Source organism: Delphinus delphis, chromosome 15 (genome assembly GCF_949987515.2).
Source record: "Delphinus delphis chromosome 15, mDelDel1.2, whole genome shotgun sequence".
Taxonomy (NCBI): domain Eukaryota; kingdom Metazoa; phylum Chordata; class Mammalia; order Artiodactyla; family Delphinidae; genus Delphinus; species Delphinus delphis.
The window spans coordinates 36,905,565-37,049,743 of NC_082697.1; the positions used below are offsets into that span (position 1 = coordinate 36,905,565).

General features: G+C 40.8%; 2 pseudogenes; one reads left to right on the top strand and one right to left on the bottom strand.

Annotated features, from left to right (window-relative positions):
• Positions 1 to 21,369: 21,369 nt before the first annotated feature.
• LOC132437638 (large ribosomal subunit protein uL6 pseudogene) lies at positions 21,370 to 23,035 on the bottom strand (annotated as a pseudogene).
• Positions 23,036 to 33,377: 10,342 nt separating this feature from the next.
• On the top strand, positions 33,378 to 76,554 carry LOC132437639 (thioredoxin-like protein 1 pseudogene; annotated as a pseudogene).
• Positions 76,555 to 144,179: the final 67,625 nt, after the last annotated feature.

Sequence of the window (144,179 nt, forward strand, 5' to 3'; positions counted from 1 at the left end):
AGCACCAGGCAAAGGCTCTGGGCTTCTGGATTCCCAGGTCAATCAGTTACAGACTACAGGCTAGAGAGGGTACCAGTAAGGCTATTCCAGTGCTCAAGGGCAATTCAGTGAATTGGGTCACGTTGGGAACTACTGGCTGGAAAGCATTCAGCAGCTTGCTGCATGGGTGGGTGCGCCTTATGGGAAAAGGAACCCCAGGGCTCTGGATGGGCACCAACGGTGTGTGCTATAAGAATGTATATACAGGAGCTGAACTTGAGAAGGAAATACTCTTCTCTATACCCTCCTCTATACTGATCTTTACATGAACACTTGGGTGAGCGGGTTAAAAGTGTGGTTTTGTAGTCGGTAGATTTGAATCCTCACTCTGCCATTTACCAGCTGCACATCTACGGATCAAGTTACAAACTGTCTCTGAGTCTCAATTTCATCATCTATAAAGTAGGGCTAATAATATGCCCCTTAATAAACTGTCGTGAAAATCAAATAGAATAACATCTATAAGGTTTCTAGGTTTGTGCCTTTGCATAGTCCGTGCTCCATAAGTGATTTGTTTTTAAACTTCTTTCAGTCTCGGGCTGCAAAGTAAACCCAAAGGAGGCACAGGGATGAGGACCCAGACCTAGACAATCAGAAGAGTATAAAGGATTCACTTCCAAACTGTCAGCTGAAGTGATTTAAACCTGTAAACATTTTATGTAGCTTTTGATCATCACAGAAAGATGAACAGTATGCATTTGCTATGGAAATAGTTACTAATCCTTAGTCATGGTCATTCTGGTGGATAGTGAAACAAATGTTCAATTGGTTTTTTTTTGGTCTGCAGAGCCTAACCAATTTCTTATAGAGTCTAAATAGTTAGGTAATGAAAATAGTGTCTTAGGGTGAGCTCCCTAGAAATAGGGAGATGGAGACTCTTGTGTAAGTATTTTTTTGAAGGAGTGTTCCCAGGAGAAACTTGTAAGGGATGATGGAAGCAGAATAAAGCAGGAGGAGGACCTAAGAAAGAGAAAGTTAGCCCCAGCCTGATTCCATGGGGAATCGGCTCTGGAAGATGAATTGTAGCACAGAGGTTGCCCTGCTCAGGAGGAAGGAGGTTGGCTGTTAGAAACTTCAAGTTTTTCACCTTGCTCACTGACAAGGTGACTCCAGTCAGCCAAGGGCAATCCTCCAGAGGAGAAGGTAACTCTGAGCCCAAAGCAACCATCAACCTCAGCAGCTGAGCAGTGGCTACTCCGGCTGTTAATGGAAATGTGTAGCACTGTAGCATCTGGTACAAATGACATGTTTTGTGTGCAAAGTTTTAGGTGGCAATGCCTTGAGGTTCATTTTGTATAACATGCTTTCTTCTTAAAAAGAATGTAACTTTTACAAACTTCCAAACTTGTCTAAATTATTCTTAATTACAAAGAACAAGAAAGAACAGCAATGAGAACCAATTCAGCAGCTACTTAAAAAGAGAAAGCAATTCACAAATCCCACTGGCAGCATCTGTTTCTTCAAACGTGAATCGAGCATTATCAATCACTGAAAATTTTAAACAGGAGAGACATGTTCAACCTCATGCTCAGGATAAGGTCATGTCTAATTGGTACAAATGAATCAGCTCCAGTGCAGTTAGCTTAGCAATTTTTATTAAATTCACAACTTAGCAAATTCACTCTGTAGCATGAAGGTGCCCAAGAGAACCACTCAGCCTATAGTCTGTTTTTAAGGAAGGTAGTATGAAAAGAGAGAAGGGAGAATTCAGATGGCTTCTACAAACAGGCATAAATTTGAAGTAAATAGTCAACTGTACTGCATTATTATTTTCCAATATTTGTAGAGGGTATATTTTTTCCTGAAATTGTGTTTATTTAACAATGGATCCTGGGGGAAATTTACAAATGAAGGTAGATCTGGCATTTGTGCAGATCAAATGAACTCATGCCAACATTCTTGGGTCCTTAGGTAATTGTTACTATATCATGAATTTTATCTGGGCAATAAGGAATAACTGAATATTCTGTTAACATTCTGGGAGTCACTGGAGATTTTTTTATCCTAGATAAATAGTTGAGTATTGTGTGGTATATGTGTTTTATTCAGAATTTAGAATAATGGCCTTTCCTTTTTATCTTCAGCAAATAGTAAGATTTTGAAGAAGAACTAATACACAAAAGATGATTTAATTTCCATAGGTTTAGTTTTTTACAAGATGATTTGAAATATCCATGTATTTCTTTACATTTGGGAGATTATTATGCTCTTTGTTATTGGGACACGCAGGCTCCAGTGTGGTCTCCTCCTAAGAGAGTTGGAAGTAAAGTAAGTATTCCCTCACCTCATAAAAAGTAAATACTGAAATCAACACAGAACAAATGAAATGACCAATAGGCAAAGGATTACTGAAAAATATTTATCAGTAATTCATCCCAAGCTAAAGCTATAATATATTGTGAGGTAGGAAACAGATGGGCCCCTGGGCCGGACAGCTGGTGTTTGTCAAGTGGAGTGAAATTGAAGCTTTGTTCTCACCCAGACACTCCAAGGACAAAGCTAGTGGCAGAAGCTGAGCTCTGCTAAAGTAAAGAGATAAGGTGTCCGCTCCTGAGATCAAGGAAGACTTCCCTGTCTGCACATGGTGTAGGAAGGCTACTTGGGGGTCAAAAAGGAAGGGGACCCCACCTAATAATCAGTGTGGACATGCACCCACAGCCCTCTATGGTGGGATCCATGTTAGCAAAAAGTTGCACATGCATCTTGGGGAGGGTTCTAGAACCAGTCAGGTGCCAAAAAAGAAATGAGATAATTGACCAAACGTAAACAAAGACCCAGAAGGACTGTCCTATATAAGAGATTTAAATCACCTCTTTACTGCACTCCTCCTCATTAGGGAGGATGCCCACACCCTTTATCTCTGGGTGTGTATTTCTGCCTTGCTTCTGTCTTAAATAAAATGCTTCTCTGTGTGCTCTCCCATATGTTGTGCTGCATCTCATAATAAACTTTGTGCCTGTTTTTACAGTTGTTGCCTCCTTGACACATTCTTCCTTTCAAATGGGAGAAAGAGCCAGGGCCACTTTGCTCCTAGCCTCTAGCCCCTGGTGGTCTGGTGGCTAGAATTCCTGGTTTTCATCCAGGCTACCCAGGTTCAATTCCTGGGCAGGGAACTAAGATCTGTCTTCAGGACTGCTCACTGCTGTGTCTCTGAGATCAGTTGCACAGCTAAAGAAAGAGTCAGCCAGGAGGAGGATTGATCAGCAACAGACTCATCACTAAGTGACAACAGCCAGACCGACTGACTGTGTCTCTCCAGATTCTCCCCTGGGTAGGGACCTCTGGTCTATGTCACCCATGCATTTTTGTTATAAATTTAGACCCCTCAAGGCTGGTAGCACTAGAATTTTGAATCAACCAGCAATGCTTGTTCTGCACACAGTTTGGTTTTATTCATTCATTCAGTGTATATTTATTGAGCACTGATAATGATAATCCTGGAGCTGTTCCTTTCTCTTCCCCTGTGGTGCCCCCCCCACCCCGGAGCATGACCTAGACAGATTGTTTCGGTGTCATCTGGCTTCCAGCTGTATTGGGACAATGGCAGACACTGGTAAGAGAAAGGAGTGGAAAGGAAGGAGAAGAGAAGCCAGGCTAGTTCTCCTTTTCCCTCTTTGCCTCAGGCTGCATCCCAGGCAGTAGCTGTGTCTGTCTCCCCCATAGCTCCAGTTCCCACCTGAATATCCTGCCCTGGTTCCAACTTCCACTGTGTGACCCTGGCCTCTGAGCTCTGGTGGAACCACCTCCTCCTTCTGTCCCTCTAGCCTAGGGATGGTACCAGCTTCCTTTTTTTTTGTAAATATCTGGGCCACCTCACAGTGTCCTGGTTGACTCCTCGGCCTCTTCTATCACCTGTGCCACCAAATCTTTGCATTAACTTCCCTTCTGTGAGAATGCAGAATGGTTTCTGCTTCCCTGGTTGGATCTTAATTTACCATGTATCAAGCACTACGGCATGTCAGGAGAAGATGAAATGCAAAATGAGGCATGACCCCTGCCTTCCTGGAGCTTTCAGTTTGTAGGAGAGACATATTTTAATAGAATAATCACAAAATACATAAGTGACAATTACACAAGTTTGGATAATTGGAGATTATCACAAGACTCACACAATTCCACAGGATATACTTAAGGAAGTTTCTCATATAAGCAAAGGATATGGCAGGACAGAGTGCACAGGCTATCATATTTTGGTCTAAGACTTCTAGGCATAACTCTCTATGTCCTTTCCTAGTTGCTCAGGACAGGGCACACTTCATCTTCAGATTATACACTAACAAGATAACGGTGAGCCCAGGCATACATTTATTGAGGGCTTTTTTATACCACTGGCTATATAAAAACCCAGGCTGTGTAACCTGTTAAATCAGGTACAAACTATCAATCTACACATCCCTAAAAAGTGTAGACAAACTAATACATGTTGCCTCTAGGGGAGTTTTGAACTTTAAACAGAACATTATGAAGTTGGAGTTAGTATATTTCAACCTTCCCTTGATCAGACTTCTAGACATCCCAGGAGGTAAGCACAGTGCTACCCAGTATAGCTGCAAGGTTAACACTTTCCTTACACAATATGTAAACTTACAGTATGTGCTCTGGAATCAGAAAAATCGCACTGATGAAACAGCATTTTATGTGAGATCTGAAGGATGAGGAAGAAATTAAGTTGGCCCTTACGGAAGGAAAGAGTCTGGTAGAAAGAACAGCATTTTGCAGGAAAGACCCAATTCAGCAAAGACTGAAAAAAGGCAGTGTGACTAGAACCTTAAATAGAAATTTTGGCAGGGGAAGAGGCCAAAGCCAGTTTCATTGAGAGATCAAGTAGGGTTTTTACCGGACCAACTGGAAAAGAGATTCACTTTTTACTTGGGATTCCAGCAGGATGTAAGCCTGGAGCTGCTGGTGGACAGTTTCGCTACCTTGTGGGGACATTCCAGCTGAGGTTGTGTTACCAAGTCCAAGCTCGCTCTGCTCACCACACGACAGGCCAATGAATTGGAGACGAGGTGTTGAGGCAAGGAATATGACTTTATTTGGAAAGCTGGCAGACTGAGAAGATGGCAGACTAATGTCTCTAAATAACCATCTTATCAGGGTTTGGATGCCAGTTTCTTTTATAGCACAGAGAGGGGGAGGAGATGAGGAAGTAAAGTAAAAAGGCCATAAGTTTTACCAATATCCCCTGGAATGGCCAGCCTCAGGGAGGGGATGTGTTAATTTCTTCTTTTTTGTAGCCATCCACAGGTGGACAGGGTCCAGATGTTTCCCTGAACAAAGGCACTTTGGTTTAACATTCAGACTGAGGGGCAGGGCTCCCTGAGGCAGGCCATTATGTACAGGCAGTATCTTTTAGTGAACAAAAGCAACCAGGAAGCAAAGGTTAAAGTAAAAGAAACAGATCCAACATGTAGTCAGAGTTGGCTCTTCCCTGTTACAGTTGGAGTTCACACAAACGAAAGCAGAGCTGAGAGAGCAAAGAGCCAGAGGAGAGTGCCAGCAAGCACAGCAGAGGGAGAGAGAACTGTTCTCGCGTCTCAGATCCAGGCTTGCTCAGTCTACCCCTTGAAATTCTAAGTTTTAGGACCTGTCACATTCTCTTTTTATTAAATTGGTTTGTGTTAATGTTACTGAATGCATGTTCCTGTGCCCTGACACACAGTGAGGCCAAACAATATTAAAGATTGGAGTTTGGAGCAGAGAAAGGTTCACTGCAGGTCTGTGAGAGGAGAGCAGGTGGCTCATGCCCCAGAAACCCCCAAACTTCCCAAAGGGTTTCAGCAAGGCATTTTTAAAGGCAAGGTGAGAGACGAGCATGATTGCCTTTTGCAAACTTCTTGGTGTAGGAATCCTTTATTCTTGCAGCTGTCCACATAGGTCAGGTCATGATGTCCCTGTAAACCTCCAACAAGACAAATGTTACTTTCTGTTCTGCAACTTTTTAATCTCTATTTGGATGGAAAAGTGGTATAGCCTTAAAGGTCAGAGCCTTGAGAATGGGCTCTCCTTTATATTTTAGGCTATAGGCAACATTCTTAACTTGTAGCAAAAGCAGTGGAATACAAAGGTTAAAGTAAAAGAAACAGATCTAATATAGAGTCAGATTTATTCTTCCCTATTACATTAAGAGTTCTAATACTAAAAGGAAAGCCCTGCAAAGGATATTGAGCAGTACCAGGAACTGTCGTGTTACCAAAGTCAAGGAAATTCCTAGGATGGTGGAGGAATCAACAGAATCAAATAGAAGACCATCACTTCCCCAAATCCATATGATTGCTTTACCAACCCCTCCAGGGATTTTCCTGCTATGTTGAAAATATAACATCATCTAAACTTAAATTATTTAAAAATTAGTCATTATACAGATTAAAAATTATGCATGTGCTCTTTTAGTGCCTAGTCACATGTAAAGAGAAGTTTGCTTTTGTGCTAATTCATCCCTGACTCTTATACCCCTGAGTTGCTGCATCTGTTCTTTAGAGTGTTTCTTTGTTTCTTTTTACTGAACTATATTAGCTTTCCGTTTTGCCACTCAAAACATAGCTAGTTGTGTGAAGCTTCTAATCAGTGCCCACCCACAGAGGGGCTCCCTTACCCCATTGCTCTCCTAGTTGAGTCTCAACTTCACTCCAGACCCCAAGATGTATAAAAATCACAATCCCTTCACTTCTTCTGAATGACTGGTAAATAAACAAGGAAGTAGTCTCAAAAAGCTCTTTGCAAATGACCTTACAAGAGTTTTTCTTTTCAGAGGGTAAGATGGGATGTACAGCTGACAAAATAAAATAAATTTGAAATGGATTAAAGACCTAAATGTAAGGCCAGACACTATAAAACTCTTAGAGGAAAACATAGGAAGAACACTCTATGACATAAAGCAAGATCCTTTTGACCCACCTCCTAGAGAAATGAAAATAAACAAATGGGACCTAATGAAACTTCAAAGATTTTGCACAGCAAAGGAAACCATAAACAAGATGAAAAGACAACCCTCAGAATGGGAGAAAATATTTGCAAATGAAGCAACTGACAAAGGATTAATCTCCAAAATATACAAGCAGCTCATGCAGCTCATTATCAAAAAACACAAACAACCCAATCCAAAAATGGGCAGAAGACCTAAATAGACATTTCTCCAAAGAAGATATACAGATTGCTAACAAACACATGAAAGGATGCTCAACATCACTAACCATTAGAGAAATGCAAATCAAAACTACAATGAGATATCACCTCACACCGGTCAGAATGGTCATCATCAAAAAAATCTACAAACGATAAGTCCTGGAGAGGGTGTGGAGAAAAGGGAACCCTCCTGCACCGTTGGTGGGAATGTAAATTGATACAGCCACTGTAGAGAACAGTATGGAGGTTCCTTAAAAAACTAAAAATAGAACTACCATATGACTCAGCAATCCCACTACTGGGCATATACCCCGAGAAAACCATAATTCAAAATGAGACATGTACCACATTTTTCATTGCAACACTATTTACAATAGCCAGGACAAGGAAGCAACCTAAGCGTCCATCAACAGATGAAAGGATAAAGATGATGTGGCACATATATACAATGGAATATTACTCAGCCATAAAAAGAAACGAAACTGAATAATTTGTAGTGAAGTGGATGGACCTAGAGTCTGTCATACTGAGTGAAGTAAGTCAGAAAGAGAAAAACAAATACTGTATGCTAACATATATATGGAATCCAAAAAAAAAAGAAATTGGTTCTGATTAACCTAGGGGCAGGACAGTAATAAAGACGCAGACATAGGGAATAGACTTGAGGACACAGGCAGGGGGAAGGATAAGCTGGGATAAAGTGAGAGAGTAGTATTGACATATATACACCACCAAATGTAAAATAGATAGCTAGTGTGAAGCAGCTGCATAGCACAGGGAGATCAGCTCGGTCTTTGTGTCCACCTAGAGGGGTGGGATAGGGAGGGTGGGAGGGAGGCAAAAGAGGGCAGGGCTATGGGGATATATGTATATAATATAGCTGATTCACTTTGTTATACAGCAGAAACTAACACAGCATTGTAAAGCAATTATACTCCAATAAAGTTGTTAAAAAAAACTATATGAGATATTAAGAGTTCATCATTGTTTTAAGACACTAAGTTTTAGAACCATGTATGATGCAACAAGAAATGACTAATTTAGTTGTGTACACATAGAGGAGAAGGTGTATTTGAAGTATATTTGGAGGTACACTTGATGAGATGTGATAAAGGTCTGGATTTGTGGGTGGGTTTGAGGAGAGCAGAATTGAGAACACCTCCCAGATTTCTGGCCTGTAAAAATGGGGAGATCACATTTTATAGTGAAATTAAGGAAGGTATTAAAGAGGAACACATCTGAGGTCAAGAGTCCAGTTTTGAAAACGTTTAGTTAAAGATGCCTGTAAAACATCCAAGAGGATAAATAAGCTGAAAAAAATTAATCTGGGCTACAGATATAAACTGGGGAGATTTTGGCTTAATGATGATATTTAGAATCATAGGAATAAATTATATCAACTAGACCAGGATGATGACTCTGCCTCAAGAGCTGAAGTCTGAAGATTTTCATAATGTAGAAATCTAGAAGAGAAGCTGACACATAAGAATGAGGTGGGGGGGAATGGTTAGAGAAGTTGGAAGAAAGAGGAAAATGGGAAAATGTGGAGTCACAGAAGCCAAGATAATAGTTTCCCAAGGAGGAGGAAGAAGCTGGTGTCAAAGGTTGCTGAGAAGTTTAGTACAATAGTGACTGAAAAGAAAGTAATACAATCATTCTTAACCTTGGCGGCATTTTGGAATCAACTGGCAAATGTCTAAAAAAACGAATTTTTCTATTTATTGGATTTTTTGGTGTCCACCCAAAAAGATTCTGATTTAATTGGGCTGGCGTATGGGTGGGTGTCTAGATTTTAAAAGATTTCCAGAGTATTCCTGTGTACAATATTGAGAACCAGTGATAGGATGGATTTGGCCATGTGGCAGTACTTGTAGACCTTGGTAAAATTGTGGGCCAGAAACTAAATTTGGTAGGTTGAGGAATCAAATGCTCTATTACAATTTATCTTTTTTTGTTCTTTTTGATAGAGCAGTGTTACAGTTTTCCCATTTTCCTAATCTAATAAATTGAACTTTTCAGTAATAACCTTGTCTTGGGACACTTTTGAACTATTTCCTAGGTCTGTGGTTCTCAACCTAGGCTACTATTAGAACCATCTGAGGAGCTTTGTAAAATATTCTCAGACAGTGCCTACCCCAGGTTAATTAAATCAGATCCTAACAGTGGGAAATGGGCAAGGGGATTTTTTTTTTTAATTTTATGTTACTTTATTTTTAGATTTTTTTGATATGGACCATTTTTTTAAGTCTTCATTGAATTTTTTAGAATACTGCTTCTGTATATATATATATATATATATATATATATATATATATATATATATATATATATATATATATATATACACCAGGTTCTTATTAATCATCAATTTTATACACATCAGTGTATACATGTTAATCATAATTGCCCAATTCATCACACCACCACCATCACTCCCCCGCTGCTTTCCCCCCTTGGTGTCCATATGTTTGTTCTCTACATCTGTGTCTCAATTTCCACCCTGCAAACCAGTTCATATGTACCATTTTTCTAGGTTCCACATATATGAATTAATATACAATATTAGTTTTTCTCTTTCTGACTTACTTCACTCTGTATGACAGTCTCTAGATCCATCCACATCTCTACAAATGACCCAATTTCGTTCCTTTTTATGGCTGAGTAATATTCCATTGTATATATGTACCACATCTCCTTTATCTATTCGTCTGTCAATGGACATTTAGGTTGCTTCCATGATCTGGCTATTGTAAATAGTGCTGCAATGAACATTAGGGTGCATGTGTCTTTTTGAATTATGGTTTTCTCTGGGTATGTGCCCAGTAGTGGGATTGCTGGATCATATGGTAATTCTATTTTTAGTTTTTTTAAGGAACCTCCATACTGTTCTCCATAGTGGCTATATCAATTTACATTCCCACCAAAAGTGCAAGAGGGTTCCCTTTTCTCCACACCCACTCCAGCATTTGTTGTTTGTAGATTTTCTGATGATGCCCATTCTAACTGGTGTGAGGTGATACCTCATTGTAGTTTTGATTTGCATTTCTCTAATAATTAGTGATGTTGAGCAGCTTTTCATGTGCTTCTTGGCCAACTGTATGTCTTCTTTGGATAAATGTCTATTTAGGTCTTCTGCCCATTTTTGGATTGGGTTGTTTGTTTCTTTAATATTGAGCTGCATGAGCTGTTTATATATTTTGGAGATTAATCCTTTGTCCGTTGATTCATTTGCAAATATTTTCTCCCATTCTGAGGGTTGTCTTTTCATCTTGTTTATGGTTCCCTTTGCTGTGCAAAAGCTTTTAAGTTTCATTAGGTTCCATTTGTTTATTTTTGTTTTTATTTCCATTACTCTAGGAGGTGGATCAAAACAGAGCTTGCTGTGATTTGTGTCAAAGAGTGCTCTTCCTATGTTTTCCTCTAAGAGTTCTATAGTGTCCAGTCTTACATTTAGGTCTCTAATACATTATGAGTTTATTATTGTGTATGGTGTTAGGGAGTGTTCTAATTTCGTTCTTTTACATGCAGCTGTCCAGTTTTCCCAGCACCATTTATTGAAGAGACTGTCTTTTCTCCATTGTATATCCTTGCCTCCTTTGTCATAGATTAGTTGACCATAGGTGTGTGGTTTTATCTCTGGGCTTTCTGTCTTGTTCCATTGATCTATGTTTCTGTTTTTGTGCCAGTACCATATTGTCTTGATTACTGCAGCTTTGTAGTATAGTCTGAAGTCAGGGAGTCTGTCTCCTCCAGCTCCACTTTTTTCCCTCAAGACTGCTTTGGCTATTGGGGTCTTTTGTGTCTCCTTACAAGATTTAAGATTTTTTGTTCTAGTTCTGTAAAAAATGCCATTGGTAATTTGATAGGGATTGCATTGAACCTGTAGATTGCTTTGGGTAGTATAGTCATTTTCACAAAATTGATTCTTTGATTCCAAGAACATGGTATATCTCTCCATCTGTTGTTATCATCTTTAATTTCTCTCATCAGTGTCTTATAGTTTTCTGCATACAGGACTTTTGTCTCCCTAGGTAGGTTTATTCCTAAGTATTTCATTCTTTTTATTGCAGTGGTAAATGGGAGTGTATCCTTAATTTCTCTTTCAGATTTTTCATCATTCATGTATAGGAATGCAGGAGATTTCTGTGCATTAATTTTGTATCCTGCTACTTTACCAAATTCGTTGATTAGCTCTAGAAGTTTTCTGGTGGCATCTTTAGGATTCTCTATGTATCGTATCATGTCATCTGCACACAGTTACAGTCTTACTTCTTTTCCAATTTGTATTCCTGTTATTTCTTTTTCTTCTCTGGTTTCTGTGGCTAGGACTTCCAAAACTATGTTGAATAATAGTGGTGAGAGTGGACATCCTTGTCTTGTTCCTGATCTTAGAGGAAATGCTTTCAGTTTTTCACCACTGAGAATGATGTTGGCTGTGGGTTTGTCATATATGGCCTTTACTGTGTTGAGGTAGAGTCCCTCTGTGCCCACTTTCTGGATAGTTTTTATCATAAATGGGTGTTGAATTTGTTCAAAAGATTTTTCTGCACCTATTGAGATGATCATATGGTTTTTATTCTTCAATTTGTTAATACAGTGAATCACATTGATTTATTTGTGTATATTGAAGAATCCTTGCATCCCTGAGATAAATCCCACTTGATCATGGTGTACGATACTTTTAATGTGTTGTTGGATTCTGTTTGCTACTATTTTGTTGAGGATTTTTGCATCTATATTCATCAGTGATATTGGTCTGTAATTTTCTTTTTTTGTAGTATCTTTTTCTGGTTTTGGTATCAGGGGGATGGTGGCCTCATAGAATGAGTTTGGGAGTGTTCCTTCATCTGCAATTTTTTGGAAGAGTTTGAGAAGGATGGGTGTTAGCTCTTCTCTAAATGTTTGATAGAATTCACCTGTGAAGCCATCCAGTCCTGGACTTTTGTTTGTTGGAAGATTTTTCATCACAGTTTCAATTTCATTACTTGTGATTGGTCTGTTCATATTTTCTATTTCTTCCTGGTTCAGTCTTGGAAGGTTATACCTTTCAAGGAATTTGTCTATTTCTTCCAGGTTGTCCATTTTATTGGCATAGGGTTGATTGCTGTAGTCTCTTAGGATGCTTTATATTTCTGCAGTGTCTGTTGTAACTTCTCCTTTGTCATTTCTAATTTTATTGATTTTAGTCCTCTCCCTCTTTTTCTTGATAAATCTGGCTAATGGTTTATCAATTTTGTTTATCTTCTCAAAGAACCAGCTTTTAGTTTTATTGATCTTTGCTATTGTTTTCTTTGTTTGTATTTCATTTATTTCTGCTCTGATTTCTTTCCTTCTGCTAACTTTGGGTTTTGTTTGTTCTTCTTTCTCTAATTCCTTTAGGTGTAATGTTAGATTGCTTATTTGAGATTTTTCTTGTTTCTTGAGGTAGGCTTGTATAGCTATAAACTTCCCTCTTAGAACTGCTTTTGCTGCATCCCATAGGTTTTAGATCGTTGTGTTTTCATTGTCATTTGTCTCTGGTATATTTTGATTTCCTCTTTGATTTCTTCAGTGATCTGTTGGTTTTTTAGTAACGTATTGTTTAGCCTCCATGTGTTTGTGTTTTTTACATCTTTTTCCCTGTAATTCATTTCTAATCTTATATTTTTGTGGTCAGAAAATATGCTTGATATTATTTCAATTTTCTTAAATTTACTGAGGCTTGATTTGTGACCCAAGATGTGATGTATCCTGGAGAATGTTCTGTGTGCACTGGAGAAGAAAGTGTAATCTGCTGTTTTTGGATGGAATGTCCTTTAAATATCAATTAAATCTATCTGGTCTATTGTGTCATTTAAAGCTTCCGTTTCCATATTTCTTTTCCTTTTGGATGATCTGTCCATTGGTCTAAGTGAGGTGTTAAAGTCCCCCACTATTATTGTGTTACTGTCGATTTCCTCTTTTTTAGCTGTTAGCAGTTGCCTTATGTATTGAAGTGCTCCTATGTTGGGTGCATATATATTTATAATTGTTATATCTTCTTCTTGGGTTTATCCTTTGATCATTATGTAGTGTCCCTCCTTATCCCTAGTAACAGTCTTTATTTTAAAGTCTATTTTATCTGATACGAGTATTACTACTCCAGCTTTCTTTCGATTTCCGTTTGAATGGAATATCTTTTTCCAACCCCTTACTTTCAGTCTGTATGTGTCCCTAGGTCTTAAGTGGGTCTCTTTTAGACAGTATATATATGGGTCTTGTTTTTGTATCCATTCAGCAAGCCTGTGTCTTTTGCTTGGAGCATTTAATCCATTCACACTTAAGGTAATTATCAATATGTATTTTCCTATGAACATTTTCTTAATCGTTTTAGGTTTGTTTATGTGGGTCCTTTTCTTCCCTTGTCTTTCCCACTTAGAGAAGTTCCTTTAGCATTTGTTGTAGAGCTGATTTGGTGGTGCTGAATTCTGTTAGGTTTTGCTTGTCTCTAAAGCTTTTGATTTCTCCATTGAATCTGAATGAGATCCTTGCAGGGTACAGTAATCTTGGTTGTAGGGTCTTCCCTTTTATCACTTTAAATATATGTTGCCACCCCCTTCTGGCTTGTAGAATTTCTGCTGAGAAATCAGCTGTTAACCTTATGGGAGTTCCCCTGTATGTTATTTGTCATTTTTCCCTTGCTGCTTTCAATAATTTTTCTTTGTCTTATTTTTTGCCAGTTTGATTACTATATGTCTTGGCACGTTTCTCCTTGGGTTTATCCTGTATGGGACTCTCTGCACTTCCTGGACTTGTATGGCTATTTCCTTTCCCATGTTAGGGAAGTTTTTAACTCTAATCTCTTCAAATATTTTCTCGGGTCCTTTCTGTCTCTCTTCTCACCCCTATAATGTGAATGTTGTTGTGTTTAACATTGTCCCAGAGGTCTCTTAGACTGTCTTCATTTCTTTTTAATCTTTCTTCTTTCTTCTGTTCTGCAGCAGTGAATTCCACCATTCTGTCTTCCAGGTCACTTATCTGTTCTTCTGCCTCAGGTATTCTGCTATTGATTCCTTCTAGTGTAGTTTTCCTTTCAGTTATTGTATTGTTCATCTCCGTTTGTTTGTTCTTAATTCTTCTATGTCTTTGTTAAACATTTCTTGCATCTTCTCGATCTTTGCCTCCATTCTTTTTCTGAGGTCCTGGATCATCTTCTTTCTCATTATTCTGAATTCTTTTTCTGGAAGGTTGCCTATCTCCAGCTTCATTTAGTTGTTTTTCTGGGGTTTTATCTTGTTCCTTCATCTGGTATGTAGCCCTCTGCCTTTTCATCTTGTCTATCTTTCTGTGAATGTTTTTTTTGTTCCACAGGCTGCAGGTTTGTATTTCTTCTTGCTTCTGCTGTCTGCCCTCTGGTGGATCACTGCTTCTGTTTTGTGTTTTGGTTTTCTGGCCCCAAGGCTTGTGGGATCTTAGCTCCCTGACCAGGGATTGAACTCATATCCCCTACATTAGAAGATGAAGTCCTAACCACTGGACTCCCAGGGAAGTCCCAAGGGGATTTTTTGAAAGAACCCCAGGGTATTAATGTACAGCAAGGCAGAGACCATCTCTGGGTGTTATGTAGAAGCAATGTAAATTTGCTGTTTATTTGGTGCTGGAATATCTAGGGAAGTAGAGATTCTTTAGTACCTACAAGCAAGGGCTGTAGATCACAAGATGTCAAATGCTAAAAGGAAAATGATAGGAAGAGTTTCCATTGGCTGAACCCTCAGTGGAAGCTCAAACTTTGTAGACTCCTCAAGACTTCGCTGATAATGTATTGTCTCCCAACAGCTACTCATAAGTAGTGAAATTCTGCTGAGGAGAGGAGCTGAAATGGAGGAAAAGTATGACATTTGTCTCCTAGGAGGAAAGATTTTCTTTGACCAATGCATTTCATAAGTCCAGGAGGCAGCATCAACATAGAATACTATGTGAGCAGTGCCCCCTGCAGTTGTGCATGCACCAGCCCTGTCTATAATTCATCTTCATGAAGAATGCACACAACTGAGGCAGGTTGGATTGACAGTACTGCCTCTTCCTGAAGGTTATTTGGCTTCACATTGCTAACATCTTCCAAGGGATTGCAAGTCACATTTCTCTTTATCTTCAATAAGTTATCCGATGAACTCCAAGGACCATAACATTTCATAAGGAACTCAGCTCTGGTAATGGAAAGGCAATATTTTTGATCTCTGGCTTTTGAGGTAGGCAGCTGGAAATATAGCCAAAGGATTTCAAGTTCACAAAAGTGAAAGCAAGGGAAATCTGCTAATCCCTGTTCACTCTCTAATATTCCTGTGTCTTTCTATGTGACATAGAATTGGTAGGCTCAGAATTTGCCATAAAAATACTGTTCACTTCATGTTTAGTTCTTTAATAACTTCTTAACTCTTTCACTTACTGGCTATGTGACTTGACAAGTTGTTTGACTTCCCCCTGTTTCTTTGTGTGTAAAATAAGGGCACGCAGTTACTATAGTAGTGATTAGTACTATTCACCAAATATTGCCTGTTCCCTCCACTTCTGGATACACTGTGGGGTTGCACTCCCTGCCCTGCCCCCTTGTGGTTGGGTGGTTCCAGGTGATTAGCTGTGAACAATGAGTTGGGAGCAGAAGTGATGTTTGCCATTTCCAGGCTCGAGCTTTGAGTTGCAGGTTTGAGACTCCCCAGGTCTTTTTCTCTCTCTCTGCTGCTGGCTACGCTGTCAGCCAAGGAGAGATGGAACAGGGCCCAGAGCTGCCTATCAGTGGATATGGTGGTTTATAAACAGCTGAGATTACAGACTGTTGACTACCCTAATAGACTTATCTGTAGGTTTGTGGTGAGGACTCAATGGGATAATATATTGTAGGCAATTGCTCTACTTACTGTCTGTCACACTATAAAGTGCTAAATACATATATTTTTCCATCTTTCAGTTAAGTATTACTGGCCTTCTCTGTCTAAATGTTTGCATTTGTGTAGCTTTCAGGATTTAATTTTCAGGCCAGGATTGAATGATACAAGCTACCTTTAGAAGTATTGACACTGACATTTACTTATACATGAAAATTATTAATCAGCAAGTTAGTAAATCATATTTTCATCTCATGATTATTGATGATATAAAAGAATCTCTAAGAACTTAACATTACTTTGCTCACAAAAGTGAAATAGTGATGACAAAAACTGTATCTAATCTTCTTTTTAATAAATAACCACATGTAACTGATTTACTCAGCTCTTAGCAAATCAAGTGAGGGAAAGCTAAACTGGTTTATAAATATTGGAGGAGTGTTTGGTTTTAACACATAATAAATGCAAAGCATAAGGATTTAAAGAAGAAACTCAAAAGAAATAATATTCTAAAATAATGTTGCTTCTTCCTTTCTCTCATTGCCATTTTTTCAAACATTTATGTTCTACCTATAAATATGCACCTGTATAAATTATGACTAAATCTATTTACACTGCTTCACAGTAAGTATTTTGCTGAATGTGTGGGATTTTAATCTCTGGTGTATTGTGCACTAAAGGATAATAGATTTGGCAACAGAAATGGATAGTTATGTTCCATTAAAAACCACCTCTATAATTCATAACTGGACTGAGGTTCTGCTCCCAAACCAATGACATGCTTAACTTCCAAAAGGTCTAAAACAAATTTTCCAGTTATGGTTTCCAGAGTTATATTTTCCTCCATTTTAAAAGATTGCAATATTTATATTATTTTCCATGGGTTCTCTAAATAATAGCTAAATGCCTTGACAATAAGTATGATTTGTTAAATTCAGTGATCTCTTGATAAGCAGTAGTTTGATTATTTGCTTATATTATCAATCATCATGTCATTTATTTAATTTTTATATTTATTTTTAATAATCTTTTTCTTATAAAAGGAATACATAATCATACAGGAAAAAAACCCTGCAAATTAGGAGAAAAAGAAAAAATGTTATCCATTATTCCAGCCCTAGAGAAAACCAGTTACCCTCTTGAGGACTTTTTATTCCAGTTCTTTTGCTCTGCATACATTTGCCATAAAGATATAATACAAAGTAATATATACTGGTTTTTTTGGATAAACAACAAGGTCCTACTCTATAGCACAGGGGACTATATTCAATATCCTGTGATAAACCATAATGGAAAAGAATATGAAAAAGAATATATATGTATAACTGATTCACTTTGCTGTACAGCAGAAATTAACACAACATTGTAAATCAACTATACTTCAATAAAATTAAATAATAATAATAATATATACTCTTTTTTAGCCTTCATTCTTGATTATAAATGTAACCTATATGACTCCCTATAGAGAATTCTGAAAATATAAAAATTAAGGCAAAAACATAAACCAGGGAAAACCCATCAGATTACCATTATTCATATTTTAGTGCTTCCATTAAAAGCAGTCATTACTCAGCTACTTCAGAGTTCACTCAAAGAAATATTCCCTAAAATGGTCCTCAGCAGCACGATTATGTTTTCCAAATTTTTATTCACTTCTGAGTTGGATCACTGTCGTTCATCACGAATTTGCAGTAGGAGACAACTACCTGTTACATCCTGATGTTATAGATACAAAAGACCCAGCCTCTTGTCACCAAGAGCTCCAGGTTTGGGAAGGATATAGACTAGGAAACAATGACAATACAGAGTGATTAGGTCTAGCATTTGAGATAAGCTCAGTCTGCAACAGAACTGGTTGGACAGAACAAAAACCTATCCTGCTGTGGGAGAAAGAGTCAGGAAAACAAGCTTCCTGGAGGCTACGCAGTAGGGCTTCACTCTGAGGTAGGGGTGCAGCCAAAGACGGGGAGGAGGAGAGTCAGCAGGGAGCATCCACTATCCAGGATCAATGATAATCCCACATTGTTGGAAGATAGAAAGATCGAGACAAGAGATGAGGTGGGAGAAGTTGGCACAGGCTTTGTATTCCGTAATGAGTCTGAGTTTTATGGAGAAGGTAACAAGGCAATTAAGCAACAGAGTTGACATGATCAGTGTGTATTTAAGAGGAGCACTCTGGCTGCAGTGGGAAGGGATGGGAGATATGGCAAGGCTGAGGGCACAATAAGCTATGGCAGTCATCCAGATTAGACATGGAGAGGACTGGAGTGAAGGCAGTGGTAGCAATCAATGTCAGGAATGTCAAGGAGGCTTAGAATATTCCTTACCCCTCCATGTGCCACTTGGGGATTAAACTTGGATATTGATCATGCCAGCCAAATTGTTGATAAGACAATATCTCAAGACTTACCTTGATGATCTCCTTTGATATGAGATTGAACAAGACAAATAAGGATATATTTTGGATCCTGCTCCAAAGGGATCATCATATAAGACCTGGGTAAGATTTCAACACTATAATTGAAGTCAGGTAGTAGGGACATATGCTATATCACTCATGGAGAGTGAATGGCTTGAAGACCCTTTTAGGGCAACATGACCACTGCGGAAGAACTAGAAAAATACTTTGGGTCATGGTGATTTATCTGAGCTGCAAGTTGAAAGTAGAATAAATCTATTCTGAACAATGTACTCACTGAATCATAGTCATTCATAGTATATTAACAAGACAGTTACCCAAATGGGTACACATTTGCTGAATAAACAAATGTTGGATAGGGGATGAGGACTTACAAATGCCAAGGTATGTAGCAGTTCAATATCAATTTTTTTGTCGACTGGGATTACTAATGTGGTTTACAGAGTTTTCCCAATCAAGGTGACTGACACTGAAAGCTATCCAAATTTTTTAGCACAGTGCTTACACCTGTCTATCATTTGGCTGCTGAAGACTTTTTTTTCCTTTAATGATTAGAACTTTCTGAAACTGGTTTGGATTGCTTCGTGAGGGGATAATGAGTTTGCTGTCACTAGAAGTATTTTTTTAAAAGGCTGAAAAACAAAACACCGGAGGACAAGTTTTAAGGAGGATTTATATGCAGATTAAAATACTGGTTTATAGCTTTAGACGGTTTTATTTTTCTGTTGTTGTCATGGGATGATATGTTTATATATTACAATAAGTCCCCTACATAGGAACCTTCAAGTTGTGAACTTCCAAAGATGTGAACGTGAGTTCATATATCCAAACACGTAAGTTAGTACACGTGTCTGGTGTACATTGTCACATATGTGCATCCTCTACAAGTGGTTGTGCTTTCATGTACTTTACTGTACAGTACTGTATAAAGTACAGTAGTACAGTATCTTTATTTTAAGCCCAGGATGTGCGGAAGCAAGCATAAAACCAGCGGTGATGTAGCTGGTACTGCTAAGAAGCACTAAGCGATAACGATGGAAACAAAAGTGAATATAATTGAGAGTGGAGAGAGGTGAAAAGATGGTAGATGTCACTCATTCTTATAGTAACTGAATAACTGAAGAGATTCATAATGCAGGAGATGCAATCCAGTGCTACCGTGTCATCTATGACAAGGAAAAAAAGGAGCTACTACCCAGACATCACTGGATCGTTTCTTCGAGAGGGTAGATAGAATTGAATCCAGAAAGGAACCAGAATCTGTGGCACTAATGTCAGGCATGGGTGACATTGTAGCTTGCCCTCCATCTCCTATTGCTGACGATCCTTCAGCTCTATCATCTCCCACCTCCTCTCCCTCCTCCAGTCAGTAACTCTTCTTGCCTGTTCACTTGATGCCAGCCCCTGTATGCCAGCTGTTGTACTGTACTTTTCAAGGTACTGTATTGTAAGATTAAAAATGTTTTTTTGTGTGTGTTTGTTTTTTATGTATTATTTGTGTTAAAAGTATTGTAAACCTATTTTGTGTTTGTTTTTTATGCATTATTTGTGTGAAAAGTATTATAAACCTATTACAGTACAGTACTTTATAGCCGATTGTGTTAGTTGGGTACCTAGGCTAACTTTGCTGAACTTACGAACAAATTGGACTTATGAAAGCACTCTCAGAATGGAACTCATTCATATGTAGGGGACTTACTGTACTTTTTCTTCCTTGTTACTCAGCACTACATAAACAAATTCAACTAAGTTGATAAAAGATTTAAGATACAAGGTCAGAAAACCAGATACCTAGAATTCCTTTAACACACATACTTAAAATTTGCATATGGATGATTAAGTTGGACCTTCTTACAAGGCAATGATTTAAATATTTAATTCATTCAGCCTTAATTGAGAGCTAACTTTGTGTTGCCGGATATAAAAACAGATAGGTCATATATAAAGGGCTATTTAAAATTGTATCAAATTACAAACTGAGTACAGGTGTCTACTTCCATCATACAGCCCACGCAATGAAAGAAAACTTGATGAAAATAATCCATCATAGTGCAGAAAAATATAAGGTTTTCCATCAGAGGAACAAAAATTGTGAGAAATCTCTGGAAGATAGAATACAATCATGTGCAAACAAGACAACAACTCCAAATACATATGGGAGAAAACGATTCTTTCAAAAGTTAGAAGTATCAGAGGCACCCCAAAAGGGCCATGCCATCAATGGAGGAGTATGATTTAAGGGAACCCTGCCATTGCATGTTGATGAGTGATGCTGTTTCCATTGATAAGATTTCAGGAAATCTGTTAAGAGTAAGATCTGAAATGGCCTCATGTTTTTTTTTTTGGGTTTTTTTGTTTGTTTGTTTGTTTTTTTAGTTTTTAGACTTCTTTCTGGCACTACTTACTGCACGTGCTCAAGATGAAGCCCCGTGTCCCTTGGGAGTGTATTACATTGCAAAGAAGAGAAGTGTAACTCAGACAATTTTGACAGTGACTCCATAGCAAGAAAAAAAATCATAAACTCATTTAAGTCCTTTTCAATGCCACACAATTACTTACAGAATATTGAGATACTAAGACAAACTTCAGGACTAGTGTCTGAGAGATATGGAATTACCTTTCAGCTGAGAGGCAGGACAAAGTGGGGAAGTTGGTAACTCAAAAAATTTGAGAAGTCCAGCCCCAGGTATCCGGATTGTCATCCCCACTGTCTTTAGAAGGGGCTGAAAATTTCTGTTTCTCCAATGAGATGTCTTTTTTTCTAAGGAACTAGATTAGAAAAATCTAGGATGGAAGATGGGAACTCTCAAAGCAGCAGCTGGTGAAAATAGGATTAGGATTTTTCCCCCAATCAAGAGCTTTTATTGCATCTTTAAAATGTCACAGATGAGTCCGAAGTATCATCTGGCATCTTGCTGCTTCTGTAGCTGGACAATGTAGATCTTATTCATCAGCCTGCTGAACTGTTCCTTTTTCAGAAACAGAGATAGCATCCGAAAGTTTTCTGATATCCTTGTTTTTAAGTATTGTGGCTTGCTGAATCAAAGCAGCTGAATTTGATACAAGTTCAATGTCATTTCCTTCAAAAATGAACTCATCTTTCTAGGCTTGAGATACTAAACAAGCAATGCCTGGCCTCATTTGAACCCTGTGGATGTATTTTTCACATCCCCCAAATTTCAGACTTCAACAAGAGAACCATTCTCCTAAATAATGACGTTGATGGGGATGTGAGCATACAGAGACTTCATCTTGTAAATGGAAGCCCAGTGTGACACCCTTGACCATGTTCTGTACACGATAGTGTGCACCATTGCCAGTTCCTTTCTATTTCCCTATCCTTTGTCAACCCGGAGCCTCATTTTTTTCTTTCCAAGGAGACTGAGTTCTACATTAATATGATTGAAGTCCCTCCACAGGGTGCCTCTGGGCCCTTCTCAATAATTGTGCATCCCTTCAGAGTGATGTCAACATTTTCTGGAATGTCAACAGTCTGATTCTGAGAATGGTCTTCATTCTTGCAGTAGATGCGGCAAAAAGAGTGGGATTAGGACAGTGGACTAATGGGTGGACAAAGAGAAATTGACTAGAGGAGAGAAACCTGATGTTGAAATGGTAGCAAATAGAAAATCTGAAAGTTTATCCTGCAGGAGGGCTAAAAATAATTTTATTCTGAATGAGAATGTGATTGCTAAGAATCACTCTTCAAGCAATCAAGGATTTAAATTTCCTTGTTTAGACTCAGAATTTAAATGGGAAAACTGATGCAGAAGACTTCAGGACCACTCTCCCCTCTTCATATGGCTGGCTTCTTCCTATCCTCTGGGATTCAAATTTAAGATTGCATTCTTAACATAAGTTTCTCCCTGACGACTTAGCAATTGGGGCTTATATAGTGCATTGAATGCAACACACGTGTGTTCTAAAGTCAAGTGGTTAGACACCGATGGGCCCCCAATACTGTTCATGGACATTTGCATCCCAGGTAGACGCTGTCAGAGCATCTGTGTCCTGCCCAGTTCTTGCTGGTCCTCTCTTCCAACTCTTCTCCTCACTGACAGCCTCTTATAAACCTCTTGCCACTCTCCTGGAGGGCTTTCTCTGGTTGCAGGTGCATGATCCAGCATGCAGGCTGGAGGTATCTGTGAATCAATGCCTCCAGAAGCAGCCCTCTACAGTCATCCAATGGAAAATGTCGGATAAATTCCCCAAACCTCACCTCTCAGGTGGGGCAACACTGAGGCATGTTATGCAAAGTCTCCCGAGAGTCCCCAGAGGCCTGAGTCCCAGCTGCCCACATCAGGAATTCTGCTCATTTGCACACCCTTTGATTGGTTTTCTTTCCTTCCTTGTCTCCTTCTCCACTTGCCTTCCAGTGGTTCCTGGGATCGTCCCCCAGATAAACTACTTGCATTCACATCCTTATCTCAGAGTCTACTGGGGAAACCCATACTAAAACAGCATTTTTCCACATAAGAAAATTCACCAACTATGGTGCACTGATCAGTGTTTCCACCAAGCCTTGTGGGAGTTTGTACTCCCCGCCTGTGCACAGCAGCAGTGCACATTTTCCAGTGCTGTGAAAAATTCGATGGAAGCCAACTTCCATTGGAACCCTGACTTAACTGTTCTTATTAAACTCCAATATCGTGCTATTTAAAACATATGAGGGACTTCCCTGGTGGTCCAGTGGTTAAGACTCTGCAATCCCAATGCAGGGGGTACGGGTTCAATCCCTGGTCAGGGAACTAAGATACTGCATGCCGCGAGGAACAGCCAAAAGAAAAAAAAAAAGTATGAATACTAAATTTTAGTAATAGTTAATTCCTCATATAGTCACTTACTAGTATGTAGCACTTGCTTATATGTATAAAATATGAAATGATATCATATGGTACATCATTTGCTCATAATAAAGAGAAAGCTTTGTGCTTTATCAGTTTAAGGTTCCTGAAAGCCTTGTGGATACTGGTCCACACTTTCACCAACCCTGCACTAAATAGAGACCATACTGGGAAAAAAAAAAAAAAAAACATTATCACAAGCAAATGCCCACTGTTTTCCTGGCAGCTCGACCCCGGGACCAAACATACTTTAAACAGTTAAGTTCCTAGTCACTGAAAGAGTAAACATACCTTCAGGGGGAAAAGAAAAACATACAACAATCTTACCAAGTTGCTTTTTTTTTTTTTAACATCTTTATTGGAGTATAATTGCTTTACAATGTTGTGTTTGTTTCTGCTGTATAACAAAGTGAATCAGTTATATGTACATATTATATCCCCATATCCACTCCCTCTTGCGTCTCCCTCCCACCCTCCCTATCCCACCCCTCTAGGAGGTCACAAAGCACCGAGCTGACCTCCCTGTGCTATGCAGCTGCTTCCCACTAGCTATCTATTTTAGTCTTGGTAGTATATATATAAAAAACTAAAAATAGAACTACCATATGACCCAGCAATCCCACTACTGGGCATATACTCTGAGAAAACCATAATTCAAAAAGATACATATACCACAATGTTCATTGCAGGTCTATTTAAAATAGCCAGAACATGGAAGCAACCTAAGTGTCCATCAACAGGTGAATGGATAAAGGAGATGTGGCGCATATGTACAATGGAATATTACCAAGCCGTTGGGTTTGATATTTACTACTCTCTTTCTTGGGTCAAGGCTGCGGAGTATAAACTGGGCTCCAGCCAGGTTATAACCACTTTCCTTCAACAGTCATTTCCCAGGAACTTCTGTTTTCTGGAAGCGATTTTTAAAAATAGTACCTGGGAGGAAATCAACCATGCTTATGTTGCTGAGTGATTCTAATATGTTTGAGGGGGAGCACGGCCCATCCATGTTAAATCATTCACTGTTTGCAGAGAACTTCCTTTGGATGTAGATTTTCTTATTCTCCACCACCAGCAGCTATTTTTCTAGTCGCCTATACGTGTTTGCAAGTTTGTCTCCCTCAACTGGACTGTACACGAGTGGAGGGCCATGATCTTGCCTAATCTACCTCTGCCTGCCCGCGACAGTGCAGGGCAGTAAAGGGAGAGGGGAAGCCGGGCTCGTTTCAGTAGGGAAGAAGGAGGAGCCCTGAGGCGGGACTTCCGCTGCAGCGCCCTCTGCAGACCCCATCGATGGATGTGAATTCACCACCAGCTTGGCTTCTTTCCCTTCCCCATCAAGTTTCCCCCATTCCTTCAAGGTCTCCCTGAAGCCCTTCCTGAATAAACCATTTGAACATGATTCTCATCTCAAGGCTTTCTTCTGGGGATCACCAAATGACTTCAACCCAGAGGAAAGAGAATCAAAGCACTGGAAATATGCAAGTTAGTGGTTACCATCTTGTTTTAGTTAACGGTTCTCGATTTCCAAGGAGGAGAAACCCATTCACATTAACTTAGATGGAAAGTTTACAAAAGACTTAAATTCCAGAGGTACACCGTGGCCTTGGGGGAATTAGAAAGTCACCTTAAATGTGTTGGGGCCACATAGTCTCTCTTCTCTGATTCTCCTAGCACTTGTACTCATCTTTTTTGCTGCAGTTAATATTTTCTATGATGCTTTACTCTAATGTGCTGTGTTGGCACATGGCTGCAGCTTACTAAGGCAACAGAAGCCTTGCCCTGTCTCTACAGAGAACAAAATAATTTAGTCTCTTAGTGCCCTAGGTCCAAATGCCAGGGGAAAAATTCAAAACACCAGAATCTGATTAGCCCACCTGGGGCAGGTGTCTGCTCCATGACAATCAGATGTTGCCTCAGAAGCAGGGTCACCTGCCCCAACACAGCCACTTCTTCAACAGTACCGTGGACATGGGTGGGCTTTTTCAAGAGGGATTGTAGGCTCAAGGCAATGACTGACATCTTTAGGACAATAACAAGCCAAGACTTTTTTGTTTTGCCTTCAGACGTCTCAGTGTTGGCCCTGCCCTACCCTGTCAAGCATAGAGATACCCACTCACTTGAATATGTTCCATCAACCTCGGTCCCATAGGCTTGTTCACCACGTATCAACATGCTAGGCTAACTCCATCTCCATGCCATCTGTCTCATTGGTCCTCAGATGATACAGGCTTTGGCTTTGTTTCTACAAACACTATCCTTCCTTTATTTTCTACTTTCTCCATGAAGCCTTTCCCAAGAATTCCAATCCTCCCCTAATGCCAATGCACCATTTATATTTTGTCCATTTGCCCGTGTTGCATGGTAGAAGCAAGGTTATCTTCCCTATTCAGTAAGCCCCTCAAATCAGTGGGACATCATACTTCCTGTTTCTATTGCTTCCCCTACAGCATCATTCTAAGCATACAGTCAGCAACACACAGATACTCTGCCTCATGTATTGACTGAAGTAACTAAGCTTTTGTACGGCACTTACTTCAGTGACTTCCTCATAGCTGGAATAACAAGCCTTTGAATTACCGCCCCTCAGGTGGTACCACTGCAATGTGAGCTCGCTCTACTACCAACTGCCTGTATCTTCATCTCTCACCAGACGGTGTCCTCCCAAACAGCAGGAAGCCACCCTGGACTCAGACTCAGTAGACTGGACAGTCTGGGCAGTTAACCGCTGGCAGCCTTCCACCAGTGATGCTTAGAGGCAGGTGGATATATAACCCAAATCCCTTTCCCTCCATAAGTCAACTCTGAGTCTTGTACATCAGCTCCCAGAGTTTCCCCCTGGGCTTGAGCTCTGGTCGCCCACGGTGGTAACTTGCTCCATTAGGCTGCCTATCCTTCCTGTGTCACCTCCACACCTCCCTGCTAGTGTTTCCTGGGACCGCCTCCCACGTAAACTACTTACACTTGAATTCTTGTCTAAGGGTCTGCTACAAGAGAGGGGACCTACACTAAGACAAGATTCAATAAATACTCATGATTGAAGGAAAAAGTGACTTTGCCTTCCCCCTCACAGGCCGAGAAGCCAGGCCAGGGGCAGGGTTGGATTTCTCAAGCCCAGGGAGGATAGAAGTCTCAATTTCCATGCTGTACCTCAAAAGTGGAAATACCCAAAAAGGAGAGGCTTCATGGGAATCAGTTTAAAACACAAAGCACTGTATCCTTGGGGGCAGCTGTGAAGTTCACGGTACCCAGCTAGGTCTAGAGAAGGCAGGTGCTGACAACACAGCTGCCCACAGTTTACTGGCCCAATTTGGGATGGGTGATATATATCTTGGCAGCCCAGAAGCCAGACCCCCATTTTTCCTGGTTTCCACTAATACATAACAGAGATGAACCGAGGAAAAATAATAACTACTCTTAGACTTTTTGCTAACCTTGATGGACTACATTTGACTTGAGTTATAAAATCAGAAAAATGTCCCCTCTCTTGCATCTTAAATTTTGGAAAAATTTCTACCTGCTAAAATAGTTTTCCAGAAATGAAGCGGACAAAAGCCATACAAATGCTTCAAGGATGATGGGAAAAAGCAGTTACCCCGATCAACTGGAAGGGCAGCTTGAACATTTCTGATGGTCAATTGCATAACCATCAAGTTCTTGAACATCTAACATGCTAGTCCTTTGTTTGCTGGAGGAATGCAATTGCTCAATGAAATGCGAAAGAACTTGGCAAGGACCGTTTTCATGATTATCTACCAAGTTCTTGCTTTAACTTGTTTGCTTAATCAAATGTCTACTTATGATCTCTTTGGGGGGTTCTAAATTTCATTAGCTCTTTCCTTAAAGAGAAGTTAATCTACTCAGGAAGGAAGGCTTATTCATCATAGGTCAGAGAACATTAGCACTTCCTAATAATTAGTTCCAAGCCCCAGTTTCTAGACGACTAACCAGTTCAGCAAAATCCTGGTTCAGCAGAACCAGAACCTGTTTTCAGCAGAACCACTGCAACCAGAGCAAAATGTAATATCTCATTGAACTCTTTTGTCATTACAGTCCCAACGTTTGGCTATAGCTAAGCAACAATTAGACCAAATGATGCTTGTCTTTTCATTGAGGGGGATCTACAGAACAGCTCTCTGTCATAATTTTAATTTGAGATCTGCCCGCTATCCTTATGAAAGCCATCTTAATGAACTTGTGAATTTCTCATTGTCTTCTATTGTAAGAATGTACAGCAAGTTTCCTGCTCAGCTATGCATAAACAGAAGGTGAACACCCTCACTGCTGTGGACTTGAACCTGAATAAAAACTTTGTCTTCTCAGAAAGATGGCATGCTAGATGGACGAGGGGCTTTTAAAAGCCTTTAGTTTACAAATGAAGGATGTCTTCCCTCTGCACATTATCATGGTAGCTAGAATAATGGACCCTTCCCCCAAAATGTCCACATCTTAATCCTTGGAACCTGTGAATATGTTTCCTTACATGGCAAAATGGTCTTTGCAGATGTGATGAAGTGAAGGATCTTGAGATGTAGAGTTATTCTGGATTAGCTAGGTAGGCTCAACCTAATTACAAGGGTCCTTAAAATCACAGAATCTTTCTCTGTTGTATTCGGAAGGAAATATGACTACAGAAGAATGGCCAAAGGCATGTAATCTTGCTATCTTTGAAAATGGAGGAAGAGGTCACAAGCCAAGGAATGTGGCTGGTTCTAGAAGCTGGAAAAGACAAGAAATAGATTCTCTCTTAGAGCCTCCAGAAATGATCACTGCCCTGCTGACACCTTGATTTTGGCCCAGTGAGTCCTGTATCAGACTTCTGATGTCCAAAACTATAAGATGATAAATGTGTGCTGTTATAAGCCACTAAGTTTGTGGTAATTTGTTGCAGCAGCAATAAAAAACTAATACAGTTATACTTAAATAATTCCTGGAAAAACTTAAGTAAGAAAAGAAAAAAATATATTATGGTAAAGTAATTTCTTCTCCCCCAAAATAACGAAGTGTGACTTTTCTTTTTTCTTTCCTTTTCCACCATCCAGGATTAATAGCTATTAACTCTTTGTGTTTGTGGCCTTTCGTTCTGTTTTGTAAAAAAGTACAATATTCATTACAGTTGAACCTCAGGTCCCCTTTAGCCATAACGCCAATTGCATTCCCTGACACACTCCACCAATCCTAATCATATTTTAACATATATTTTTATAATCTATTAAAAATATTATATATAAATGTATAATCATTAGTGTGCACTTTAACTTTTTCCATATAATGTCATAGAATTAAGGGCTATTTGACAAAAGCTGGAAAACAGGACACAAAGTCACTACCAAAGATGATGCATCTTAAGAAAGAAAGAGAGGTCTAGCTGATAACTCCCTGGCTTCTCCCTGTTTTCCCTTTGCTTTCTATCTCCTGTCTCCTGGCCACATTTCCCACAGGCCAAATCCAGCCAGAAGCCAATTGGCTGGGAAGTCCGAGAAATGTAGTTTGCAGGATGAGCCCTCTGCAGTGCAGAAGAGGACAGGGGAGTGTGGAGAATGGAGCTGAAAGCAAGCTGGCAAATGCTTTGCAGGGTGTATGCTAGACTTACAATGAAGTCCTTTAAAAACCCTACAATTTTCAGCTTTCCAGAATGAGGGTCATATATTTTTGTTTTGTTACCTGTTTGTGCCAGAGGACCTTTGAATGCTTAAAAGGAAATTCTGAAGAAGTCCCTACCATGGGGAAGGGGGCCCAGTGGGACCAGAGCCCCCCAGTTGGCAGGTCCCTTGAGACTTGAGCCCTCTTTACTTTCTGCTGTAACTGTATCTTCCAGCTTCTGAGCGGGAAGAAGGACTCTAGAGTCATGATTTCTGGAAAGTGGGAGAAATGAAGCAAAAATGAAGCTTCCCAGGGTGGGCAGATTATTTCAATAAAAATATCAGACATATATAAATGAAAACATTGACAAGACAGCAACAAAAATATGCAATATGAAAAGATTTCTGGAAACAATCTACAATATCTCCTATTTTGCATTAAATAGGATATTTCCCTTTTTATTTTATTGATTGATTGATTATTATTTTTTTTACATCTTTATTGGAGTATAGTTGCTTTACAATGGTGTGTGTTTCTGCTTTATAACAAAGTGAATCAGTTATACATATACATATGTTCCCATATCTCTTCCCTCTTGCGTCTCCCTCCCTCCCACCCTCCCTATCCCACCCCTCTAGGTAGTCATATTATTTTTGATTATTATTACTTTTGGCCTTGCCACACAGCATGTGGGATTTTAGTTCCCCGACTAAGGATAGAACCCACGCCCCCTACAGTGGAAGCGCGGAGTTCCACTGGACTGCCGGGGAAATCCCTTTTTCTTTTCAAAGTAAGATTTTCAGAAATTCATGTTTTTTACCCTTCAACTAGAAGAGCATCACATAGACCAAGAAAACAAACCAAAGGATTGTTCACTGATCAAATAATAACATGAATACTAACCAAAACTGCTTAATTAGATTGTTCCAGACTTTTATAAGGAAAACTAACATCAGAGGGGTTGTTGACACATTTCTTCAATGTTTTTTCAGCGTAAAAGCTCACATCCTGAAAGCTCTCAGGTTCAGAGGTTTGATAAGCTCCACCCTACAGAGTACAAGTTGGGTCTTCAAATCACTATTTAGACAGAAACTATAGACCAGCACCATCCAATAGAAATAGAACATGAGCCATGTTCAAAAAAATAAAAGGTGGTGGGCGAAGTAAGTGAAGGGGGTCTAAAAAGGTACAAATTTCTAATTATGAAATAAGTCATGGGGATATAATGTACAGCATGGTGACTATAGTCAATAATGCTGTATTGCATATCTGAAAGTAGCTAGAAGAGTGGATTTTGAAGAAAAACAAAAACTGGTGAAATTAATATTAAGACTATTTTAAACTCAGTATATCAAAAATATTATCATTTCAACATGTAATCAATATAAAAATAAAATAATTTTGTCTTTTTCAAACCTAATCTTTGAAATCTTACATGTGTTTTACACTTTCTCCATGTCTCAATTCAGATACTAAATTTTTATTGGAAATACTTGATTTGTATTCAGATTTTATAAAACATACAGTTGCTAAGAAAAATTCATGTACTCTGGTGGTTCCAAGCATACATTAAAAAAAAGTTCTTCAGTAACTGAATCAAGTATAAGTTTTTAATTTTAGATTAAAATTAAATAAAATTAAAAATTCAGTTTCTCACTCATCATGGCTGCAGTTTCTGTGCTCCGCAGATACATGCGGCTCACAGCTACTATACTGAACAGCAAAACACTCCATCAGAGACAAGGACTTGTCAAAGCCTGAGGTTTTTTTCACCTTTATAACTCTTTCATGCTACTTTTAGAGGTGACCTGTTTTTTCTTCATAAGGATTAATCTGAAGCCTTTAAGTAAAAAGTACCTGTGTTCTTGTTACTGGTGTCAATAAGGAAGCAATGGCTAGAGAAGAAGGGAAGCTTCATGTAAGAGTGAGAGGATGTTTGTAGGCCATCAAAGAAAGAAAAGCAGCCTAACTCTCCAGGGTCTTCTGGACAGAAAGAATGGAGGCCCCCAGAGCAGAAGAATGGGCTTGGAAAGTGACCTTGTTCACTTTCAGACAGGGCTCTTTGTCACAAATGACAGATACTTGATTCAAACTGGCTTTGACAATGAAGGTTCTCTGTGGGCTTAAGGAACTAAAAAGTCTGCAGGCTCTGTAATGAGAAGCTCAGGCATGGCTGAACCCAGGGGCTCAAATAATATCCTTTGGAATTGATGTATCTCAGTCTCTCAACATCAGTGCCCACTGTACTACTTTCAATCTCAGAGTTTCTCCAACAGTGGCAAGATGGCTGCCAGCTATCCCAACCTCATGTCCTGTTCTTCACATCCCTACCAGAGAGGATGCTTCTTTCCTAAAAGACCCAGCATAAGTCCTAGGGCTGATGGTCATTGTCCTCTGCTTGGGTCACTTGATCATTTCTTAAATAATCCCCAGGCCTGATTGACTTTCCAAACTTGGAGATGGAGCGTTGGATCTGCCCACTCAAACCACATGGACTCAATGAGGGAGCGTGGTTCCCAGGGAAAATCAGGTTGCTGTCACTAGGGAGAGAGAGAAGCGTGCTGGGCAGGAAAAATCTTTTGTATGTCAAATCAAAACGCTTGGCAATGAGGAGGCTAGTTGGTTCCCCCCAAAATGATTATGGTTATTCAGATTTTATGTGGCTTCATTAGAAATATTGTATCATCTGTCAGGTGTTCCATCTCCTTTTTCCATTAGTCTTTTGGGAGTCCACACCTTTTTCAAGTTACTTAACCTTGAGGAAGTTGTTTAACCTCAGTGTGCTTCAGAGTTTCCATCTGTAAAATGGGGACAATAATAGGACCTACCTATCACATTTATAATAAAAATTAAATAAGCTAATATGTGTGAAATATAAGATAGACAATTTATGAATAGAGTCTGGCAGATGACAAGTTCTAAAAAATTCCACTAAATAAACATGCAAAAATGTGATATTATATACTTCTCTTAGAAGATCCATTGCCTTCTCAAATGAGTTCATATATGGCTCTTTCTGTCAAAGTAGGTTTCAGAGAAAGGAGAGACAACTGAAAATGTTTATTGGATCAATGAATGAATCCTATTGTCAGAGTTAAGGATGTATATACTTTTTTTTTCAAAGGCATACCTATGTCCTTAAATACAGTTTGCCTGTATTGTGATTTCTCTCTTAGGAGCACATGTCAGAGTTTAATTAAATTTAAACCAGTGCATTCCTCCTGTCAAAGACACTCTGACTCTGGTTAATGTAATGGCACCAAGGAACAATCTGGGTAATTTGATCATCATGAGGAATTGTCTCCATCTCTATTCTATTCTTATTGTCCCAATACTTGGTTTAATCAAGTTATAGGAATTATAGTAAATGGGGTTTATCTGGGAAAATACTCCTTGAGAAATCAAGGGACCATCTCCAGTTGCCTCTGCTGGGGAAAGCAGGACTCAGTTCCTACTTGGGGGATGAAAACACCCAGACATGGAGGGAGATTGAGGTTACGAATTGCCTAAGACCGAGACTCCTGAAAATGCCGAGTTGATATCTGATGAGGAGGTGAGCCTCAAAATCCTTTTTTGCTGGACACGTTCAATCAGTAAAAGCCACCCGCGAAAGGTGATTCAAGGTACAACCTGCTTTGCCTTCCCTAAAGGACTAGTCCCCTGTATCCATCCCTTCCCTCACACCTGGTCTAACATGACCACCCTGAGGCCACTTCACTGCCTAGGCACTGCCTTCAGTAGACCCTTGCCTGTTCCAAGCACATTTGCCACCTGCAAGGACACACATTCACATCCTGGCCCCCCACCACTGTCACACAGATAACATTATTAGATCACCTCATTCCTCACCCCTCACTGTACCCATACCCTTCCCTAAATAGCTTTGCAGTTCCTTCCACTAGAAATCTTGCTTTGGTCCCACGTGGGCTTACTTTGGCCAGTGGAACATGGACAGAAATGGCAGTGAGTCAGTTCTGAGCCTACACACAAAGAGGCAGCACACTTTCTGCTTGCTTCTCTTGTGCAGAGTTCTGCCACATCATTCCTCTGGCTCCAGAAGAGTGAAACATGTATGGAACAGAGCCACCCTGGCAAATCAGCGAACCTGTGAGCATGACAATGCATGTTTATTATTAGCCATTGAGATTTGGGTTGCTTTGTTACATAGTATGGCTCAGTTATAGTTGACTGGTAAACGAGCTACCAGCCAAGAGGGAGCAAGGAAGGCTCTGAGAGTCTTGGCCACAGCAGGTGAAGTTTTCCGCAGGGGTGGCAGAATTTGTAGCATCATCATTGCAGCCATTCCTTATCCCTCCTTCCTTGCTTTCTGTAATTACAGCATCTAAAAAGTGAAATGCCCAAGTTTCCAGAATGTTTTACCACTGGGCCATCTGAGCCAGTTCTAGTCAACGACATAGAAGTAGAGATTGGCAGGGGACTCCTAAGAAAACTTTTGCTGTTTGAACACAAGAGAGACTTCCGGTACCGCCCTCCTCCCTCCTTCCTGCCTCGGAGGCAGTCGCGATGCCTGAGTCCATAGCAGCCAACTTGCAACCAGGAGGTGAGCAGCATGAGGTTGAAAAACCAACAGCTTGAGGAAGGCAGGAAGAAGATGAAAAAATCCTGGGTGCTTGGTGAGATTGCTGAATAGCTGAACCAGCAGCAACCAATGCCTATCTCTGGTTTTCTTTTAACGTGAGATACAATCAGTGTCCCTTTTGTTTAGACCCCTGTTAGATGGGGTTCTGATATCTAAAGTGAAATGCATTCCCCGATGATATGCCTATTTTCTGGTTGGACTCGGGTCTGGCCCAGTCTGCCTACATCAGAAAGATGATGCTGCTTCCTCACTGGGTATTGGAGGAGCTGAGATAGAAGGAAACTCCAAAGGTTTCGTAACCATTGTGGGTAAGGAAAGGGAAGCAGCAGTCTTAGCTTTTGACATCAGATAGGAGTCCCCTAGGAACTGAGACAGGGGAAGCTTTGATTACTTCTCTCTCTGTCTTGACCCATTTGATCCATTAAAATCCAACCCACCCATCGTTCTTAGCCTGTTCCATGAAGCTTTCTCGAATTCCATCCAGAATGACTCACTACTTTCTCTGAATTCCTCAAGTTGGTTGTTTGCTTGTTTATTTCAGCCTATGTGTGCCCCTCAGTTGACACATCACACTTGGCTCTGCATGAGTCCAGCTGTGTATGTGTCTTATCTTCCCTACAAGGATAGTGTCTTAGTAGCCCCTGCCGAATCTCTTGTAGAACCTAGTAGACACTGGTCGGCATGCATCAGGCCTTTAGAACTAGTGGTAACTATGAATCAAATAAAATGTGTATGAACTTGCTTTATAGCAAGCCTAGCATCACATCCAGGTTTGTGTGTGTATCTGGAAACCTAATTAGGGATTGGCAGCAAAAACAGTTCGGTTTAGAATACCCTCTACTATAGAGGAAGCAGATTAAGAAAGAAATGAGGGGACAAAAGAGAGGAGAAATAAAGAACAATCCAAAGTCACCTCCGAAGAGACCAGAGTCTGTATAATTTATTCCCTCTTGGGAATGTTCCTATCAGAAGTTCTGATGACAAAGAGTCAGCAACCTGGCATGGTTTTGCATTTCTATCCTGTGCCTTAAAATATATGTTGGATCGTTTAGACTTTTTAGCGTCCACTTTAGTTAAAAAGAAGAGGGAAACTTTAATCTGGGCAGTGCCTGAACTCATAGTTAAGAAGTGGGGTGGTACGGTCTCGGACTAGGTTCCCCAGAAGCAGGGCAAATGGCTTATGTGGGAAGTGATTCCAGGAAACACGGGGGAGATTGTGGAAATGGCGGTGATGGGAAGGAAGCGAACATGGGTGGGTTAATGAGTAAGTTACACCTGTGTGTACCTGGATCTTGGTCCTGGCAGGGAGCTCTGTGTAGATCCCACCTCCAAATTGTTCCACTATGTAAAAAAAGTCACTAAACCAGTGTTGGAAGAAAATATTATTTTTATAAAAGGCTTTGGTTGGTAGGCTTGGAGTTACTTTTTTGGGTTCCTTATAATTGTCTAAACTTTACGTATTTTCCATGATGAACATGCATCACTTTTATAAGTTCCTCACAAAATCTTTGAGAAAACATGTCACTCATTACCAATAATGATTCCAAAATGATTTTGCTGACTTGACCCATCTGAGTCTCTGCTGTTAACTTCTGTTTAGCTCAAGGGTACCAGCTCCCAGGAGGTTAGCATCCTCAGCTCTGTCCTCCTCATTCCCCAAGATGTCCATGTCACACTCCCTCCCACCAGTATGCATTCATTCTTTTAAGAAAATATAGAGGCCCCGCTGTGTGCCGGGCACTGCCCTAGGCACTAAACAAAACCAGACATTGTCTCAGCCCTCATGGAAGGAACTGAGTAATAAAATAAAGCAAAATTTAAAGATTCTGTCTTTCAGAAGCACTGTGCAGGAGTGTTTTTTTGTGGGAATTCTATGAGGTCCCAGTTCTCCGGGAAACTATAGTAGGAGATTTAGATCCAACGGGGAAGCTGCCCTTAGGAAGTGAGGTTGAACCTAAGATCTGAAGGGTGCAGAGGAGTTAACCGGGCAAATGTTAATTGCATTTCTAATGTGCGCATGGGGTCATCACGTTGGGGTCTTGGGACGCTACGTTCAAACCTCTGTCCTCAAAGACATAGCCATCTAATTGTCAGCCTACAATCAAGTTTCCTAAAATAACAGAGAGAAAAAAAACCAAAACAAAACATTGTTGGATCAAGTCCCCCAGTGTCTATAGGAACATGTGAGAGTTCAAAGGAAGAGGCAATCAATAAGGCGAAGTAGACAGGAAAGCCGCTTTGGAGGAAATGTAGCTTGGGTTCAGGTTTTATGCCAGCAACAAGGAAAGGTTCCCACGGAAGGGGAACAGCACACACAAATGCTCAGAGAGCTCCATGTCAGGGATCCTTCTATTGAATGGTGAGATGACCAGCAAGATGAGAGTATCAGATAGGTATTAAGTGGAAGAGATGGCCTGTCCTTGGAAGCCGGGTAAAGATTCTTGGACTTGATGTGATGGGAACTAAGGAGCAAAGACTGCCAAAAGGCAGGCATTACCTACAGGAGGATTGATGCCGCTGACTTTACCCCTGGGAAGGAGGGGAGCCAGAGGGGCTGGCCACAGTGATCCAGACAGCAAGAGAGAGTCTGACAAGGAGGACCTTCTTCCTTGTATCCATGGTAAACTAGGATTTTAGAGGTTCACGGAATTTTTAGCTTCTGAAAAAGAAATTTCTATTAGAAAGGGAAGCATCATTATATTACTTGATAGAATTGGTCTCATCTCATTTATTTTATCCATCTTTCTCTTACAACCGAGGAAATATACTGAAGCCCAGCCAATTTCTTTCCTTTCCCAGAAGCTCTCCACAGGAAGGAGACCATATTTGCAAGTCATCTGGGACTCAGCCCTCCTGGAGCACACCCATGGAGTGGGAGACCCCACTCCTGCTCTAAGGAACACCTCTTCCTGATCTGTAACCTTCCCAACTCACAAAAGTTGCTGCCAGGGGCTTCCCTGGTGGCTCAGTGGTTGAGAGTCCGCCTGCCGATGCAGGGGACACGGGTTCGTGCCCCGGTCCGGGAAGGTCCCACATGCCGCGGAGCGGCTGGGCCCATGAGCCATGGCCGCTGAGCCTGCGCGTCCGGAGCCTGTGCTCCGCAACGGGAGAGGCCACAACAGTGAGAGGCCCGCGTACCGGAAAAAAAAAAAAAAAAAAGTTGCTGCCAGCCGTGGTGGGGTGGGAGCGAGGGCAGGAAGTATATGTCATGCTGACAAAGGGTCTTCATTGCTGGAGGGGGCTGCAGAGGCATAAGGGCGGGGCTGAGGGATCTCTTCCCTAGCAGAGGCTGGTGGACCAAGTGGTGCCCATTCTGCCCCATTGCTTCCCATGACCAGCAGTTCCTCTGGCTAGATCATACCTTTTTAGGCCATTTTCTACCATGTCCCCCTACTGAGATAGCCCCTCCTGTGTTCTAGATCTCTCCAGGAAAGGTGAGTTTCTAAGTTCTACGGTGTTTTGTCTTAGTGAACACTTAAAGGGCCTTTTGAGCAACAGTAGAGGAATCAGCTTTACCCCTGCTTCAGCGCACACTGTAAATTCCCAATCAGGACAGCGCTAGAATTTTCTATACGGGACACATTAACAGGTGGCAATCTGGAACTTCGTTCAAAACTCTATTTGCCTACAAACATGCTGTTTGTATTTTGATTTTATGTTTACTGGGGCAGCACATGGAAGTAATGGGGTACGACGGTCCACAGCTTCCAAGCTTGTTCCTGATACCACCCCTGAGCCCTACAACTAGGCTTCTTTTCAGTTACAGACTCTCATACCCTCATCTGTACTTTCACACCAAGGACAGACAGAGACTTGCATGCAGAAATCATTTACAGTGAATAAATTGGTCAATTAATTATCTAACTTCCCTACAGAGCTGGCTACTGCCTTCTCGTGGGAAGGTGAACACCTGCTGAGAAGGTTCTCAGGAATCAGCTTATGCCCAAACACCCCACCCAGAACAGACCTTTCAGCTCCCTCCCTGGGGCTTCTCTCAGAAACAGGAGTTTTTCTGGATCTCTGACGCCCTCTAGTGGCTGTCTCAGGCTGTAATCCTGCCTAAAGTCGGCAGCCGTTCCACCTCCTCCTAAAAATACGACCAGCCCTGAATTTAAAAAGAAAGGAAGAAAAAACACATATCCTTTCTTCTGCTTCTCCTAAGTGCAAAAAAGAAAATTTAGGGATGTCTAGTTTCTGACACCGTCAAGGTTCACCTGGCCTCTTAACATTGCCCTGGTTGGTTTGTGTTTTAAAACTTTGATAGCATCTTGCTGCCTGCTCTGTACCCCAAATGGCTTTCCCCTTGCCCCCAATATATACTTTATTTCGTCTTTATGTTTGTTTCAGAGCATCACTGAGTGTCTTTTTCTCAAAAAAAAAAAAGAAAAGAAAAGAAAGAAAGAAACACAGGAATGGCTTAACTGTATCCTTTAAGTTGAGGAGGGCAGATTTCCCTGCCCGACACACCAAGGTGCCCTCGCAAAGCCTCTGCGTGATTCCAGGCTCCAGGGGCATCACAGTGAGCCTTGGCAGGACCAGGGATGCTGCTGTCTTTTTTGACTTTGGTAGGTAGGTGTGGTTTGAAATTGGCTACATTGGTCATTTTTATGAATCGATTTTTACAAACCCATGGGAAGTGTTCCTAATATAAATAGCCTGCGTTATTCTTGTATCACCTTCATCTGACCCCTAGGAGCGCTAAAGAAAAGCCCATCACACTTACCTGGCCTTCAGCCCGAAGCAGACAAATAAGCCACTGGCCAGGATGAGACTGGAGGAGGAGACAGCACATCTGCTGCCACTTCTATTCCCTTGGCTGAAAGGAAAAGACGAATATTTGCTGGGCTTGTTCTGTGTACTGACCATTAAGTATCTCATCTAGTGGGGCAGGTATGACCATCTCCATTTTACAGACGAGGACATTGAGACACAGAGTTAAATGGTTTTCCCAAGATCACATAACTATGTAAGAGGCAAGGTTAAGATTCAAACCCGGTTCTGACTCTCTTTAAGGCCCACTCTTTACCCAACTCTTGCCTCTTATCTTACTTAGCTTTGGGTTTCAGGTCCTTGCCTCAGAGTCTATGTGAATGGTGCCTTCTGGAGTTGAGCAGTGTGCAGCCTGCAGGTCTGTCCAGAGTGGCTCAAATTTGGATTGGCTTGAAACCCTCCCATGACCAGATTCTAAGCCTGGCCTGAAAACTAGAGTCTTGCTGCTCAAAGTGTGGTCCCCAAAACTGCAGCATCAACGATACCTGGGAGTTTCTTAGAAATGCAAATTAGTGACCCCCACCCCAGACCGAGTGAATCACAAACTTCAAGGTTTGAGATTAGAAATGTATACCCAGCTCTTCTCAGCTTTGATGTGCACTCAGATCACCTGGGGGTCTTGTTGAATGCAGATTCTGATTCAGGAAGGCTGAGGAGATGGTGCTGAGCTTCCGCTTCTCTAACCAGCTCCCAGGCAATGCCAACACTGTGAGCTACATTTGGAATAACATGCCCCTAGATCAATAATTCTCAAACTTGCGTCTGCATTCAAATCACCTGGAGGGTTGGTAAAACAGATTACTGGGGCCCCATCCCAAGAAATTCTGATTCAGAGAGTCTGGGATGGGGCCCAAGAATTTTCTTTTTTAACAAGTTCCCTGGTGATGCTGGTATAGGGACCCTATAGAGAACCACCATTCTAGCCTATAAGAACTTCCTTCAGTTAGACAATTAACCCCATGCCTTTTGGCTTTGCATTTTCATGAGGCCCTACTTAGTCCTCAAATCCTGGCATCCTGGCATCTTTTTTTTTTTTTTCATCCTGGCATCTTAGAGCTGAAAATAACTTCATAGACCAAAGGCAAAGCCAGGATGAAGCAGCCAGACTTACTCTATTCAATGTTGTTCCTCTGCATCCTGCTGGCTCTGAAGCTCCATAAATTTTCCAGCGTCTAGCAATTACAGTGTTTATGGTGAGCTCTGCATTTCAGGCCAGTTTTGTAAGCACTTGAATCCCTATCAGACACATATGTCATTGGCAAAATCCATAAAAACTCAGGGCCCTCCTACCTCACAGCTCTGTGAAAAGAGGGCTTTGGAAAAAACCAGCAGCCAGGCTGGCAGCCATGGTGGAGAGAAAACACAGCAGCTAGCAGGCAAACCCAGACAAGGTGATTCAGCACAGAGGCCCTGGAACAAAGTAATAAACCAGGATACTGACGGCTACTGGCACTCACATTCTGCGGGGCAACCCTGAGAAGGTCATTTACTCTCTGTGCCAGAGAAGATGCTTTTCCTTAAGGTAAACAATACTCTCATTCAAGGAAATACATGCAAGAGGTGGTCTCATATAAGGACTTAGATCAGTTAGTTTCTGTTATCTGACGAATCACCCAATACTTAGAACAACCATTTATTAATGCTCATGAATATTTGAGAAAAAGTAGTACTGTATATTTTCTTGAAGCCTAGGCTTGGAACTGGCATGCCATCACTTCCACCACATTCTATTGGCCAAAGCAAGACCCAAGACCAGTCCACTGCTGGATAGGAGAAGCTGTAACATCACATAGTAAAGATGTAGAGGAAGGTGGAGTTTATGGCCATTTTGCAATCTACCACAGAAGAGTTTTCTGAGTTTGGGAGACCCTGAGACAAAGATTCCAAAGCCAGTGGTTTCAATGGTTACTTGGAAAGTGAAGGAAATACTGGTAGGGGCGTAGGGTTTGAGACCCAGAGGAAAGCATCTGGTGAAGTGTGCGTAACCCGGCCAGCCAGCATTCTCATAGATGGAGCTGAATTCCACTGGAAAACTCTGGGAGTGTTGGACACATGCCTTTTTGTTATCCTACCTGAGAGAAGGAGCTCAGATATCTATACATCAATTCCTAGCAGTCATTTGTTGAGGACTGCTCCTAGGGCACACGGGTTCCCCGTTACTTCAGCCTCCCAGACTGGGCAGAGTGGTCCCAGAGGTATGCAGGTCCTGGTAGCTGTGCACCGAAGATGTAAGTGTAGGGAGATATAGGGACACCAACAGTAACTCCTGCAGTGCAATGGTGATTAAAAAAAAGAAGAAAAAAACCCCTCAAGCTTTGGTTTTAAGTTCTTCTGGTAATAACATCTTTTCTTCCCTGTTTTAAAGTCTATTTGCTTTATTGAGGTGACGCCTCATTTCTTTTTCTGGCTTGGTTGGAACACTAGATAGAGTCATATCAAGTTGTCCTGCAGCTCCAGAAACAAAATGGAACTGAACAATTCACAGCATGAGTTGAGAACAAAGAGTCGTGTCTGCTGTAGCAGTGGTGGACCACTTCAGCTCTACCAAGAACATCACTCTGTCTGAACTTGCCCTGTGCAGCAACGTCACAAACCATGGGGGGCCAAAGCACAAAGGGCAGGCAGAGGTCACTGACATTTTCTAAGGTATGGGATTCCCAAAATCCCTGTAAGGAAGCAGTAGGGAGAATGAAACTTTCTACCCCCAGAAAGGTCTTTGAACTGTATGAAAAATGGGCTGAAAGGAAAAACACTAAACTTATAGTAGAGATTTATTTTGGGAGGCGGGAGTGGAGAGGGGATAGTAAATGATGTTGAAAGTGAGGGTTCAAGTTATTTAACATTTTATTTTAAATATTTACCACAAATGAGACAAAATGTCAGCATTGACCAATTCTTTGTAATAGATACTAGGTAGTTGCCATATCATCATCTCCTTTACTTTTTCTTAAATTTCAAAAAAGTGTGTTGGGGGCAAGGTGGGGTGGGGGCAGAGGATGTTCTCCTGTAATTAGCAAGGTCTGGTAGGCTTATAGAAGTAACACTGATCTGTTTCTTGAGTAACATTTGATAAATACTTTCCCTTACTGAACCTTCATTTCCTTGTTCATAAAATGAAGATAATAATAGTAGCAACATCAGGGGCTAAGCCTCAGATGATATACCCTACTGCCCAGCGTGGTACCCCAAAGGAAATGGTCCCTCAGAAAATGCTCACTGCTCCCTTTATCCCTCCCCTGATGCGCCGCATGGATTAGGATCCCCTCACATGGAGTCAAACAAGACAATTGGCTAGTTACCTAGATAAGGCTAGAAACAGAAACATCTTAAATAAAGCCTTATCCTGACTCCTCTGAGTCCAGGGACAGCGTTGGTCTAAGAAAAAAGAAAAAGAAAACCCTTGCGGGAATGGCTAGAGAGAGACAACCCCCGCTTGTGGAGACAGGGATTCTGGAATTTAGCAATAAGTATTTTCTAAATTTTCTCAAGTCTTTAAAATCTTCTACCTTGAAGGGGCACTAACCTAGCTCTAGAACAGACCTAGGTGCCTTGGTAGGACTTGTAAAGAGATATTTCTCCTTTGAGTGTAATGAGGATTCTTGATTTTTTTATACAAATTAGAGAAAGCCCATAGCCAGCCTTAACAACACAGAATACCATGAGGAGAAGAGAGAGAGAGGGACATAATGGGCCAGTAAGAGTGGAAGATATGGAATGTGATCTATTAAATGAGGAGTCAGAGCCTGACCTCTAGGAGAGAAGGCTTCTCTGGCCTCTCTGCATCTTGCCTGGGAAGCTGAGGGAAGTCTTAGAAGGGAATGCAGCATTCCTCGGAATCTTGTTTTATCTGGGATTCTCTGAATCTGGAAAAGATTGTCCTTAAGCACAGACTGAGAAGCCATTGGTCTGGGCTTGCTCTGTGCAAGGGTTACAAATAATCTCAGTCTTCTCTACACTTCAGGGTCTGCAGGAGGGGTGTGTATGTGTGTGTGTGTGTTGTGTACCATCCCATCCATTCTGTATCAGTCACCTATTACCACAACAGTGCTGCATAATAAACCATCCCAAAATTAGTGACTTGAAACAATAACTGTTTCTTTAGCTCATGAAGCTGAGGCTTGCAATTGGGACTGAGTTGAGCTGGGATGTTCTGGTTTCAGTTGGGCAGACACTCTCTAAAAAGAAAGAAAATGCTAAAAGAAGAAACCCTAGAACATCAAAAACAAGGAAATACAGTAACCAAAATTATGAGTAAAGACAATAGAATTGCCTTTTATTCTTGAGACTTCTAAATTATATTTGATGGTTGAAGAAAAAATTATAACATTGTCTGATGTGGTTATCAAAGTAAGTAGAGGAAATGTTTAAGAAAACTATATTATGAACAGGAGGATAAATGGACATGAAGAGAGGTAAGTTCGTCTACACTTCATTCAAATGGGTAAAATGATGACAACAGTAGACTGTGATAAGTTATATATATACCTAGAGCAACCAGTAGAAAAAAACTACACAAAGAGATACACTGTTGATGAACACTACAGATAATTCAAATGCAATTCTAAAAAAAAAGTTTAAGTAACTCATATGAAGGCAAAAAATAAATCATAAATGGAAAACAGAGAATAAACAAAAGAAAAATAAAATGGCAAACTTAGTCCCTAATATATCAATAAGTACATTAAATTTAAATGATCTAAATATACCAGTTAAAAGACCTTGGCAGAGTGAATTAAAAAACATAATCCAAATGTATATCATCTACAAGAAACTCACTTAAAATATAACAGTACATACAAGTTGAAAGTAAAATGATGGAAAGAGATATATCATGCAAACAATAATCAAAGGAAAGCAGGAGTGGCTAATGAATGACAGACAAAGTAGAATTCAGAGCAAAGAAAATTACCAGAGTCAGAGAGAGAGATTATATACTGATGAGAGGGTCAATCCACAAAGACATAGCAATGCTCAGTGTGTATCCACAAGGCAACAGAGATGCAAAATATGTGAAGCAAACCTGATAAAAGTGAAAGAAGTATAATCCACAATTATAATTTCAGACTCCAACACCTCTCTTTTAATATTTGATAGAACAACTAGACACAAAAATTGGCAAAGATACATGAGAGTTCAACCACACCATCAACCAACAAGATCTAATCAACATCTATAGAAGCATCCTCCCAACAATAGCAGAGTACACGTTCTTTTCAAGTGCCCACAGAACATAGAGAGACCATTTCCTGGGTCATAAAACAAACCTCAACAAATTTAAAAGAATTGAAATCATACGCAGTGTGTTCTAACACAATGGAATCAACCTAGAAATCAAGTCACTCTCCTTGTTCAAATTTATTTGTAAAATGAAATTGACAAAACCTGCCACAGTTACCTCCCAGAGTTGATAGTAGAGGTAAATTAACATTAACTGAAGAAGAAACTTTACAAATATAAGAACCAAGTCTATATATAAATATTAGGCATTTGAAATCTTTCATTATATAAATAGATGCCTCAAAGTCCATCTCTCCTGGTAGTTCAGCAACATAATTACCTCACTAAGACTAACAGCTAATTTCATTTTCATCATCAGTCTTTAATCCCAGTAATATAATCAAAGAACGATATTGGACAAGAGAAGAGAAAAAACTGATCTCTTTTCCAGTCCTATAACTCACTCAAGAGCCAGGAATATGCCAACAGTTTCCCCTCCTGCTGCAAAGGATATTGTCAAATAACCTCTCCTAGTCTGTGTCATAGAGCACAGACCACTTTAAGATATTTTAATATCTTTTACTATTTTGGTTTGAAGAGATTGCACAGAGTTTATTCCCTGGCGTTTATGTGAGAGGAAAACCATTTGACTATTTATAGCCTAAGGAGACAGAAAGGATAAAGCACATTTTGGTTATCATTGCTTTGGGGACAGAGGGTAGGGATTATTTAATCTATTGGAAGCATTTGGAACTACTGGGAGGCTTTATGCAGCAATTAACTTTCAGTTATTCAAATAACTGGATGAGTTTCAATTATTTCTAAACTAGCTTTTCCAATGAAAGGATGTATAAGCTCATTTAACAGGAAATTTGATAGGAGTTTGTTGATCCAGAATCTCAATATTGTTATCTGGAGCTTAGGTTCTCTACAGTCCTTGGCTTTACTATTCATTCACATGGTTGGTTTCATTTTTTTAAGTTGTCCAAGGGACAATGGTGGATTCATCTGCCTTCATTCAATTATGGAAAGAGAGAATAGCTTGCTCTTAAAAGCAAGGCAGAACTTCCGCAGATGACACCAACAGCCCTCTCATCACATGTCATTGGCCAGAACTGGGTCACATGACTTTTCACAACCAATCACAGACAAGGGGGGGTGAGATAACCCTTAATACAATCAGATTCACTCCTGAAGCTGATGGGATTCCTCTAAGTCATATGGGCTACACGAGGATGGGGCATCTGAAAAAGAGAGTTTCTGTTAGGAAGGAAAAAGGAGATAATGGGTGCTGTGTGGGCAGCTGGCACTCAGTAACTCTAAGTATGTTTCTAGGAGGAGAAAACTCAAACAGACTATAACAATGAAGTGACCTGATTGTCTCACTGAACTGAAGGAGGCCACAGCTGGCAAGGCTTGATCCAGCAGATCAAATAATGCCATCAGGACCTGGCTTCCCCCTCTCTCTGCGCTCTGCAGTACTGGCCCCTTCCTCCACATAGTGGTCTCCTGCCCATGAAAAGCTACTGCAGATTTGAAGCTTGAATTGCTCAACATGGTGGGTTGGGGGAGGGGTGGAAGAAAGAAACCAATTCTAATAGTTCCAGTAGAAGACTCTTCCTTTTGCCAGAATACTCAAAAAATAGCTCTTCATATCTCATTGGCTTTGATGGGGACATGCACCCAACCTAAACCAATTACTGTGGCCCTGCAGTGGAATAGTTTGTCTAGTTTAATTCCAATCATAATCTCTGTGTGTAAGGGTGGGCCAACAGCAGTAAACAACAACAACAACAGCAATAACAAAAAACACGCACTAAATCCATTGGTTTAACCCAGTAAGATTTATTTCTTGCATTCATTCAGTGTGGGTGGACAGAGTGACTCTAATCCACACAGTTATTCAGGAACCCATGTTCCTTTTAAATGCAGCTTTGCCCTGGACATCAGAGCGGATGTGAAAAATAAATGAAGAGATGGAGAGAGAGACATGCTCTTGCTCCTCATTTGGCATCCACAGCCATGACAGAAATGTGACTTCATTCACTCCTGCGTTATGACCACTTTGTCTTAATTCAGCCAAAGGGACTAAATGACATATTTCTGAGAACTCTGATGCTAAATGGTGAAAATATAGGGTAGGGTTTGACTTTTCTAATTTTGAATCTTTCTTCAAACTAACTGTGAAGCTTTATGTAAGTCAAAGTCTTGGGCCCTTGTTTCCTTATTTCTGAAAGGAAATAAAGTTGTGTAACCTTGGGCAAGTTACCTTATTTCTGTGTCAGCTTCCTCATCTGTAAACCCCTCATTTGTAGTCAATACTACTTTACTCATAAGGTTGTATATGAGTCTTCTAGGGCTGCCATAACAAAGTATCACAGAGTGGGTGGCTTAAGCAACGCAAATGTATTTCTCAATTTATGGAGCCTAGACATCTGAGATCAAGGTGTCTGCAGGGTTGTTCCTCCTTGGTTTGAAGATGACCATCCTCTCTCTGTGTCTTTACATGGTCTTTACTCTGTGCATGTCTGTGTCCTTGATTGCCTCTTCTTATGAGGATACCAGTCATATTGGATTAGAGCTTATCCTAATGACCTAATTTTATCTCTTTAAAGACCCTATCTCCAACTACAGACATTCTGAAACTGGAGGATAGGATTTCAACATGTAAATGTGGGGGAGGGAGACACAATTCAACCCATCATAAGTTGATATGAGGCTTAAATAATTTAGTACATGTTAGGGCTTAAATCTATATAGTAGGTATATGCACTTAACATGAGCTATAACAATTATCTTACTTTTTTACAGTAGTAGCAATACATGTAGTAGCAGTGGTATTTGAAGTAGTATTAGCATCCCTAGACGCAATACAGAAAAGGGAAAACGGCTCACTACAAAGGAAAGGGAAAGATACACTTTATTTATTTATTTTAACATCTTTTTGGAGTGTAATTGCTTTACAATGGTGTGTTAGTTTCTGCTTTATAACAAAGTGAATCAGTTATACATATACATATGTCCACATATCTCTTGCATCTCCCTCCCTCCCATCCTCCCTATCTCACCCCTCTAGGTGGCCACAAAGCACCGAGCTGATCTCCCTGTGCTATGTGGCTACTTCCCACTAGCTATCTATTTTACATTTGGTACTGTATATAAGTCCATGACACTCTCTCACTTTGTCCCAGCTTACCCTTCCCCCTCCCTGTATCCTCAAGTCCATTCTCTAGTAGGTCTGTATCTTTATTCCCATCTTGCCCCTACGTTCTTCATGACCTTTTTTTTACATTCCATATACATGTGTTAGCATACGGTATTTGTTTTTCTCTTTCCGACTTACTTCACTCTGTATGATAGTCTCTAGGTCCAACCACCTCACTACAAATAACTCAGTTTCGTTCCTTTTTATGGCTGAGTAATATTGCATTGTATATATGTGCCACATCGTCTTTACCCATTCATCTGTTAATGGACACTTCAGTTGCTTCCACGTCCTGGCTATTGTAAGTAGAGCTGCAATGAACATTTTGGTACATGACTCTTTTTGAATTATGGTTTCCTCAGGGTATATGCCCGGTAGAGGGATTGCTGGGTTGCATGGTAGTTCTATTTTTCGTTTTTTAAGGAAACTCCATACTGTTCTCCATAGTGGCTGTATCAATTTGCATTCCCACCAACAGTGCAAGAGGGCCCTTTTCTCCACACCCTCTCCAGCATTTATTGTTTCTAGATTTTTTGATGATGGCCATTCCGACAGGTGTGAGATGATATCTCATTGTAGTTTTGATTTGCATTTCTCTAATGATTAATGATGTGGAGCATTCTTTCATGTGTTTGTTGGCAATCTGTATATCTTCTTTGGAGAAATGTCTATTTAGGTCTTCTGCCCATTTTTGGATTGGGTTGTTTGTTTTTTTAATGTTGAGCTGCATGAGCTGCTTGTAAATTTTGGAGATTAAACCTTTGTCAGTTGATTCGTTTGCAAATATTTTCTCCCATTTTCAGGACTGTCTTTTCATCTTCTTTCTGGTTTCCTTTGCTGTGCAAAAGCTTTGAAGTTTCATTAGGTCCCATTTGTTTATTTTTGTTTTTATTTCCATTTCTCTAGGAGGGGGGTCAAAAAGGATCTTGCTGTGATTTATGTCATAGAGTGTTCTACCTAGGTTTTCCTCTAAGAGTTTGATGGTCTCTGGCCTTACATTTAGGTCTTTAATCCATTTTGAGTTTATTTTTGTGTATGGTGTTAGGGAGTGTTCTAATTTCATTCTTTTACATGTAGCGGTCCAGTTTTCACAGCACCACTTATTGAAGAGGCTGTTTTTTCTCCACTGTATATTCTTGCCTCCTTTATCAAAGATAAGTTGACCATATGTGTGTGGGTTTATCTCTGGGCTTTCTAACCTGTTCCACTGATCTATATTTCTGTTTTTGTGCCAGTACCGTACTGTCTTGATTACTGTAGCTTTGTAGTATAGTTTGAAGTCAGGGAGCCTGATTCCTCCAGCTCCATTTTTCTTTCTCAAGATTGCTTTGACTATTCAGGGTCTTCTGTGTTTCCATACAAATTGTGAAATGTTTTGTTCTATTTGTGTGAAAAATACCAGTGGTAGTTTGATAGGGATTGCATTGAATCTGTAGATTGCTTTGGGTAGTAAAGTCATTTTCACAATGTTGATTCTTCCACTCCAAGAACATGGTATATCTCTCCATTGATTTGTATAATCTTTAATTACTTTCATCAGTGTCTTATAATTTTCTGCTTACAGGTCTTTTGTCTCCTTAGGTAGGTTTATACCTAGATATATTATTCTTTTTGTTGCAATGGTCAATGGGAGTATTTTCTTAATTTCACTTTCAGATTTTTCATCATTACTGTATAGGAATGCAAGAGATTTCTGTGCATTAATTTTGTATCCTGCTACTTTACCAAATTCATTGATTAGCTCTAGTAGTTTTCTGGTAGCATCTTCAGGATTCTCTATGTATAGTATCATGTCATCTGCAAACAGTGACAGTTTTATTTCTTCTTTTCCAATTTGGATTCCTTTTATTTTTTTTCTTCTCTGATTGCTGTGGCTAAAACTTCCAAAACTATGTTGAATAATAGTAGTGAGAGTGGCAGCCTTGTCTTGTTCCTCATCTTCGTAGAAATGTTTTCAGTTTTTCACCATTGAGGACGATATTGGCTGTGGGGTTGTCATTTATGGCCTTTATCATGTTGAGGAAAGTTCCCTCTATGCCTACTTTCTGTAGAGATTTTATTATAAATGGGTGTTGAATTTTGTCAGAAGCATTCTCTGCATCTATTGAGATGATCATATGGTTTTTCTCCTTCAATTTGTTAACATGGTGTATCACATTGATTGATTTGCATATATTGAAGAATTCTTGCATTCCTGGGATAAACCCCACTTGATCATGGTGTATTATCCCTTTCATGTGCTGTTGGATTCTGTTTGCTAGTATTTTGTTGAGGAGTTTTACATCTATGTTCATCAGTGATATTGGCCTGTAGTTTTCTGTCTTTGTGGCATCTTTGTCTGGTTTTGATATCAGAGTGATGGTGGTCTCATAGAATGAGTTTGGGAGTGTTCTTCCCTCTGCTATATTTTGGAAGAGTTTGAGAAGGATAGGTGTTATCTCTTCTCTAAATGTTTGATAGAATTCACCTGTGAAGCCACCTGGTCCTGGGCTTTTATTTGTTGGAAGATTTTTAATCACAGTTTCAATTTCAGTGCTTGTGATTGGTCTGTTCATATTTTCTATTTCTTCCTGGTTCTGTCTCAGAAGGTTGTGCATTTCTAAGAATTTGTCCATTTCTTCCACGTTGTCCATTTTATTGGCATGCAGTTGCTTGTAATAATCTCTCATGATCCTTTGTATTTCTGCAGTGTCAGTTGTTACTTCTCCTTATTCATTTCTAATTCTATTGATTTGAGTCTTCTCCCTTTTTTTCTTGATGAGTCTGGCTAATGGTTTATCAATTTTGTTTATCTTCTCAAAGAACCAGCTTTTACTTTTATTGATCTTTGCTATCATTTCCTTCATTTCTTTTTCATTTATTTCTGATCTGATCTTTATGATATCTTTTCTTCTGCTAACTTTGGGGTTTTTTTGTTCTTCTTTCTCTAATTGCTTTAGGTGTAAGGTTAGGTTGCTTATTTGAGATGTTTCTTGTTTCTTAAGGTAGAATTGTATTGCTATAAAGTTCTCTCTTAGAACTGTGTTTGCTGCATCTTACAGGTTTTGGGTCATCCTGTTCTCGTTGCCATTTGTTTCCAGGTATTTTTTGATTTCCTCTTTGATTTCTTCAGTGATTTCTTCGTTATTAAGTAGTGTGTTGTTTAGCCTCCATGTGTTTGTATTTCTTACAGATTTTTTCCTGCAATTGATATCTAGTCTCATAGCGTTGTGGTCTGAAAAGATACTTGATACAATTTCAAGTTTCTTAAATTTACCAAGGCTTGACTTGTGACCCAAGATATGATCTATCCTGGAGAATGTTCCATGAGCACTTGAGAAGAATGTGTATTCTGTTGTTTTTGGATGGGATGTCCTATAAATATCAATTAAATCCATCTTGTTTAATGTATCATTTAAAGTTTGTGTTTCCTTATTTATTTTCATTTTGGATGATCTGTCCATTGGTGAAAGTAGGGTGTTAAAGTCCCCTACTATGATCGTGTTACTGTCGATTTCCCCTTTTTTGCCTGTTAGTATTTGCCTAATGTATTGAGGTACTCCTATGTTTGGTGCATAAATATTTACAATTGTTATATCTTATTCTTGGATTGATCCCTTGATCACTGTGTAGTGTCCTTCTTTGTCTCTTGTAATAGTCTTTGTTTTAGAGTCTATTTTGTCTGATATGAGAATTGCTACTCCAGGTTTCTTTTGATTTTCATTTTCATGGAATATCTTTTTCCATCCCCTCACTTTCAGTCTGTATGTGCCCCTTGCTCTGAAATGGGTCTCTTATAGACAGCATATATATGCTTCTTGTTTTTGTATCCCTTCAGCCAATCTATGTCTTTTGTTTGGAGCATTTAATCCATTTACATTTAAGGTAATTATCAATATATATGTTCCTATTACCATTTTCTTAATTGTTTTGGGTTTATTATTGTAACTCTTTTCCTTCTCTTGTGGTTCCTGCCTAGAGAAGTTCCTTTAGCATTTGTTGTAAAGCTGGTTTGGTGGTGCTGAATTCTCTTAGCTTTTGCTTGTTTGTAAAGATTTTAATTTCTCTGTCAAATATGAATGAGATCCTTGCTGGGTAGAGTAATCTTGGTTGTAGGTCTTTCTCCTTCATCACTTTAAATATGTCATGCCACTCCCTTCTTGCTTGCAGAGTTTCTGCTGAAAGATCAGCTGTTAACCTCATGGGGATTCCCTTATGTGTTATTTGTTGTTTTTCCCTTGCTGCTTTTAATATTTGTTCTTTGTGTTTAATTTTTGATAGTTTGATTAATATGTGTCTTGGCATGTTTCTCCTTGGATTTATCCTGTATGGGACTCTCTATGCTTCCTGGACTTGATTAGCTATTTCCTTTCCCATATTAGGGAAGTTTTCAACTATAATCTCTTCAAATATTTTCTCTGTCCCTTTCTTTTTCTCTTCTTCTTCTGGGACCCCTATAATTCGAATGTTGGTGCATTTAATGTTGTCCCAGAAGTCTCTGAGACTGTCCTCAATTCTTTTCATTCCTTTTTCTTTATTCTGCTCTGCAGTAGTTATTTCCACTATTTTATCTTCCAGGTCACTTATCCATTCTTCTGCCTCAGTTATTCTGCTATTGATCCCTTCTAGAGAATTTTTAATTTCATTTATTGTGTTGTTCATCACTGTTTGTTTGCTCTTTAGTTCTTCTAGGCCCTTGTTAAAAGTTTCTTGTATTTTCTCCATTCTACTTCCAAGATTTTGGATCATCTTTACTATCATTATTCTGAATTCTTTTTCAGGTAGACTGCCTATTTCCTCTTCATTTGTTTGGTCTGGTGGGTTTTTGCCTTGCTCCTTCATCTGCTGTGTGTTTCTCTGTCTTCTCATTTTGCTTCACTTACTGTATTTGGGGTTTCCTTTTCACAGGCTGCAGGTTCATAGTTCCATTGTTTTTGGTGTCTGTACCCAGTGGCTAAGGTTTTTTCAGTGGGTTGTGTAGACTTCCTGGTGGAGGGGACTAGTGCCTGTGCTCTGGTGGATGAGGCTGGATCTTGTCTTTCTGGTGGGAAGGTCCATGTCTTGTGGTGTGTTTTGGTGTGTCTGTGGCCTTATTATGATTTTAGGCAGCCTCTGTGCTAATGGATGGGGTTTTGTTCCTGTCTTGCTAGTTGTTTGGCATAGAGTGTCCAGCACTATAGCTTTCTGGTCATTGAGAGGAGCTGGATCTTGGTGTTAAGATGGAGATCTCTGGGAGATTTTCACTGATTGATATTATGTGGAGCTAGGAGGTCTCTTGTGGACCGGTGTCCTGAACTTGGCTCTCCCACCTCAGTGGCACAGCCCTGACACCTGGCTGGAGCACCAACAGCCTTTCATCCACACGGCTCAGAATAAAAGGGAGGAAAAAAAGAAAGAAAGAAAGAATAAGATAAAATAAAGTTAGTAAAATAAAAACTAAGAATAATTATTAAGAAAAAAATTTTTTAAGTTAAAAAAACACAAAAATCAGACAGAACCCTAGGACAAATGGGAAAAGCAAAGTGATACAGACCAAATCACACACAGAAGAATACACATACACACTCACAGAAAGAGAAAAAAGGGGGAAAAAAAAAATATATATATATATCATTGCTCTGAAAGTCCACCTCCTCAATTTGGGATGATTCTTTGTCTAATCAGGTATTCCACCGACGCAGGGTACATCAAGTTGATGGTGGAGATTTAATCCGCTGCTCCTGAGGCTGCTGGGAGAGAGTTCCCTTTCTTTTCTTTGTTTGCACAGCTCCTGGGGTTTAGCTTTGGATTTGGCCCCTACTCTGTGTGTAGGTCACCTGAGGGCATCTCTTCTTTGCTCAGAAAGGACAGGGTTAAAGGAGCAGCCAATTCAGGGGCTCTGGCTCACTCAGGGCGGGGAGAGGGAGGGGCATGGTGTGTGGCGTGAGCCTGCGGCAGCAGAGGCCAGTGGGACGTTGCACCCGCCTGAGGCACGCCATACGTTCTCCCGGGGAAGTTGTCCCTGGATCACGGGACTCTGGCAGTGGCGGGCTGCACAGGCTCCTTGGAAGGGAAGTGTGGAGAGTGACCTGTGCTCACTCACAGCCTTCTTGGTGGTGGCAGCAGCAGCCTTAGTGTCTCATGCCCGTCTCTGGAGTTCCTTTAAGCAGCGCTCTTAATCCCCTCTCCTCACACACCAGGAAACAAAAAGGCAAGAAAAAGTCTCTTGTCTCTTCGGCAGCTCCAGACTTTTCCCGGACTCCCTCCCTGCTAGCTGTGGCACACTAGCCCCCTTCGCACTGTGTTTATGCCACCAACCCCAGTCCTCTCCCTGGGATCCGACTGAAGCCCGAGCCTCAGCTCCCAGCCCCTGCCCGTTCCAGCGGGTGAGCAGACCAGCCTCTCGGGCTAGTGAGTGCTGGTCGGCACCGATCCTCTGTATGGGAATCTCTCCACTTTGCCCTCCGCACCTCTGTTGCTGTGCTCTCTTCTGTGGCTCCAAAGCTTCCCCGCTCCGCCACCCGCAGTCTCCGCCCGTGTAGGTGCTTCCTAGTGTGTGGAAACCTTTCCTCCTTCACAGCTCCCTCCCACATGTGCAGGTCCCGTCCCTATTCTTTTGTCTCTGTTTTTTCTTTTTTCTTTTGCCCTACCAAGGTACGTGGGGGAGTTTCTTGCCTTTTGAGAGGTCTGAGTTCTTCTGCCAGCATTCAGTAGATGTTCTGTAGGAGTTGTTCCACGTGTAGATGTGTTTCTGATATATTTGTGGGTAGGGAGGTGATCTCTGCATCTTACTCTTCTGCCACCTTGAAGCTCTCCGAAAGATACATTTTAAATAGAAGTGAGATGCATGAGGATAGTATTTGTATCACAAAATTGCAGTTTCCCAAAAACTTTCAGAATTTGTACAGAAACACAAAAGACCCCAAATAACCAAAGCAATCTTGAGAACGAAAAACGGAGCTGGAGGAATCAGGCTCCCTGACTTCAGACTATACTACAAAGCTACTGTAATCAAGACAGTGTGGTACTGGCACAAAAACAGAAATATAGATCAATGGAAAAGGATATAAAGCCCAGAGATAAACCCACACATATATGGTCACCTTATCTTTGATAAAGGAGGCAGGAATGTACAGTGGAGAAAGGACAGCCTTTTCAATAAGTGGTGCTGGGAAAACTAGACAGGTACATGTAAAAGTATGAGAATATAACACTCCCTAACACCATACACAAAAATAAGCTCAAAATGGATCAAAGACCTGGGCTTCCCTGGTGGGGCAGTGGTTGAGAGTCCACCTGCCGATGCAGGGGATGCAGGTTCGTGCCCTGGTCCGGGAAGATCTCACATGCCACAGAGCGGCTAGGCCTGTGAGCCATGGCCACTGAGCCTGCGTGTCCAGAGCCTGTGCTCCGTAATGGGAGAGGCCACAACAGTGAGAGGCCCACGTACTGCAAAAAAAAAAAAAAAAAAAAGGATTAAAGACTTAAATATAAGGCCAGAAACTATCAAACTCTTAGAGGAAAACATAGGCAGAACACTCTATGACATAAATCACAGCAAGATCCTTTTTGACCCACCTCCTAGAGAAATGGAAATAAAAACAAAAATAAACAAATGAGACCTAATGAAACTTAAAAGCTTTTGCACAGCAAAGGAAACCATAAACAAGACCAAAAGACAACCCTCAGAATGGGAGAAAATATTTGCAAATGAAACAACTGACAAAGGATTAATCTCCAAAGTTTACAAGCAGCTCATGCAGCTCAATATCAAAAAAACAAACAACCCAATCCAAAAATGGGCAGAAGATCTAAATAGACATTTCTCCAAAGAATATATACAGATTGCCAACAAACACATGAAAGAATACTCAACATTATTAATCATTAGAGAAATGCAAATCAAAACTACAATGAGAGATCATCTCATACCAGTCAGAATGGCCATCATAAAAAATCTAGAAACAGTAAATGCTGGAGAGGGTGTGGAGGAAAGGGAACACTCTTGCGCTGCTGGTGGGAATGTGAATTGGTACAGCCACTATGGAGAACAGTATGGAGGTTCCTTAAAAAACTACAAATAGAACTACCATATGACCCAGCAATCCCACTACTGGGCATATACCCTGAGAAAACCATAATTCAAAAAGAATCATGTACCAAAATGTTCATTGCAGCTCTATTTACAATAGCCAAGAGTTGGAAACAACCTAAGTGTCCATCATTGGATGAATGGATAAAGAAGATGTGGCACATATATACAATGGAATATTACTCATCATAAAAAGAAACGAAATTGAGTTATTTGTAGTGAGGTGGACGGACCTAGAGTCTGTCATACAGAGTGTAGTAACTCAGAAAGAGAAAGACAAATACCATATGCTAACACATATATATGGAATCTAAGAAAAAAAATGTCATGAAGAACCTAGGGGTAAGTCGGGAATAAAGACACAGACCTACTACATAATGGACTTGAGGATGGGGGAGGGGGAAGGGTAAGCTGTGACAAAGTGAGGGAGTGGCATGGACATAAATACAGGACAAAACGTAAAATAGATAGCTAGTGGGAAGAAGCCGCATAGCACAGGGAGATCAGCTTGGTGCTTTGTGACCACCTAAAGGGGTGGGATAGGGAGGGTGGGAGTGAAGGAGACGCAAGAGGGAAGAGGTATGGGGACATATGTATATGTATAACTGATTCACTTTGTTATAAAGCAGAAACTAACACACCATTGTAAAGAAATTATACTCCAATAAAGATGTAAAAAAAAAAAAAAGAAAAGAAAAGAAAAAAAATTCCAGTTTCCGTGGCTGTGTAACATATTGTGTCAAAATGTGGTGGCTTAAACCAACAATATTTATTTTCTTCAAGAATCTGCAGTTTCAACAGTGCCCAAGAGAAACAGCTCATTCAATTGTATTTGTCATTAGCTGGAGCAGCTCAAAGTCACTTTCTTGTCAATGCCAGCTGTCAGCTGGGATCTCAGTTGAACATCTATATAGGGTCCCTTCACGTAGCCTGAGCTTCCTCACAGCATGGTGGCTGTGTTCCAAGCACCCTGAAAGGAAGTGGAAACATAGTGCCTTTTAAGACCTAGCCTCAAAAGTCATTCAAAATGGCTTTGGTTGCATTCTACTCATCAAGGCTTTCATAGACTGTCCACGTTCAAGGGAAGGGAACATGAACTGATGGAGGATGGAAAGTTCTGGAAAAGTATGTGGTCCTGGAAATATTGTTATGGTCATTTTTGAAAAATATAATCCTCCACTCATCCCTACATTCCCACACAGAGAACCTCCTTCTGGGTTGGATCCTTATACAATGTTGCTCAATTCCCAGGAAATTGAAGATAAAATGACACACTTGGTAGGAAACTTTTAAGAGCTTTGTAAAAGAGAACTCCTCAAATACAGGTTTGGCGTAGAGCACAATCCTCTTCCAACTAGGCACACATAGAATGCAGGTTGATTTTCTGATTTCCCAGATGATTTTTTTTAATGATTCTAGACACAATCATCACAATTCCCTGCACAGGGAATTCAGACTTTCCTTTGTAAAATGAAGACTAGAGATAAGAAGATCCACAATGTCCTTATCAGCTCTAATATTCTATGGAAACAGGAGAAAAATAGAATGAATTAAGAAAATTTAAAAGCACTATGCTGAGTCCATCAAAGGGAGAAGCCGAGCTGTTGCTTGCTTTATATTTGAAGGCTGTGCATGGTTTTCATGATGGCAATAATAATTTATTGACAAAATGCTTTTATTGAATTGCCTTTACTGAAGAGGCCTTGCTTTTTCACCAACTTGCTACAATTAAAAGCAGCAGTAAACAGAGCCTTTTTATTTAGATTGAAAAGCAACAATTAAGCTTGCTCAGCTATAAATAGGAGGCAGCTTCACATCAACCACCCCAAATGCACACATTAAAGACTCCAGTCCCAGATGCCCCCAATTTATTTCCACAGGACAAACCAATAAATTGTCAAACCCTGACCTGAAAGCTGACAATTTCTTAGAAAATGGAAGTAGATAAATTATGCATAATTCTAGATAATTATTGGGATGTCCACAAGGCCAGGAAATCAGTACCCGTGCTGGAGATCTAAATTTACAGGCATCTAGTTTTTTCATTTTATCATTATCAAACCATGTTTTGCCTTGGGTGGCTGTCAGGGCTGGCTCTCCTTTGCCTGAGAGGCATAGATGAAAATAATGGATTTAAGAGTTAGGGAAAGGAAGATAGAAAATAAAAAGTTCTTTCACAAGATTCCCATTAGTTCGAGTAATTCAGTAAAGAGACCAGAACATGGGCAGAGTTGAATACTTTTTAATAAAAAGAAAACAAAACTGCAAGTGCCACTCATCCCATCTATAAACTATAGATACTGAGTTTTCAGAGATGTGAAGGCATTTGATTCAACCGCCTCATTTTCCGCCTCATTTTCCGCAGGAGGAAACCAGAGGCTTAGGAAGCCACATGTATTGTCCAAGGTCACAGAACTTGACAGTGGCAGAGCTGGAACACAATCGCTTTCCTGACTGCCACTTCAATGTCCATTGAATGGAAAAAATTGCCCTCCTTTCATTCTTTTCAGTACAAAAGACTAGATTAATGAGACCTAAGTGATAAAAAGTCCAAAGGGTATCATACTTCTTTGAGTGCAAGACAGTTTTCAAAGGCAACAGGATTTTCCCACTTGGAGATACTGGGACTCCTCTGCCTCTGTATCCCCCAGTCTAAGCCAAGAGTTGCCAATTTCCAAAAGCTCCAAAAAAGTGATTTTCCAAAAATCTGTCTTGGGGGAATCACACCTTTTTGAGACTCATGAGTCTTGGTTTTCTGTTTGCACATGCCCTGTGTCTCCCAGTGAGTTACCAACTGCCTATGACTTCCCTCCGATATGTACTAGGTATTCTTTGTTGCCCCCCTCACCTTCTCTAACAAGCTCTGTGCCCTAGCGGACTGACATTTATGGACTCATCAATGGTACCCTAGTTCTTTGGCTACCACTGAACTTGGCTATATGGCAGGGGGTGGCGGGAAGGGACACAAACAGGAGACTGGATAGCAAGAGGATAAAGAAGCCAAAATTTGTATTCTCCCATCTCACTTCCTGCAGAGTGAAGCAGAGTTGCCCAGCCAAGCCCATCCCAGATTAGCCAAACCCCAGGCAAAGCCCAGACACGTGAATGAGAGTAAACAACTATTGTAGTAAACCACTCACTTTTCAGGGGTAACTGTATTATGCAGCAATAGCTGACTAATACAGAATATGACATCTAAAAAGAAGACTTTTAGACAATATGGCCATTCTAAAAACTGAGATAAACATCTGTGAAAGCCAGAAATGGAATTGAACAGAGGAGTAATTGGGATTGAGTTTACAGACTCACTGAACTCCAGATCCAGAAGCCAATGGAGAAATCTGAGTTCCTGTGGGTAACAAGACTAAAAATTTCACAAAGGAAGTAAGAGGCTCACTCTTCAAACTCACTGTTTGAAATCAGAAGCAAGTTTGAGGTTTCCTCATACATTAAAGGATGCTGAAATAAGCTCTTAAAACCACTATCTGAGCTACCATTTATATAAAGCAGGGAAGCTGTAAGAAATGAAATCTTTCATCCTGGACTTAGGCTTAACAATCTGCTGACTTGGTTGCTGAATATGTAATGACTCCAATATCAGTGTAGGTTGCTAGCCCTGAACTACCAATATAAGACCTGGTTTTGGAATTACTGTTCTTGGGAGGTGGTGGAAGAAATCAAATATAAATATGCAGGACTGTGAAACAAGGGGTGGAAGAGAGAGAGAAAAAGCGTGCAACCTCTCTGTCTCCATTCAGTAATAAAATTCCAAAACATATGAGAAAATAATGCTAAGAAAGACAGCAACAACTGGAAATAAATTCACTCTAGATGAAATGGAAATAATTGGAGAGATTATTACGCACAGATCCTCACTGAAATAACTACTAAAGAATTTTAGGCAGAAGGAGAAAACATCTTGAGAGATAGGTTGGAGTGAAATATAGAAACAATACTTAGTGTAGAATTTGGTGAAATATGTTGATAAGTTTAATTTACTATTGACTCTTTAAAAAAGAATGGTATTTTTCCACATAACTAGATACAATTCAAGTAATGTCAAGGAAAATATAGAAGAGGGAGGTGTTCATTGTGTAATTAAAGCATATTAAGTTCTTGGGTTATTTGGGAGGAGGGTAGAGATACTGAATAACTTAAACTTTGTTATAAAATTTTATACTTAAGTAAATATATGAAAATTTTGAAACAGAAAGAAGAAAAAGTGGAAAAAGAGGCAAATAAAGAGCATGATAAATCTAAAACATAAAATAAGATCATATAACTAAGTATGAATATAGCAGTAATCAAAATAAATATAAAGGAATTCAAGTGGCCTATAGGAACAAGATTATCAGGCCAGATTTTTAAAAATCCAACCATCTGTCGTTTACAATAGACACATCTAAAACATAACCGTCCAGAAATGTTGAAAATAGAAAAAAACACAAAAGACAATTACTAACTAAAAGAAAGCTGATATAACAATATTAATGTCAGATATAATTTAATTCAAGCTAAAAAGCATAAAGAAAGACATAACATAGTAATAAAAGGAACAGTACACATAACAGTGTTAGTTTGAATGGCTAACACTATGCCTTGAACTATAAAGAAAGAATACTATCAAAATCACAAGCCAAAATGAAAAACCTACCATCCTATTTAAGGTTTTAAAATACATATATCAAAAACCTGTGGAGCCAACAGAAAATATCAATGTATATTGAAAAGCTCAAAAGTAATAAACCCATTTATAGATGTAGAAACTAAGTCTCTGGGAAGTTAAGTGACCCACCCAAGGTCAAAAAGTTTATATGAGTTAGAACAACAACTATAACTCACATCTTTTAAGGCTAAATCCTATGCCCTTCCAATTTTATAACACTAAAGCCAATAGAATAAACTGCATATTTGCAGAAACTAGATTTTTCCATTCCCTTAAAATAAGTGTAAGTGTGGGGCTTCCCTGGTGGCGCAGTGGTTGACAGTCCGCCTGCCGATGCAGGGGACACGGATTCGAGCCCTGGTCCGAGAGGATCCCACATACCGCGGAGCGGCTGGGCCCGTGAGCCATGGCCGCTGAGCCTGCGCATTCGGAGCCTGTGCTCTGCAACGGGAGAGGCCACAACAGTGAGAGGCCTGCGTACCGCAAAAAAATAAAAGAAAAGAAAAGAACAAGTGTAAGTGTGTAGCATCTCCAATGGTGTTCCACTCAGATTCCCTTCGATCCCTTTGACCTTTTCAGTATGCTTTTCCTTGCCTTCTAAGTGTTTTACTTCTAATTGTCCATCTCTATGATGCTCTTTGGAGAACCTCCCTGGGGCTATTGTGTTGGCTTGAGAGACAGAAGTTCCTCAAAAGTAGTCCCTATCCAATGATTGACTGGAGTGGAAAAAGGAAAGCCCAGCTCTTTTGCCTTGGAGTTAGGCCGAAATTTGAGGTGTAATTTACATTACCAACCTCTCCTGAAGGTTAAGGCTGAGGCTAGAACTTGGCTTGGCTTCTTTCCTTCCCTGTCCTGCTTTCCACACCCAATTTTTCCCAAGAGAACTTCCTCAATAAATCAAGTTGCATGGGAATTCTCATAAGATCTGCTTCTTGGAACCCTTTGCTAAAATAAAGACCATACAACTCTGTACAGAAGTATAGCGAGAGTAGAGAGTCATCCTAGGGAAAGAACATTTGAGTGGCTCAGAGTTCCTGGTGCTCTGGTCTTTGGGAATTTCCAGTTGGATTTACGCACTGGGAATCTGGCATTGTGAATGTAGTGTCTGCCAAGCTTGAGAAAAATTCTCTTGCAGTTTCAGACTTGAGGTCAATAACCATTGATTGGCCAACTTTCTGTCCCCAACAGTCCCTCTTGGGTCCAGTTCTAGATAAGTGATATTCAAATCTGGAGGATTCTTGACTTACAGCTGTCTCTCCCTCTTTCTCTCCCTCTCCCTCTTGCTTTTAAGACTGGCTCTGAAGATGCAAAAATGGCACCACAGAGCTCTGGGCCTTAAGATGCAGGACCACGGGTAGCCATACAAGCAACATCATGGCCTTTCGAGTTGATGTGGCCATTATTTCAGCCCCTACATTTTATCCCATAGCTTTGTTTTCCTTTGCTTTCCAAGTCTGGATCTACAGGTAGGCCCTATGTAGAAATCCAGGTCTGCCCCGTAGCAGGCAAAAATTCCATTACTCACTGTGGCTTAGAATGATATGTATATAATAAAATATTTACCATTTTAGTGCATGCTGTATGCCATTTTACAAATGAAGAAATTGAGGTTTAGAAAAGAAAATTAACTTGCTCAGATTCACAAGGCTACTAAGTAGCTAGGTCTTGCTACCAACAGATGAAGGATTTGGTGAGCCACATATGAGTCCTGAACCTCCATGGATCCTACAAGTCATAGCATTTTCTACCCTGGCTTTGCTGACCCAGGCTCTAGCACTGGGATAGTCTTTGATTTTCTTGCTATGTGCACCAGTTGTACTTTCCAGGTTAGGGCCCTGACATCCATCCTCTGCTGACTCGTTTCTCCCGGGAGCTGACACTTGCTTCTCAAAATGTGTCTTCAATTTCTACCTGCCATTCCCTACGTATATACATAGCAGGAGGATGTGCCCTAAATGAACATCTCTGGGAACTTCCTGTTTCAAAGCCCTGCCCACTTCCTGCCAGGCTTAGCTGTGGCAACTGGGGGCCTAAAACCCTCATTGTGTCTTAGGTCGGATTCCCCAGAAGCAGAGCCCAGGACAGGAAAAATCAGGTGCCCAGGGTATATTGAGGAAGGATGCTTAGGAGAAGCCTCTAAGGGAGGACAGAAGACAGGACAGGGGAAGAAGGCAAGCAACGATGTGTGTTCTGGCAAAATCTAAACTTGGCCTGATCCATGAAAGACTTTGGAGACACAATCGTCCCCTCCTTAAGGCAAGGGGGCTGGCCTTTTGTACCCCTGCATCAGTCAGTCATTGCTATAGGCTTCTCCTGGTGGGGGGTATAGGGGTATAACCTCCTAGGCATCAGTTAAGGGCAATTCTTGGGGAAGGAGGCCTCTGTGAGCCCTTAGCAGCCAACACTGAAAGCAGCCGGGGGCTGGGGGCCCTGCCCATGCAACAGCATCTACTCCATGTGCCTGAGTCCAAGTCAGGCTCTGAACTGACAGGCTGCAGCAGTCAGATCCCTTTCTCTCACCCCACCTCCCTGCTCCTGGACTCCTGCTTCCCACCAGCCCTTGTGGCTGGGATCCCCCATGCCAGCTGCTCATCCACAGCTTACTTGATTTTAGTACAGAGTAAACTGCATTGGCGCCCGACACTTTATTAGTGTTCTAAATCTTTGTTTACAGTTACCAAGACTCCCCAGGTGGCAGCAAAAAAGTCAACAAGGAAATAATACTCCACCAGCTGGCGTATTAGCTGGGGATCAAACCACCACACAGGTAACAGCTGGGTGTGCGCCCACAATCCTCAGGGCATTGCTGGCCCTGAAGGCTCATCTGGAGTTACGCGTTTTAACCCCCTTTCTGAGCCTGCCTCTTTATCCTCCGCGTCTTCCAGTTATTTTGCACCATGTGGAAGCTGAGGTAGCAATGAGCTTTGAAGCTGTTCCGCTGCCTTTGACAGTCCATAGTTGTTCGTTGATCCAGTTGCTTGCTGCTACGTACATCAATCTCTTGGCAAAATCTGTGCCATTACGTCCCATTGTTTCCTTAGTCTAAAACTCACACCTTCTGATGCTAAATCCTATGTGTTTCTTGTTGTATGAAATGAACACTTTAAGGGAGCCCTGAAGAAAAACTCTCCAGCTCTTCTTATCCGAGACTGAAGAAATTAGGATGAGTCCAAAGGAAGTCATTCAGAGGGGCCAAGAGAAATATACTAAACACTGCTGCTATTGCTTCATGCCTCCTGGTTTGATTCCCTGGACCACATGCATGTGACCCATGGGTGGGCTAGAGACACCATGAGGGTGGCAACAGGCTTGGGCTTTAGAGCCTGTGCCTGAATTCTGGTTCCAGAAAATCAGAGCTGCGTGACTTGGGACAAGTGACTTAAAATCTTCATGCATCAGATTTCTTCTCCATAAAATAATAGTACCTATTATTTCAGGGCTGTGAGGATGACATTTGAAAATATATGTTAGACACTCAGCCTCGAGGCTGTGTCTAGATTTGGTGGGGCCTGAAGTTTATTTAAATATACCCTCCCACAAATAAAAAAAAAATTAAAACATTTTGCATTTGCAGATTTTATGAAAACACTTAAATATGTGAACATGCTAAGGCCCTTTTCAAGGCCTTGGGAAAGCTCCATGTATGTGAGAGGCCCCAAGCTTAAACTTTATTAGCTTCATATTGAATCTGCTTTTCTTAACAGTCTGTGCTCACTAAATATTAGCTATCAGGGATCTGGTGTGGGAAAGAGGGCCCTCAGCTTCTTATACATGTGTTCTTAATTAGACTCCATGCCTCTTGGGAGTGAGCCAAAGACCCAAAAATACGGTCTGGTGATCTGGGGGGAGTTTAGGAGAATGTATGTGTCTGGGTGGGACAGTACCTTGTGAAAGGGATGTGACCAACTGTATTACTTAGGATAAGTAATGTTAGCTGCTATAAAAAAAATAGCCCCTATAATTTCAGTAGCCCCAAAATACAAAAATATATTTCTAATTCATATAAAGTCCACTGGATTCTCCTGGTTGGTGAGACCCAGACTCCTTCATCTCATGGGTCCCCATCTTAGTTCTTAGAATCCTCTCCATCTAGCTGATAGATAGGGAAAAAAATAAAGTGGAAGATAGCTCATGGGAAATCTTCATGGGCCACATTCTACTAGATAGAATTCAGACACATGGCCACAAGTAACTGTAGAGGAATCTGGGAAATGTGGTCTAGCTGTGTAACCAGGAAGAAAGGGAAACAGATTTGGTGAGCCAGTTTAATATCTGCCAAACCAACTTTCCTTTAAGTTTGACTAAGGACCACAAGGCGGGGCTGAAGTAAATTTTACTTGAGTCCAATAACAGGCAGACTTTTGTCTCTAGACTGAGTAGACAAGAACTATGAGAAACACAAGAGATAAAAGGGAATCAATCATAAGAGGCAGGCCTATGGCTTCAAAGGTTAGTATGTCTTTTGTTGACCTTGTACTGATGCTACTGGAAGCCTTACTCCATGGGAAGGTCAAGAGGGAACCTCTCCACTTCCAGGATGTCCAAGAAGAACAGGGGTCTGTGGAAGTACAGGAAGAAGACCCTGGGCCAGACCATGTACCAGCCAGAGATAGGAGCAAAGAGTGGGAAGTAGTCCCCATTCCTGAGAGGCAGAAAGCAATTCGTGCTCAAAGAAAAGTTCACAGTTTTGGAGAATAGACTAGAATATCAGAGAGGAAGCATAAGACATTATATTTCTGAAAGGGAAGATGGCAAAAAACACATTGGAAAAAGAGTCAACTCTACCCTTTGGCCATAGCGTCCAAAAGAGAAGAGAAATCTGAAAGCATTCCACATAACACGGAGAGCAGCAAGCAAGACTTACTATGGATTCATAGTCTCCATCATCCGAGTCTACTCAACAGTTTCCTCCTGCAGAATCACAAAGCCCTGCAGTGACCTCACGAGCCAAGAGTGAGAACAGTCAGCATCACGGTGCAGGTAGGGGTATTACTTAAATGATGTTGGGATTTCTCCTTATCATGGGACCCTGAGGGACCATGGACACTTGAGGACTTTGGGTTATTCTCATCTGGCTACCGCAGAACAGAAAGCATTGGATTGGTAATTTTCCTTTTCTTCTTTATAAAAATTTAACTCTATTCTGATGTGCTGTGTCTAAAGCTTATAAAGAATCCAGTCTTCTAGAACATTTCCAGGATGGCAGCTTAAGCAAAGAAGGAAGCAATCACTTTCTACCTTCACCCCATAGAATAAGGTCACCTGACCCTCAATTCTGAAAGCCGGTGGACTCCAAAGTTAAACTTGTCAGAGCCTTCCTGCTTCAAGGTCTTCACATTTCTTCTCAGCAGCTGCTGGACCTCATCAGTCAGCTCAGTTTTACCTACATCTCAAGGGTTGATTTTTACCTATATAGGAAGAATTTACCCAGCTTTCATGGTATCAATTTTTCCTCAATGTTCTGCCTCTGAGCTGTACATAATCCTGTTTAAATATCTAGATCATTTCCTTCCAAATAGAAATTCTTTCCAAATTTTTTTCCCCTATCAGGTGGCTCAACACAAACTAGGTAAGTACTATGACCAGTCACCCTGTTCCTTGTACTGCTCTGTTTTGGCCTGTCCCACTGGATCTCTTGCTTAGTCCCATGCTGTCTTCTCTGCCTGGAACCATCTTCCCATAGAGCCTTGCATGCCTCATTACTGCTCATTGGTCAGGGCCAGCTTAAATATCAACTCCTTAAAAACCCTCCTGTGATTAATTTATCTAAAACATGACCTATCTCTGTCATTCTCTTCCACCTTATTCTGAAATTGTATAATTTATTTTAATTTTTTAATTTATTTTAATTATATTTTTTATTAGTCATCCATTTTATACACATCAGTGTATACACGTCAATCCCAATCTCCCAATTCATCACACCACCATCCCCACACCCCTGCCGCTTTCCCCCCTTTGTGTGCATTAGAGAACGTTTATTCTCTACCTCTGTGTCTCAATTTCTGCCCTGCAAACCGGTTCATCTATACCATTTTTCTACGTTCCACATATATGCGTTAATATACGATATTTGTTTTTCTCTTTCTGACTTACTTCACTCTGTATGACAGTCTCTAGATCCATCCACATCTCTACAAATGACCCAATTTCATTCCTTTTTATGGCTGAGTAATATTCCATTGTATATATGTACCACATCTTCTTTATCCATTCATCTGTTGATGGGCATTTAGGTTGCTTCCATGACCTATTGTAAATAGTGCTGCAATGCACATTGGGGTGCATGTGTCTTTTTGAATTATGGTTTTCTCTGGGTATATGCCCAGTAGTGGGATTGCTGGATCATATGGTAATTCTATTTTTAGTTTTTTAAGGAACCTCCATAGTGGCTGTATCAATTTACATTCCCACCAACAGTGCAAGAGAGTTCCTTTTCTTCACACCCACTCCAGCATTTGTTGTTTGTAGATTTTCTGATGATGCCCATTCTAACTGGTGTGAGGTGACACCTCATTGTAGTTTTGATTTGCATTTCTCTAATAATTAGAGATGTTGAGCAGCTTTTCATGTGCTTCTTGACCATTTGTATGTCTTCTTTGGAGAAATGTCTATTTAGGTCTTCTGCCCATTTTTGGATTGGGTTGTTTGTTTTTGTAATATTGTGCTGCATGAGCTGTTTATATATTTTTGACATTAATCCGTTGTCCGTTGATTCATTTGCAAATATTTTCTCCCATTCTGAGGGTTGTCTTTTCATCTTGTTTATGGTTTCCTTTGCTGTACAAAAGACTTTAAGTTTCATTAGGTCCCATTTGTTTATTTTTGTTTTTATTTCCATTACTCTAGGAGGTGGGTCAAAAAAGATCTTGTGATTTATGTCAAAGAGTGCTCTTCCTATGTTTTCCTCTAAGAGTTTTATAGTGTCCTGTCTTACATTTAGGTCTCTAATCCATTTTGAGTTTATTTTTGTGTATGGTGTTAGAGAGTGTTCTAATTTCATTCTTTTACATGTAGCTGTCCAGTTTTCCCAACACTGCTTATTGAAGAGGCTGTCTTTTCTCCATTGTATATCCTTGCCTCCTTTGTCATAGATTAGTTGGCCATAGGTATGTGGTTTTATCTCTGGGCTTTCTATTTGTTCCATTGACCTATATTTCTGTTTTTGTGCCAGTACCATATCATCTTGAATACTGTAGCTTTGTGGTATAGTCTGAAGTCAGGGAGTCTGTTTCCTCCAGCTCCACTTTTTTCCCTCAAGACTGCTTTAGTTATTGGGGGTCTTTTTTGTCTCCATACAAGATTTAAGATGCCATTGGTAATTTGATAGGGATCGCATTGAATCTGTAGATTGCTTTGGGTAGTATAGCCATTTTCACAACATTGATTCTTCCAATCCAAAAACATGGTATATCTCTCCATCTGTTGGTGTTATTTTTAATTTCTTTCATCAGTATCTTATAGTTTTCTGCATACAGGTCTTCTGTCTCCCTAGGTAGGTTTATTCCGAGGTATTTTATTCTTTTTGTTACAGTGGTAAATGGGAGTGTTTCCTTAATTTCTCTTTCAGATTTTTCATCATTAGTATATAGGAATGCAAGAGATTTCTGTGCGTTAATTTTGTATCCTGCAACTTTACCAAATTCATTGATTTGCTCTAGTAGTTTTCTGGTGGCATCTTCAGGATTCTCTATGTATAGTATCATGTCATCTGCAAACAGTGACAATTTTACTTCTTCTTTTCCAATTTGTATTCCTTTTATTTCTTTTGCTTCTCTGATTGTCATGGCTAGGACTTCCATAACTATGCGGAATAATAGTGGTGAGAGTGGATATCCTTGTCTTGTTCCTGATCTTAGAGAAAATGTTTTCAGTTTTTCACCATTGAGAATGATGTTTGCTGTGGGTTTGTTGTATATGGCCTTTATTATCTTGAGGTAGCTTCCCTCTATGCCCACTTTCTGGATAGTTTTTAGCATAAATGGTGTTGAATTTTGTCAAAAGCTTTTTCTGCACCTATTGAGATGACCATATGGTTTTTATGTTTCAATTTGTTAATATGGTGCATTACATTGATTGATTTGCATATACTGAAGATTCCTTGCATCCCTGGGATAAATCCCACTTGATCATGATCATGGTGTATGATCCTTTTAATGTGTTGTTGGATTCTGTTTGCTAGTATTTTGTTGAGGATTTTTGCATCTGTATTCATCAGTGATATTGGTCTGTAATTTTCTTTTTTTGTAGTATCTTTGTCTGGTTTGGCTATCAGGGTGATGGTGGCGTCATAGAATGAGTTTGGGAGTGTTCCTTCCTCTGCAATTTTTTGGAAGAGTTTGAGAAGGATGGGTGTTAGCTCTTCTCTAAACGTTTGATAGAATTCACCTGTGAAGCCATCTGGTCCTGGACTTTTGTTTGTTGGAAGATTTTTCATCACAGTTTCAATTTCATTACTTGTGATTGGTCTGTTCATATTTTCTATTTCTTCCTGGTTCAGTCTTGGAAGGTTATACTTTTCTAAGAATTTGTCCATTTCTTCCAGGTTGTCCATTTTATTGGCCTAGAGTTGCTTGTAGTAGTCTCTTAGGATGCTTTCTATTTCTGTGGTGTCTGTCGTAACTTCTCCTTTTTCATTTCTAATTTTATTGATTTGAGTCCTCTCCCTCTTTTTCTTGATGAGTCTGACTAATGGTTTATCAATTTTGTTGATCTTCTCAAAGAAACCACTTTTAGTTTTATTGATCTTTGCTATTGTTCTCTTTGTTTGTATTTCATTTATTTCTGCTCTGATTTTATGATTTCTTTCCTTCTGCTAACTTTGGGTTTTGTTTGTTCTTCTTTCTCTAGTTCCCTTAGGTGCAAGGTTAGATTGTTTATTTGAGATTTTTCTTGTTTCTTGAGGTAGGCTTTTATAGCTATAAACTTCCCTCTTAGAACTGCTTTTGCTGCATCCCATAGGTTTTGGATCGTCGTGTTTTCATTGTCATTTGTCTCTAGGTAATTTTTTATTTCCTCTTTGATGTCTTCAGTGATCTCTTGGTTATTTAGTAACGTATTGTTTAGCTTCCATGTGTTTGTGGTTTTTAAGTTTTTTTCCCCTGTATTCATTTCTAATCTCATAGCATTGTGGTCAGAAAAGATGTTTGATATGATTTCAATTTTCTTACATTTACTGAGGCTTGATTTGTGATCCAGTATGTGATCTATCCTGAAGAATGTTCTGTGCACACTTCAGAAGAAAGTGTAATCTGCTGTTTTTGGATGGAATGTCCTGTAAATATCAATTAAATCTATCTGATCTATTGTGCCATTTAAAGCTTGTGCTTCCTTATTAATTTTCTGTTTGGTGTATGTGTCCATTGGTGTAGGTGAGGTGTTAAATTTCCCCACTATTACTGTGTTACTGTCAATTTTCTCTTTTATAACTGTTAGCAGTTACCTTATGTATTGGGGTGCTCCTATGTTGGGTGCATATACATTTATAATTGTTAAATCTTCTTTTTGGATTGATCCCTTCATAATTATGTAGTGTTCTTCCTTGTCTCTTGTAACATTCTATATTTTAAAGTCTATTTTATCTGATATGAATATCGCTACTCCAGCTTTCTTTTGATTTCCATTTGCATGGAATATCTTTTTCCATCCCCTTACTTTCAGTCTGTATGTGTCCCCAGGTCTGAAGTGGGGCTCTTGTAGACAGCACTTATATGGGTCTTCTTTTTGTATCCATTCAGCAAGCCTGTGTCTTTTGGTTGGAGCATTTAATCCATTTACGTTTAAGGTAATTATTGATATGTATGCTCCCACGAACATTTTCTTAATTGTTTTGGGTTTGTTTTTGTAGGTCCTTTTCTTCTCTTGTGTTTCCCACTTAGAGAGGTTCCTTTAGCATTTGTTGTAGAGCTGGTTTGGTGGTACTGAACTCTCATAGCTTTTGCTAGTCTGTAAAGCTTTTGATTCCTCCATCAAATCTGAATGATATCCTTGCCGTGTAGAGTAATGTTGGTGTAGTTTCTTCCCTTTCATCACTTTAAGAATGTCATGCCACTCCCTTCTGGCTTGTAGAGTTTCTGCTGAGAAATCAGCTGTTAACCTTATGGGAGTTCCCTTGTATGTTATTTGTTGTTTTCCCCTTGCTGCTTTCAATAATTTTTCTTTGTCTTTAATTTTTGCCAATTTGATTACTATGTGTCTTGGCATGTTTCTCCTTTGGTTTATCCTGTATGGACTCTCTGCACTTCCTGGACTTGGGTGGTTATTTCCTTTCCCATGTTAGGAAAGTTTTAGACTATAATCTCTTCAAGTATTTTCTTGGGTCCTTTCTCTCTCTCTTCTCCTTCTGGGACCCCTATAATGTGAATGTTGTTGCGTTTAATGTTGTTCCAGAGGTCTCTTAGGCTGTCTTCATTTCTTTTCATGCTTTTTTCTTTATTCTGTTCTGCAGCAGTGAATTCCAGCATTCTGTCTTCCAGGTCACTTATCCGTTCTTCTGCCTCAGTTATTCCGCTATTGATTCCTTTTAGTGTGTTTTTCATTTCAGTTATTGTATTGTTCATCTCTATTTCCTTTTTCTTCATTCTTCTATGTCTTTATTAAACATTTCTTTCATCTTCTCGATCTTTGCCTCCATTCTTTTTCCGAGGTCCTGGATCATCTTCACTATCTTTATAGATTTTTTTTTTGCACTCATTACTATTTGTATCCCCAGCCAGAACACAAAATTCACAAGAGGAGTCACTCTGTCTTGTTTGCCATGATAACCCTAGGACCTCTGGGAACTTAATAAATATTTGTTGATTGAATGGGTTCCATACTCCACCTGCCCATTGATTTTTTTTCACCAGCAACAGCATCATGGTCTTTTCCCTTCAGCATTAGCCACAAGTTAATAAATCCAGCTCTGTTCCCCAAAACAAAATTTTGTGTTGATAGGGAATGATATGCATGCACTTTGAACCAATATTTGTGATTTTCTATCTTGGAGAAAGTTAACTAATAGCTCAGCCTTACAGAAAACATCTTCTATTATATCAGCCACATCTGGGGTTCTCCATACTTTTCCTAGAGAATATGTATAGGACTGGGGAAAGAAGAGGAGCATCATTCAACTACAAAGCTTAGAAAACTCTCTTTTCATCTCCCTCTTGGCTCTACAGTAGTTATGATTAATGTATAGAACTCCCCCCTCCCACGGCTGCTCTTCTAGAAAGACATGGTACCAAACTGTAAGTTTCATACATCAAAATTATGACTGGCTTATTCATTTCTGTAAAACAAGTATGTAGAACAGCCCCTGGCATGTGGTTGGTGCTCAGAAAATGCAAATTGAATACCTATTGAATGGCCAGGTTTATAAACATTTGCCTGTTAACTGGACAGAGTCTTGGCCCTTGAGAAGAAAGGAGTTGGCCATAGCATCCCAGAGTTAGCACTGCCAGAGTCACTAGGAAGAGAATGGATTTTGCAGACCCGAATGTTAGCACATTAAGGAGCGGAAGGCTGGAGATCATCTTTGCTTTGGTTTAATAATTTTATCTAGACCTCTTTATTCAGGAGAACTTAGCTCCCAGTAAGAGGTCAATTCTATAATGAGAAGTTATGTTCTTCCTTTATTTTTGAGACATTTGTTTTGTTTTGTTTTTTTGCGGTACGCGGGCCTCTCACTGCTGTGGCCTGTCCCGTTGCGGAGCACAGGCTCCGAACGCGCAAGCTCAGCGGCCATGGCTCACGGGCCCAGCCACTTCGCGGCATGTGGGATCTTCCTGGACCGGGGCACGAACCCGTATCCCCTGCATCGGCAGGCGGACTCTCAACCACTGTGCCACCAGGGAAGCCCCCTATTTTTGAGACATTTAAGGTCCAATAAAAGGGGTTAGGACTGACTTGGTGTCAGAAATTAAAAGGAAGACAAAACATTTGCATGTTTTGACAATAGCTTCACACTTTCACCTGTGCAATCTTTTCTTAAACACTCTTGCAATTCACTGAGAATCAGGATTCCATAATCCAGCCTGAAATGGTTTCCTCTGGAGGCTCATGTATATGCATTCCTTTCTTACTTTCTCCCTGACTTCTGATTTTGCTTACATGCTTAGTAATCACCCCAAGGACGAGGAGGACACAGAGAGCAGAGTGTTGAGCATCGATTCAGTCAGCAGTTTGTGTATTTTCCTTCTTATCCTGGATGTGAAGCCCCATTCTAAAATTTGCAATTAAAACCAGAGCCTACCTTAAAGATAACATTATATTTTCCCCCCAATGGTCAAACTCTGCATAATAACATCAAATTGTATTCACTGTCTCTCAAGAGTGGCTCACTGCTTTTAATCAGTAAGTGAAAAAGAGAATGTTTTTCTTGGTTCTATCTGTATTCCATTGCAAAAGCTCAAACTGCACTAGGGTGAAGATTGCAGTATTTCTGCAAGGGTTAGAAGGGATCCCAACTATCCAAAATAGGTCAATATGCCCAGACCGCTGCATTTAGTGTGGTGTCTAAGCCTCTCTTCTGGCTCACAGTTGTTTAAGAAGCCATTTTTCTTGGTATGTCCTGATAATCCCACCTCATTTCTGCCAAGGGCAGGACTGAATTAGAATAGCATGACCAAGGATAAACTCTAAAACATGATGTTATGTTGACCCCCTGCCATTCCCAGGAGATATGATGGTTTAAGAGGGCTATGCATCCTTTGACACTCTCCCACTAAGGGGTAGGGTCTGTGTTCACACCCCTTGAAATCGGGTGGGCTTTGTCATTGCCTCAACCTAAGGAGTGCAACAGAAGTAACACTGAGGCTGCCATGTGCTGAAGGTACCAGGTGGAGAGGCCACTGAGAGAGAAGAGAGATGGCCAATGAGCCCCAGCTGTTCCAGCCCCAGCTATTCCATCTTCCCAGGTCACGGAATGCCATGCATGTGAACATAGAAAACTTCAAGATGACTCTAGCTCTAGTTGCTTTCTGACTGTAACCACCGAGAGCTGGGAGCCAGATGTGCCCAGAGGAGCCTGGCTGACCCCAGAACCATGAGAGACACTAATAAATGATTATTGTCTTAAGACCCTATGTTTTGAGGTTGTTGGTTACATTGCAGTAAATAACTAGAAGAGGAGGCATCACTCATAATGTGATGTAGAACGGAACCCAGATGATTCTCCTGACCCCACTAGATACAAGGCTGTGGTAGGCGGCACTGATGTGGGCACACAGAGACAAAGCAATGCCACACGGGACGTTGGAGCTGGTAGCTGTCTGCAGGCTATGATTTGATAATCAATGGAACCTCCCCAAGGGCACTACTCTGGCCCCTGACCGTAGTAACTGCTTCGATAGGATTTGCATCCTAGCAAACGTGCAGAATGCTAGAGATCCCCACGTACAAGGAGTTTCAAACTAGGAGCACTTGGGGTTTCGAGAAGGGACTGTCAAGGAGGTAGGGTGCAGAGCAAGCCTAGTGGGAACAACCTTTTCCTTTCCTCTGTTCTCAGGGTCAGGGCTTCTTTCCAGCCTCAGGGGTGGGACATATGACTCCAGTGACCAATCAGTGCAACACATTCCTCTGGCCATTATGATTGCTGTAGGCTTGGACATGAGGTATAGGCCAGCCAATCAAAGTGAATGTCAGGACCTTCACAGGGAATTCTGGGGGAAAGATGTTTACTCTTCTTCACTAGTTTGGACATCAAAAGGATGTTACTCTGAGAGCTTCCAGTGGTCATCCTGTGATGAGGAGGCAAGGATCCTGGGAATGGAGTAGAAAGAGGGAAAGCAGAGGAGAGAGGAGACAGACAAACTGATCTTGATATCTTTGTTTGTACCTCTGTATCCAGATATGCTTGAAGCTGGACCTTCCTAGGTTATTTTGTAATTTGAGCCCATAAATTTATTTTGCTTGTTGACTTAAGCAACTAGAATCAAAAGAATATCAATGAATACATATATGCTTAGCTTCTTTAGAAGTTTATGTCTAGGAAAAGTCATTTCTGCTGCTAAAAATGTGTTTAGAAATAGCTGATATTAGTCCATTTGATTTAGTCCTTTTTGTTTTGCAAAAGGAAAGGAATAAAGTCAAATTAGTACCCTGGTCACCTGACATAATCCCATGTAATAATAATGATGATAAAATTGATGATGATGATACTAACATTCACTGAGCCCTAATCCTGGGCAAGACAATGTTCTAAATGCTATGGATATATTAGCTCATTTAATCATCTCAATAATATTATAGGCTACTCCATGATTGTGCCCATATACAAATAATGGAATTGAAACACAGAGAAGATAAGTAACATTCCTCAGATCACACAGCAGTAGTGGTGAAGCTCGGATGGAACCCAGCTCATTCTCTTAGCTGTACCCTGGTGCTGTCTCTGACAAGGTAAAGTGATTTTTGAACAACCCCTGGGTTCTGGGCCATTTGTCTTTTCACAGTGCCTCCATTCTTAAAGCATGGAACCCAGAAGGCCCATGTTAAATATAAGTGGGAGAGTTTCCATCACTGTGGATTTGCCTCCATCATCTCTTCTTATTCCAGCAACAAAGTACCTGCCTTACCCATGTCAGCTTGGGTCTGACACATTTCCCAGAGGTGAAAAAATGCAGAGATCAAAGAGAAAACTTTTAACGTAAGTTGTCAGCTTGTTTCTGCTGCCAAAAATTCTCATGTTTAAAAATATGGCACAATACTTTATTCTTCAATCTAAAAAAATTAAATTGTAGCTGACTCTCAGTCCTCTTTTCACTTGGGTTGAGGAAGATTCAGTCTCAGTGAGTATGAAGAGTCTTTGCTCCCACACCCCCAGTTCCCAGAAGGGTCCAAGAAGTTGTGTGCAGCATAGAATTTGGGGGGCTCCCCCCCATGGTGTTTGGACCCTGTATGCTCCTTGTTCAGATGTGCATAGTCCTTGGAGGGAAGGTGGCTCTGACAGACACCTCATTGTCTGTTACTCTTGGGTGCAGGGTACTTTGTGAGACTGGTTTCCCAGAGGCTGGGGCCAAGCTTCCCTCATGGGCCTCACATCCATTTAATTCTAAGGAGATGCTAGGGTGCCAGATCGGAAGCCACCATCCCTTTCTTTGTCTCCGCTAATCTTCACCTCTCTGCTTTTACTATTTCTACCTTCCCTTGGATGAAGAACACAAGCACCCTCACTGCCCCCACTCTGTTCTTTGTAGCACTTTTCACATTGCATGGGTTTCAGCCTAAATTAAAATGGGCTTTTTAAAGAATTGTAGAGCTTTTAACCATTCAAGCATCATTTATTTTACTTTTCCCTTAAATACATTTTGAAAAATCTCTTAGAAGTCCAGTCAGTTTAGGGGTTAGTTAGTGTATATTTTAATTGACCATTCAATTTCAAATAAATATGGAGGAAATTGTAACCCTCTTCAACAGCTCAACGACAATTTAAGGAGAATGAGAACCTGATTGAAACAATTAGGAACTTAGAAACCAGACTCAGATGTGGTCAGACGTGGTCAAAGAAAACAAGCCCAGGAATTTTTAAATCCTGTCTTATTTTCCTTTTAAGAAAAATGTTAAAACCACAAAATTAAAAGAGATATTGCCCTAAATTTGAAATGATTTAATAAACAGATTGGATGCAATTATTATAGTTGGCATTGAGAAATATTGATAACTAAAATTTTATCTTTTGAAAAATAAAAATGATTGTTCTCACCTAGCCTGTAGGCTAGAAGCTGGGAAAGAAAACATTTCAATAGCCTGTCCTCTGTTACATATGTTGATCAACGCATGTAATCAAATTCCTGATCAGATGGGCCATCTGCAGACACCCCAAGAAGGAGAGTTTTCTATCAGCCCCATTTTATTTACTCCCTTTTTGGATTTGTGGACTTTACTGAATTTTGTGGTAGGTGAATAATAGCCTAATAAAACTATCCCAAAACCTATTCCAAAAATTAATATATATATATTTATATATATACATATATATATACACACTATATATGTATATATATAAATAATGTTATAAAATATATATAAAAAACTATATATAATTTTAAATGTATAACACATTATAATCAATATAGTGTGTATTATATATCTCATACGTATAATGTGTTGTTAGTTGTATCTTACATTATATATTGTATAAATGCATCTATGATTACATCATATAAAATTATAGGCCTTTTCTTCCCTCATCTTTCCTCTCCCCCTCCCATCCCACCCCCTCTGCTGCTCCGCTCTCTGGCCTGACTCGGCACTGGGGGACCATGGAGAAGACACCAGGGTCGCCACCTCCTTTGTCCAGGCCTAGATCTTCCTGAGCCTCCCCCCTTCCTCTCCAGGGCCTTCTCCTCCTTCAGTTTTGAAGCCAGTGGTGTTGTGGCCGCCCTGCCAGGCTCTCTGAGAGTGGTGGGTGTGAAACGGGTCAGGAGTGACCTGGATTTCCAGACTCACCATGGTCAAATTCACCACGCGAGGGTGTGGACCGTGTTTAAGGATTGCCCCAGCATTCAGCTCTATGTGTAATAAGTATCCACAAGCAGTTTCCTTGGAAGTAGGTGTACATCAGTGTCAGGGAATAGCTGCCACCAACAATATGTCAGCAATACCTACATTTTTGTTTTTTTGAAACAAAGTGACAGTTGATCAGTATCAAGGAGCAGATGCTGTGGGACTAGAAGAAAAAACCGAGCAGCACTTAGAAAACAGCCCTGGAAGCAATGAGGACACAGATATTCCAAAAGGTTATATGGATTTTATGCTTTTTTATTAACAAATCTGGCTGTGAATGTCTTAATGAAAGTGAGGAGCATGGATTTGACAACTGTTTATGAAAAGACATGACCTTCTTGGAATCTGATTAAGATGGACAGCTGCTTATTACTGTCGTCTTCAATCAGCCTGTTAAGCTTTATTCAATGAAATTTCAAGGTCCAGATAATGGTCAGGGTCCGAAATACGTAAAAATTTCTATCAATTTACCCCTATCTATGGATTTTGAAGAGGCAGAAAGAAGTGAACCAATTCCAGCTCTGGAACTATCAGAGGATGATATTAAAGAAGATGGTATTGTCCCACTTCATATGTTAAGTTTCAGAATGTTAACAGCATAACTATATTTATTTAGTTCAATCAAGTGAAGAAGAAACAACTAGAATTTCATATTTTACTTTTATTGGAACTCCAGTCCAGGCAGCAAACATGAATGATTTCAAATGAGTAGTTTGCAAAAAAGGAGAAAGCCACTAAGGTACAAAAGACACTGGAAGACCATATTGCAATCAGATCTACAGCTCTTGGATAATTGCTTGATTCTCGCCAGAGACCTTCTTTTTTTTTTAATTTAATTAAAAAAATATGTAATTGATTTACAATGTTGTGTTAATTTCAGGTATACAGCACAGTGAATCAGTTATACATACATACATACATATATATATATATATATATATATATATATATATATATATATACACTCTTTTAGATTATTTTCCCATATAGGCCATTACAAAGTATTGAGTAGAGTTCCCTGTGCTATACAGTAGATCCTTATTCATTATTTACTTTATATATAGTAGTGTGTATAAGACTTTCAATATTTCATTCATTGCCATCACCAATAAATCATTGCCTTTGTTCAGATGGTTAAAAAAAATATTATAACAAATAATTGGGCAAGTTATAAAGTTGACCCTTGTACAAGCAAGGTTAGGGGCACTGACCCTCTGTGCAGTTGAAAATCCAAGTATAACTTATAGTCAGCCCTCTATATGCACATTTCTTCTGTATTCGCAGTTCTGTATCTGTGAATTCAACCAACCTCGGATCTCTTTTTTTTTTTTTTTTTTTTGGCCACACGGCTTGCAGGATCTTAATTCCCAGCAGAGTCCTAACCACTGGATTGCCAGAGAATTCCCAACTTTGGATCTTGTAATACTGTAGTATTATTCAGTGAAAAAAAAATCCAAGTTTAAGTGTACCCACACAGTTAAAATCCATGTTGTTCAAGGGTCACTTGTAATTGTTAATGAGCCCTTTACCTCCCCTGCTCTGGTTTCAAAGCTGAAGACACCTAAATTCTTTTGACCCCCACAAAACTTCCTCCTTCCATAAATATGCCACCCCGACTTTCTCCACAGACCTGACAGTAAAACAAACAAACAAAACACAAAACAAAACAAAAAACTTTCCCTGAGACTAGTCCATCCCTGTGTCAGGTTGTTTTTGATTTGCTTTGTTTTGTTCAGTACATCATGAGGTCAAGAGCCCTAAAGTCAGCCTGCTGAGCCTCTAATCCTGGCTTCACCCCTTTAACAGCTGTGATTGAGTTCAAGTCAGCTCCCTCTCTTTGCCCAGATCACCCACCTGAAAAGTGGAGGAGTAATTGAATTCATCACCCAAGGGCATCAGGAGGACTAAATGACTTCTAAGAATTCAGGATTCAGTCATTAAAACAGTGACTTATGCTCAATAAATGATAGTAGTAGTAGTAATATTATAGTTATCCTCCTGTTGTATGGATTCTCAAAAACATCTTAAATTTTAAACTACTTAGGCCTTATAATTGGAGCAGAGTCAGCCTCATCCCTATTTGGGGAAACAAGGGAACGTGACAAACAAAGGCTTCATGGTCACAACCTGGGAACAGGGCCAGAAAGCCCATATTTGGGGCATCCCTTTTTGCTGCCCTGTAAATGGTCTTTATTTGCTTTTCCTATCTAGTCTCTAGATTAATTGCGAATTTACATGGAGGAACTTGAAGTTTGCCCATACATTTTCTGTGATTAAAGAGAAGATTTTTATCCCTGAATATTCTGCAGTGAGCACGAGTCAAGGAGAGTGACTCAGGCTATCTTCTCAGAGGTGGCCAGTCATAAATCAGCTCATACAGAAAATTAATCTCTCCTGGCTTCTTTGGGAAGTTAGCAATTATTAGTAGACAGTGAGAGAGAGTCTTCAAAAGAGGCATATGTGACAATGTCACCTAAGTATCTTCCAAACTTATTGATATTGGAGAAAAGATTTTCCCTCAAGTAAGCTTTGTGGGGATGGGGCGGGGAGCTCTTAGCAAGCAGATGCAGCCAAAGGAAGTCGTTGGGGCCTGAAACTCAATACAAATGTGAGATGACTCCCAAGAAATACCCTGGTATCTTCAGGGGAAGATAAGGTTTCAAACACCTATTTGGCCCAACATGGGTTTGTTTCTACCCACTGTTGAATACCTAGGATATCTTGAAAATGTTTACCCAACCATTCTGAGAGTCTGACTATATGGCACCCCACAGCTGAATACAAATAATATCCAGGTTTTGGGGCCAGTGTGAACAGCCACAGAACTAGGGAATTCAAGAAAGGACATGGAAGAGTCACCCACATCAAGCCCTCACTTGAGGCAGCCTTACACTGAAACCATCACAGACAGGATTTCCTCCTTCTTTCTGTCTGTCTCTATCGGTGGGTTCTTAAAATGTGGTTCCCAGACCAGCAGCGTTGGCATCACCTGGGTACTTGTTAAAAAGGCAAATTTTTAGGCCTTTCCCAGATTTGCTGAATCAGAATCTCTGAGGTTGGGGCTCAGAAATCTATATTTCAACAAGTCCACCAGATAACTCTGGTGCATGCTAAAGTCTGAGGATTACTGCTCTAACTAAAAATTACCGATATGTCTCCCACCCCCAGAAGTTCTGATTTTATTGTTCTGGAGAGAAGCTGAACAATAAGGTTTTTAAAAGGTCTCCAAGTGATTTTATTGTGCAGCCAGACTAGAGGCATGAGAAAATTCCACTGGACTCTGTGCCAAGCCAAACACCCAAATATGTGAGGGTCTACCTCCAATAAGACTCAAAGGCAGGGCTGGGCAATGTTGTTTTGGGTGACCGTTCTTCTTGGGGTCTATTTTGACATTTCTTTAAACGTCCACCTTTCTCTTCTCCTTTTTAGCTGATGTTGCATGTTCACCAGGGCTCACTCTGACTTCATGAAGTTCCCTTCAATCTACCTCTCAGCTGGCATGTGGCCCAGCCAGGCAGAGCTGGGGGTGATAAACAACGGATTGAGGCCAAAGCTCTGTATTAATAGAAGAAGTGTATTTGCCCTGAATGAATGTCCCCTTTATACTCTTCCCTCTTGAATCTCTGACCAGAACATCAAGAACTCAAGGATGTGGGATTTTAGTCATCATCCCTCGGTTTCTTTCTTTGAGAACCTAACTAATATCCTATACTATCTTCCCACCAAATGTTGCCCAATCTCTTTTTCAAAAATTCACCACTCCCAGGGCCTTCCTTTTCATTTTCAGAATTCTCAAATTATGCAATGTTCTCCCCTTCTGTTAAGCCCAAATCTGCCTCTATTGAGAGTCCAATTATGGATCTTAGATCTGCCTACAGAATGTACAGAATGGGTTCCTCTATGTGTCATTACAACTCATCAAAATTGGGACACAGTTATCAGGTCTCTGCTAAATTTTCCCTAGATCTTCTTTGAGTTCAGAATTCAGTTTCTAAATAGTGCCTCTGTTAGCAAATGCTCTTGGGGTCCAGCCCAGAACCCCCTTTCCTGGATCACATTCCCATTCCCCAGCTGCTCTGAGTGTTGCTATTAAGAGCTCATGACTACATCTTCTAGAAAATTTCCCAAGGCTGATGGAAGCCACAGCAATGGAGATGTGTGTCTCCCCTCACCCAGGGGCAGCCATAGCCAATGACTGACAGATATGGGGCAAACAAGCCCAGCTTCCTTGTCTCAGAGTGGGAGAACACACCCACACCTTAGTCCCCTCCCCTTTCCTGAGATTCTTTCCACAACAAATCACTTGACGAAAATCCCCATTCTGGGCTCTTCTGGGAAACTTGACCTAAAACATTTCCTTTTTATGTGCTCACTCAGGTTTCCACACATTTATTTGACCAGCAGGATTAAAAGTCTGCTGAGCCCCAAAGGAATAAAGCATAAAAGAAGGCTGGAGAACAGGTTTGACTGGTTTTGTGGGGTCAGAGTCAAGGCTACAGGAGGCCTGGAGAGCAGCTGCTACCCCACAGATGCTTTGCAGAAGGGAAAAGACCTGATTTCCAATGCCTCTGTTTTCATACCCCAGCCACATGTAGTAGATTGAATACAAAAAAAAAAAAAAAAATGGCCCTGATTTTCCACCCCTTGCACACTCATTGCAATGTGATTTTGCAGTTTCTCTAAGCTAGATGCAGATTGTGTTTCCCACCCCTGGAACCTGGGCTGGTCTGTGATTTGTTTTGATGGGTAAAATAGAGCAGAAGGAATGTTTTTCCAGCTCCAAGCCTCACCTCCAGTGCCCTTGAGCACCCTTCTCTCTCAGACCCTTAGCTATCACCATGTGACAATATCCAGACTAGTCTGCTGGAGGATGAGGGACAGCCATGCCATCCCCCCAGCCAGCAGCCAGCTGACGAACAAGCATGACGGGTGAGGCCATTCTTGAGCAGTCATCCTCCAGCTGACCACCGACTCACAAGCAAGCACAGCAGAGGTCAGCAGAGCCCCAAGCAGAAGGACCGCCCACCTGAACCATAACCTTGAGAACTAATAGTGATTGTTGTTTGAAGATGCTGAGTTTTGGAGGGGCTTGTTAGGCAGCATTATTGTGGCAACAGATACTTTCACAACAGATGCCCCACAATTTTCAGACCCTTCTTGGATAAACACAAATGTGGGAGGGAAGCATTAAACTTCCAAGTACAAAGAGCTCTGCATACCTGATTTTGGACTTGGGGAGGCAGGTTTGCAGTTCAGAGCCCTAGAGAGAGCAAGGGCTCTGGTAACCAGAGGACACAGCACCGGAGGCAGGGGCAGGGTTCAAGCTCAGAGGAGAACCTGTGAGCAGCAAACAACACAGCCTAAAGCCTTCTGTGCAGTCACAGGGGAAGTGATGAGAAGGCAGGTTCTACTTCTGTTCCATGGTCCAGCAGAGGTACCTGGGAAGCCAGCAGACAGCAAATCAGGGAAGTTGACTAGTATGGCCTATAGGGGCTTCCATTTAATAAAATATGTGTCATAAAGGAGAGAAGGAGAGCAGGACCCAAAAATGTGAAATGTGGGGGTAAAATTAGAACTAGCCTTTCTCTTTTGTAGCTTTAAATTTTCTTTTTTATGATGTAATAAGCATCCAATAATTTGTACAAATCTTAAGAGTTCAACTCAGACCAATATGAAGGCATTTTCTAGCCCCTAGAAACTCCCTTATGTCCATTCCCTGTCAATACTGCTACCTCATACAGAAGTAACCCTGTTAGTTAGTTTTGCTTGTTTTTGAACTTCATATAAATGGAATCATACAGCATGTCTTATGTCTGCTCATCATTTTTTATGGGTTTTTTTTTGCTTTTCTTTTTTGCCTTACACGGGCCTCTCACTGCTGTGGCCTCTCCCGTTGTGGAGCACAGGCTCTGGACGCGCAGGCTCAGCAGCCATGGCTCACGGGCCCAGCCGCTCCGCAGCATGTGGGATCCTCCCAGACCGGATCACAAACCCGTGTCCCCTGCATCGGCAGGTGGACTCTCAACCACTGAGCCACCAGGGAAGCCCTGCTCATCATTTTGAAACTGAGCAGGACTGTGCAGGGGCCCTCCCAGCTGACCAGAAACTTATGGCTCAGCTAATGTTCCAACTGCAAGCAAGACCTGATGACTACTTAGAATTGCAAGGTTGAGACAATTATCTCTGAAAATAGAATATTGCCCCCTCCCCAGCATGTAGCCCCCTTCCCCCTTTCCCTATATAATCTCCAAGCAAAACCTAGGGAGTTGGGAGTTGAGTCTTTGGGACATGAGTCTACCTTCTCCCCAGGATGGCCAGCTTCCTCAATAAAGCTACCTTTCCCTTTGCCCAACTCTTGTCTCTCAGTATTGGATTCTTGGACAGCCAAATTTGAGTTTGATAACAAATTTCACCTATAGGATCTATATATGAGGGTACATGTTATGGTAGTTGATTCATTTTTTATTGTTCTGTAGTATTCCATTGTATGAATACAGCTCAATTTATTTATTCTATTCTATTACTATTAGACATTTGGGTTCTTTCCGGCTTTGACTTAATAAATAGTGGTGCTATAAACATTCTTATACAGTCCTCCCTCAGTATCTTCAGGGGATTGGTTCCAGGACCCACTCTGGATACCAAAATCCACAGTTGCTCAAGTCCCTTATATAAAATGGCACACAGCATTTGCATATAACCAACACACATTCTCCCTCTCATATACTTTAAATCATCCTTAGATTACTTATAATATCTAATACAATGTAAATGCTATATAAATAACATTTCCCATGCACAGCAAATTCAAGTTCTGCTTTTTGGAACTTTCTGTATTTTTTTTTTCTGAGTATTACCAATCCACAGTTGGTGGAGTCTGAGCATGTGGAACCCTTGGATATGGAGGGCCAACTCTGCATGCCTTTTGATGCCCATATATACTCTTTCTCTTGAGAAAACAATGGCTTTCAATCAACCCCTCTTTTGTCCCTCATCTGGCCTGGGGAATGACCCAACACCCTTGCTCACCTGCTGACAATCGGTTGCTTAGGTAAGAAATTGCATTTGAATCCATATTCAATCCCAGCTCTGAGTGGAGGAAAGGGGAGAAAAAAGGAAGAGGCAGCTTCAGTGACAACAGAAATGAGAGTCAGTCCCTCTTAGCTTTACATCTTCTCTCTAGTAGCTCTCTAAGATGTCAAAAATAATGACATTCATCTGAATTAAAGATGGGAAGACTCTTTTAAAGATGCAAATGTGCTTTTTAGAAGGACAAGCACATAGAATAATTAAAATGTTACAGTTTCCTGGTGCTTCATGATGTTCAAATTGTCCTCTTATTTACTAGCCCCTCACTACTCAGAGTGATACACAGATCGGCAGCATCCATTAGCCCAGGAGTCTGTTAGAAATGCAGAATCTCAGGCCTCACCCTAGACTTATGGAATCAGGATCTGCATTTTAACAAGCTCCCCAGGTAACTTCCTGTACACTAAAGTTTATGAAACCTTCTAATATTCCCCATGATACTCAAAGGCCTGGTAAAACAGAGAAGGGAGGAGTAACTGTTCTCATTTTACAGATGGGGAAATCAAGATACAGAAAGGTGAACTTGAGTAGCAAGGGAACCCTGTTGGTTCCATGCAGGGAAGGCCTCTAGATGGAAACTGCTAATTTTCATTACTTCACGCTGAAACCCATTGACATGCCTAACGCGTAATAAGGTCAGCCAGCCTGTTTCTCCCTAGAAAGCGCTGTCCTGATGGGATGCACTATGGTGTGAGTCATTTTGTTTGGAGGTTGACATGAAAAGCCGTCATAAGGACACAAATGTGTCAGCGTGATAAGGGCGGGGGCGGGGGAGGGGGCAAGGTGGAGGAAAGGAAAAGGAATGAGGAACCACGTGAAACAGCAGAGGGGTGTGGAGAGGGGGATGAAGCAGCACCAGAGACATTTCAAGTCCCAAGCTTTCCATACTCCTCCCTTGCCTGCAAGCAAGAGATCTGTGCTGTGACGCAGTCTGCAAGAGGCTGTTGGCAGCCAGCCCAGAGCTGGCCGGAGCCCTCACTGCGGTGCTCTCAGCTACGCAGGGACACTGGAGGCTGCCTGGTGCACCTCTGCTGGGCCCTGCAGAGCATCCGCACCACCTGTGCCAGAGGGGACACGGCACTGCAGCAAACAAAGCCAGCCAGACTGCAGAGCTGGCTGGAAAGCTGGGTGCAGTAATGTGAGACAGGTACAGCTCAGGGCATGCCTGGCTACACCTGCAGGGGCTGAGGACCCTAGGGCTTCACCGTCCCTTTCTGCCCCTCCAGAAAGCAGCTCCAGGCTGCAGACCTGCTCACGTGGCTTGGAGACATCTGGATACTCTCCCTTGACCCTGAGCCCTGTGCCAGTCCAACAGCCAGGATGATTCCGGATCAGCAAAGCTCAGGGTTCAAATCAGTGACACTTATCTAGTCTCTATGCCCCCCCAAATACAGCTGGAGGTGGCTGGAAAATACCCAGGGCTCTGCCTGCCTGGTGCTGACATAGGAAGACTCCAAGGAAGCCTGCAGCTCCCCCCTCACCACCCCTACAGATGCCAGATGTCAAAGGTACAGTTAACAGTGGCCTTCCAAAGCTATTGTCTGATTTATTTCCAAACCCAAAAGGTTGGCTCTAATGGCAGATGTTCTGAAACAGGCAAAGGGAAAGTGGTACCACAGGCTGGTCAGAGAGCTACTTAGGGCAGGTGACAAAGTTTGTGGGCTATAAAACCACAGTGTATACTTAGTCATCTCCCTAAGTCTGAAGAGTAGAACTCCTGCTGCTGCCTTGACCTGTGGCCTCCCTGTTTCTCCTGGCTGCCCAGTTTGCTTTCACCTTGCTGCCATCAATGGTTCTCCTTCCCCAATGTTGGGAGATGGCTACCCCCCTCTATGAACAGCTGTGGCCTCTTTACGCAGTCAGGGTCCAGGTGTATGGCCAGGACACTGATACAACCTCTCAGCTGATAAAACTAGGCAAGAAGGAAGGTCAGGTTTCCAGGCCAAGGTCAAAAAGTGGTCTGTGTGTTGGAGTGAGTGTTGGTGGGTGGTCAGAAGCAAGGAAAGAAGGAGGTGAAGGTCACTGAAAAGAATCAGTTCAAAATCACTGCTTGAGGGTTCACTGTTTCTCAGGCAGCCCAAGACTTACTTCCTACCGAGCTTTGCCAGAGTAAATGGTACCGTTTCCCACTCCTTGTTGTGTACCTCTCCACAGTACCCCAAACAGGGCAGATCAGCAGATTCACTCAAAAGCCTATTGTGACAGTGGAAATGCGTTTAAAAATCTTCACAACAGAAATGGCCTAGCAATGTACGTGTTAGATGCCACGTGGCTAGGGTGTTAATTCCAGATGCCACGTTTCCTGAATTTGCTTCCATGCTTTTCCCACCTGCTTGATTCAAGCAAGCAGAGCTTAAAAATCTCTTAGATTTAGTCTTCTCTTTTTTGTTATTCTCTCACCAGCCTCCTAGATACCGGCAGATCATTCATTCATTCATTGATTCATTCAATGAATAACTATTGAGCACCTTTCCTGCATGAGTCATTGTGCTGATGACGCAGAGACGTTGTTTCTCCCATATAGGAGTTTCTTTATTCCACAAATATTTGTTAGCACTATCTGTTCACACAGCTTTGGTTGAGGTGCTAGGGAGGGTAAAAAGGCAGAGAGCATACAAGCCCTGGGGAAGCTTTGGATATATCAGGAGAAATGTGCAAGGTCACACACAGCCCAATTCTGTTGTCAAGAAAATGGACCCTTGCTACAGAAGTGTGGATCCTCTGAAAGCTTGTGAGAGATGCAAGGCCCCACCCCAGACCTGCTTAATAAGAACCTGCATTTTAAGTGAATGCCCAGGAAATTCCAAGCACAACGATCTTTGAGACCCACTGATCTAGACAGTTGAAGTTCTAGGAGTTTAGGGGAGACAGATTATCGCGCACTTCATGATAATAGTCAAGAAAACATCCATGCAGGAGTTTGCCTCTGACGAATCACTGGGCTTTGGCTGGATACAGAGGGCTAGGGGGACAGTAATTTCCCACTTCCACGGTGTTAAAAACAAAAACCAAAAACCGAAAACATGTCTGCAAACAGCAGAAGGCAGTAAAATTCTGCAATCACGTTTTCCACAACAGCAAAAGCTTTGAGTCAGGTAGGATGAGTCTGCAAATTCTTGTGGCTGACGGTGTCAGGATCCCCAAGTGGGAGATTGCCCGGTTTGGACAGCTTCAAGCTCCGATCGCCTGGTGCCCTGGAATGGACCGGCCCCCATCCAATTCCTGGTCCTGCCCACCCTGCCTGGCAGTCAAACAGATCAACCAATGAGAAACTGGTTCATTATTTTCCAGCAGTTACTCAGCCAATTGGCAGCTTCCAGCAGACTGAGTCCTGGAGTGGCATCATCTGAACGTCCGTGGTGCGGCTGCTTTATCAAGCCGGCCCAGGAGAGCAGATAAATCACTGTGAAGTTGCGATTAGAGGCTCTTTGTGCTGTGACTATCGCTTAATATTGGATCAGCCTGAGGGGCTGCCTCAATTTTACTTGCACTGTCCCTTCCTACATTCAATTTAAGAATTAAGAGTTTTGTTTTAAGTATAAAAACTGAAACAAAGGAATAAAACAGGTCAAAACATGACTGTGTTTACTGTTATCTCCTGTTTCTGCCTACCGTCCCAAATGTCTATGTTTGTCCAATAATTTAACCAGAAAAAGATGATACAGAACTTCACAACACCATTGAATGCTTTGCTTAAAATTCAGGCCTGTGCTCCACAGTGATGAAACCTGCCCATCCTTTCAGAAGTCATGCCAAGGAGAATCCGCTCCAAAGCAGGTAAGCTCTAAAGACAACATGGCCCCAGTCATCTATCAGCAGGCAGATTTCTCCTCGGAATTATCTTCTAGCAACTGGGATGGGCTCGTGCTGAGTCATCTACACCCTCTCACCCTTGCAGCCATGGCTTGTTTTAGGAGGCAGCTGGCAGAGGTGAGAGCTGAGCTGAGGCTGGGGAGAAGGACCCAGCTGACTGGCTCACAGGAAATGGAAGTTAGGATTTCTGACTCATCAGCTCTACTCTAATCCCCTTAATCTGATGTTTAATTAATAACATGGCAATCACATCTGTCCTGAACCCACCACCACTCACCGTGTCCCCCAACACCTCCTGCCCTCTCTTCTCTCTTCCCCAGGAAACTGGAAGCACTAGTCAGTCAACTAATTCTCTTAAGCATCACCCTAGGTGTGATTTCAGATTGGTGCAGGCTGGGGTTATGCCAGGCAGGAGCAGGCACCCACGGAGAAGAGGAGACATACTCCTCTTTATCTCGGGACTCTGCTTATAGGAAGGAGCTTTTGAGTGGGAAGGTTCCAGCCTCCAGCACTGATCTCCCCATTTGCTGCACACACACACCCCCTCCCCCATCTATCAGAGACTGAGCGTACTGTGCAGTGCGTTTGAAATGATCAAATGGAACAGTGAGGAATCCGGAAGCCACACAGATAAGGAATGGTTGAAGGAACTGATGGAGCTGAGATGAAAGTATTTCAAACGTTGGAGGCGGCGGCATGTGAAAGAGGCAGCAGGTAGGTTTCTGTGATTCCTGTGTGTCGGATGTAGGATGTAAGCTCAGGGGACAAGGTGCTTCCTCACAAAGAAAAGCCCCCAACCACGGAGGCCAGACCCTGCCTGCTGAGGTAGGAGCTGCCCATCTTGACAGGCACTTAAACTGAAGCTTCGTGACTATTGTAGGAGACACGTGCATTATAAGGGAAAGGGTGGAACCGAACTTTATGATTCTTTCATCTCTGAGATCCTGTGATGTCTGCAGGGCTTGCCTTCACAGGGTGGATTCTATGGCCTCATTTTACACGTATTATCCCCTGTCAGTCCTGCAGCACTCCAGTTAAGTAGGTACAGTTGCTGTATTTTGTTTACTATTCCCGCTCCCTCTGCTTAGAATACTCTTGCCTTAGATACTGTGTGGCTCTCTCCCTTCACAATATTCTGGCCTTCTCAGTGTTTTATCTCCTCCAAGAGCCTTCTCTCTCTGCCCTTTGTAATATGGCCATTTCTTCCTCCTCTCTCCATCCCTTACCCTGCTTTATTTGTCTTTATAGCATTTAGCACTCGCTAAAATTGTGTTACAAATAAACCTGTTTATCATCTGTCTCCTCTAGGAGAACAGAAGGACATTGGTTGGTTTTACTCACTGCTCCATCCGCAGCACATGGAATCAAGGTTGCGGCCCATGGCAGGACATGTGCGTGCAATTAATAGATGAGTCTGTTTTACAGATGAGAGACTGAGACATCGAAGAGAGGAAATAACATCCCAACGGTTACACAACGAGGAATTAGAAGAGCTGGGATTCGAGCAACTTGGCTCTAGTGTCCACACACGTAACTGATATACACCATTTGACCCTTTGAAGAAAACGTGTTTTCTTTTTTGGTGGTGAGGGGAGCAAAATTTAAGATTTTATTTTCAATTTTAGGTCAACTATCATTATCAGAAATAAATTTGAATCTATATTCTTATTAAGCATTTTTAATTTTTATTTTATATTGGAGCATATATGATTAACAATGTTGTGTTAGTTTCAGATGTACAGCAAATTGATTCAGTTATACAACCATGTTTCCTTGAAGGAAAACTAAAACCCTTGAAAATCCAATGGCTGGCTCTGGCCAGAGTTACCTCTTGTTTTATTACTTCAAATGACTTGTGCCTGTAAGCTGGTGGCCACTGGTTGCCACCAACATGGTTTCAAAAGCCCCGAGAGAGAGAGGCAAAAGTCAGAGGGCACAAGGTTACCTTTTGCCTCACCTATCTTCAGGCTGCACAGTGATTTGGTGAGTGCAGCAGGTGGCTCAGAAGGAGACAGTGAACAGCTCGGCAGTCACCTGGTCCTAATCTACCCCTGGGCAGATATATTGACTCTGACACACCTCCCATGCCTGGAGTCCTCAAAGGCAAATTTGCAAACTCAGGGAAGTTTCCTTGCCTCTCCAAGTGATTTGAAACCATATGCTATGTCACTCTTCCGTCAAAGGGGCTGAATATATGTTCCCTGCTTCCTCCATCCAGGCTTTTTCCATGATAAAATCATTTTTATTTAAATATTAACAGGCCATAAAAGGGAGTTGACATTGGTTTTTGTAGTTGAAAAATAATACAATCTTGAAAGTCAGATGAACTGGAATTAGAATTTGAGTTAGTTACCCTCTGCGAACCTCAGTTTTCCTAACTGAAAAATAGGAACTAAGTCATCTCACATGTTTTTTGTAAGGATTAGATGAGAAAGCATAAAGGCAGACATCTGCCACTGATTTTCTTCTTAAGTGTCAGATCATTTTGCTGCTAGCCGCCTTCTACTCTTTCTGTGGCTGGGTACAGAAAAAAGCATTATCTGAAGGAGATATTGTGTCAGGGTCCACAAGTCAGCTGGGGTCACTTGGAATCTGTACGTCCACTGGGGCAATTTTGCTTCATAAATCTCATTTTGAGACTTAGGCTGAAAATGGAGCAGCTACCAGGGAGAAACCCTTCTCGTGATGGAGAAGAAGTTTCCAGAAGCACTAGTGGAAACATGCACTGTCTCCTTCTGTCTAAGATGTCATTTCACAGAGGGAGAAGCCAACAGTGTCTGATGTCAGAAAGACATCAAGCAGCAGTGACCCTGTCACTTCCACCCATATGCCATTGGCCTAAGCAGGACACATGGTCAAGACCAATATCAGTTATGCAAGAAAGTCCACACTTTCCTTGGAGGTTGGGGGTGATGGGGGGGAAGGAGTGGAGACACGCTAAACAATAATCTACTACAGTTACATACATGAACTTCAAAGACCACATTTTCAACACCACCATGGTTCTTCCATTCTCACTGGCTCCATTTCTTTAAGAGACAAAGTGGGAGAAGTTCACTGGCATTTGAGTCATGTTGGCAAAACACTGGGAAAACACACGACATAAATAACAAAATTTTCTCAGCTACCTTTAAGAAATCTATTAAATTAATAGACAGGTGGTTTTATCATTGTGTTTTGCTTTCAGGACCCTTGGTGAATATTGTCTTAATTAGGATTAATTACATTTAAAAGAAACCATAAGAATAATGTGAATGACTTAGCTCTGCTTCTTTGCAACCAGAATACTAAATGAATCACTAGCGGCTTGACAACAGCCAGCAGCCTGTGACAGAGGTATAGAGTATGTATTTTGTTCCATCTTCTTATATACTCTGCTGCTTGAGTCATGACCATGCTAGAAACCTCTGTGTAATGTTTAGGCTTCTAAGTGCCTAATACATAGAGGAACTGAAATGAGTCCAAAAACAAAATTATTATTGGAATGCAATAGAAATTGGATACTTGTAGAATCTTTAATAAATATCTACTGTGGATTTCATTAATTCATAAATGTTAAAGCTAAAAGATCACTCAACTACTCCTGATACATGTTCCCAGGGACCTGATTTAGGCCAACCCCATAATTTTACAGATGAGGAAAACTGACTTGAAAGAAAACTCCTTGTGTTGTTCAAGGTCACCCTTTAGCCATAACAGATCTTAAGCTAGATCAGCCCAGGTTTCCTGGCTCCCAATTCCAGAACTTTTCAGCACACCACGTTTGTTAGTAAAGTAAGGGAATTGTGGTTATTTAGCCTGAAGGAGATCTTAATAGTTTTGGATTTTAAATAAATGGAAGTCTTTTCCATCATCCATGGTGCAGAACTCTGGGGTCAGCACCAATGCAACAGGCAAAAGGCTTATTTTTGAGCATAAGGGGTGCTCCTCAGTCTATGGAGAAATAGGATGAGAAGGGAAGTAAGAATCTTCAGCTTCCTGTCAGAATGTCCATTTTGTCACCTGGCCCTCCATGTGCCAAATCCAGTGGAAAGTTTTCATTCTTTGTGCTGCTTGATAACTTTCTGACATCTGATGCCGTTGGCTTCTCCCTCTTTGAAAAATCTCCCCTCGTTTCCTCCTACTCTGCTGATTGCTCTCAGTTCTCTTTGCAGCTCTTCTTTCTCTCTGTTTATCCCAAATGATGGTGTTCCCCTTGGCCCTTCCTCCTCCTCACTCTGCATGCTGTCCTTAGGGCCTAGAACTATAGCCCTCAAATCTTTAGCTTCAGCCTAAATTTCTCTTCTCAACCCAGAGCCCTGGTTCACCTCCTGGTGAACATCTGTTGGCCCATAGGTACCTGACAACAAATTCTCTCCCCATGCTTTTCCTTCAAACAACCACTTTCTAGGACTTCCCTGACAGTCCAGTGGTTAAGACTCCGTGCTTCCACTGAAGGGGTCACAAGTTCGATCCCTGACTGGGGAATTAAGATCTCGCATGCCACACAGAGTGGCCAAAACAAAACAAAAGCCAGAAAAACTCCAACCACTTCTTCTCCAACGTGGAGTAGCCAAAACAAACAAAGAAACAAAGAAAAACAAAAAAACCCCGACCGCTTCCTTCTCCAATATCCCCATCTCAGTGCAACTCATCATCACTCACCAGGTTGCCCAATCCAGAAACGAGGGATTCAACATTGATTTCACTTTTCCCACCACATCTCACATCTAAGCACCCACCAAACCTTGCAATTCTTTATCCTTAATACTTTCTAATTGTCCCTTTCCCTTCATTCACAGATGCTGCCTGAGTTCAGTCACTTTGTCATCTCTTGCCTGGGTTATGTACTGGCCCCCTAATTGTTCCTTCAGCCCAACTCCAGCCGTTCTGTACAAGCCATCTGTACAGAACACACATTCTTCAGTGAGTTTTCTCTAATAAGGGATAAATTTGAGTTTTATATGGTAGCCTGGTTTATATCAGCACTTGTACTCTGAGCATGGAACATTTGTTTATTCAGTCGACATTATTTATTAAATGCCCACAATGGGGCAGTCCTGGAAAAACAATAGCAAAACAAACAAACAAACAAAAAATCCCTCTCATGGAGCTTAAAACCTAGAAGGGGGAGACATAAAATAAAAATTAAATAGATACCTATAATAAATAATATAAATAAATAATATATATATATATATATATATATTAAGTTAGAGAATAAAAAGCACTTGTCAGAAAAACAGAGCAGAGAAGGAGGATTAGGAATGCTGAGGGGGGAGGGCTGAAATATTACAGAAGGTGGTTATAAAGGGCTACGCTGAGAAGATGCCATTTAAAGGCCTTGCCTATGGTAGGCACTCATAAAACTACTTCTTAAATGATGAAATACATAGATAAATGCATCAGTTTGTATGATCTCTGCAACAAGTGAAGAATCACACACCAAAAAAATCCTCCCCATTTTCCAGGTGAGGAAACTGGGGCTCAGAGAATGAAAAGAGGTAGTTCTTTGTTGTCCTCTAAGACAAAAGAGGAAACCACCAACATTATCTCAATATTGAATTTACAACAACATGAAGACCTATGTGTGATTCAGGTGGTCTGGAGTTTGAAGGGCGTTTCATCGTAAAATGTTTTGATCAATATGACATTCTATGACACATAGAAGGTCCGAAGTGAGGCTGAGCTGGGTCGGGGCTTCTTTCTGGGTTGGTCTGGCTTGAGCCTCGCAGGCTGGCCACTCACTGACCTGCTTGCTATTGGTTCAACTAATGTGAATTGAGTGTTTGTAACAGTGTTTTAGATGCTGTGGACTCTGCTGTGAACAAAACAGACAGTCATGGAGCTCTTTGAAAGGCAGACAGTAAGATGAAGCTGGTAGTGGTGACTGCTCTGAAGACAAATGAAGCAGAGTTGGGGATGGGAGGTTAAGGGGTTGCTGATCAAGGTGAAGTGGGGGCAAGAAAGGAGAAAGTGATAGTCTCATAGCAGAGATGGGTTTGGTTACATGCTAACAGAGAAGACAGGCTCAAAGCACCAGGAAAAGAGTTGGGTTAAATGGACAACTCTTGTCCAGGGCTTGTGGCTATACTTGCAAGAGTGACCTCAGGTTCCCTCCCTCCTCCCCACCAGACAAAGGCAACTACTTTAAATTCACTGTTGGTCTTTGTTTCACTCCCTGAAATTCACTGAATTTCTCTTTCCTGATTTTCTTCCTTCCTAGATTTGTAACTCCAGGTTGGAATTTTTTTTCTTTTAATGTGGGGGTCTATCCTAGAACTTAAGACAAAGGAGATCAAAGCAACTTCAAGGTGCTTATAACCCAATAAAGCATTTCCCAAAGTGCACTGTTGTGTGCTGCTGGGGCTGAGAGGTTCTGAGTGGTCCTCTCCACCCCCCACAGGAAAAAAAAAGCTTAAATATGACTCATGCAGACATCTGCTTTATTGAGACATGAGCTGTAATTTAATTGCAAATATTCGCTTTTGGCTCACACAAAATGGGTAGATGGGGGTAGCGTGGGTGAATAGTGCAGTTTGGGGAGAGCCTGGGAGAAGAGCCTTTTATAATTATTCTGTTCCCTCAGAGAGAAAAAAAATATCTTTGGGAAACTTAAGGCAAAATAATTTCTTGCATTTACTTTGACAAATACCTTCTTTTAATGGCAAATGATCCAGGATTTTCATTTACAGTATAAATATAAGGTCTCTTTTTAAAATAACTTTAATTTGTAAAGTGAGTGCAAGTGGCATATTCTTGGATTAGTTCTCTCAACCTCGTCTTTTCCTTCCAAGAGGTTGGAAGTCTTAAAATTACACTATGAAGACACCCTTGTTGTCAGGGTTCTGTATATGAATTACATTGTGCCAATTAGTTGCCTGAGTTTTGTAAGGCAGAAATAAAGTAGACGTAGTCTTGCTGCAGTGGAGGCAGTGGGTTAGTAAGCTTTGAGAGATTTGAGTTCATGCAAGCGTCAGACTCAGGGTTCCACTTTCTAGTCAACAGCCTCCTGGGAGTGAGGTGGTTATGGAGGCATCAAGAATGGAAATGTGATAAGCACAGTTTTTTTTCTTTGAGAGTGAAAACAAAATTCCACTGGTGTCTCTGACTTCCACTCCTCCCACCATTTTGTAAGCACTTATCTCCCTGAATTAAATCCCCTTCTGCTTGACATACCTAGAGTGTCTTTTCTGGCCTTCACTGAACCTTGATGATGTGGCACATATGACAAAAGTTGTGAAGATGATTAATACTGCTCTTATGGAGCCATGACTAGAAACACACAGTCTCAGAATTTGTACACAAAGGAAAAATAAGTGGATTTCAGAAATGTTGTAATTGGGGAGGCAAAATGAAGCTGCAAATGCTGAGGCAAACATTCATTAGTGGATGCCCTGGGACCTCAAACGATCTATTCAATTTCTTTTATAAAATGTGTTTTCAATTAATTTAATTGTTTTAGAGTCCCTTAGCTGACTTATATTTCAGCTGGCTGGGAGGATGTTTGGTGGGCATTTTGAGTGGAGTATAGGAAAGCAGTTTGTTTCTTTGGTTGTCTTCATCACAGAGTAAAAGCTACACACTTGCCTGAAGTCACCATCCCATTTGGTCTGCTATTCCATTGCCCTAGCACTTGAACTTCTGAGGAAAGCAGACATTGGGATCATTGTCCCTTTTATAAACATGAAGAATATCTTTAAAGAGATACAGATAAACCATGGGCATTTGGGTCTTCATACCAATGACTGGGGCATCTGTGAGGAGGAGAGAAACATGACAGTGGCTGTTGGTCCTGTGAACACACTTATACACCCAAGAAGAAGTCTGTTCAATTTCTCAGGGGGCCTTGGGAAAATTTAGCTGCCTCAGGAAGCCTGAAAGAGAATATGTAGAGCTTTTGAAAATACCTATAAATATCTGCACTGTTAGTACTGTAAGCAGAGGAGACTTTTGAATACTGAGCTGGCAACTCTTGCTCTAGAGTTGAGGTGCCTTAGGTTTTATTATTTATTATTTATTTATTTTTTTGGTCATATCACATGGCTTGTGGGATCTTAGTTCTCCAACCAGGGATTGAACTGGGGCCCTTGGCAGTGAAAGCATGAGCCCTAACCACTGGACCACCAGGGAATTCCCAAGGTGCCTCAGGTTTTAGAGGGATTTCATAAGCAGAAATTACCTCTTTGTCTGCAAGATTCCCTTTTTCTTCTTTCACTTTGGTAGTAGGCCTTTGTTGTTTTACCTGCCACTATCCATTCTACCAACTTCTGCTAGTCACTCTTCACTCTTCCTTTGGGCTGACTGGCCTGGCACCTGAAGACTTTTGATAGAACCATTTGGGAAAAGAAAAGTCTTTCTGTTGGTGTTAATAAACTGGAAGACATAAGCTTATAACTGTAGGAGGACTTCTACGTAAAGAAACTCAGACTGAAAATTAAGCCAACATGAAGGAAAGATGAACAAATAAATGGAAAGAGAGAGAAACAAAGACAGAATTCTTTCAATGCCATATGAGCCCTGGATCCAGCCATACCTGAACCCAGTCTATACCCCTAGATTTAATTACATGGGTTAATGAGTGTTCTTTAATGCTTAAATCAGTTTGAACTGAGTTTCTGTCACTTATAATCTAAAACATGCTGACTAATACTTTAATTGTTCTTTCTCAATGTTAACACAGTGCTAAGTACAGAGCCAGTGCTGCTTCTTTTTCTCTTTTTCTACCACATTTCAGAATTCTTCTGATTCCCAGGTTCATCAAGTAATCATTCAGCAATTATTTATTGAGAACCCATCATATGGCCAGCATATGGACTTTGCTGTTAAAAAGTTCAGAGTCAATATTGCTTTCCTAAAGTTATCTCAAGATGGTAAGCTGGTTATTTTGTTTTACAAAAAATATAAATAAATAAAGAGAGAGAGAGAGAGAGAGATTGAACTCTCAAGTTAAAAATATTTGTGACTTTTACCAAAAATTTTACTTTATTTCATGAATCATTTCACTTAGTGGTAGAAATTACCTTTCTCCAAATTTCTTCATGTTTTCAATGTGGCTATCACATCTTCTCCTTAGGAAAGTTACTTAGGCTCTCTGAGCCTTAATTTTTCTCATCTATAAAGGGGTAAAATGGGTTCATCTGATATCTTCTCAAACTGAAATTCTGGCAATTAGCTCACTTATATAGACCCCCTTTTTCCTTGGGAACAATTTCCTACTCTGCCCTGTAGTAGCCTTCACTGCATGTATATCTCCCACTTCCCAAACCCAGGGAATCAAATGAGTTTCTCAGAGGAGACTGCCTTGCTTCCATTCCCAATACTTATAATCCATTCCCTATGCAACAGCCAAATCAATCTTTCTAAACAGTATGTCAGATCAAACCACACACACCCCACCCCAACTTATGATTCAGTGGAATGCTATCCACCTTGGAATAAAACTCAGATTCCTTACATGGCCCCTGTCTTCCATTTCCTCTCTCCCCTGACCTCCTCTTCTTCTCTCCCTTACTCACTATACTTCAACCACAGTGTCCTTTTGGCTCCTCCTTGAATATGCCAATCTTGGTTCCATCATGGCCTTTGGTCTTGCAAATCTCTCTTCCTAGAATATTTTTCCTCCAGATCAAGGAAATGTTTACTCCCTCACTTCACTCAGGTCTTTGCATGTGTCACTCATTCAAAGTGATTTCCTGATTCCCCCTTCCCTCCCCTATCTAAAATAACATCCTGCCCCCACTCTTCTACTTATGTTGATTTATTTTCTCTCAAGCTCTTATCACTCTCTGGAATTATAGTAGATCATGTTATGACAGTACTATGTTATATAATTAACATTTAATTTAATATAATTTAATGTAAATTATATTAGCATAGAGAGGAGCAAATAATAGAGGCTCAATTGGTTTTTGTAGAATGAATAATTCTACTCTAATTCCCATATTAGCCATCTGTTTAGCTTCGAGGCATATATGACAATAACTCACATTGGCTATAGTATCCTCTTTTAAGCATCTTTTGCTCTAATGTATAGACAGTTTTTCTATCCAAGCAGATTTTAAGCAATTTGGAGATTCCATGAGCAGACATCATTTCTTTTGTGAATTCTCACAGAATCTCATCAGCTAATAGAATTTTAATAATATTCTCATAGGGGACTGTATTTTATTTTTAAAAGACAGGTTTTCTCACATTCTTAAAAGATTCAATTGAACATGGCAGAATTAACTTCTAAGACAATCTATAATGGTTAGTAGATATAATTTGGATCACCAAATGGAAACACGAAACAATGTTCAGAAGTCAGGGTACAGACCCAGGATTTAAACCAAACTGAGGTGATCTACCAGTGAGGTATTTCCACCATTTTATCAAATTCATCCAATTTAACCACTGGATTATGGTGATATGGTTCAGCCAAATGATCACAGTCATCTGGACAATGTGCTCCCAACTTACCCAGAGAGCAGTTCATGGTAATCATCTCAGAAACTTCATCTATATTTGGTGAAAATTAGGAGGTCAAGGACAGGATAAAACTTAGAAGATGAAATATCAAGAATCTTCTTGATATCTGTGTTTACTAAAAGATAATAAGAAGGTACAAGAATTTTTGTCACAGCACTGTTTGTAAAATGGCGGAATCCCCATGTCCATCAACAGCAGAATGGAAAAATAAATCATGGTATATTAATGCAATGGATGACTATAACAAAAAAGAAGAATGAATGATTTACGGTCACATGCAATAATATTAATGCAACCTACACACATAATATTGAAAGAATAAAAACACCAAACAGTCACAACAGTATGTACTAAATGTATAAAGTTCAAAAACAAGCAGAACTAATCCATAATGTGAGATCAGGATAGTGGTTACCCTTGCGGAGTTAGTGACCAGCAAGGGACATGAAAGAGGCATCAGGGGTGCTGCTAATGACCTAAGTCTGATTTTGGGTCCTGGTTGCACGGATGTGCTAACTTTACCAAAATCCATTAAGCTGTACACTTATATGTGCATGTTCATGTATTTATTTTACATTTCAGTAAAAGTTTACTTTAAAAACCATTCTTCATGTGTTTAAGGACTTTTAAGCCAAGAAAATTATGAAAGCCTCTTTTGCAAGTACTCACAAATTGATGCGCCAACTTTTAAAACCATCTGAAGCATGTGTTGAAAAGACGTTGAATCTTCAGCTGAACTTCACCAAAAAAAAGGAACACATTTGATTCTGAGGATATCACATATCCCTGAATTTTTCAAGAGAAAATGACTTTGTTTTCAGGATCCCAAGTTATATATTTTCCAAAAGCTCACTCATTCCCTCCTGGCCATTCACCAAAGTACATTCGTCAATCAATCAATCAGTAACTGAAGGGGAAGGATGATGATGGATAGACATCCTTTTTATCTTCTAGCTCAGGTTATAAAATGCTAAGGGACTTCTGCATAATGAGTATGGCTCAGTAGGGAGTTGGGAGGAGGAGTGCAGGAAGTAGCTGTCAGAGGGAAATGAGGTCATCACCAAAGAGGAGGTAATAGGGCAATATCTGAGAAAGGTGGCACCTCAGATATTGTTCTCCTAGCCATTGCATAACCAGCCCCTAAAGTTTATACATAGGTGACTAGTTTATAAATCACACTATCTCAAGAATTCTGCCTCTAGTAATGGGAGACTACGTAATTTGCCCCATTCTATCCACCACCTCCTTTTCCACCATCATTACAACCAGAACCCTGAACTGATATGCTATCACTCTGTAACTTTTTTCCTCACTAACACTATACTTTGTGGAAATTTTAATTTAATTTAGCTATTGTGAAAAGATTCAAAGATGACAAACTTGGAAGGAAGTGGTTGTAGGCTTCTTTCCTCCTACAGAAAACTTTTTGTCTTCACAGGGTATTTTTTAAATGTTTGAATGTAAATGTCTTTAGATTCATAAAGAAAAAAAATTAAAAACAAAAGGCAGTTTCTTCTACTTTTCACTTCTGTCACCAAATGTGTTGTGTGTGTTTTCTTCCACACCAAGCAATTTCCCAATTCTTAGTGGACATCAACTAAGTGTCCTACAATTTAACTCAATTATGATACTAACTATCTGGAATTAGCATAGACCCCACAGGTTAAGGGCTCAGTCCCACAAGACTGCTCTCCACTTCAGAGGCTAGTTGAAAGTCTCAGGTTGTCAGTGTACTTCTGACACCAATCAGAGGTTCCCACGACCCCTCTTCAGGTTTGACAATTTGCAAGAATGTCTCACAGAATTCAGGAAAGTGCTTTACTTACTATTATCCATTTATTATAAAGAATACAACAAAGAAACAGCATAATGGAAGAGATGTATAGGGCAAGGTATGGGGGTTGATGAGGGGGCTTGAAGCATCCATGCCCTTTCTAGGCATGCTACTCCCCTCCTCTCCCCCGCCCCACACCTCAACATGTTCAGCAAACAATCTCTTCAAACCCCTTCAGTTAAAATTTTTATGGAAATTCCATTATGTAGGCACAATTGATTAAATCACTGGCCACTAGTGATTAACCTAAACGCCAGCCCCTCTCCCCTCCCTGGAGTTTGGGGGGTGGGGCTGAAAGTTCCAACACTCTAATACATGGTGTGTTCCTCTGGCAACCAGCCCCATCCTCCAAGTGTCACCTCATTAGCATAAACTCAAGTATGATTAAAGGGACTTATTACAAATAACAAAGGCTCCTCTTACCCTGTTACTCAGAAATGTCAAGGGTTTTAGGAGCTCTGTGCCAGGAACCTGGGATGAAGACAAAATATATATTTCTTATGATATCACAGTATCACAAATAGGCAAACGATCTCCAATTAATCATGGCCACCTCCACTCTTTGCATACTACAGTCATGTTTTCTACCTGGAATAAAGTCTTTTTTCTACCTTTGAATTAATTCTTAGGAATCCAAAAATGTTTCCCCTCCCTTTTTGCCTATGAAGTACAAGAAAGTCTCTGGTGGGGAACAAAAAGTTACATAGAGGAATACAGATGTTTTTGTGATTATTGTTCCCAACTTTTGGTGTTTCCAAGGTACTAGTGTTAATTGGTTATTTGACATGAATGAAAGAGAGAAACAATGCTAATGACACAGAATCACCCAGCCCCAGATCTCAACCCTACTAGAGAAATGATCAGATATGATTACAACACCCCACTCCTCCAACCAAAACTGTCTTGGAATAAAAAGCTACTGAGGTAAAACTCCAATCCAATTCTGATTCCACTACTCACTAAAAATCTTATGATAGTTAGAAAATATTGACTGTAAACACGAACCAAATTAGTGACGAAAAAGAAAAATGGGAAAGAACTCCATGCTAAAAATCCAACCACATATGAAATTAGCAAAGCACCCTGAGAATAGACCATAAGTGCTACCTTCATCAAAAGCTTCCGGAAAGGGGAATAATTGTCCGTCCATGATACAGTCACCTCCTCCCCCCTCAGCTCTAACTGAACTGTTCATCTAGAGCCCAGACAGCCTGGACGGAGAAACTGAGCCCCTGATCTCTGTGGTGCCTGTTAGTTTAGGGTTGATGGTTCTCCATTAGCACCATCAGTAACTGCTGTACAGCCTGCATAAAACCACTTACCAATTCTAAGACTTAGACTTTTCATCTGTAACATGGGTGCAAACCAGGTGATTTCAATTCTAAAGGTTGCTTTCCATCCTAAAATCTCACTTTCTAAAATGTAACATTCCATTTCTTAACCTAGGTGGTGATTACACAAATATTTGCTTTACAATTATTCTTTGAACATATATGTTTTATACAACCTTCTAAATAAGTAATGTTTGAAAATGTGTTGAAATGGAAAAAAACCCTATGAAAGGAAGCCAGTCTAGTACCATTCTTGAATGCATAAAAGTAGGTGTGAAAATTGAATGCTAGAGGCAAAAAGCCAAGAGCAGATTGAAGCTTGTAAAATTCCTGAGGCTTCAAACCATTTCAGTGATAAGATAGAATCTAAGAAAGTGGAATGAATGGGAACTTGCAGGGCAAGCTGGACAGTTGCGAGCTCATAAAAGTTCCCACCATGGTCCTTGGAGAAAATTGGAATCCAAGGGTTGTTATTTAATAGCTAAATTTTCTCTTAGCCAAATGTGACTGTGGATATACATAGCATAGCCTAGGAAACAACTTTCTCCTAGTAGTTTACAATAAGGAGCATCTTAACATTCTCAAAATGACTTTGTTATAAAAAGTTTTTCATTACAGCATTATTTCTTTTGCCAAGCATTGTGCTGGGCCACATAAGTCTGCTCTCAAGGAGCTTGCAGACTTAGAAGGCTCTATGTCACTTAGAATAAATTCCAAACTCCTTATTCCTCCCTGACCTCAACTAAGAACACCCCCCACTGGCCTTTTGTCTTCGTTTTATCAAACTCCCTCCTCAGGGCCTTTGCACTTGCTGTACCGTCTACCAGACATTCTACTCCCCCCATCTTTACCTCGCCAGCTCTTTCTTACCATTCAGGTTTCAACTGAAATGTCGGAGATGCTTCTCTAGACCTCCAAATTAAACAAATTAATGTTCTAGTCATTCTCTACCTCATTTCTCAAAGTAATGAACCTTCAATACTCAACATTTGTAAGTACTTGTTTTTTAAAACTTATTTCTAGCCTTCCTTCTCTCAATATAGAGAAAGTTCCATGCTATGCCCCAGTGGCTGGATCAGTGCCCAACACATAAAAGTTGCACATTAAATATTTTAAAATTTTATTATTATTGATAAATGATATGAGGCAAACAAAAAAAAAGCATTACAAAATGTTTTTTAAGGTTCTGTTTAATCTTAAGATTTATATGCTCTTAAATACTATCAAAGAGTTTAAAGCTTCATGGAGTTGAAAGATAAAGAAAGGAAAGATGAATCCTGATTCTGTTTGTGTCCTCTATGTTGGTTGGTGTGATAGAGGGATTCACAGAAGGTGCTATTAGTGGGATTGGGAAAAATGCATATGATTCTTCAAGGTAGAGAATAAGAGGAAATTATGCCAGGTCAAGTGAACAGCCTGAAAGGCATGAAGAGATAAGAATGCACAGAATGTTGCTAGAACAGAGGATAAATGGAAAGGAAGGGTAATTTGAGCATTGTCATGGAAGATTTTGGGCCTCTTTCTGTTATCTGCTGGTGACAGGGGTCAGGAAAGTAAAATGACCTCACTCATCTTATGGAAATCTTAGTCTGACAGCAGTGGGAAGAATGGATTTCTGTGAGTGTGAGCAGCAATGAATACTTTGAGATTCTGGCCAAAATGTGTGTGTGTGTGTGTGTGTGTGTGTGTGTGTGTGTGTGTGTGTGTGTGAGAGAGAGAGAGAGAGAGAGAGAGAGATTTGGACATTTTACTGGAGAGAGAAAACTCATAGCTTTCATCAGGCTCAACATAAAAGAAAATAATAATAATAAATTAAAATATAAACACTGATGTAAAGGGAAAGTAAGAAGTACTCACATTGAAGATAAAGAAAAGATCCAGCAGAAGAAATATTTGCCCTTTTTTTTAAAGGTTATCTCCATGAGTAGTATAAGCCCCCCATTAATTGAGTCTTCTTACTTTTGGGAAATGCTCAATTATACATATCATAAACATTCAGGCAGATTACATATTTCTAGAAGACAGGAGGAAGGCAAATTTTTTTATTGACAATGTAGGAAAAGCTTAGACTACATCATATAAGACAGTAATTGCTTGAAGGTAGAAATAGGGGCAAATTCAGGTCTAACAAACTAAGACAGAAAAAAAGAAAAAGAGAAAAGTACAAACCTTACTCATGTATGTCCTATGTGATTCTTGTCTCTGCCTCAGTTATCCATTCTTTTGTGGCAAGTGAGTTTCTCCTCCATGCAGAGCAGCTCCTCCCATACCCTATACATCAATGGTCAATTCTTTTGTCATCTGTGAACCAGCTCTCTGGTGATGTAATTGGCAAAACTGCTTGAAGTTTAAAGTATCAGAGTTAATCTGTCTTCCCTAAGTTATAATAATGTTATTACAGTGGGGGTAGAAACAGCTCCAAAGTAGAGAAGAGTGTGATCTTAACAGTGAAGTTGAGGAAAGAAGAATTAAAATGAGATGGTGACCAACGGGAAAACTTGATGCAAGTCAAACCAATGTTCATCTCTCCATGGGGATCAACTGAGGAAAAACCGAGGTCAGATAAGGACATTGGCAAGAGAAGCCAACAGGCAGTGGAGTCAGATGGCCTTGTCCTTGTAGAAGCTATGCACACCCTTTTGAAGAGGAGAAAGCTAGATTTCAGGAATTGGCTCCAATTCAGTAGGAAGAAGTTGCAGGAGCCAGGAGGCCGAAAGATGTCTGCCATCTGGAGAAACTGGAGGAAGGAGGATGGGAAGTCATGCCGATCAGGGGTGGGGACTCAAGAAGAAAGAAAGACTATTTGGCAGGGATGCCTTCGGTGGGGTCTGATGCACCCACAGTACTAGGAGAGTTAGCAATAAAAACAATTATTTCCTTTCCAAATCCTGATACATCTATATTTTGAACTGACATTTAGGAAAACTGTCTTTAAATATGTAAATGTAGTGTTTCACATGTGATCATCTTTTTAAAAAATGCATCAAAATCATTAACAGCAATTCTACAAAGTGCAATAAATTTATACATTTTTGTTAGGGGTAAAAGGAAAAGATACCAGTTCTCTCCAGATAGAGAATTTCTTCCTGGAGAAGCAAAAAAAAAAAAAAAAAAAAAAAAAAAAATTGCAGTGGGAGTCACTGAAATACTGGCAGGAAAAGTTAAGGTTAATAGTGGTTACAGGTACAGGCTCTTAAATGAGACCAGGTAGATCAGATCCTGGCTCCACCATTTACCAATTATGGGTTCTTGGGCAAGTTCATAAACTCTGTAAACCTCAATTTCCTTCACCATACAGTGGGAGTAGCACCCACATCAAAGAGTTATTATGAGGATTAAAATTCAAAATAGTAATGCATGTAAATTATTTAGCACAGTGCCTGGTATATTTTGAGAGCTAAATAATTATCTATCATCCCCATCATCACTATTATTAGTTAATTAGAGAGAGCTTCCAGAATTATTCATGGACAGTGCTAATTAGTATTGGAATCGTCCACACAGACATAGAGTACACACTTGTGGTTGCCAAGGGGGAGGGTGTGACCGAGGGATGGACTGGGAGTTTGGAATTAGCAGATGCAAACTATTATATATAGAATGGGTAAACAACAAGGTCCTACTGTATAGCACAGGAAACTATATTCAATATCCTGTAATAAACCCGAATAGAAAAGAATATGAAAAAGAATGTATATATATATGCATAACTGAATCACTTTGCTGTATAGTAGAAATTAACACAACATTGGAAATCAACAATACTTCAATAAAATAAATTTTTTAAAAAATGTATTGAAGTCGTCCATCTTCTACTGATTTGCTGTATGAATTTCGCTGAATGATTCAGCTGTAAAAGGGGAACAAGATCTGTGTCTAGGTTAAATCTCAAGAATTTAGATCATAGACATTGTTATTATTAACACTGCAGTGGCACAGACGGGGTGTTGAGTCCTTGTGTCAACTCCACCGTGAACTCACAAGCCACACATCTGTATAATGTTTATTGCAGTCTCCAAGGTTCATTTGAATTCTAACATTCTTTGATTCTGCAGCTACTGTTTCAGCTGCAGCACTTGTGAGCTAAAAATAATATAACTCCCCTTTGCCTGTATGGGTATGCTTATGGGTACTGAAAATGCAAAGCATGTGAGTATGTAACCTTCCACAGGTAAGAGATGGGTTGCTCTGCTCAGCCCAGCCTGCCTTTTCACAGCAGCCATTTTGTTCTGCCCTTGGCTGGCTGCCTCTTCAGTAATTTTCTGCAGAAAGCTCCATCCTCATCCCAGCCAGCAAGAAGAAAATGAATTTGCTCAGCAGTCCCAGGCATCCCTTTGGATGTTGCAGGAGAGAGCACGCCAGGCATTTCACTGTTAATTATCAGCAGCCTGGCTGCTGTGGCCCCTTGCTGTGCCAATTTGAGAGATGAGACTCTTTACACTGCTTATTAGGCTCAGCTAAATAAATATTACCCGGCATTAGTGTTGTCAGAGATACAGTCTGAATTCAGCTCCCTGGAGTGGCTGTTGGTACCCAAGCTTTACATCATCACTTTTCCTTCCTGGCTTCCCTCTCTTACCACACCACTGTTGATCTCTTTCACTCCTCCCTGGACATTCAGCTGGATTCTGACATCAGGGGGCTGAAATATAATATCATTGATTTAGCTCCTTTGTTTAAGGTTATCAAACACCTGTACTATTAGATTTAAGGGCCTCAGTATTAATTACCTCCTATTCTTGACCCAACAGACTAAATTTCTCAGCCATGTGTTTTGAGTTAGATTTCCCCACCCTCCAAAAACTCGGGGGTGAGTTTTGATAGGCTTAAGTCCCCTGGCTGCAATGATTGCTTTATAGGTGGGAATATGACCCTAATCAGGGCAATCATAGCCTGAAAGACTGAACTACAGAACTTATTTAAACTATTTGGAAAACAGACTTTCTCTTCTTGGCTGGATATTGAAGCTAGAAAATATAGCTACCATTAGCTCTTTTGTAACCATGAGGGTAGAAACTACTGAGAATGGAGCCAACACATAGAAAGTGACACAAAGAAATAGAGGGTGAGAAAAGCCCCATGCCTGGTCAAGAATTGAAGAGCTGGATCAAGCTTTACCTGAAGTCATTCTAATTTTTGAACATTTCAGTTTTGCATCATTATGCCTCTTTTAGCACTTAAGCTTGAGTGGGGGAATTCTAATACTTTCATCCACATATATCTACTTGTTGTATGTGGTCTCCCTGATGTGCCTATTTGTAGCAAGTGCAGGTGGAGCCCTGCCATATCCCTTCAGCTCTTACCATAATAATTCTCTCCTACCTGAATTCCTACTCCTAAGGGCATACTCTAGTGTTTCTGCCTTAGAACGAGACAGACCAAAGTGCTGGGTAATTAATACCCCTTTGAGGCAGCCCTCAGTCAATAACTGGCAGAAGTTCATGGATAAATACCCCAGCCTCCTTGCTCCCTCAGGATAACTCTGAGATATATTCTCTATATGGGCTCTCAGAGTTCCCCAGTGAGAGTGAGCCTGATTTGATAATGCGCCCCTAATTGCCTGCCTTCCTTTCCCCATCCTACCTCCTCACTTCTTTACAGGCTTCTTGGCATCACCCTCTAACTAAACTACTTGCACTTGGGTCCCTGTGAGCTGAGACATCACTTAACAGAGCAGCAAACTAGAGCTACACTGGCCCACAGGAATTTATAAAAAGTAACATCTACTTAGAACTTTAAAATGCACCCCACAAATTGTTTAACTTACCACAATTTTCATCTTTCCACCCCCAAACAGACTGGTGTATATGCAGACCATTTGACATTGACTCAGCCTAGAAAGCAGCTATGAATTCAAAGCCCAGTAAGCCAGTGTGTTCTTTCTTGTCATTGCTGGCCAAACAGAGGGTGATGTACTAGATGGAAGGTTTTAGGAGACAGACAGAAGTAAAAGCAAAAGCTAGCCAAGGTGTGGAGGACGCTCATTAATCCCCAGGCACCTACAATGGCAGTGAGCTGTCTAGATGCATGCATGGGAAGAATCAAGTCACTGAGGTTACTAATTTGGTGGTCCTGAAAGATGAGCAACACAGACATGTTTAATCTCTGGACACACTCCCTCCCCTGCACAGTATCTCTCCCAGTTTCTAAGCCCTCTTTGCTAAGGAAAACATCACCAGGCATGGGGGCTTTGCCAGAAACATGCATTTGCACTCCAAATGGTACCTGTCAGATGAAAATCACACTTTGAAATAATGCACTCTGACTAGTCTCACTAATGGGATGTTGTCTATTATTTACATGAACAATGTTGAAATGCAGACTCCTTTGTTTTATTTTTATTTTGGGCCTTTAAAAGAAAACATTCAATCTCATGCCAGTGGGAAAAGGTTCATTTCCCTTTCTGTGTTCCTTTCCGTCTTCTAATCCTAGATTCTTGCCAAAGAACACATATGGCCAACAGGGCTTGCACTGAAACCTGTGCAATTCTAGTTCCCTCCTATGAGAAAGTACAATCATGGGATAAAAGAGTTAGCACCTTCAAGGTAAAATAGTTCAACTTCCTCATTTTACCAATAAGGACAGGGAAGGCATGAAAGTCTCAGATGACAAAGCTGGATGGGACTTGAAGGGCATCTGGTCCAATTCACCCCTGCCACAGATGAGGAAACTGAGGTACAGATCAGTGAAAGACTTTGTTCAAGACGTCACAGGTGGTTAGGGACAAAGTTGAGGCTGGAATTGAGGAATCTTGATTCCATCCACTGCCCCTCCTCCTCATACCATGCTCATTATTTTTGGTTTAACTGAATTTTTGTTTCACTTGCACGTTTGTTTTATCTTAAGCTCACACTTCAACCCTATAACTTATCTTGAATGTGGTGTGGGATGTTTCTTCTTAGAAAACCTGAGATTATACCATTGTATTTAGGGGTCTTGCCTAAATAATTGCACTGGGGAGAAACCCTCTCAGTAATGAATTTTGTCACTGGGAAATCACTAGAAATACCCCATGGCCTTTCCTTCTCTCTTCAGATACAGCCTGAAAAGTCAGATTATACTGATCCAAACTTAGTCCATTTGGTACGATGCTCATTCCTAAGCTCAAACCAGTTCCTGGGCCTGAGCCCAGGTACTGGTGTGGCCAGAAAAATGCCAGAAGCCATATGGCCTCCCCAGGCCACCTCCCGGATGAAGTTGGACGGCACACCTAGGAATCAACTCACTCCAAGAGATAGAACAGATGGCACCCCAGATATTAATATGTAGAATGTAGACTGCTAAGGTTGTTAAATAAGTTTATATTTTTAGACGGATTCATGGAAATCAAGAATTTTAAAGCCAAAGTGAAAGCCAAGCAAAGGAAACCACAAGACACCGTTCAAAGCTGTGCACTATTCTGTATTTGCTGGCACTGCCTTCCATAGCATCCTCCAACCTCCATAGAAACCACTGGAAAATAACCAGGAAGAAATTAAGTTACAACAAGAAAGGACTTTGGCTTCAGAATTCCATGCTGTGAGACCCTAGAAATGATACTGATGGCTACGTTGTCATTTGGCAGAACAAGAAGCAAGCTGAATTTTTCCCTGTCTTCACCACCTGTTCCATGTTCCTTTCCTGATAATCCCACACTGACTATCCCATCCCACCTCAAACTACTTATGCTTCATTTTGGCTGCACCAGGAACAAGGCCTAAGGAGTATAACAACAATGCAAATCACTGAATCAGTGGAATTGGATAAGAAGATAGACGTGTAAGAATCTCCAATGCAAACAGGACCCATCAGAAGGCTTCGAGTGCTTTGCCCATTGTTAGTACCACCTTGCATATGAAGTTATTTCCAGTTTACAGAACACTCTCATACTCATGATCTCATTTGATTTTTTTTTTTTTTTTTCGGTACGCGGGCCTCTCACTGTTGTGGCCTCTCCCGTTGCGGAGCACAGGCTCTGGACGCACAGGCACAGCGGCCATGGCTCATGGGCCCAGCCGCTCCGCGGCATGTGGGACCTTCCCGGACCGGGGCACAAACCCGTGTCCCCTGCATCGGCAGGCGGACTCTCAACCACTGCGCCACCAGGGAAGCCCTCATTTGATTTTGATCTTTGTAACAACCCTATGAGATAGAGAACGAATTTTTACTCTCATTTTATAGATGAGGAAATGGAGGCTCAGAGAGGTTAAATAGATCACTCAGAGATGCACAGATGATAAGTGGTACCACTGGGACTTGAATCCAAGACTCTTTGATTCCATGTCTAGCATTGCATCTGATTCGGCACTTGCCGATGAATTAACAGCCAAAAGGGCCTTCACGGGGGAATAATTCCAACTGCTGCTAGAACAGCCTAATCCATGGATTAACTGATTTTAATGAGTTAGAACATCAGGGGGTGGAATGAAATAATATTCCCATATTCTGCGAACATTCCGTGTAAAGAAACTAGATTCTAATGTATGCATTATTGATACTTAGTGCTTCACCTCTCACTGTATCCATGACCTTTTACACTTCCTCCCACTGGAGACAGAATCCATTTCCCTTCTTCACTGATGATGGGTTTGGCAATGTGATTTGCTTCACCCAATGAAACGTTAGCAAATGTGATGCAACAAAGACTCAAAATGAACTTGCTTAGTTGAGTTTACCATCTTTTGCTCTTATTATCTACCCAAAGTAGCTCACTGAACCAAGCCCATCTGAACCCATCCTAGATAATCCAACCTCCATCCAACCAGTGACACATAGTAAGAAAAAAAAAGATTATTTGAAATAATTGAGTTTGGGGTTGATCCGTTATATAGCAATAGCTGACTGATACACTACCTTCCTTTCATCTTTCCACCTCCAATTGAACGCAGATAGGGTTTGCCATTTGTTATCATTACTCTGTTTCTTTCCATACAGTAATCACCACCTCTTCTTAAGTCCTAGATTAGCAGGGGTTTCAATATCAGGATCTGTATCATCATAGGATTGTGAAAAGCTACTATTAAGGACCCAGTAAAACAGTAAAAATAAGGTGGATGAAGATATACCCACAAAGGAGAACCTCATAGGTACCAGATAAATATTCAATGAATGATCAAAAACTTTGGTCATTTAAAGGCTATTTTATAGTTAGCATGTTAGAGAAAACACATTGTCATTAGACAATATTTTCTATGTGCTTTTTTACATGGTGACTTGGTGCTTGGTGTGCTAGGAAGACAGACTGCCCATCCCCTAGTGGCTTATTGACTAAAACAGACAATACAGAGGCAGGCAACTGGTAGAAAATGTAGAATAGGGTTGGATAAATTGATACTAAAAGGGTAAGGTTAGGTATTTTCTTTGGTTTGATTCTGCCATTTTGGCTTTGTTGGATGCATCATCAAAGCCCCCCAAAACCCAGTTCTGCTGGCTCCCTAGAAATCTGCATCAGGCTTCCAGCTCTAGAAAATTACGTGCTTTTCTTGGTATTCAGGAGGTTCAAATCCCCTAGTTCTCTAATCAACTGCTCCAAGCTGGGGTGGGGTGAGGAGTGGGGGAGGGGGAGGGTGAACCAATAGGGTGTACCACTTACAGCAAGGATGTAGTTATTCATCAGTTATCTGCAGTTTCCTGAAGATGATGGAAAGACTATGTCTAACCCTTGGTCAGCACTCAAGAACATTTGCTAAATGAAAGAAGGAGGAAGACAGGAACTAGTCCCTGCCCTCCCCATCCTTCCATCGTCCACTCTCTTTCATGTCAGTTTGATCAAGTAGTATCCATTGTGTGGTTCTCTCCAACTCTCATTGGTTCTAGCCCTATGATTCAGCCATTATAGCCCTCCAAATTTCTTCAATGATCACATCCTCCCCCCAATCCCTGGCACGGTGACCTTGATACCGGCAGATTTTCCATTTTAGCTCTCAACCCCTTTCTTAATGTGCCCCAGTGCAAGGTATTTTGTACATAGTTCCCACCCTGACTGTAACTCCAGAAAGATGGACTTTGATTCTCAATTTTTAAAAATATTCTTTATAACAGCATCATGCTGGGCACTGAAGTACCCAGTGCTGTGCCACCTACAAAGAACTTTATTCTACAATAACTCATCTGACCTTCACCGCAGGTGGACAGTACAACCCTACCTGTTCAATTGAGGACTTGGAATACAAAGAGGGTTACAGAGTTGGAATACAGAGCAACCAAGATGCAAACCTAGTTTTCCTGTCTCCAACTCTGGGAATTATTTCTTTGCATCATGCTATTTTTAAAAAGCACTAGCACTGCTGAAATTCTTGGATATCCTTTATAATATTCCAATTTAAAAGAGAAAATTAAAAATTGCTAAGAAAAGAACTAGTTGGTATGGCACACGAAAATGGCCACAAGAAGACTGAGCGACTTAGAAGGCCCCTTTGCCAAAAATGACCATTAGCTGTATTCCAATGCATTAATATAGATCTTAAGATTCTGGGTTCCGTTGGCAGGACTCTCTCTTCCAAAAATAACTCCAGATTTAATGGGTAGAATGAGATTCAGTACAAAGGCCCTGCACTCTTTAAAACTCGGCTTCCAGCCAAGACTTCAAAGGTGATTAAAGAAGAAATGTCAGGAAAGACCAAAGGCTGTCACCGCATCACGAATCACTCAACGTCTATTGGAACTTCCTACTTTTTTTAATATTTGCTTTCCAGAGTAATGGGGCCCTTGGGCTTTTGGAGGACCCTAAAAACTGCATCTTGAGAAGGTGTCCAGCTTATTCAGTAGCCATTGCCCAGTCTGATTTCATTTTGAGATCATTTCCAAATAACCAGCTTGAGCATGAAATACTAGAAAAGTTCTAGGCTCAGGAGGAGGTGACAAGGGCATAGCTCCTGGCTGTTCCATGAACTGACTGTGTGAAGTTGAGCAAATTCCTTGGCCGATTCTGACCTCATTCTTTCCACAAATATTTATTTGAGCACCTACCGTGTGCCAGGCACTGGAAGTAGAAGAGCCCACCAGACAAAGATCTTGCCCTCAGGGAACTCACATTCTAGGGGAGATGCATGATAAGCAGATAAGTAAACATAAAATAAAGACATGAAAACAGCAAGGAGGCCTATGGAGACAGCACAGAGAGCTATTTTGGATAGGGTTCTATTTTGGGGAGGGTAGTCTTTTGGGCAGAGTAAAATGAAAGAAATGTCTGGGGGAAGAGAGTTCTAGGTGGAGGGGACAGCATGCCGGAAGGGCCATTGGTAGGGGTGCACCTGGTGTGTTCATGGAACAGGGAGAAGGCCAGATCCCTTACTCTGGCTGGAGTAGAGTGATAGAGGGGAAAGAGGGGACGGGGAGGAGGTAAGCGTTAACTGGGGCCCGATTTCAGAGGGTCTTTAGGCTTGGTAATGACTTGGGATGGGAAGTCACTGGAGAGGTCTGAGCAGGTGACAGTATAATCTGACTAAGGTTCCAGGAGCATGACTTTGGCTGCTATATAGAGGAAGGACAGCCTTCTGCTCATCTGGAAGCAAACTGGTACAGACAAGAGAAACAAAGAGGGCTCCCCACTGACCCTCTATGAGCTGAGATCCCAAGTCATAGGCTTTGCTGAACAAGTCACTGCCCATCTTGGTGGAAGCACATCCAGGCTGGGGCAGCTCTTTCATCCCAGAGGCCCGGGGCAGTGTCATTCCTCTGCCATTAGCCTATGGAGGAAGGACAGCTTCTAGACAGCAGGAGCTCCTGGGGGACCTGGTGACCACCCTGCAGCCCCTGGGGCTCAGGGTGGCTTTTCAGAGATGGCCGCTTTGGGTAGTTCCAGATAGAAATGACCCAGTTTGCTGCTCTTCATTTCCATCCATCCTCCAGCCTTTCTTCCCAAAAGGTAATCTGGAAAGGTCAGTGGGATTGAAGCACTTGGCCTTGGCCCAGCAGAGTGATTATTCTGTGGATGCTCAAGGCTTCAGGAGCTTATTTCTTTTTCTGGGTCACCTGATTGGTGCGAATTCACCCAAATACAGCAGTTTGGTATTTTTAGAGCTATACATTTTAAGTGCATTTCTACTCTCCTACAAAAATTCAAGCTAGGGTTGGGGCAGGGTCCGTCCCTCTGTTTGAAACTTAGAGCCCCACCAGGCCTCTTAGCTCCCACCACTGCTGCTGGAATCAGTCCTCTGCACCGCTGCGTCGTAGCCACTCCAAGAATCCTGAGTCATTTCACTGGTTCTGTTTTCCCCCCTTTTCCCGGTCAACGTTTTCTGAGGCCAAGGAACACTGCAGCTCAGCAATCGCCCCCCTTCAGCAGGGCAGGCACCCACACCCCTTGGCTTCCCTCCGGCGGCCGCGGCTCAGGGCTGCGGCGGAAGGTCGGGGAGCCGCATCGCCCCGCGAGCAGCAGGCTTTGGCGCGGGGCGCGCGGCACGGAGGGTGGGCGGAGGCGCGGCGCGGGCGGCGCTGAGCTGGGCGGCGGGGATTCGCCTGCGCGCGGGCTGGGAGGCGGGCTCTTGACTCAACGGCGGCACCCGCGGGGCTGCAGCCCGGCCTCCCTCGCCCCCTGCCATCTGCGGCGGAGGTGAGGGGCGCCGAGCCGGCCTCCCTGGCTCGGTGGTCCTCTCGAGGGCTTTCCGAACAGCCCGCGCTCATTTCCGCGGGAGCCCTAGGGGGGCTGTACTGTCACTGTTTATTTCCACTTCTGCCCCAGGAGACTCCGACGGGGCAGAGCTTTCATCCACCCCCCGATGAATTCGGGGCCGTCGCGCTTGGCACCGTTCCTGGCACGTCATCACGACTTGGGGGATCAGTAAACAGCAGTGGAAGGAAGAGGGAGGGAGGGGGAGGAGAGAGACAGGGCGGGAGAGAGGAGAGAAAACGGAAGCGGCCTCGAGCCTCCATGTCTGCATAAGCGCTGCCCGTCTCCCTTTGAAACACAGGGATTAAAGCCGTGTTTAACCCCTTGGCCTGGCCGCCCCTCACACACCTCTGGCATCGTCCTCAATATTTATGCTTCTAGAGTGACAGTGATGTGATCAGGAGGGAAGGAAAGGACAAGGAGAAATGGGGGTGTCTCTTGCTCTTAAACATGAGGGGGTCATAAACACTTCATTGTCCTCCAACCACCAGTTGCCCCCAAAGCAAAGCAGGCTGGTGGCCTTTCCCTCCCTTATCATAACCGCAGAATGTGCAGAGCCTGGAGGATTCTCAGACATGTCTAGGACCCCATGTTACAGATGAGGAAACTGAGGTTCAGGGAGGCTCTGTCATGTGCCCAAGTCGAGGAAGACAGGACAGGAATCAGTGAGTTGGAGCTTGGATTTCCAATCCCTTATCCTGCCTACTGCATCCCATGGCCTCTCTCTGAGCTTTCTCCTCTCCCTAATTTCCCAAAATGAAAGTTCTGGAAGAAGCCCCATATTGCGTTTTGCTCAGGGCCTGGACTCTGAACATGTGGAATTCTGGATGCAGAGACCCAGGCAACCAGCAGCCTCTGAAACCTCCACCCACCAGCGGGGAGCAGCTGCCAGAGGCTGCCTGACAACAAGCTTTCTGGGGCAGCTCTGCGCACGGAGAGGTATGTCGCTCGCAGCTCCAAAAACAGATTTTGCCATCTCATCCCCACATTTGCAGTCTCCAGTTGGCGTCTTGTGATTGGCCAGAACTTTTCCTCACTAGAAAGATGAGGAGAATTTGCCTCCTCCAACCGGCTGGGAGAAAACATTCTGCAGCAGGAAAGATGGGAATGACTGTTCCACCCCCTCTAATGCGGACCAGGGGGATAGGCGTGGGCTCCACAGGATGAATGACGCCAGGGCCCCCAAGGGTCCCTACACCTGACCCTGGGGGAGGTGGCCTCTGATGGGGTAACTGACCTTGAACCTTTCAGTCTGTAATTGGGGGTGTCGGAGTGGATCCTCTGGCTTTCTGGACCAAAACGTTTCTCAAAATTTAATTTCAAAAGTTGTCATCAGGGGCTTCCCTGGTGGTGCAGTGGTTAAGAATCCGCCTGCCAATGCAGGGGACACGGGTTCGAGCCCTGGTCCAGGAAGATCCCACATGCCACGGAGCAACTAAGCCTGTGTGCCACAACTACTGAGCCTGCGCTCTAGAGCCCACAAGCCACAACTACTGAACCCACGTGCCACAACTACTGAAGTCTGTGTGCCTAGAGCCTGTGCTCCGCAACAAGAGAAGCCACTGCAGTGAGAAGCCTGTGCACCTGAACAAAGAGTAGCCCCCGCTCGCCGCAACTAGAGAAAGCCCGCTCACAGCAGCGAAGACCCAACGCAGCCAAAAGTAAATTAATTAAATTTAAAAAAAAAAGTTGTCATCAGGGCTGGCAACTTGTGTACACAGCAGGTGGTTGCTAATAAACTTCAGTTTGGGGGCAATTACAGCTACCTGTCTGCCGACCGCAGTCCACTCCCATGCCAACTGCACCACACTGATTCTTAGCTTTCTCCAGTGTCGGGAACTCTGCCCTGAGAGATGCCCTCTTTTAGCCTGACCCGCAGGCTTCAAGGCATTTCCCAGGATCAGGCTTAATTATCTATTAATATCCCTAATGCAGCAGTTCTGCCTTTGGCTACTCATTAGAATCACCTGGAGAATTTTTTTTTTTTTTTTTTTTTTTGGCGGTACGCGGGCCTCTCACTGTTGTGGCCTCTCCCGTTGCGGAGCACAGGCTCCGGACGCGCAGGCTCAGCGGCCATGGCTCACGGGCCCAGCCGCTCCACGGCATGTGGGATCTTCCTGGACCGGGGCACGAACCCACGTTCCCTGCATCAGCAGGCGGACTCTCAACCACTGCGCCACCAGGGAAGCCCCACCTGGAGAATTTAAACGAATACTGAGGCCCAGGCTACACCTCAGAATGAATAAAGCAGTATTTCTGGAAGTGTTTTCTAAAAGTCCCCCTCGGGTGACTATAATATACAGTGAGATTGAAAGCCATTGGTCAGATGGTAACTGCTGGTTTTACCTGCCCACATCTGTCCCCCTTCTAGTAACAGCACCTGATGTTCCGGGGAAAATCCCACTCTCTCTTAATCCAAGTTACTGAGTGGTGCTCGCCCCACCCTCACCTCCCACTCTACCCTTCTCTGTGGGACTAGAAGGTTATCAGTTTGGCTAATTAGCATTTGCCATTCCCCTGGAGAAAGCAATCTGTTCAGGCACACTATGTGACCCAAGGAGTCCAGTGAGAATCAGCCAGAAGACTTCTGCTGAAACTACTGCGGAGGAAGAGTTCTCTTTGTGCTGCAGTTATTCAGCAGAAAACATGGGAGTCCCAGGCTCCCAGCAGCCATTTTTGTCACCATGTGGAGAAAGCCTGCCTGTAAATTAAGGCAACACAGAGGAAAAGAGAGATTACTGATGGAGTGAAAAAGATAGAAACCTAATTAAAACCATGCCTGAAGCCAGATACCCTTCAGTAACAAAAACAAATAAATTCCCCTTCTTCACTCAAGCCAATTTGAGCTGAAATTTCTGTGATGGACCAGCATCAGAATTAATCTGTTACATAACTAGGTGTTAGCTTGAAATGCAATCAACAGAGTCCTCATCTAAAGGGTCACTGCACAAGTGAGCTTAGATGTTCATGGGGAATAGTCCCAGGTATCTAAAGACAGCAAGAGCATGATGCCCACCTTCAAGGATGGTGGCTGTCAGAGGAGAGGGGTGCAGAAACTAAAGACAGACATGTCCTACTGCATTGTTTTCTTCAGTGAACATCAAGAGCCATGAGTAGCTAGGCCTTAGCTACATGAGAAAAAGCTTGAGGCAGAAATAAGTAGGTCCCAGGGATAATGTGTGGACTAATTTTAACCATGTCTGTTAGAGCTCTTTAAATAGCCAATAGAACAATGATACAGGAAGTTATACAGCCAAACAAAAGCAAACAACAGACCATCAAGACAATGCATTGGATGCTTTCTTGGTCAGGGGAAGTTTCCTGGAAAATGTACCCTCTGTCTGAAGGTACAAGGGAGGGAAGGGTAATTGACTCACTGAATGTTCAATTTGAAAATTATATCAGTTAGCTACTGCTGCATAACAAACACCCCTAAGCTTGGTGGCTTAAAAAAAATGATTTATTTGGCCCAGCAATCTGAGTTAGGGTCAGCTGAATCCTTCTTCTGGTCTCAGTTGGGCTCATTTATGTATCTGCAGTAAGATTCTGATCAGTTTCTGGAGTTGGCTGGCTGTTGGCTGGCATGATGGGAGTGACTGGGCCATGTGTCTCTCACCCTTTAGCAGCCTAGCCTGGGCTTATGTACATGGTTGAGGCAGGCTTCCAAGAGTGAGAGGAAAATCACACAAGGAATCTTGGGATCGAGAATTAAAACTTGCACATTTTCATTCCACCCCACTATTGGTCAAAGCAAGCCACAGCTCCACTTTTTAAGGGGAGGAGTTGCAAAGTCACATTACAGTGAGCCAATAAGAACTGAACTCAGAGGTGATTTGACCCAACCTTTCCTATCTGACAGGTGAGAAACTACAACGAGTGAGCTTACCCAGGTCCCCCTCTGATTATGGAGGAGTATTCTGGCCTCCACACTTGATGATTTGTCTACTACACTTCCCTTTTCTTAGTTATTTCTCTTACAATGTAGATCACTTGGCGTCTAGTAAATTTTCCATAAAGTGGAAGGATGACATTGTTTAATTTGCTACTTTATAATTAAAGAAACTGACACTCTTCTTCTCAAGGTCACCCACCAAATATATCGGGGTTCTTTCTCTGGACTGGGCACTGAGACACAACAGAAAACAGTGCAGACATGGATTCTATCTGCACAAAACACAGAGTTTACCATCTAAATGGGGTATCTGGACCCGAACCAAGACCATCCAATTCTTCCTCCGGACATACTTTTCATCCCCAGTTGCTGTTATGATTCTGATCTGTATGCTGATCTGTATTTCAAAGCCAGCTGTTTGCATTTGTGATGGGAACGATCTATATTAATTTACGGAGTTCTCAGCCTACGATTATTCCCTTTTCTACCCCTGCTAAGGAGAATTTTCTCTTTGACTACTCAGCTTTGTCTCTTCTCCCCTGGAGAGTTCTGTCTTTGTTGGGTAAGGTCCCAGGTTTTTGTGACAGCTGAATATGGAAAATGGATAGAGACAGTTTGGAAGGAGCAGGAGGAAAGAATTGAGAAAATGATGAGACAGAAGAGCCACGTGTAGTGGGGCTTCAGATAGAACAGAAGTGGGAATAGAAAGGAAGGAATTTGGAAAATGAGAAGGTCCATAAAACTATAGGTTATATGAAAACCAGAGAAAAAAGAATTTTAAAAAATGCTGTGCTGAATTATGAATTGGATCTCTTTTTTCTTCCAGATACGTAAAAAAGGGGGGCAGTTTAATACTGACCCCAAAGTTATGTATCAATTTTATTATTTCAAGACATTTAGCATTTGCCTGATTTTTTTCCATAGTAAACCACGCTCTAATATTTGCCTGCAGGTTCCAAAGCACTATAGATTTCTTTTTTTTTTCTTTTGCTTCTTTATCTGTTATATATGATAGTAAAATTGAATTTTGGCACTCAAAGAGGACTTAGAGAAAACAGCCCTCACTCTGTTTTCAGGAACTGTACTTTGAGATATTTTCTAAAAGTACAGAAAATTGGACGGAATGATGAAACAAACATTACTTAATTACTGTTAACCCTTGAATGACAGTAGTGAAGGACACGGACCCCAGTGTGGTAGAAAATCCAATTATAATTTTACAGTTGGCCCTCCATGTCCTTGGTTCTGCATCTGTAGATTCAGCCAATGGCAGACCTTGTAGAATTGTGGCATTTACTGAAAAAAAAAAATCTGTGTATAAGTAGACCAGTGCAGTTCAAATCCGTGTTGTTCAAGGGTCAACTATATATCTCCTTCAGAATGTTTAATTAAAATAGCTAGAATATTATACATGAGCTAAAGTCTTATTTATTCTATTTCTTTAGCCCATCTTTTCCCCCCTCAAACTGACTGACATAAATTTAGTGTGTTATCACCCAGTCCAGATTTTTCTATTTTGCCACATACATGTGGGAGATATATAGAGTTGTTTTTTTATATGGATAAACGTTATCAGGCTGAATGTAATGTTTTTCCATTTCTTTTTCCATTCAACATTTTTTGAAATCTGTGTTGATTTATATGGCTCTAGTTCATTCATTGTAACTGTTACATAGCATTCCATCATGTGAATATATAACCTTCCATTTTTATAGCTCTTTATGTTGTTTCCAAATTTTCTCTAGTACAAACAGTACTGCAGTCTACACAGGACTTTGATGTGTCTTCTGTGGCCATGTGGGACACCAGCCTTCTTTTAGTACTTTCCTGACATATCAAATGCCTTTTCCATCTCTTATTTCCAACCCTTCTGAGTTGTGTTACTTAAGTGCATCTCTGGAAAGTAACAAATAGATGGATATTTTAAAACAATTTGATTGTCTCTAGTTTTTATATAATCTATTCCCATCATTATAATTACTGACATATTTGGAATTATCTCTGCCATCTTATTTTGTGCATTCCATTTGGGAGATTTTTCTTGACTTCTTTTTCTTCCTCTCCATGAATTTTGTTGGATCCATTTCCTTCTGGCTTCCTTTATTGGTCCCATTTTATTTCTACTATTTTAGTGGTTACCCTTAAATGTTTAACGTGTATACTTAAGAAATCACAAGTTAATCTTCATCCTTCTCCTTCTTCTAAACAGTACAAGAGTTTAGAATGCACTAACTCTGACCTTTGCTCCCTCATGTTATTATTTTCTAGTATGTTTGTTCTGGCATTTCTATGTATAATATTTGAGGTAGAAGGAGAGCTCTCCTGGGTCAGGTCAACCTGCCATTGAAAGTCCCAAAATAGAATTTCTAAAGATTGAATATTTGAAAAGTCTGGCTGTGCACAAAAATGTTGATAGTAATTACTGTAGAATGATGTGATGAAAAGTGATTTTTTATTCTTTTCTATATTTTTGTTTTTCTACAGTTTCTCCTTTTTTTCCATAATGAAAAACTGCAAAGAAAGAAAGAAAGAAAGAAAGAAAGAAAGAAAGAGAAAAGGAACTTTTTTTTTACTACTTTATTCTCATTTTGCACTGTAGTTTTCATTTTAACTAATGGTGGGATATAATTTCAAACTTGGCAATTAAGAGTAGTTTGATCTCTATCATGTGTCAGTTATAAATTGGCACAAGAATGCCACATAACAAATGATTTCAAAACCTCAGTGGCACGCAACATTGAGCATTTATTTCTCACACATCTATATCTGCTGATCTTGGTCTGGGCTTGCTCATATATCTGTTATGGTAGACAGAATAATGGTACACAAATATGTCCATGTCCTAATCCCCAGAATCTGTGAATATATTACCTGCCATGTAAAAGGAACTTTGCAGCTGTGATTAAGGATCTTGAGATGGAGAGATTAATTTTGATTATCTGGGTGGGCTTGATATAATCACAAGGGTTTATAAAAGAGATTGGCAGGAGTTCACACAGGAAAGATGCTATGCTGCTGGCTTTGAAGATGGTAGAAGGGTCCATGAGTCAAAGAATATAGGCAGCTTCTAAAAGCTAGAAAAGACAAGGAATCAGATTTTCCCCTATAGCTTCCAGAAGGAATGCAGCTCTGTGGACTCATTTGAGACTTCTGACCTCTAGATCTGTAACAATAAATTTGTGTTCTTTTAAGCCACTAAAACTGTGCTTATTTGTTACGGTGTCAAGAGAAACCTTATACATCTGGGGATATCTGGAAGTTAGCTGATCTAAAATGACTTCAGCTGGGATAATGAGGATGACTCAGCCCACCTCCACATAACCCTTAATCCTGTGCATGTTTTCATGATGATGGCAGACACAAAAGTGCAAGAAAATGGAAACACACGGGCCTTCTGAGACATAGGCTTTGAACTGGAACAAATCCTTTCAGCTTCATTCTATTCACTAAAGCAAGTGACATAGCCAACTCCAGATCCAAGAGTGTGGAAATAGACTCCACCCTAGACTCTACCTCATTAGAAAGAGGAGTTATGAGGTCCCATGATAAAGGACATGGATACAGGATGGGCAAAGAATTAGGGCAAATGATGCAATCTACCAGAAGAAGGTTAACACAGTCTCTTTCAGATTAACCTAGTCTCATTTAGTAGGTACACGATTAAACACTTTTAATTCCAGACGCTCTATCAAGATAATATCTCTTCTTTCTCAGTTGGTTTCACAATCTGATCATCCCTTCTAATCTGGTGTTTGGATATAGGTAGAAGCTTACATTCTTACCTACATGTGGTTCTCTGTTGATTCCCAATGACCTCAAGTTCAGATATACCTCACTTACCTGGTAAAACTCTAATCTTGCTGCATTCAGTGCTGATGGGTCTTGTGTAATTCATGGTCTGCCCTTGCTAAATTGTCCTTCTCTTTGGGTCTTGGTGGTGATACTCCTCCTCTGAGGAAATTGTAATGATCCCCATTCAACCTTTAGCCTGAGTGACCTGCCTTGCTGTTCTCTACTATAAAATCATCACACCCTTTACTGGGAAGGGTCCCCTGATGGAGTCATAAGGCAGCTCCCTCAACTGTCTTACATGTCCCTCTGTCCCCTATCCCCTGGAGCATGCAGGAAATTCTGAATTTTTTATAAAGCATTCTCAGACTAAAGCAGGTGTCATAAGCTTTTTGCTGATTAACCTCATCATGCCATGTGTGCATTTCCATTTTGCCTTCACCTCCTTCTGTTGGCATAGGACTCTTCTAATCATCTTTAAAATTTCCTAGGATCTACTCATAAGAGTGAGAAATTATTCTTCATATTCTGGCACTTCTCCAGAACAGTCTGGCTATTTCTCCCATTGTATTTATCTTGCATGATTTTGGCTCTAAATAACAGAAAGTCTGAGTCAAACTGATTAAACAGGATATAAAATTATTATATTACAAAATGGGAAGTCTAGTATTAGAATTGCTTGGTTCAAGACCTCAGCAATGTCAACTGGAATGTGGGTTCTTTCGGCTTTTTCCCTCTAAGAGCCACACTGTTGGCCTTGTTCCAAAGCTGGCTTCCCACTTGGTCACAAGTTGGCTGTAAATAGTACTGGCATCCTGCTTCCTCCATCACCAATGGCAGAGGGAAGGAGAATAACTTCTCTGTAACCTTGTAGTAGAAGGTTTTTCCTTCAGCCTGATTGGACCAACTCAAAACAAATAAGAATGGACAAAAGAATGCCATGTGCTGATTGGCTAAAACCTGGGTTTCGGAAACAGTTGCCATCAAGGGGATTACCATCATTTGCTTCAATTAAGCCCCACCCCTGTAACTGGAGGTGAGTTCAGTTTCCTACTAACAAAGACTGTGTGAGATAAAGATGGACACAACAAAATCTTCATTCTACCAATAATGAGATAGGCAATTATGGATGCTTGCTGCTCAACAACAATGTCCCCTAAAACCATCTTTTGAAAGACTTTTATACGTACTCCAAAGAACCAGTACATTTATATCTGGTATCTTGTCCTTCAGTTTCCCTCTCTCTTTTAGTAGTGGGAAACTTTCCACTCCTTTCTGTCTCATTGAAACTCTCTTCAAATATAGAATAAATTCTCTCTACCTCTTGTGTTCAGACTCCAATTGCTCTTAATATGTAAGGGAAAATTTTTAATTTCAAACTTCCTTTTTTCCTTGGCAACAAAAGCTAGCTTCCTAAACTTTTGTTTCACTAGACTTAAGTAAGCCCTTTTTATAATTCAATGACTCTGCATTTGTCTGGAGGACATCTGCCTTCCCCATGAAGATATGAATGCCAGTGATCCAGTGAGTAGAGAGTAGCAAGGCAGCAAGATAAACAGATCTACAGGAAATTCAGGATGTATCATAGAAAAAGAGCAAAAAAATATTTTCTTCCCATCACACTTCTGCCTGCCTGGTTTTTCCTTTAGGCAGAGAGATTAGAACCTTCAAATCTCTGACAACGTCAGCTCTGTTCCTGTTGCTTAACATCCAGTCCAAATGGCTTTCCCAGTTATTCTCTAGTTTACCATTATATTAGCTTCCTTCCTAGAAATTATTATAATTTGTAATTATCTATTTATTTGCAATTATGCCTATTTTTTGCTAGTCTATTGCCTGTTTCCTACACTTGAATGTAAGATCTATGAGGGTGGAGACCTCAACTATATTGTTCACTACTTTATTTCCAGCATTCAGCAGAGGACCTGGCACATCTATAGGCTTTCAATAGTTATTAGCTGGATGAATGAATGAATATATTTTCTCTTTCTAAACTGTATAACCCTTACATAGTTTAGCATATTCAGATCCATTATCTTAGCTGATTCTCAGAATGAAGTTACTCTGTCCACCAATAATAATAATGATACTAATATTAAGGTATAGAGATGTTAAGTGACTTGCTCAAAGACACACAGGAAGTGTTAAAGATGAATCTCAAACTCAGGTCTTTTATCTCAAGTCCTGTGCTCCCTCCATTCTGACCCATGATTTAAAGTTCTTAAAATTTGGCATCCAAATTGGAAAGGAAGAAGTAAAACTGTCCCTATTTACAGATGACATGATACTATATAGAGAAAACCTGAAAGACTCTGCCAAAAAAACTATTAGAACAAGTAAATGAATTCAGTGAAATTACAGGATACAAAATTAGTGTACAGAAATCTGTTGTATTTTTATACACTAACAATAACTTTCAGAAAGAAATGATGAAAGCAGTCTCATTTACAATTGCATCAAAAAAATAAAATATCTAGGAATAAATTTGACAAAGGAGGTAAAAGACCTGTACTCTGAAAACTGAGACATTGATGAAAGAAATTGAAGACTACACAAATAAGTGTAAAGATATACCATACTCGTGGAATATTAAAATGTCCATACTATCGAAAGCGTTATACAGATTCATTGCAACCCCTATCAAAATAATAATGGCATTTTTCATAGAACTAGAACAAATTATCCTAAAATTTATATGGAACCACAAAAGACCCAGAATAGCCAGTGCAGTTTGAGAAGAAGAATAAAACAGGAAATATCACTCTCCCTGATTGCAAACTATACTACAAAGCTGTAGTAATCAAAACAATATGGTACTGGCACAAAAATAGACACATTGAACAATAGAACAGAATAGAACCCAGAAATAAAGCCATGCTTATATGGTCAATTAATCTATTACAAAGGAGTCAAGAATATACAATGACACAAAGACAGCCTCTTCAAAAATGGTGTTGGGAAAACTGCACAACTACATGTAAAAGAATTAAACTGAGCTGCTTATTCACACCACATACAAAAATAACCTCAAAATCAATTAAATACTTAAATGAAAGACCTGAAATGATAGAACTCCTAGAGGAAACATAGGCAGTACACTCTTCAATATCAGGCTTAACCGTATTTCTTTGGCAATGTCCCCTAAAGCAAAAGTAAACAAATGGGAATATATCAAAACTAAAAATATTTTATATAGCGAAGGAAACTTTCAACAAAATGAAAAATGCAACCTACTAAATGGGATAATATATTTGCAAAAAATATACCTGATAAGGGATTAATACCCAAAATATATAAAGAATTCATACAACTCAAAAAAAAAAAAAACCTGATGAAAAATGGGCAAAGGGCCTAAATAAACATATTTCCAAAGAAGTCATACAAATTACCAACAGACACATGAAAAGATGTTCTACATCACTAATCATCAAGGAAATATAAATGAAAACCACAGTGAGATATCACTTCACACTTGTCAGAATGGCTATTATCAAAAAGACAAGAAATAGCAAGTATTGGCAAGGATGTGGAGAAAAGGAAACCCTCGTGAACTGTTGGTGGGAATGTAAATTGGTGCAACCACCATGGAAAACAGTACTGAGCTTCCTCAAAAAATTAAAAATAGAACTACCATACAATCCATCAATTCCACTTCTACCTATTTTTCCAAATAAAATAAAAATACTAATTTGAAAATATATGTGTACTCATGTTCACTGCAGCATTATTTACCATAGCCAAGAAATGGAAACAACCTAAATGTCCATCAATTGATGAGTGGTTAAAGAAATTGTGGTGTGTAGGTATATACATAAAATGGAATTCTACTCAGCCATAAAAAAGAATGAAATCTTGCCACTTGCAACAACATGGATGGACCTAGAGGATATTATGCTAAGTGAAATAAGTAAGACAGAAAAAGACAAGTACTGTATCATTTCACTTATATGTAGAATCTAAAAAACAACAAATAAACAAAACAGAAACAGACTCATAGACACAGAGAACAAACTGGTGGTTGCCAGAGAAGAGGGGAGTGGGGGTTGGGCAAAATAGGTGAAGGAGATTAAGAGGTACAAACTTTAGTTATAAAATAAATTTCATGGGGATATAATGTACAGCATAGGAAATATAGTCAAAAATATTGTAATAATTTTGTATGGTGATAGATGGTAACCAGACTTATCATTGCAATCATTTTGTAACATAAAATTATCAAATCATTATGCAATACATCTGAAACTAATATATTATAAGTCAATTATAATTCAATAAAAAGACAATATAATGCAAAATGTGGGGGGAAAAAAGACTTAGCTGTAGTAAAGTTGTAAAAACATAAAGTTCTCAGTGTTCGAGAACCACTTCAACAAGTAGAGGTGGTAGAAAGCCCTGTCTAGTCAAGGAGAACAGAATGAGCAATGTTAGGGGGTGGGAGGCAGCATGAAGCATTCTGGGAGAAATCTGGTGGTGCATTCTGGGAGCACTTTCGCTTGCCTAGCCTCTTAAAATGTCTAAGGAGATGTGAGACATTCCACAGGAGAAAGGCACCTTTCCTGCCTGTTTGGCTACAAAAACAACAACTACTGCTTCTAGAGTGCCCAGAACCAAGTTCCCTGCATAATAAAAGAGTCTGGATGGAGGACACAGTATAGAAATCTCAAGGTTAAGGGAGATTAAATTTAGCCTCTGTCTTCCTGGAACGTTCCTGGAGCTAGAGTTACATAGGAGGAAGGCCAGCAGTCAGACATCAGGGTTTCTTCTTTAGCAAAGGGAAACGTCCCCGGCCCTGTAGGCATGCCTCTCAAGGACTGGTGGGGGCAGGTGTTGGGGAGCTGATGGCAAACCAAGAGGGAGGCTGACAGGAAGACAAGCGAAGCTGACCTTTTCCTCCCTTGGAAACATCAAGGATTCTAAAACCAGAGATCTGTGGTAGCTCTGATGCTGCAGCAGCTGTGCAACCTCATCCCTACTTGAAGAGTTTCTTCCCAATATGAAATAGGATTGGCATTATCTCAGAATAACTATTTGTAGGGCCAGAGTCCATCCATCAGCAGTCACTAGTCTCACTGATACTTAGATAAAAGCTCTGCCAGAGGAGTAAGGCTCTCTATTATTTTCCTAGGGCTGCCATAACAAAGTACTGCAAACTGAGTAGCTTAAAACAACTAAAATGTATTGTCTCACCGTTCTAGAAGCCAGAAGTCCAAGATCAAGGGGTTGGCAGGACCATGTTTCTTCTGAGGTTATGGATAAATCTCTTCCTTACCCCTTCCTAGCTCTGAGTGGTGGCTGTCAATCCCTGTAATTTATGGGTTTGCTGCTCTATTATGCTAATATCTGCCTATGCCTGTGTTTCTCTGCCTTCATATGGTGTTTTCCTCTTCTTATAAAGACACCAGTCGTATAGGATTAGAGCCCACCCTAATGACCTCATCTTAACTTGATTATATCTGCAAAGATTCTATTTCCAAGTAAGGTCCATTCACAGGAACTGGGGGTTAGGACTTCTACATATCTACATACAATTCAACTCTAACAGCTTAGTATTACTATCTCCATTTTTTGAAGGAGGAAACTGAGGTTCAGAGAAACCAAGGGATTTGTGTGATGACACTATGGTGGATCAATTGCACTAGTGCCCCAATTTTTTCATGCCACTCTACAACTTTTTTCCACACTCATTCTAGGCTTGACCATGTGTCTTGCCTCAGCCAATGAAGTAGAGCAAACATGATGTAAGCAGAGGTTTGAAAAGTGCTTTCACATTAGGATTCATCACTCTTGTGTACTCCTGGAGCTCTGTGACCAGTATGTGAATAAACTCAGGACAGTCTGCTGAATGATGAGTGACGATGTGGAGAGAGATCCCAGTCATCCCAGTGTTGCCATAATAAACCAGCCTAATCTCTAGCTGAGCACAGATGCATGAGCAAGTCCCACCAAGATCAGGCAAGCACAACCCAAGTCAGCAGAACCCATAGCCGACCCATAGACTCATGAATAATCATGAATATTTTTTGCTGTTTTAAGCCAAAAAAATTGGGGGGTGGTTAGTTACACTGAGATGACTAACTGATATAATCACATAGATGGTAAATGGCAGAGATGGTTGTGGTAAGGTGGGGGGGGGGCAGGTGGGGAGAGAAGAGTGCTATGGCTATGCAACAAGCTACCCCAAAACTTAGTGTCATAAAACAACAACCATTTGTTATTTCTCATCAGCCTATGGTTCCACTAGGAAGTTCTGCAACCCTGGACCAGTCTTGACTGATTTTGGCAGGGCTTGCTCAGGCATCCACTACCACCTGCCACAGGCTGGCTGTCAGCTGGCTGGTCTAGGGTGGCCTCAGCTGGGATGACTTGGCTCTGTTCCATGTATCTCTCCCATCCCTCCAGCAGGCTAGCTCAGGCATGTACTCTTGGTGGTGCAAGGATCCAAGAGAGAAAGCAAAAACGTGCACGCACTTTTCAAAAAGATAGCTGCTATCTCATTAATCAAACATATATCATGCCCACGCCCAGAATAAGTGTGGAAGGTCACTAGTGAAAGTTATGGATAAAGGGAGGCATGGAAATCTGTGTATATTAATGCAATCAACCTCCAGTAGCAAGCCAATAACCAGAAAGTTAAAGAAATGAGTTCTTAGACGGGAGAAGAGAAGGGTGAAATTCCTGGAGGAAGAAGAACTGGGAAACTCAGAAAACAGTGTGATAACAAAATGAAAGTGAGTTCACACATAAGTACCTGGAATAAGTATGTGGGCAGAAGTCTGTAGAAGTACTGCCTGGAGTTGGCCCCGACTTGGTCCAGAATTCCTCCTACTGTTTACCCAGTAACAATCCCTTGTATTGACTGAGCAAAAAAGAAGTTCTCAGAAAGCACAAGGGACCCCACCTCATGTCATAAGGCCTCCACCTCATGGTCCGACATGGGTCCTGAAATTCCAGCCAACAACTCTGCATTCCAGCCTGAACAATAGAGGAAGGAAGTGAAGAAAGGTACAGATTAGCCTCACACACTTCCTCCTACACTGCATTGGCCAAAATGTAGTCACATGACCACAGGTAGCTACAAAGAAGGCTAAGAAATATAATCTTTGTTCTCAGGAGAGGAGCATGTGTATAGCTAAAAATAAGGTGTTCTATCACTAAGGAAGAAAAGAAAAGGGATATTGAGGGGCAACTAGTAATTTCAAACATGTAAATTCATCAAAATTCTTTGTTTCCCCTTGAACTCTTTAGAGAAAGTGAATACATAAACACAGATGATGGCTGGGCATCTCAAAGTTGTTTTAAATATACAATTTGTTTTTTCCAAAGGAGATAAGGAATATTGTCCAAGTTAAATAATGCAGAAGAGTTTAAATGTTAGCAGTTGAATTGGTCTCTACATCCCCAGAGGCCATCCCAACCCAAAGAGCTTTCCCATAGAACAATGCAGAAAGATCTCAGTTCTTCTCCAGAGAATCTTTGGCTCTGAGGTAGGCAGTGCTCTCCTTACCTTCAAGGGGGAGTACTACTTTCAAGCACCCTCCAAGGGGGCAAGGGGAGTTAGTTCAATTCCTTAGGCAAAAGGGCCTCACCTGGGACTGATTTCAGAGGGACAGCAGCGAGCAGTCTTGGAAAGAGATTTTAGTTCCCTGCCCAGGAATTGAACCTGGGTAGCCTGGATGAAAACCAGGAATCCTAGCTGCCAGTCCACCAGTGGCTAGAGGCTAGAAGCAAAATTCTCCTGGCTGTTGCCCCATTTGAAAAATTAGTTTCTCAAAGAGGCAAAAAGAGCAAAACGAGTACAAAGTTTATTACTAGAGACACAGCATAACACGTGAGAGAACACACAGAGAAGCAGTTTATTTATGTAAGACAGAAGCAAGGCAGAAATACGCACCCAGAGAGAAAGGGTGTGGGCGTCCTCTCTAATGAGGAGGAGCACAGTAAAGAGGCGGTTACATCATGTATATAGGGCAGTTCCTCTGGGTCTTTGTTTACCTTTGGCCAATTATCTTGCTTCTTTTCCCACAACTGACCTTCCCCAACATGTATGCACATCTTTTTGCCAAGATGAATTCCAACACGGAGGACTGTGGGAGGTTTTAAAACAATTATTATGGGGTGGGACCCCCTCCCTTTTGACCCCCAAGGTGTCTTTCTGCACATGTGCAGTCAGGGAGGTCTGCTTGACCTCAGGAGTGGTCATCTTATCTCTTTAGTCTAACAGAGCTCAGCTCCTGCCACTAACTTTGTTCTTGCCATGTCTAGGGAAAACAAAGCTCCAATTTACTCCACTTGACAAACTTCAGCTGCTCAGCCCAGGGCCCCATCTACCTCCTACCACAGGACCAATCCTCCCCAGGCTCTGCAAGGACTGGAAAGCAGAAAGCCTGCACTGTGCAGCTCACACCTGAGCAGGAGCTGGGCATGCTCTCAGATGGTCAGGGTAGTGCCTAGAAAGATGGGGAAGGACACAGTACAAAGCTGAGGGTGAGTGCCCATTTGCTTACTCTTCTCATTTGGAAACCACTGGAGAGAGAGAAAGATGCCATGTGCTTGCAACAAGTTCTCTTTCTCTCTCTGCTTTCAGTTTCCCAATGGATAAAATGGGGACGTTGAAACAAGCCTTATAGGCTTGTTTGAATGGTTATTTGGAAAATACCTGCCAAAGTTCCTGGCAAACACCTCCACTTAATGTGTACAAGTTCTTTTCTCTTCTTCCTTTTGGAATAATGTAATCTGATTGTAAGGACACATTTCCATAAGAAAACATGACAAGAAAAGTTTGACAAGATGTCTAGAGCTGCAACATGGTAGACACTAGCCCCTGTTAAGTACTTGAAATGTGTCTACTGTAATTAGGAACTGAATTTTTAATTTTCTTTCATTTTAATTTACTTAAATTTACATTTAAAATCTGATACTTGATTCATTATCAGAAAATGCTTAAGCATGTTTTGAACCGTTTGGGTATGTGAATCTTCTTTTGCAACTATAAATTTTATAAAATTGAAATACAAATCAAGGAGTTCCTATAGAAACCTAACATTCGAATTAAGATTTCCTGTAAGTATCAAATACTTATCAGATTTCAAAGACTTACTACAAAAAATGAGAATGTAAACTAGTTTATTAATAATTTTTACATTAATAATTTTTATATTAATTACATGTTAAAATGATATATTGGATACACTGGGTAAAATATAATACATTATAAAATTAATTTCATTTTTTTTACTTCTTTAATGCAGTGACTAGAATATTTTAAATTACATAAATGACTTGAATTGTATTTCCATTGGATAGTACTTAGCAGAGGATACCAAATAATCAATTGGATTGAGTTCTCTTACCAGACTAGCTGGTGATTTTGGCCTGGTTCAGACATTTCATTAATTAATTGAGCACCTATTCTGAACGAGGGATAAAGTAGCACTTGAATACCAAATAAACATATAAACAAACATTGAAACAAGAAAATTACAAATAATTATCATGAGTACAAGGAAGGGAATAAATACAGTAATGAATAAGGGAATAATTGGCCAGAGATGGGGGTGGTTTCCTTAGATGAAAGAGTAGGCAGAAAAGGCCTTTGAGAAAAGGGGCATTTGAGTTAAGGCTTGAAGGATAAAGATGAGCTAGAAGTGCAACAATCTAAATGATCGTTGATCTTAACCATTTCTTTTCCCTCTTTTAATGATATTGTTCTCGTCTTCTAAAGAGACAAATTGTTGCCACTGACTAAGTGCTCTCCTTCTGCCTTATCATATAAAACTTATTATGTTATTGATGGGACATTTCCCAGTTTGATTCCTAAGGTCAGGAATCCTGAACAGTAGCCAATACATATGGGTATGTGGCATATCTTACAGGAAAGCATTCGGTTTTACTCTTGTTACCATTTTGATTTTCTATGACAAGGACCAATTACAAAGATTACAGAAATGATGGAAATGATTTCTGAGGAAATGATTAAACTATGACTTAATGGGGTCAAGCTAACAAGCTTGAGGGAATAGAAATGACCTAATGGGAAAATAATGGTGATTCTGAGAGCAGGACAGTGTGGATTTGGGAGGAGGGGACCAACAAGCACGACAGTCCCATGGGGAGTTATTAGATCTGGAGAAGCAGCCATCCCTTGAGGCTTTTATAAACTGAAAAATGGATGTAATCTGTCATACTGAGTTATAGACTTTTACAGGCAAAACTGATGAGGGGCACCAACTTTTTCTCAGACTTTGAACCTCCAATATTTCTCTTAAACTCCTAGGGACTGCTGTGAAACTACAAATGTGCAATGGAGCCATTTAAGCTCCAGACCTTGTTTTTTTTTTTGTTTTTTTGTTTGTTTGTTTGTTTTCTGATGCTCTGGTTAAAAGCTCAGGAATATGGTTAGCCCTTGCTTTACTTCACAGAATAAGAGGGCTGAAGAAAATCTTCATAGGTGTAAAAACAGAGATGGAGGAAGATGACCCTGGTGCTGTATTGCCTGGAACTGAAGTAATTGGGAAGCGCAAGAGGATATTGAAATTACAGGTTTGGAGAAGGGCCAACAAAGCTATGTCAAAAGAATAATTCAAGTTTAAAAAACTAATTTTTGTATAAGAGAAATTCTATACCTAGCTCAGATATCTCCCTAGCTCCAGGTTTATGGATCCAATTGCCCACTTGACATCCAACCACCAGTAGAAAGTAGGATATCTCATGGTCATCCCAAATGGCTAAAATAAAATGTTGGGGCTCTATGCCTAGCTTCTCCCATCTAGAGAAATTAGCACTGTTTAATTATTCAAGCCATACCCTCCCATATTCATTCTGTCATCAAGTCCATTTAATTTCACCTCTTAAATGTATTTAGAGCTTCTTCTTTCCATCTCCAGAATCATCCCCCTAGTCCAAGCTGCCATCATTCTGTATGGCAGCAGCAGCCTTTGAACAGGTGTCTTGGCCTCTATACTTGCTTTCTAACCCCAATCTATTCTTCAGGTGGCAGTCACAGGCCCACCCAGATCCAGGGAAGGTGACATGGACCCTCAAACTCTCAATGAAAGGAGTATCAAAGAATTTGTGGCCATTTTTTAAAACTACTACAATCACTCTTACAGGAATATTGGTACCCACTGTAAATCACTTGCTTTGGCATTCCCACCACTTCTGGTCACAGGCTTTGCCCAATATTTAAAAAAAAAAAATCCACACCAATTGAATCTTCTACAAAGTTCATTTCTGCATGGTTTACCTCCAAAAACACAGCACACTCCTCTCTTTAGACTTTGAGGTGATTAACTCCTCTCTTTAGACTTTGAGGTGATTAACTCAGACTAGCCCTATACCACTTTATTCTTGGCTCTTTAAATGGTCTTCAGCAAATTACTTTGCTGAAGTAATTCTGGGCCTCGGTTTCTTCATCCAATATGACAGTCCTTATATCTCAGCGCTCAGACAACTCTGTGAGGGTTCAGTCACTGCCCATGTTCACATGCCATGAATATACAGTTAATAATCATTTTTTGGTTGCACTGGTTATGAGAATGGCTTCTGGTTCAACTTTGCACAGAATATGATGCAAATCTCCTGAGACTCAAGCTGCCTTGTAACCCCTCCTCCCCAGGATTCCTAAATCATCTGAACCAACTTTAGATTCTATGATTATTTCTATAGCCAATTTTCTAAAAGCTGTTTTCCTTCTTTTGACCCAGCCAATCTATCCCCAATCTAGTTTTCCAAGCAAGCCCCTATCTGATTTGGCCTTTTTTTTTTTTTTAATTCCTGCAAGGTGTTCTTTTCTTTCTGTTTCAATTTTTTTCTTCAGTTGTCTTATTCAAAAGAGGCTTCTTACCTTTTGTCAGCATAAATTTATAACAAAAAGCAATTTCTCCTCTGTTTGAATTTTCTTTTGCTCTTGTGTTAAAAGTACAATGCATGCTGAAGCAGAGAACTAGATTCCTTTTACATATTGGGAGTTCATTTAAGCTGAGGTAAAAGACAAAGCTAATATACAATTTTTTCAAAACTATTTTTAAAAGTTTTAAAAATTTATCATGATTAAATTGTTTATAAGGAAAAAGAATTTACTTTTTTTATTCTCAAGCCTCTTTTTCAAAATTTTGGTCCTGAAATATATAAGAATATATCACATATATGAAAACTAGTATAATAAAAGTAAGTTCTTATGAAAAGACAGTGTTTTTAATCAAACTAAATCACTATCAGGTATAAATAACCCAGAGGGTTGAACTGTTTTTTCTTAAACTTTTTATTGCCATATGATACACACATGGAAGACTACACAAATAATAGTGTATGATTTGATGAATTTTTCACAAAGTAAAAACATATACGTAACCAGCCAAAGGGTTGACTTTTATCTTGCTGAAGGATTCTCAGTGATAGGCTATTGAGAAAGACCTGTATAGTTGTCTTACATTGTTATTAACTTTATGTGAGCATGAGGCTGTCCCTCCAACTAAATTATACATTCTACATGGTTTTTACAGGAAGACCATAGTCTATAGCTCTGCCACAGAGCTAGCTAAGTGACCTGAACTGAGGACACATCAATAAATGAATATAAATTATATTGAGACTCCGTTTATTAAACATTAGCGCATGCTCTACATATTTTTATTTCTTGTTTCACCTTCTAGTCTTTTTGCTGGCCCCAACCTCATTGGCCAAATGCTGGAGCTTCTTAAGACTCTTCTCTTCTTCGCCTACACTTTATCTCTAGTTGAGCTCAGTTTTTCCTATGGCTTTAAATAATACCTATATGCTGAAGACCTGTACCATAGTCAGTTAATTACATTGATGGCCCCAGATAATGACCTCTCTGTGTCTATACCCTTTTGCAATGTGACTTTACAATAGCTTAGATCATGAGGTATAATCTATTTCTTTACTCATTGAATCTGTGCTGGCCTTATCATTTTCTTTGGTCAATAGAATTCTGGGAAGGTGATGGTTTACCAGTTATGAGCTTAAGACTCTACTAACTCTTGGAACCCTCCTTCTATCATATGAACAAGCCCAAGGCAGCCCACTAAAGAATGAATAGATAATTACACCATCTGACAATCAACCAACCCCCAGAAACAAAGCCACCTAGCCAAATAACAGCCAACTACTGATGAGCTAGAGAACTCAGGTAAAACCAAATAAGACCCTCAGTTAACCCAGGGTAACTCACCAACCTGAAAAAACCACAAGGTAACAAAATAGTTTTTGAAGCTGCTGACTTTTGGTGTGGTTTGTTACACAGCAATAGATAACTGATACACTAGCTTAGACTTAAAAATAGACACATATTCAACTACCAATCTGACATCTCCATATAAATGGTTCACAGTCATCTTTTAAAAATCTACATCAGACTGTTGATTTTCACCCCAAGTCCAGATCCTCCCCTCTCTAGTCTTTTCCTCTCAGAAAGTAGCCCCACCATCCATCCAGTTCTTTGAATCAAAAATCTGGAAGATACCACTTAATTTTTCCTTTCCCTTACTTCCCACACCTGATCCATCAGCAAATTTTGTTGATTTAACTTTCTAAATTTGTCTTGCATCTATTCACTTCTTCCCAGTCCCGCTTCCATCTCTTCTCCCAGGCTAAGCCTCTGCTACTGCTTACCTATAGCACTGGAGTAGCCTCCTATCTGGTTTTCTCCCTCTGAACATCTCTAGACCATTTTTACACAAAAGCTAGAGTTTTAATTTTTAAATCCCACAAAATCATGACTCCCCCCTGCTTAAAACCCTTCAAAGACTTCTCACTGCAATTAGAATCAAATAAAAATTCCTTATTATGACCTATAAAGCCCTACATGACCTCGTCCCTGCCATTCTCTCTATAATTCACTACACTGCAGCCACATTTACCTTCTCACTTCTTTTAGAACAACCAAGATCCACCCATCTCAAGACTTTTATTCTTATTATTCATCTGCTGCAAAATCTTTCCCTGTGTTCCCTGTTCTTTACCTGGTGGGCTCCATTCCATCCTTCTCAGATTAAATCTCACCACCTCTTGGAGGTCTTCTCTGGACACTCTCTTGAAAGTGGTATTCCTGCCCCACTCATTTTCCTCCATCACCCTATCCTGTTTAGCTTATTGAAATTCTTACAATTTCTGATTCTTGATATGCTTATTTAACAATTTACTTTTTTGCCTGTCTTTTCTACCAGATCAGAAATTCCTTTGTTCATCCAGTATCATCAGTGTTAACCATAATTTCTAGCTCACTATAAGCATTTGGTAAATATGAATTGAATAAATGAATTTAATACAGTCCTTCCTAGACTAGCAAGTAGATTTTTATCACTACAATTTTATAAATAAGAAACTTGAAAGCAAATATTATCTGTATCACCCTTTTTTCAGACCAGATAGAAGGGATGGAAACATAGTGACTAGGCTAATTTGTCAGAGAATGTATCAGGGACTGGAAACCAATAAACCTTTTGGGAACTTATGAAGGACCTAATCCTTAATTCCTCAATTGCAGTGAGTTGAGAGAAAAGCAACTGTGCACTTGTCAGGAGGGTTGAGGGTCGTGTTTTAAAGGGATATGAAAAAAGAGATGCCCCAACTCACATTAGAGTTTCCCACCCTGCACTGTTGCTGCAGCTCCCAGAGTCACATCCTCACACAATTAAATCCAGATGTAGGAAGGCAGAGGCAGACAATAAAGGCCTGTCTTATGTACCTCCCTCTTAGCAGAGAGGAAAATATTTCCCAGAAACCTCCAGCAGATTTTTAGTTACATTTCATTGGCCAGAATTCAGTCCCATTCCCATTTCTAGACAAATCATTTATAAAGGTGACCAAGACTGACACATCTGGTTTACATTCATCACCATTCATCACCTGGGCTAGGCTGTGGCTGGTTGCCACACAAATGCATCAAGATTTGGTATCCATAACGAAAGCGGAGAGGGGCTATTGATCATGCAAGCTACAGTATCTGCCACAGCAATTAAATTACCCTGTGTTTTTTTGTCCCACTTTACCCTAGAAAGTATAAGTACCATGGATTTAGTCCATGGACTAAGAAACTTAGAGTTCAATCTGATGACACCGAAAGTTACAGCAAGGTTACAACCTAATTTTCTCAGAAATTGATGAACCCATATATTGCACCCGAAGAAGAATGTCAACCTCTCACGTCCTGGAGATAGATAAATTTAAATACCAGGCACGGTGTAACAAAAGCAAACAATATAATAAGGCATTGTCCTGATGACAAACCTAAACTTGTCCTGATAAATAAATCAAAGCATGTTTTAAATTCAGTACTTTGTTAACAACCTAAATGTGTTAATATAAAAATATTAGGCTAAATTTTAATGTCCTTCTCCTTATAAAGACAATTTTAATTTTCCACAAAATTCAACCTGTGTGTTTCTGTTTCACTGGCAGTCACACAAGTGTGCTGAAAAGTATGTATAGACTAATAGAGACAAGTTTGGCTTGGTGGAGCCAGCCTTAGACTGAGATTTGGGAGACTGGATTCTAGTCCTGGGATTTCCAAAAACTGTGTGAACTTCAGCAAGTCACTTCATTTCTTCTTCTGTGAGGTAAAGAGATGAAATAGACTGAGGACTTTCTAAGTTCTATAAATCTGTGATTATATCTGATATCCAAGTTGAAGTCAATTGGACATATAAAGATAATTGACACTAATAGTTATAACAAATAGCCCTCCAATTATAGTGGCTTTACACAGTAAAAGTTTATTTTTCACATAACAGTCCAGTTGGATTTGTAAGGCCTTCCTGGTGTCTCCTCCAAGCAATGTTCTCAAGGATCCAGCTCCATTCATCTTACGGTGCTACCATCCTCTGCATTTGGCTTCCACGGTTCCTGTAAAAGAAGAAAGAGTATGAAGAATAAAACAAGAGGTTTTATAGGAGGCATGTCAATGTGGCAAGATACCTTGGTCAGAACCTTGTCATATGGCCTTGGACTAAATAAAAGTAGGGCTGGGTAGTGTAGCCTGGGAGACTGGAAAGAAGCAACAGGCTTGGTGAGTACTGAGCCAGTCTCTGCCACAAACATCTTTGGAAATACTTCTTTCTCTGAATTCCACATAAGTAGAGAGAATATTAATCTCACTTTCAATATTTCCACTGTGTCACTCATTATTCTATGTCCCCATGCACCTCATATATATATATCTCACTGTTGGCTGGGAGCTCCCTGAAGGAAGGACCCGGTGTAGTATGTACCCTTAGGTCTTAGCATAGTGGATGGCACATATTAAGGATTGGAGATCCTGGACAAATCAAAAAAGAGGAGATATTCTCAAGAGGGTCTTGCCAGGAAGGGTATTAGGGCTACCACACTGACTGACATAATAATTCTGCTCTAGGGCAATTGCCAGCTTTCCCTCTACCCTACCCTACAGTCCAGCACCACCACCCAGCATGGCCTAACCCAGTGTCCACTCACAAAGTACTGATTCTGCAGGTTGCTAGAATTCCAAGATGCCCATACCCCAGACTGAGAAAACATTCCGATGGGAATCTCGTGTTTTCAGTAGACAGACCAGGAATGTACTCGTGAGATTCCTTTATTTCAAGTTAAGCATGCATTTTAGTTTTTTTTTTTAACTCAACAATAATAAACTTTGTTGAAAGACCAACTTCTAGAACTCTGCTATGCAATACAGCAGTCATTAGCCACATGTGGCTATTTAGATTTAAATTTATACTAATTAAAATTAAACAAAACTTTAAAATGAGTTCTTCAGTCACACTAACCATATATCAAGTGTTAAATGTAGCTAGTGGCTCCTTATTGGACAATGCAGCTGTGGGGCATTTTCTGGCATCACAGAAAGTTCTATGGACAGAAGTGCTCTAAAAACAGCTTTTACATTAGTGTGTCCAGCTTTCTAGATCAAGTTATCTCAGCCTTATTTAATAGAAAATATGATCAACTCTTTTTAGGAAATTAAGAGGACCTGTATTTTGCTAAAATTTAGACATAGGCATGCAGTCTCAAAGTAAGTTTTACGTATTTGAAGGATGAGTCCACCCTTGAAAGCCAAATTTCATATCTCTAACATGAACAATGTTTTCACTACCTGGAAATCAGTGATCATTATACATTAATGGTTAAAAAAAAAAAGGAAAGAAATTTAGTATCTCTTGACATCTGGGAGACAATATAAGCCAAACAATGTAAACCCCCTTCTAGTAACAGTGAAAGCAAGAAAGAACTGAAAAAGAACCTTACCTATTTTTAACTGTATTATCTCCAGGCACATATCATTTTAAAGAATAAAATTCTATATTACCTTATTTGAATCACTGAAATGTGTTTATTCCTTATACTTGTTAACCTCTAAGCTGTATAAGATATGGCATTATTGTTTTTTATGTTTGGGTTTTTAAAAATTTATTTTAGGCTGCGTTGGGTCTTCATTGCTGCACGCGGGGGCTTTTCATTGCGGTAGCTTCTCTTGCTGCAGAGCACGGGCTTCAGTAGCTGTAGCTCGAGGGCTCTAGAGCACAGGCTCAGTAGCTGTGGCTCATGGGCTTAGTTGCTCTGCAGCATGTGGGACCTTCCAGGACCAGGGCTCGAACCCGTGTCCCCTGCATTGGCAGGCAGATTCTTAAGCACTGCGCCACCAGGGAAGCCCTGGCATTATTGTTTTTTAAGGTTAAAAGTTAGTCCACCCAAGAAGAAAGTGAATTGGCCAGAATCCTATTTCTTCATTGGTCCAGGAGTGGCAAGGACCCTACCTGACCATCTGGGCTAGTTATTGGAGCTGTTCATAAAACCTCTGGCTTTATTTCTCTAGGCATATGGAGGGACTGCACTTCCCTACCCCCTTAAGTAAGAGTGCCCACATGACTTGGTTAACACAGTTAAATAAGAACAGGAGTGACGTATGTGTAGAAGCATATAAGTTCCTGTGCTTGGCTGATTCCCCCTTTCTCCCTTTGCTGACAATCACAGAAGTCCACAGAAGTGGACATTCATTAGTGAGGATGATGAAGAAAGGCCCTGCTAATCTGCATTGGACAAGTAGAGGCTAGAAGAATAAACTGTTGTTATGTTGAAGCCATTACGAACATGAGGGTGTTTATTACTGCAATATAATCTAGCTTGTTCTGACCAATACGTCATCCAAATCCAGGTCGTATGGCTTAAAATGCAAACAATGAGTTCTGAGTCCTTTGTTTCTATGAATAAAAATAGAAAACTATATGTGTGCAGATCAAGAATTAGATAGAGGCAAGGGATCAAATTTGACAAAGTCAATCCTAGACCTGATTTCCTATAGGCATTAAATATAGAAAGAAAAAATAGCTTGTGCATGTGAGCATAAGTGGTGTGTAGATGTCCATTTAAACTCTGCTGTGAGCTTGGACCTCTTTTCCTGCCATGCTGAAGAAAAAAATACCACATAGGCTGTGTATATCTAAGATGCTTTTCCTATAAGAGCCTTAAAATTTTCATTCCCCCTTTTCTAGGCATGCTACTAAGAGAATATTTTTCCTTTAGGAATGAATAAACCACTGAGATTCACATCCAACTTGCTGAGTCACTTGGCTTCTGCTAGAATTTTAACTACAGGGACCTGAAGGCAGCAGGGAGAGAGAAAGACACACACACACACACACACACACACACACACACACACACACACACACCGATTTATAAAGAGAAGGAGAAAGAGACTAATTCTATTACAGACAGAAAGAAGAAAATTTTATTAAGTCAAATGGAAAACCCAAAAATATTTGAAAGATTTGGCTAAGACATCTATTTTCTTACTCTGTAGTGGGATCCCAGAATACAATATTTTAATAAAAATTGCAATGTAAGTAAAGTTTGAATTGGATTTTAACAGTGGAAAAAGCAAGGTCATTAGAGTGAAAAGACCTACGTTTTAAAAACCTTTTTTTATTCCAGGACCTGCACTACAAGCTGTTTGACTTTGACAAAGTCAGCTCACTTTTCTGAGTCATAGTTTCCTCATCTGTAAAAAGGGAATAATACAGCTTACCACATAAGTTGCTAGGGAAGACAGAAGATCATAAAATATGTTAACAGTCTAGGAAATTATCTGACACCAAGCAGAGATCACTAAATGTTTATTTCTTTTGTCTTTTTCATACCGTCTCTTCTTAATTCTAATAGAAAGTTTCTCCGTTAGGCTTCTTTTTTTTTTTTTTTTTTTTTTTTTTTTTTGTGGTACGCGGGCCTCTCACTGTTGTGGCCTCTCCCGTTGCGGAGCACAGGCTCCGGATGCACAGGCTCCGGACGCACAGGCTCAGCGGCCATGGCTCACGGGCCCAGCCGCTCCGCGGCATGTGGGATCTTCCCGGACCGGGGCACGAACCCGTGTCCCCTGCATCGGCAGGCGGACTCTCAACCACTGCGCCACCAGGGAAGCCCTCCATTAGGCTTCTTGAAGATAGCTGTAGGAGGGCAAACTGTAGTTGTTATTCTGCCATTTAATGGAATACTGTGGGGTTTTTTTTTTTACCTCCCTTATTATTTACTATTCAAAATAATTCTAAATAAGTTTATCCCCATTTTACAGAGGAAACAGAGGCTTACAGACAATAAAAAATTTGTCCCAGTTCACGAGATAGTCTTTTAGTAATCTATTGCCACAATAATATGACACACATCCCCAAAACTCAGTGGCTCATAATAACGGCACTTGGTATGGCTCGTCAAGCTGTGGGTCAACCGAGTAGTCCTGCTGACTTAAGGTGGCCTCAACAGGGCCCAGCCATGCAGCTACAGTCATCTGGAGTTTGGCAAATCTCTCTGGTCTATAGCCAAAGAACAATAAATAAGCAGCAGGAAGTAGAGTGATCTCTGGCTCCTTTATTGAATAAAATGGTGACCATGGCTGCACCAACTAACCTTCCCTGAACCCTAAGCCAGGGATCTCCTTTGGTCCAATGCCTTAAACCCAAGCAGTCCTGGAGTAGGCAAATGAGGAAGCCTGTGCTTCTAATAGAAAGGCTGCCTCCATCTTCATGTTATCCTGAGAGAGATGACTGATAGCAGGACAGAAGCTACTACGGACATACAGACAGCGAGTACAGATGCTTCCAACCGCCACCATTTCAAGGGAAGGACAATCAAGCCGGAGAATTCACCACAGCTGGAGATGATTACCGTTGATGCTTCAGCCCAGCTCCACGCCAATATGTGGTCCACGAGTCAGCAGCATCAGCATCACTTGGGAGTTTGTTAGAAATGTGGACTCTTGGACTCCACCCCAGACCTCCTGAATCCAAACCTGAGAAGCACTGCTTCAGCAAGAATCACAAGGTCATACTACTGAAATAGCATCTGTAGCCAGATTTGCTCTAGTAGGTAAATTTACTCTTCAAGCCCCAGCACCTTGTTGAGTCTCTGACCTCCCACCCAAGCTCTTACCACCTTCAGTTGCCCACCGGGCCCCATTCTCTGGAATGAGCATCTATCGTTTTTGCTTTTTCTGCATGCATTCCCCATCTTCTTCTTTCTTTCTTTTTTTTTATCTCATTCTGATTTTTCTTTGAGACAATTCACCTCCATGTGTTCTGGATGGGACTTATCCTGGTTCTAGGAATAGGTATGTGATCCAGGCTAGGCAATTAGAGTACAAAACCCTTCCACAGTGATTGGTTCTGGAAGGAACACATGACCCAGGCCTGGCCAAAGAAAAGAATAGTCATGGATTTTTCTGGAACTATTGGGAAAGTGGCATGCTCTTTTCTGCTGTTGACTATAGATGGTGGAGTCTATCTGAGAGCAAAGTCAGCACTTAGATGACAAGAGATAAATTTTTGATGACATTGTTTGAGCACCTGAATTCAGCCTTCTTTGAAGCCAGACCAGACCCCAGACTTTAAAATTATGCGAGCCAATATATTATCTTTTTTTGCCTAAATTGTTATGATTTGGATTTCTGTAACTCGAAAGCAAAATAGTCCTGATGTACAAAAGCCACCGCATGTTTCAAGCTTGCTGATCCGCACAAGTCCTTAGCTCAGCTGCCAGTCCCCTATTCCCCATCACCTGTAACATGGTCATTTTCCAATATCTATGTTCATAATTGTATGCACTGCCACAGTCATAAGAAGAATGGGGTTTCAAGATATAATTCTGGGCATGACCCTAGTGATTTGAGGGAGATATAATTCTTCCCAAGTGTGACATGACCTGAGTGCTAGGTTCTATCTAGAACCTCACTACTCAGAGTGTGGACCAGCAGCATCAACAGCACCTAGGCGCTTGTTAGAGATGCAGAGTCTCAGTTACCACCTCAGATATTCTGAATCAGAATTTGCATCTTAACAAATCCCCAGGTAATTCATGGACACAAGTTGAGAAGTGCTTCTCTAAAACACATATCACATAGTAGAAAAATGTTACTGCCTTGGAGTTAGAAGACTGGTCCTCCAAAGTTCTTCTTTTTTCTCAGTTTCCTCACCTGTGAAATGAATAGGGCAGAATGTTTCAGAGATTTACTCCAGCCTGGACTTTCTAAGACTCTTATGTTCTAGGGACAATTACTCAAACAGATTGTGACAGTCTTGCGCACTGATTAACAGGAAGAGAGGGGGCAGAAAAACAAAAGTGTCTCTATCAGTCAATAAACAATTGGTTGAAACTGTGTGTGGCAAGACATCCACTTCCATTTAGAAACAATTTTTTATTTTAAAGATGAGAAAATAAGCCCAGAGAGGTTAAGAGGTTTTCAAAAAGTCACACAGTACAGACACAGCAGAGCAGGGATGAGAAGATAGAGCTGAGAAGGAACAAAAGAACAAAGGATAGTTTTTGAGCACTTGTGCTCTGGATCTGGGCTACCTAGGTCCTGATACTTATTACTGGGTGTCCTTGGACAAAATGCTTAACTGCTCTGTATCTCAGTTTACTCATCTGTTTAATGGGCTTTGTGATAGTTCATGAAACTTCATGAAGTTGTAGGAAGTTAAATCTGTAGTGTTTAAAATGATGCCAGAAACATATAACATTTTATACATGTTTGTTAAGTAAATAAAAATAAATCTTGACTCCCTGTCTTGAGTGATTTCTGTGGTACATCCCAGCACTCCTGAGCCAGAACTGTCCTTCCTTTCCTTCAAGATTTCTTTGACCACCATGCAATGTCTCTGAACTAGGCCTTACTAAATTCTTTTTTAAATTACTTAAATTTTTTTAGCATGGTGAATATGAGTTAATTTAATATGAATTAATTACCAGATAATCTATTCTTGGTAGAAATTACTTGAGGCAGCAGGCTCAAAGGAGAAAGGAGAAGGGAGTTGAATAAAAAAGGATTGAGTGGGGCTTCCCTGGTGGCACAGTGGTTCAGAGACTGCCTGCCGATGTAGGGGACACGGGTTCGTGACCCTGTCTGGGAAGATCCCACATGCTATGGAGCGGCTAGGCCCGTGAGCCATGGCTGCTGAGCCTGCGTGTCCGGAGCCTGTGCTCCACAATGAGAGAGGCCACAACAGTGAGAGGCCCGCGTACTGCAAAAAAAAAAAAAAAAAAAAGAATTGAGTGGATGGAAAGGACCAAAAGAAAATAAGCAGAGTAATTCTTGTTCATCAGTTTATCTGTGGCTTACCCACAGCAGTAGTTTGAAACACTGGATATACTTGGGAAGCTTTAAAAACATTTTCAGTGTCCAGGACCCACTTGAACACAATTAAATCAGGATTTTTGGAAATGGTACTAAAGTGCCAATGTTTTTTAAAGCTCCCTGTAGTAGGCTGAATAATGTCCTCCAAAGATATCAGGTTCTAATCCCTGGAACCTGTAAACATTACTTTATTTCAAAAAAGGGTCTTGCAGATACGATTAAGTTAAAGACCTTGAGGTGAGATGATTACCCTAGATTATCTGGGGTGAAACCTAAATGAAATCAAGCTGCATGTATCCTTATAAAGAGGGCAGGGAGAGATTTGGACATAGGTGCACGGAGAAGGTGATGTGAACCCAAGAGGAATGTGTATTCTGTGGCTGTTGGGTGGAATGTTCTACAGAAGTCTGTTAGGTCTAGAGTGTTTTAGTGTTGTTCAAGTCTTTGATCCTTATTGATTTCCTGTGTAGGTCTTCTATCCATATGGAAAGTGGAGTGTTGATGTCTCCAACTATTATTGTTGAATTGTCTATTTCTCCCTTCAATCTGTCAAATTCTGGCTTTGCTGTTACACTTTTATGATTAAAATGTCCTTCTTTGTCTCTAGTAGCAATTTTTATCTGAAAAAATCTATCATGTCTGTTATTAGTATGGTCACTGCATACTTCTTTTGGTTGCTTGCATAGTTTATCTTTTTCCATCTTTTTAAATTTCAACCTGTTTATGTCTTCGACTGTAAACTGGGTCTGGCAGTTTATATGGCAGCATATAGTTCAATTATGTTTTTTAAAGTCCATTTGACCAACTTCTGCCTTTTGATTAGAGTGTTTTGTCCATTTACATTTAATATAACTGATAAGGTAGGATTTATGTCTGGCTTTTTGCTATTTGTTTTCTTTATATCTTTTGATTTTTCCCTTTATTTCTCCATAACT